The 144,179-nt window shown below is 42.8% G+C and overlaps 3 protein-coding genes across 3 annotated transcripts; 2 read left to right on the top strand and 1 right to left on the bottom strand.

Moving 5' to 3' along the window:
* Positions 1–41,785: 41,785 nt before the first annotated feature.
* On the bottom strand, positions 41,786–51,656 carry FUT10 (fucosyltransferase 10). Its single transcript, XM_074166484.1, has 4 exons — positions 51,461–51,656; positions 48,717–49,002; positions 43,746–44,581; positions 41,786–42,024 (listed from the first exon to the last, which is right to left on the bottom strand). Exons 1-4 carry the CDS (start codon positions 51,539–51,541, stop codon positions 41,800–41,802), a joined length of 1,428 nt encoding a protein of 475 aa, XP_074022585.1. The 5' UTR covers positions 51,542–51,656; the 3' UTR covers positions 41,786–41,799.
* Positions 51,657–59,144: 7,488 nt separating this feature from the next.
* FNTA (farnesyltransferase, CAAX box, subunit alpha) lies at positions 59,145–71,416 on the top strand. Its single transcript, XM_074166177.1, has 9 exons — positions 59,145–59,299; positions 59,815–59,900; positions 60,487–60,601; positions 61,450–61,554; positions 62,314–62,440; positions 62,859–63,007; positions 66,094–66,156; positions 67,255–67,426; positions 68,950–71,416. Exons 1-9 carry the CDS (start codon positions 59,169–59,171, stop codon positions 69,076–69,078), a joined length of 1,077 nt encoding a protein of 358 aa, XP_074022278.1. The 5' UTR covers positions 59,145–59,168; the 3' UTR covers positions 69,079–71,416.
* An 11,261-nt stretch (positions 71,417–82,677) lies between these two features.
* LOC141477089 (E3 ubiquitin-protein ligase KCMF1) lies at positions 82,678–140,525 on the top strand. The gene is made up of 7 exons (XM_074166144.1): positions 82,678–82,892; positions 112,009–112,176; positions 122,849–122,988; positions 130,012–130,113; positions 133,653–133,827; positions 136,451–136,733; positions 138,402–140,525. Exons 1-7 carry the CDS (start codon positions 82,877–82,879, stop codon positions 138,661–138,663), a joined length of 1,146 nt encoding a protein of 381 aa, XP_074022245.1. The 5' UTR covers positions 82,678–82,876; the 3' UTR covers positions 138,664–140,525.
* Positions 140,526–144,179: the final 3,654 nt, after the last annotated feature.

The raw sequence follows: 144,179 nt of genomic DNA, 5'->3' as shown, positions 1-144,179 counted from the left end.
CCCCAGACTTGGTACCTGTGCTGTGCTGGAGCCCTTAGCAGCCTTGTGCTCTGAGCCACAGCATGTGCAGAGTACACCGGTGGAAAAAGTGTATGCTTTCAGAATATGCTTTCTGAAGTGACTGCTGCTGAACAGGAATTCAGCAAGGTAGGGAGTCATCATGGTCTATTAAGCAGCCACCTGGAGTAACACATCAGACTGGCAAAGTTTGAGGAGAAAGCAGATGATACCACGTTCACGTACCCAAAGTTATCTCCTGTGTCTAAACAACGTGCTCTGAATTTCAGAAGAACTTATCAGGTTTTCTGATAAAGCTATCACCTCTGACTTTAATAAGTTTGCTTACTGTTTCCATCCAAACATGAAACCAATTGTTTTTATGGCAGCTATGAAACACCACAGGCAGCAGATGCATGAGGGCGCAGCTTTTGCTGTAGCAAAGTGAGTCATTGAGTGGGTGGAGTGGGACTCCTCACAAAGTCAAGGGACAAGGAAATCAGAGGTGCCACGCGGGTTTGAAGTTGCAGAGAGGTGGGAATTCAACACATAAACTGGGGACAGTCAGCAGAAAGCTCCAAAATGGGTGCAGCCAAGTGCAGCGCTGGCCGGCTGCTGTGGAGAGAGGTTTTTAATTTGCAAGTCTCTTTCCTTCAGTTCTAGCAGTTGCCTTTCTGAGGGAATATGGAAAATATTTATTTCTGCATTAATCAATGCACACTATCCTTTCCCAGCCATATTGCTTTTTCAGGTTCACACATGACAACTTCCACTGCCATGCAGTCATTTTAAAAGGACATAAAACAGCGACAACAGGGGAATATATTGACAAGTGACTAGTAGCATTTCAATTGAATTATTGACAGCCTCCTTTTCATCTCAGTCATAAATTTATCACCAGGGTAATCCAGTATTCCTGCAATCTTCATGAAAGATGTTATGCAAATCACATTCCTGAACATAAATTTCTAGAGAATATGCCTGCGTACATTATGGACCTAAAATCAGAGAGAAGACACGGTTTGAAAAGAGCAGCTCAAAATTGTGCATTTCTCAGGCCTGCATGCAGGTAATGTCTTAATTCTTAAAAGTACCTGCAGTCTGACATCTAAAAATGTAATAGAAGTGCTAATTTGGCTAAAGCTAACATAAAATAATTGTAGTACAGAGAAAGCTTAGGGAAAAAAGCAACATAATTTATGTCTATTTCAACCCCACATGGTATGGATTCTCTCACTGGTGTTTGATTTAGAACCTGTTGAGTTACCCATTGAGAAAACTATCCTTTAACTCCGTCTTATAATAGCTATTCTGGGCTCTCACATTCCCAACAGCAAAATTGATTTCCCACTTTCAGGCCAAAAAAATCATTCCAAAGAATGTAGCTGAGACGTGCTGATGTTCATGCTCTCTGTGTGTGTACATATGCACATCTGTGCACACATGTGTATGTATGTTTTTTGTAAAGGACAGAAGCTCACACGTCTGGTAGCATGATGCTGATGCTATAATCTTAAATTAATGCCACTGTAAACCTCAACAATGTTTCTCTGGATTTATTCCCTTGTAAGAGGGAGCAGAGTCTCACCCAGTCCCTTGACTGATTAGAAATGTCATTCCTCCTGATGTTGTAGCTAGCCTATGCTCACAGTCCCTGAGCCACAAATTCATTCTACATCATTTTCTGATTAAGAGTGTTGTATTAATTTAATTAAAGTAAATTTTCTTAAATTTACTGGAAAATGAGAGGGTTTTTTGAAAAAGTCGGTACATACACTTTTGAAAGATATTTTAAAGTCAGTTAGACTTTTTCTGGTAAAGTTGAGTTTGATAAAACATTCTATCATATCTTTGTATTCAACCATAAAATTTTGACTGTCAATATTTTGATTGAAATTGGTTTTTAAAAAGCACTTAAAAGCACTGTTCTACCACGATGGTTAAAATCCTGTATTTTTCTTTGTTTTTGTTTTTTTATTGGCTTTTGAAAAAAAGAGCTTATCTACACGTGTAGTTATGTATGTGTACAGTGTTTACTGGAAAAATGCACTTGCAAATGTATTGATCTAAAAAGGAGTTTCTTTTCTCCTTTTTATGAGCATATTAAGAGTTTAATTCTCAAACACAAAAGTGCATGCCCTCATGTGGTTACCCAAGAACAGCTCCTACTCTTTAGACTCTCACTGTCAAGTATAAAGAAGTCTTAGTTGAGTTCAGCACTTGCTTAAATAAATGAAATACAAGAAATTACTTTAGAAAAGCTGTGCAGCACCCTCTAGTGTGGACACATTCAGATTTGGAAATAATATGGCTTTATAAATACCTGATTAACCTGGTGCTGAGCCATCAGTTGACCCAATGTCTGATTTAGGCTCTGTCACTAAACTTCTGATTGATCTTGGGCAATTTGGTTCACTTTGTCTCAGTTTCCTAACTGTAAACATCAGATGATAACAAACACCCTTTTTAAAACACCTTAGACTGTTGTAAGGACAAGTTCCTCCTATATAAAGGGTGGGCTGGTATCATGATCTTAATCACATGATGGAGGCTAGAGTGACAGCTGTACCTCCTGAAAATGCACTGTACAGCAGTGTGGCTAGGTAACCTCTCTTGTGTGGTGTTTCACCTCATCTGTCAGCCGGGCTCTTTTTTTCACCCCCAGAATGATCAGCACCAGCAAAGCAGTGCCTTATGGACTGGGTACTATCTGTAACTAAACTGATCTGTACTATGAGGTTTTCAAAACCAGTCAATAATGATTTTGTACTTCTACCTCTTGGAAAGTCCACTGCACAAAGTAAACCTCTCTCACATTAGTAAATTCTATTGTCTTGCATTTTATTTTGGGACTTAGTAAAAGGATGAAACTTGCTTGGGGAATTCGAGGAAGGAGGACAGATATTTGGTTCTCATAGGATCTTCTAGTGAGGTAAAGAGATTTTCAGAATGCCTGAGCTCTTACCCTTTTCAGAGGTAACACTTAGCTAGAAAAGAGACTTTGAGGAGCTGGTCTTTCACTTCTACTTTGCATTGCACTCTATCATTCCCAGTGCATTCCTGTTGGTGTGACTGAACATAGCTAAAAGCTGGAGATTTTCAGATACGCCAAAGGAAGCACTTTCTAACAGCTTGAGTACACTGGAAAGTAGGGGGAAAAGGAGGACTAGTGTGCAAAAGCCTTTACTTAGTGATCTCCTGCCTGGAGTTTGTCTGGGACTGCAGTCATTATGCATGTATATGTGATACACACATATATTTGTATATATCCTTTTCAAGTCATATTGTCATTTCATTGCATGGCCAGATACATAAATCCCAGGTGGAATTAGATGGGATATCTATTCGTTGACACTATACTGAGGGGACTGTGTTGCAGGACTGGATCTGTAATGTAGTAACCAAAAATTTCTTTGACAGAACTTGTTGGATACAAACCACTTAATCTTGAATGTCTCTGGCTCAGGCATGAAGTGACAAAATAATTATATAGTTAAGGACCTGTCTAGGTTGCATAGATATGGACCAGACATGGAAATAAGTGCCAACACACTCAGACAGGTGAGAAGCACTACTGCCATCTCTATAGCTGGTTTTCACGTGCCATGGCCTGTCCATTGTTCAAGCACATGCAAACTCTGCTCAAGAACACCAAGTTCAGGCAAATCTTTTCCTAGTTAAACAAGGCTTTACCATTTTGGAGGGTGCCATGGACTTTTCTTCCTGCCTCCTAGCTAGGTTCATGTCAGTCACAAGGCACTTCCCTTCTTCAGTTTTCTTTAGCCTCTGTGAGCAAAAAAAAATAATGTAATTATCAAAAATAAATGTAAGGGGACCAGTCTTTTATTTCTCCTTCTGCAGTAAGATCCAAGGCATAAAGTCAAGGGAGAGGAGTCTCTTCATGTGTGAGAGAGGAATCAGGACATACAAAATCTCCAGGGTTTTCATAGAATACAGTATCATAGAATGGTTTGGGTTGGAAGGGACCTTACAGAGGACCTAGTTCCAACCCCTCTGCCATGGCCAGGGACAACTAGAGCAGGTTGCTCAAAGCCTCATCCAGCCTGGCCTTGAACACTTCCAGGGATGGGTCACCGACAGCTTCTCTGGGCAACCTGTTCCAGTGCCTCACCACCCTCACGGTAAAAAATTTCTTACTAATATCTGGCCTAAACCTACCCTCTTTTTGTAAAAGAATGTAGATCTACCCTTTTTTCTTAGCACTACCTCCTGCTTTTGGGTCTGTAATGATCACACTTCAAATTAGAAATCCATCATTTCAAAAAGAAATGGGCAAAACTCTGTTTCCTCTGTCTTGCAATCAGCAGTTTTCAAAGCCAAGATTCAGATTTTTAGCATGAATAAGTTAACACATGCTGATCTCCAACAGGCAGGGAGGAAAGACAAAATTGTGAAAAGTAGTAAGATTAGAGATGTGCAGAAAGGAGACAGAAACTTCCAGAGGATCCTGAACAATATATTACCAGATTTGATACCAGATTAGTGTTTCTTCTTCTATTTTAGATCATTCTCTTGGAACATTAGTTTATACTGGGCTCAAGTCCTTCACTGGTGGGATCAGGATCTTGAACGTCACTGCACTACTGGCAGGAGGACTTTCACAGCTTCCTTATACACAGTCATATAAACCAGCAACATGAAAGTGACAACAGGAGATCAGGAACAACCCTGGGACCTAGCCATCCTATTTCTCTGTTATCTTTTATTTCTTTTGTTCTGGTACAAGCAGGATAAAAGGATCCTGATCGTGTAAGTAAAGTATGTAATGATCCAATTATCCTTACCCTCTTTTTGGATCAGTTTGAGGAGTCAGAGAAGGACTGTGTGTGCAGAAAAATGGCCAAGGCATGTGGTGAAAGTAGAAATCTTTCTGAACATATTGCAAGACTGTCCTTAATAAATTTTCAGATATTATTAGCTCTGTCTTTCAGTACCATGCTGTCAGTACTGCTGCAGTTAAACTGCCTGTGGGCCAGACGTGCTGCTTGGCGGTGTGTCCAGAACAAAGGGATTGTATATTCTCCCCAGCTACCTAAAGCTGGACGCTATTATCGCTCTGCCCATGTCCACCAGCAGGATCAAGCCCTTTCTGAGCAATATGAGGCTAAGGACACATCTAGTCTAGGATTTAGACATGGTTTTAACTTGTTCTAACTAATTAACATATTTCAAAATGCTAGATAAAGCAAACTGATTGGACCTAATCTTGTGCTAAATTCACCAGACCACCTTGAGAAGTCCAACTGATTCTTAGCTAGAGTTGCAAGAGGCTTTAATTCATCTGAACCATGTTTACAAATCTAAAAGCCAAGGTTATGCATCCAATGGGATGGAAAACAGTTTTTCTTTCTAATGTAATGGTGGGGAAAACACAACAACAGTTAAATGCTGCTCAGTACACATTTGACAGCAGTGCTGGGGAAAACTGGAAAGCTGCAGAGAATCTGAAATGAAACGAACAAAGCGCACATTGGATAGCTGGCAGTTCACATGGGTACTTTTCTCATATGCAGCAACATGAACTATTTCTGTGTTGACTCTGTGATATGACTAATGCAGAGACAAAATCAGGGATATTCCTGTGCTTCTCTTGCCTTGTTGCACAGAACTGGACCACAGAGAATTTCAGATGAATCAAGTCCTGCAGGCGCTGGTTCTCTTGCAAGGTTGACGTACTGTTGCCCTGGTATGCCTGTGCTTGGATGCTGCTTGGAAGAGTTTTCTCCCAGTCTGTGCTCATCTGCTTCTCATACAGCTGGACCCATGTCAAGCCCCAGCTGGGGTCCACTGTGGTCCGAGGCAAAAAGCCTGTGCACCCTACTCATATCTGGGAGCTGTGCAGCAGCATTGCAAAAGAGCATTGGGCATGGAAACCCTGGCACAGTTTTCGGCAGCATTCCTCTGAAGGGAAAGACTACATCCTCTGATGGATGGCAAGACAGGGAAACTGCTGAAATTTTGTCATCTGTGCTAGCAGGATTTTTATACGTCTTTCCAACATTGAGCCACGTTTTGGGAAGTACACTGGAGGTTGACCAGGTGACATTGAGGATAGGAAACACTCACAAGCAGGTGTTTTCAACCACCCTGATCCTCTTCATACTCTCTGAGCAGCTTTATGTACTGTTGGTACTTTGATAAAGTGCTGGGACAATAATGCACCAGCTGCACCTCTTTCCTGGGTATTCTCCACATTTGGGTTTTTCCACCATCACCTACATCTTGCATGAGCCAGATTCAGAAGGAGATTTCACAGTCTCGTGATAGCTATGTGCTTACTAAACAGCACTGTGTCGGCAGTCTTCAAAAAGAAAAAAAGATTAAAAAAGCATGTTATTTTTGATTGTGAGAAACTGGAAATTTTTCACAGAAACATCTCTTTTGGAATTCTATCAAATCATTTATGCATCAAAGTTTATCAAATCACCCAGACCTATGTGTCTCATAGTGCTCCCTCAGTGAGATAGGATGTGATTTCTACATTTGCAGCAAGCTATTTTTCACCACTCTCCACTCTCTGAGCAAACAGCAAATGCACAATGATCAGCTGCAATTGCCATTACTACTTTTAAAATGCTTTCAGTGGCAAATCCGGATGGTGAACATGACATGCCCACAGTGCAAATTAAACTGTATTTCAGGAACAAGTTTCGTTCACGGAAACAGCTCTGCAATGCCCATTATGCAGGAGTGCTGTGGAAGACTAAGAAGACACCACCATCAAACCACATGTGGAAACATTAACTCATGGTGAAACCATGAAGTTAGTGGGCTAGTGTGGCCTTTTGACAGTGATACTTGTACATCAAGATATTACTGCAAAGTTTTTCCATTGCAATAAACTTGGGTTTGTGTAGGCAAACCATGTGTCATGGATTGGCGAACTAGTGGAGAATTCTCTTGTATCTTTCACACATCTAAATGTCTCCTCCTTAAATTGAAAGTGAACAAGAAAGCCAGAACAGAATAATATTATAAAATGTTCTGCTCTGGTATACTGTGCTCACTCTAGATTTGCTCATCTCCAATTTCATCAACATAATATCTTAGTACTCTGCAGGTAGCAATTAACCTTTATCCAGCAAGCTCATTTATCACATTAGGTTTCCCAGGAAATCAGCCGAGGCACAGAGGAGTACATTCTGATGACCACTATTTCTCACCTAAGCAAGGCTAAGACTTTAAAAGAGTTTAAAGAATTTGCTTGTATTTCATTAACAACAAGGAGAGAGTTATGTCACTCCATAAATATGCAACATCATCAGGAAATAACACAACACTGGAAGCAAGAATGTAATTTATTAAATTAATGTTTCTTTCTAGTTAGAGATGCATTTTATCGGTTTCATCTCTATATGTCTGCTAGTTCCCTCTCTTTCTCTGAACCTGGAAATAGGTTGGTTCATGGGGCAGGAGTCCCTGTGTCTCACTTTGACCATCTGTAGCCCTATATCTAGTCCAGCCAAGACATCTGATTCCTGTAGGCACTTGGCAGGGCACCTCCAGCCTGCAATTCACCCAAAAGACAGGTAACTAAGATGAGTGGACTGTATTGGAGGTGCTTCTCTCTCCTCAGTTGTGCCGGCTGTTTGGAGACGGACAGTGTAATTTATATTTTGGTTGTTAATGTGCAGAGAGAAATCTCCCTGCATTGGTGAGGCTTGTTCTGCAGCACCTGTCTATGCATGCCATGGGGTCTCTGCTGGAATTGGGGCCCCAGTGTGGCACACTCCCTGCAAACAGACTGGGAGAGACAAATGGCCTAATTGGGCAAGACAGAAAAGCACGAAGAGGCAAAGTGGTTCTCTGAGCTCCTACAGCAAGTGAGTGGCAAAGGGAGGAGAAAGGCAAGTCAATACAACCCCGTTCAAATCACACACTGTTTCACGTTGAACTATTTGTGTTTATCCATCATTCAGGTCATAAAGGTCACTCTGGCTCTCTTCAGTGGGAATGTCAACAAAACAAAATAAAGTCAAGTTTGGAAAATAAAATAAAAGGGAAAACAATTCTGGCTTCTTGGGAGAAGAAGAATGGACTACATTCTTGCCAAAGCTGTGGGTAATTCAGAGACAGATCTGAAGATTGGTCAGTTAGCATGGAATACATTTTTCTGAACATCACAACCTTTTACTGAGTTATAATAAAAGCAGAGAGAAAAAAGTATCAAGAAAGTGTGCAAGAGAATGGGAAGAGTGTGTTTTCCATGAAATTATTTTAGTGGTGCCCTGCCCAAGTGAATGGTTTCTTCTTCAGAGTCAGACTGAAGAGAGGACTTATGGGCAGGTGATTCTTTTTGTTTGTTCTCATGCTGGATGTTAAGGGCTGGACTTACTTTAGATTAACTCATCGTTTCCTCCCTGTTTCTTGCCTTCAGAGACATGGAGATTTGTCCAGCTTTGGAGTCCTCAACACAGGAAGGACATGGACCTGTCGGAACAGGTCCAGCGGAGGGCCACGAAGATTATCAGAGGGCTGGAGTACCTCTCCCATGAAGACAGGCTGAGAGAGCTGGGGTTGTTCAGCCTGGAGAAGAGAAGGCTTGAGCGAGCCCTTTTATCAGCCTTCCAGTACCTGGAGGGGCCCTACAGGAGAGATGGGGAAGGACTCTTTATCAGGGAGTGTAGCAATAGAATGAGGGGTAATGGCTTCAAACTGGAAGAGGGGAGATTTACATTAGATCTTAGGAAGAAATTCTTTACTGTGGGGGTGGTGAGACACTGGAACAGGTTGCCCAGGGAGGTTGTGGATGCCCCATCCCTGGAAGTGTTCAAGACTAGGCTGGATGGGGCTTTGAGCAACCTGCTCTAGTGGGAGGTGTCCCTGCCCAGGGCAGGGGGGTTGGAACTCAATAATCTTTAAGGTCCTTTCCAACTCTAACAATTCTATGATTCTATGATATTTTTTTTTTACTGTCCCTGCAATACCCTAAACTTGCTGAATTATGTTCCCCAGTCTGAAAAGCATTGAAGAAGAGCCAAGGAAAAATGGTTATACATTAAAATGCCAGCCTTTGTCCTGCTGGAAGGGGGGCTGTGTAATGCAATGACACACAAAGCCTTTATCCTAACGATGTCGGCTGTGAAAATTCACTGCCTACATGCAAAAGCGCTTCCTTTCTGTGGGGCTATATGAGTTCAGCATTTCTGCCCTGGTGTGTGACCATCTCCCTGAAAGAAGAGGCGATTGCTAGGCAAAGAGCCAGACCTCCCTACATGGCAAGATATCCATGCATGGTCTTCCTACATGTCCTGGAGAGGGGGACTTGGGATCCTGCACCCGCGCAGCCCATGCGTCCTGCACACTGAGGCATCTTTGTGTTCTGCCCTCGCCTTGGCGCAGCCTAGACTACAGAAACCTCCCTGCAGCTGGCAAAATAGTTGGCACAGTGGCTGTTATCCTGCCTCCACTCCCCAGCTTGTGAGAGGGCAGAAAGAGCAAGGCTGGATCTCCTGTTCTGAGTTATTGTTCTCCCACCCCCCATTGCTGTGGTACCCCAGCGACACAGTCACCTGTGCATACGGTGACAACTAGCTGGAGCCATCAGCCCCTAGCATACCTCAACTCACCTTGGGAGCAGAAACCAAGGGAGAACGAAACAGTCTAGCTTTGTTTTTTCTCTAGCTTCCAGAGAAAGGTATAAAACAGACAATGCTTGAGCCAAGAAGACCAAAAATCTGCCAGCCGCCTAAGCACTCAAACCTCCCCACCACCTTCCTGCAGAATTCTTCACAGCCATGAGTTCCTGGCTGGATTTGGAGGGCAAGGTGCAGTCATTCACTGCAGCAGTGAAAAGCTGCCTCTGTGTCAGTTTTCTGACTGATGGGGACTCAGACCTGGTGAGCCTGGTTGCTCCCTGCCTGGTCCTGGCAGCCTGATGTGCTACAGTGCACAGTGAAAGAAATGCAAGGTAATACTCTGAACAGGATCCTCCTACTACCTCATCACAGACCTTTGATCTCAACATGTATTTTATTTTCCTCAAAGCTATTTCCGGACAAGATGTGGGCACTGAAGCCTCACTTTTTAAATTAAACATTTTTCTTTCTCTCTTTTAGAAGAGGAGAGAGACATTTAATTTCGTATATTAATTTCTCCAATAAAGCACACAGTACTTCTTAGCTGATTAAGTGCTGTGCCACTCTTTGGCAGACAGCACTGTTGTGTAATTCCAACCTATTCACATTCCTCAGCTCTCCTTCTGAAATGCCAAGATTTCCCTTCCTTGCCAAATGACAAAAAGGATCAGCCAGCTGAGAGGTGGTTTTAAAATAATTGCAAGTACTAAAACAGCAAGTAGAAAAAAACTTGCTGGTGAGAAAAAACACCTACGACCAGTCCAGAACCATACTCCCCAGAAGAGCCCTTGTTGGGTTTTGGGCCTGTTTTGAGCGATTCACCTGATGACTTCTAATGTTAATCTGTGAAACAATGAAATCACCATGATGTTTCAGCTCTAAGAGCTGCACAAAACATAGAGCTTTTTATAATGCTACTTTGATAAGAGAGGGGTGGTGGCGTTCTGGATAGTGCACGCTGAAGATCCATCCTGAAGGCTCCACACTAGTGCTGTGTCCCTCAAGGGAGCTAACAGGTGGTACATACAGCAGACATGTCAAAGTTAAGGAGTGTCAGAGGTCACTTTGTGGCGCACAAACTTTTGAAGTCCCTGGCTGAAGGAAGAAAAAATATGTCACTTGTCTTACCCCCACGAGCTCAGTATCGGTTTTGTCTACATATTATTAAACTTCATTCCTTCATTGTTTCCCCAAGCTACAAGGTTTTCTGATGACCTTCCTGACTTCAAGAAGTTCCTCTGTAGTCACAGAAATATAGCAGGATAGCATCAGAAGCCAGGTACGGTGGACTAGCTGTTCAAAAGCCTTCTCTGTGGCATGAGATGAACATGAAGGATAGGTCTGATGTAGACAAAAAAAAGGGGTTGCTGTAAAGAAGCCAGCTGTGACCTTTCATTCACCTCTATACAGAACATGAAGACTTTCCACTGAATGGTGAAGATGAGAGATCGGTCAGTGGAAGAAGCCCATGGAACAGGACTATGTGTTAGTGGAGATTGAATTTCTGATCAGCCAGACCATGGCTCCAAGGAACACACCATGTGTGGTAGCTACCTGGACATTCACACCAGCAAAATCCAGCCCAAATCCCTTCTCCTGCCCCACCTTTCCAAAGGGAGGCAGAAAACAGGGAACCTCAACTAAGTGTCCATGTAGTGCAGACAGCGGGGGAGATCAGCTTTCTCCTCCAGAACAACAGCAGTATGGTGTCCAGAGAAAAAACAGAATCCCAAAATATCTGAAATAGGGGTCATTATGTTCACATCTCCCTGAGGAAACTAATTGCTTTTGTCTCTCACAGTGGGGGAGGCAGAGGAGGAAACCTCACCTTACCCATGAGAAGGAACATGGTTTATCACACACAGTGTCAATCCTGTGCTTGACTTATGAGCACTACAGTGCACCCAGAACAGCACCCATCTGCATGAGGACAGTATAAATAAGGGCATCTGGCAGAGTCCAAAGCTGTCTTTTAATTTCAAAGATACCTAGTCTTTCTAGCAGGCATCAGTTTCTCAGAAAGACAATGACATAATACCATTTTTATAATAAGATGTGTTATTAAAATCTCTATGGTTTCACACCACATTATTATTCTTATGTATCTAAATTATATTTAATATTTAATTTCAAGGGCAATCTCAGTCATCTGCTCCAAATCTGTTTACATACAGGTAAATTTCAAGCAACAATACCACTGTGAGCCAAAAAAAAAAAAGGAATATCTCTGTAGTCTGACAGTTTTGCTTTTCTATAAGAAAAAGAATGAGAAAAAAAAAAAGAGGAAAATATTTGCAAGCTTGGGATGAGACTCCATAATGAATGTCAAGAAACTCCCAGCAGCCATAACAAAAAAGGTCCTAAGTGTTTTCTTTTTCTTTATTTTTTCCCCAAAAGGCTACATTAAAATAGACATTTTTTATCAAAGCTTTTGGGGTTTTCCAGCACACAGGGATCAATACTTCCTCTCCAAATACTTAGGCAATGAGTCACTGATCAAATGTCAGCCACAATTTATTCATTGTGCGATGTTCTGATCTCAATGCAAGGCCTGCACTGAGAATAGCCCTAAACTCACTAAGAGCCTATTCTGGTATTTCTCCCTCTCTAAATTGCTTTTGTTTTTGAATGTCACCAGAGCTTCTTAGTGGACACATGCAGTCAAAGCAGTTTTCTTAAGACAGTCAGTTGTTTACTAAATAATTCATCAGCTGCACAAAAGCCAAAAAAGGGGCAGAAAAGCACCAGGAATGAAACAGCACTTCTATGCAAATCAGTGTTGCTCATACCCATCAATTTCTGGAGGCAGCTGGTGCTTTGCACTGAGCTTGTAGAGCTTGCAGTATGCTCAGCAGCTCGCTCTGGGGATATATGGGAGGCCAGAGGGGGAGACTGGAGTCTGCAGCTATATGAGTGGCCTAGCTGGGAGTGGGCAAGTTGCAGACCTCCATGACATGGGATGGTTGCTAAATGTTGACGTGTCTCCCACACCCCTTCCAGCTCTCCACAGCATCCCTTTCTTTCAGCACGCTGCCACAGAGCTCCCACCCCAACCTGTTGCCACCACAGCACTGCATTTTGAGGCTCCAAGGGCAGGGAATAATTTTCTCCCCTGGGAATAGTAAAAGGCAAGTCTTCTGTAGCTGCCTGGTGCCTTGGTTCCTTGTCCCTGGCCAACTCTGTTTTCTGCCTGCGTGGAAGACACAGTGAGCTGTGCCAGGAAAAGAGCCGATGTCCTCCCTGGTGGAGAAGAAGCGGAGGCTGACTGAAAACCATCACTGACAGGCAATACTTCAGTGTTCTCCCACAACCTGGACAAATCTGGGGATGTCTGATTGTCTGCTCCTGGAAAACCAAGCTGTTCCTTGAGCAATGGAAATAACAAAGTATTTTCCAGTGTGTCTCCTGTGTGGGTTCAGTTACAGCTAACGCAAGCCCTCTCTTCAGTAGGAGAGTGAGCAGAGACTTCTCTATCCCCCTCCTAGGGTGCAGGAATGCAATTATCACTGAGATCTCTCCTCCTCTGTCAAACTGGGATGAAACTGGCCAACAGATTCAAAACATGCTGGGACTGCTGGGACACACACACCATTACTGCATAACGTTCATTTTCTGAGGAAATCAGTCTGAAAATGTCTCTCTGATCCTAAGCAGGTAGAATAGGTCCATCTTTGCGCCTTCATGGTCTTGTCTGGCTATGCAATTTCTCATTCAGTTTGTTTAGTTTACTAGTCTGGATTTAATTTAAAGAACTAGTGTTACTAAAATTATACATATAGTGGTATTTGCAGCTGTAATTGCATTAAAGGAATGTGCAATTTTCTGTCACAAGGGATGGGTGTGGGAGTGGAGAGAAAGAACAAGACCACTCCAAAGATTACTAGTAATAGACGTAAACCTGGCTTTGATTTAGCCAGCATCAGCCTGATATATTTATAGATTTTCAATTACATATATCACAGTTAGCCTGAAATGCATTCCTAATACTGCTTTGGAATTTAAATCACTGCCTTACTTTTTTTCTTATCTGTTTCAAGTCTGAGCACTTAAAAAAAAAAAAAAAAGAAGAAGTAATGGTGTTAAAGTGGCCAGAAGAAGCAGATATCAGTTTTCTGTGCTATTGAGTTGCAAAGGTAACAAAGGACTGCCATTCAACGCATTAAGAAATTAAATTGGGACTGGCAGTTTGGAACAGATTTTTCTGCAGTACTCAGCACTTTTATCCACTAGGATTTGTTCTGGAACAGCTACTCCTGATGGTCCATTCCATGACAATGCTTGCTCCAGAGCAGATTAGATTAAATTAGTATGCTTAGGCCAGCATGAGAATGGCTCAAGCACAGGGAGTGAACCACAAATCACTCGTTTGCTTTACGTTAATTCCATGACATTAACCAAATTAATGTTGCTTTGCAGACAAACATTTGTTCTTTGTTGGCACAGGAACATTTGAGGAAATTAATTCAGAATAACTTTGAAAAGGGATTTGTTAAATTGCACTTAGGCCCTATGACCTCAGTTTAGTTTAATTGGGCATTAATTCGTTTAACTCAATTCTTGTCCTAAGTCAATTAAATTCAGCAGAATTATGACCCTTTCAAGTCTGAAAGAGAAGGCCCACACAGTGCTCTCAGCAGCCCAATTAAATCAAGGGAAATATACACCTTTTGTTTAATTTGGGTAATTATTCTTCAGTGTCCTGTGCTGACAAATCCTCTGCAGTGGCCCAACAAGACCAAAGTCTCACTGACTTGCAAAGTTCATAAGTATTTGACGCCAGATCTACAGCTCCCACCCTTGCTACATACTACCCAGTGCTCCAGCCTTCCTCCCAGTGCGTGCCTAATACCATGGACACCAGTCAGGGGTGGAATCAGTGTTCCCTTCTATTCATACAAACATTAAATCACTCTGATCTCACATAGGACTATTCAGAATAACTCAGTAGGGATATTTTTGCCCTAGATACACGGCATAACTCATGATATCAGCAGACCCTTTTTCTCAGGCATCTTTTCCACTGCTGAACAGCTTATTAGGTACTTTGCACAGGGAAGGTCTTAGTGACTTCTTAATGCATCCTTTTCCGTGATATCTGCAGACCAGACATTACTTTTACTAGCAAACCTATCCTAAGAAACACTGCACTGAAAGCCACAGCGTTTATTCCATCTGAAAACTGGAGAGAGTTTCCACATGTGGCAGGTTGCAGAAGCAGAAAGTTCCCACTCAGTTGAGTGCTTTTGATAGAAATGTTCTTTTCTTCAGCATGGTGCCCTTAGCTCAAACAAAGAGAAGGTGGTCTTTGGAGCACTAGCAGGAATTTTCTTCCTGTTTTCTGGCCAAAAGGCCTCTCTTTCTCCTTGTCTGCTCTTCTTTTTGCAAGTCTGTGTACGCTTGGTCCCAAAAGCAAGGAAGAAATAAGCAATGGGCTCATTACTTGAGTCAAGAAAATACATAAGTGAATGTGTGAATGTAGTAAAATAAAAGACTTGAGCGTAGATGCACATGCAATCACTGGATCCTGATAGTTAAAAGGTCTGAATTTTTGATCATTTTATCAGTAAACTTGGTGAATTATCAGGTCTCCATTGCCTGTAGATGTCTCTGTGGAAAAGGCATTGAGGACATGGCTGAAGAACAGCTTCAACAGAGGAGAAAGTATCCACAAAACTACACTGAGATCAACAGGATGCATAAGATACCCAAGAAGCTCAACAGCTTAACCTGTCAGATAGAAGTTAACAGGCAACCTCAGCCCATGTAATACAAGAGACTATATTTGAGATTAAGTCATAACAATGCAGTAGATAAGAGCACTGTGGGGGCCTAAAAGTCAGGAATTGTTGTGAAAGAATGAAAATGGGCTAAGTAGCATCACAAAAAGGAGGTTAACTAGCTATTGCTGAGGAATATGGCAAAGTCTCTCTCTCTCTCTCAGGAATGCTCAAAAGAAGAGAAGTTACCTTTTCTGCAAGATACTTTTCGATCCCTCAAAATGCCTGGGAAGCAAGGACTCAACAGAAAGAAGTGTTACAGCCTTGTGTACTTTGCCTTTGAGTCTTTTTTGGTGTCCAGAAAGGCACATTCTCACCAGACAAAACTGTACCCCACTGCAAAAACCAGTCCTGCAGACATGGAGATGCACAAAGCACAAAAGCTGCACAGAAGAGCTGAGCCATAAAAGGAGTGAACAATTAAAATAACTTATTTTCTATCTGTTCCCAGTACAGGTTTTTCTCCAACACCTTGTGGAAGTTTGGCAGCTCTGGAGTGGAACTAGGAAAAATAAAAGATAAAAGCCAGCATAAACATTTTGCTAAGAGCTTCATATAAAATTCTCATTAATCACCCAGTAATTCTACATTCAAAACGCATCCAGCAAAATATCTGCAGGTTTTTTTGTCTTGAGATGAAAGGCAGAGAATGGTAATACCATTTCCTCTTTCCAAAAAGGAAATGGGAGGAGGGTTGGCATAGATGTGTGTAAGAGAACAGTGGCTGGTGGAACATTGAGTAAACGTGGAAAAAAGTCATTTTGCCGCTGGCTGTCAAAGAGACTAACCAGACCAGGAGCTGTATTGGTGAACACAGCTCAAATGATGGCAAAGTCTTGCATTGGCTGGTGACACTATTGTTTTTGCTTGCACTGCAGTTTCAAGGATTGCTAATTTAAAGGGGGGGGGAGGGGGGGGGGGGGGGAGGGATTATATTTTAATGAACACATAACAGTTTTAACAGCATCCAGACTGTGCAAGGCACTTTCTACACAGACAAGACAGAGTTTTGTGTAACCAGTTCCCACATGTCCCTCCCTTCATATTTGCAGCTATGCACCATCACATTTCTCCAGTAGCTTGGCCTTACATGGCTTTTCAACCTGATCAACACATACAACTGGGTCTGGCTTGTATATTTGCAGGGCCAGAGAGAGGCAGCTGAGTTGGGTGGATGGAAATCTGGTGGAAGACAACACCAGGAGGAGTCTAGGTATGAATCAGCCTGACAAACATGGATTTTAAGGAGTTTTAAGGACTACAATCTGGGTTTGCTTTTAGGTACTTGAGAAATGGCTATGTGGAGATTTACAGACCCTTGAGAGAGGTGAAATATCCCAGCTAAGGTTAGCTGAGACCTGCTTGTGTCTTTGGAAAGCTTAGCTCTGACTGCTTGTGATACTGGATGATATGAAGTGAGCTGGTAATGTCTGAGGCAGCACCCTGGGAGAAGCTGGTCATTCATTATGGAGATCACTTGTCACATGCAGTGGTTCTGCTAGGCTGACCGGCATTTTCAAGGCGATTGCTTTACCACTCCTTCCTTGCCTCCACTGCTTCTCCAGGATCTCAGCTGCTATTTGTTTTCTCTCTTACAATTTGTGGTTCTCATGCAAGGGTTTTCCTCCCACCATAAAAGGCTCTGCCAGTCACAGCACTAGGAATGTCTGAGGAGGGGAAGGAGACACTAAATAGCAGAGTGCAAAGGTGCCCTTTGCTTGAACTGACAACTCAGAAATTTGAGCTGAAGTGAGTTTCTGCCAGGTTTACAAGCAGGGGCATCAGCCCAAGAGCAGTAATTGTTTTAGATATATGTCTCCAAAGGACAAAGATCCCAGAGGAGGAATTATCCTTCTCACAGCACATACGAGCCCAGTACTCTACTGCATCAAGTCCATTGATATTCAAGTTGTATTAAGCCTAGTTTCCCTGTTTTTCCTTTTTTCCAGCATTTTGCTACTGCAGCAAAATTGCTTCTTCTCTATCAGCGATGACTTTCTCAAGAGCAGACCTAAGCCTCATGGAAAGCCACAAACACACTTTGAAAACATAGCCCTGTATCAGGCTTATGTAACATATGCTCCCAGCAGCCTCTTGTGAGGAGCCGAGCTGCTGCTGCTAACCCTGAAGATTCAGCAACGTCCTTCCTCCTCTTTCACTGCTCCAACTTCTGGCACCAGGTAGTCAAGCCCACAGGACAGTACCAACTAAAGTCCTGGGTGTGCTCTAATTTCAAATTCTGGTCCTTGCAACCTTTGGGCTCCAGGGAGTACAGTCTACATGCCTCAAGGAATGCCCAAGGCTGTCTCATCTTCCATCAGATCTTCTTGACTCTGGATGTGTACAAGCTCATACCAGTAAGGGTGCTCCTTAGTTGTTAGCGCATCACACAAGGAGCTGAGGAGTTGTGTTCAAATCCCCTTTTTTGCCTGGAGAGACCTGAATCTGCAACCCACCTTGCCCAGGGAGCATATTTCAGAGCCATCTCACCACCTTACTTCTGCAGGCTGCTTAGCTTCACACAGTAGACTTAAACAGTGAGTGGTGTAAGAAGTAGAAGGGAGTGTCCTAATCAGTGAGAAAGTGGGTGGAAAACGGCATGCTATGCCCAGTCTCCCTCCTTCTTACTATGTCACATCCTCCTTTCCCCAACCATCCTTTTCTTTCTGAAGAAAAGGGCTCACCTGGTTGCAGGGTAAAGCGCAAGGACAATATTTATGGCTCCTAGGAAGTACTATGCCTTCCTTGCAGACTTCATGGCATCTCTTACCAACTGGTTTCAGCATTCTGTACTCAGGTATGCTGGATTTCATGAGTATTAATCTTGATTACCTACCTTTCCTTATGCATAGGAGGGAGCTTGACCACAGGACACCTGAAGGTGAGCTGAGCGCCTCCCCCATTTTCCTCTCCTCCCCTCCCTACCACCGTGCAGTAGCTGTTACAATGGCCATTCTTTAACTCTGTATAAATAGCAAATTTTCAGTCTTGTGAAGTCATCAGCCCCAAGGGATTCTTGTGGCTAGAGGATTTCCCAGTCTCACCACACGTGCTTCAAAAAGGGTGGCCTTGCATCTGTTTTGAACATTAACCCCCATATATTTGCAATAGAAAGGTACATTGCAGATAATATGTATCATACATAAGAGCTTTATCTATAGATAGATGCTTATATATGCTTATATTATATAGAACTATTTAGATAAATGTATATTTTTCAGTATTCTCTTGCCCTTGCACTGAAAGCCGATGGTTATTTTCTGGCAAACCTCTGATTATATTTTTTTCCCATCTAAATTTTGTCTTATTTGAAATCTGCACCATTTCCTGAAGATTAATACAACAAAGAGGTAGTACTGGGGGCTGCAGGAGGACATTTTTCATCTAAATTCTGATAAACTTAAGTGCTGCTCATTAATTTTTGTGTCCCAGAGGAGTGCCTGGAGCCTGCAGAATAATTTCCTTCCAACAACTTGCATAAAATTTTGCACAGCACTTTGGATCCAAGCCAGGTTGTCGGGGCTGTTATTTATTGCAACTAGTAAAAATGATTCTCAGCTGTTTTAAGTCATAGACATTCAAATGGCTTTGGTGGAGCTGTGCTCGTTTGCCTTGGCAGTTCAGTGAATACCCTGTAATAAGAACTAACAACGTTGACATATCAGCTACTGTTGCAGCAGTTACCAGAGGATTTTTAATTACTCAGGGGAGGAAAGGCAAAAAGGAGAAAGAAGCCTTCTTACAAAGACACTGTGAGCTAGCTGCCTAGCTCAAGATTCCCAACATTGTAAGCCTCCACTTTCATGTACCTTTGTCCTCAGACACTCCCTTTTTTTCAGTTTTTCATGTAATCTGTTAAGCAACCTGTGCCCACCAGTACTGACTAAACCCATCTTCTGTTGCTATAGGGAGCTAAGGTCCTTCCATGGGACTTCGCAAACAAGAGCTAAAACAAAGCCAAGAGTCAGCTGCCCAAAAGAGAAGCTGCAATCAGCAACGGGGAACGGGGCATCTGAGGCAGTGGTGCTAACAAGCCCCATCAAACAGTGACCTTTAATAAGAATTGTCAGTGGCTTGATGCACAGAAGAAACCTGCCTTAAGAGGCAGGCTATCATGTCCTCTGTGCAAATGCCTCAGGCTACCTTAGTTGTGACTGTTGTCTGACAAGTGAATTCATGTAGATTCAGTCTCTTCAGTAGAAGGTTGTCTGGGTTTGAGGTATCTGCTCTACTATATACTCTGCAAAAGAGAAGCAGAAACCTCTGAAAAAAGGTTGAAATTTTGGCCTGGTTCTTCCCAAACCAGTTGGCTCTTCATCTCAGGTGTTGTCTTCTTGTAGAAGGAGCATGTAATATTCACACTGTGCCTGGAGAAACATGAGATAAGGGGTGATATAAGCTGTGACCTTCAGCTCCTTGCTGCATGGAGCATTTGCTTTTAGGCTGTCGGCTAGCTGGCAGACCCACAGCCCTTCTGGTCAACCTACACCTGAGCTGCACAAGCCTAGGAGACAGAACTTTTCCCCATGTGTGCTTAACTCCTGGTCTAAGCAAAGACAAGTTGACACTGTGTCTATCTAACTGTTGTGGGGTAGGTGGCTGACTCCATACTTTTGCTGTAATGATCTCTCTTCACATAAAACCTTTCTCACTGACATACCTAGACAATGATGTCATTTTTGCCCTCAAGTAAACAGAGTTCCCAGCTCTTAAAATCAAAGGCAATCTCTTCTCATATTTCCCCTGGGCTAGATCCCAATGTCTTCTCAGGCTACATATTTGTGCCTATTGTTATTTCTGATTGATTTTTAATGATGTGTTGCATTTGATTTTATGTTTCCACATTCATCCTGGCCCCCTGATCAATGTGTTAAATCATAGAAAACTCAAGGTGACACACCCCAGCAGTAAGTCAGGTCTGTTAATATGACACAAACATTTTTGTGCTCTGTATTTTCTGACTCCAGGACCCTTTGCAGAGGCTGTAAAATGTTGGTGGTTGATCAGGCCATTTATTGCTTTTGAGATCTCGGCAGCTTTTATGGATCAAAGCTTGACTGGCGTAGTTCAGTGTGGCTCCATTTACTTCAGCTAAGCAGCATAGGTTTCCGCCTACTGAAAATCTGGTCCAGCATCTTTTTCTCTCTCTCTTCTGCCTTCTCCTCAGAATGTCTGTAAGGATCAAGGAGGCCAAGATTTTCAAGCCTGCTGGTGAGCAGTGGGTGATAAGCCCACACCAATATTAATGGGAGCAAGGCAGCAAAATGTCACGGAATCACAGAATTGTCAGAGTTGGAAGGGACCTCTAGAGATCATCTAGTCCAACTCCCCTGCTAAAGCAGGGTTGCCTAGAGCACATTACTCAGGACTGCATCAAGGCAGGTCTTGAAAATCTCCAGAGAAGGGGACTCCACGACCTCCCTGGGCAGCCTGTTCCAGTGCTCTGTCACCCTCACCGTAAAGAAGTTTTTCCTCATATTTAAATGGAACTTCCTATGTTCCAGCTTGTGCCCGTTACCCCTCGTCCTACTGCTGAGAACCACTGAAAAGAGTCCGGCTCCATCATCCTTCAACCCACCCTTTAGGTACTTGTAAACATAGGTAAGGTCTCCCCTCAGCCTTCTCTTCTCCAGGCTAAAGAGCCCCAGCTCTTTGAGCCTTTCCTCATAAGGGAGGTGCTCTAGTCCCTTAATCATCTTAGTTGCCCTGCGTTGGACTCTCTCCAGTAGTTCCCTGTCTCTCTTGAACTGGAGAGCCCAGAACTGGATGCAGTATTCCAGTTGGGGCCTCACCAGTGCAGAGTAGAGGGGGAGAGTGACCTCCCTCGACCTACTGGCCACACTCTTCCCTAGGCAGCCCAGGATTCCATTGGCCCTCCTGGCAAAAAGGGCACATTGCTGGCTCATGTCCTACCTGTTCTGCAGATTTCACCTTTAATGCTTAGCAGGTGAGGTGGATTAATTCGGACAGTGCAGCAATAGGGACTGATCCAAAACCATCTGAAGTCAAGACAGTTTTGCATTGATTTGGCAAGTTTCATAACCATCGTGATGAACTCCTCCCAGTCCCATGACTTCTGCAGATCTTTATGCGGCACGCACGGAACTGCCTGGCTTCTCACATACTACCTCTTTAGTAAGAATCTGACATACTGGATGCTATAGAGCTGGCTCAGCAGCTATCATGCATTTTATTCTCTTTCCCTTTTTAATGTCAAAAAAAAAAATAATAATCAATTGATTGTAGCTCATGTTTCCACCTTTTATATCACTCCTTGATGTTAATACCAGTGGTATTGGAAGAGCAAATTGCCGAGCTTACTTTTCTCTTTTGATGTTATTTTTATATACCGCACTTATCTCAGGAAACCTTTTCATCCTTGCTCCACTAGTGTTTAGTAATATTTTAACTAAGGCTTCAGTGCATGTGATGCCAGTATAGCTTTAGGCACATGCTGTTCATGTGAAAAGATGAGAGTGGAGTAAGTGAGGGTGGAGAGGCTGCAGATCACAGCAGAGATCAGGATTTGAGGCAGACATCATATGTATAATGGCACAGTTTGGAAACTGGGCAGAATCATAGGAGGAGAAGCAAGTAAAACTACAGCATAAAGCCATCAGGTTTTCAGAACTTCAGATAAATAGCAGGCAAGTCAACTTTCTTTCCTGCTGCTCCCATAGTCCTACTAGCTACAGATCACCTCAGAGAGAGTCCTGTAATGGCTTATGCTTGTAATTGTACCTGAGCTTATGGCCAAGGTGCTCTCTCATTCCAGAGGATACTACATAAATTCAGAATGAAGCAGCTTCTTTCCAAATCCTTAAGGTTGAAGCAGGCAAATAGTAAGAAGGGAAATATAGTGACAGACCCAGCTGTGACAAAGAGCCTCAGAAATACGTACTGTCCCTCTGGTACTTTTCTGGTAGAGACACATATCTGTTCCTCAACAGGCTCAAGAACCCTCGGACCTCTGCCCACGTGTCCTCCCTACTGGGGAATGGTGAGGTTAAACCTACAGTGAGAGAAACGTTCCTTTAAAGGGCCTTGATGAGGTTTACTAAATTCTGCTCATACCAAGCAAAATAGATGACATTGTTCTTGGGCTCTGAAAGCAATGCATTGCTTACTGGGGCATCTCTGAGCAGAACAACTGCCAGCAAGGTGGGCCTGCCAAACGCGGCATAAAGTGTGCCACCTGTGGTTGGAAGTGTGGGTGTAGTGTGTCTGGACATGCACCAAGGAGAGGGACGAAGGACCCTCTCTATTTGCACTCCAGAAGCCTCAGGGCTGAGAAGCAATTCCTCGTACCCAGTGCTGGTGGGGGGACGCAAAATACTGTGTGACATCAGGCAGCCAGCTGGCTTGCTGAGGGGATCTTCATCTTGTTGAGCTTGGCTTAGCCTTGAGCAGCAGGAAGAAAGAGTGACACCATTTCCCAGAAGTTTAGCTGGCAATAACAGTGATTGCAAATGCTTAGCAAAGTGCCTTTTGTCACATTTTGCTAACAAAGCAGGGGTCAGGTCCCTTCTGCCTCTTGGGATATAAATATCTTAATTAGATCTTTGAAAAAGAGAAAGAAAAGAATCTAGAAGCCTGGGAGATATTTTATTATTTCTTTTTTATTTTTAGTATTAAAAGTATAACTCAAGTAGTGCTGGCACCAGGATGCATAATCCACTTACCAGGGCGGAGAGGGCTCTTGAGCTGTACCACAAATGCATCATTTGATAACAGTAATGAAAAAGACAGCAATCTATATCTGCAAATAGCATTACAGCAGACTTGGTTTGGGGACCAAAGGAAGCTGATGCTGAATTTATGAGGCAGTCATCTCAAACATTTGAGAGCAGTGCTCTCTTTCCTCCCCTGTTTTGTTTCATTCTCCCTTACTTTTTTTCTTTTTTAATAATTTGACCCTTTGCTTGGGTCAGCTCTTAGCCCTGTAGTCAAAACAATTCAGTCAAGAGAAACCACAGAGTGAAGTGGGCCTGCCTTGCCTTGTGGGCTGAGTCGGACCAGCCAGCTCCTGCTTGTTTACCCTGCCCCTCAGGCCTTGCTCCATTGCAGCATCTCCTCATGGTGCACGTGCTCTGAGACGCACACGCCACATGGATCGATGCCTGTAGTGTCTGCCACTGAGCTGGGGCTTGAAGAGCTACAGGACCAGACAGGAGAGAACCTATCCAGCTAAGCACCAGACAGGATCTTCTCCAATAGAGATGTCCCACATAATCTTTCTCCATCCCATTTCACGCTTTCCATCACATGGCTCCTAAAAGAAGCCTCCTAAAGAAGGAGCGAGCAGGTTGGAGGAAATGTGGGATCTGGAGGGAATAGAAGTGGGTAAGAGAGCATAATAAATGCTCTGCCACTGATGCACAGCAGTCCTCTTGGCCAGTATTATGTCCCCAGCCGTGGCAGTAGAAAATGCTGCTTAGGGAGAAGACACAAGCCCATCCACTTACATGAGTTCCTCCAATCCCTTTGTGAGACAGTCTGCTGTGACAGCCTCCAATGTTCAGAAATTCCTATCCCTGCAGTTTCTTTCTTTTCTATTTTAAATGAGTCTCCTTGGCTCCAGTGTTGCAGGATTTGATGAGCTATGGTTCCATTTTAAGTTTACACTCCGCTTTACTGATTTTGCATGTTCCTGTCTCATACCCTTCAACCCAGTCTCAGACTAAAAACTCTCAGCTTTTTTAGTGTCTTCAAAAGTAGCTTCTCCATCCCCACAAGCATTTTAACTGTTCTTTTCTTTCTGTTCTCTGCATCCAGCATGTCTTTCTTGGAGATGAGAGGGACAAGACCTGCACTCTCTGCTGAAAATGCAGGTTCATCAAGATTTTCCCATTCACACCCTTTTCCAGCTCTTTGATGAACGTGCTGAATAAGATTGGTGCCACCACTAATCTCTGCAGGATCTTCCAATAAGGCCCATCAGGCAAACGGGGCAGTATGCAGCTTTACCAAACCATACCGGTTATTTCTCAATACATGTGCTCTGTGACCTTAGTCTTGACTGTAGACTTTCATCATCTTCTCAGGAGTGTAAGTCACCCATTGGTTGGTAGTTCCAGCAGCCATCTGACAACTTTGCTCTTTGCAATGACGGGTTATGCACCTCAGGCAGAAGATCTTCATGTTCACACCTCAGTTCCCACTCAGCCCTCCAGTGAATGCCATCTGGTGATAGGAACATGTTAACTTTTTATTAACCATGGAGCCAGACACTTCTCAGGTTTTCAGACTCCTGGCATTTGTGCAGATCAACACCTGTAAATTTTGCCCTCACTCTGTGTCCTGACATATGCCAAGCAGCTGGAATTGCAGGTAAACTAATTTTCTGTGTGATTATCCACCATATTTCTCTACCTTAGACACACCAAATGTTAGTTACATTCACCTTGTAGGCTGTGCCAGTAGGAACAAGGTGCTTTTTCCCACCTCAGAGCAGACATACTCTATGACCCTTCTCTTTTCCTGTGCCAGTAGACAAGCTCTGTTATGAAGAGGGCTAGCCAGTCCTTTCTGCATGGGTTCCTCTTCTCCTGAAAGGTTTCACAGATCCTTACCATCTACTTCTTCATTCCATAATTTGGAACCTACCTCATCTCTACCTCATCTATAATTTGAGGGTCTGAATTTCTCCCCTGACCCCTCAGCCTCACACAAAGCAGGGGATTTCAAACACAGAGGTGTGATCACAGAGGTCACAGCCTCCAGTGTCCAGTTTCAGTGCTGAGACAGTGAAGCTCACATCCCAAGGCAAGAGTGTCTTAGAGGAATGACAGCTCACAGGCAAGGCCCATTGCAGTGCTGCAGAGGGGTCTGCCTCATAACGAATGGGTGTTAGCAATGGCCTGGGTACCCAGGCACCTCCCGATAATTCTTGATCTGACCCTGCTGGTGGACATCTTGCCTCACAAATACTCTCTCCATTCAGTGCTTTGCATCTCCTACCAGATTTCATTGATTTTTTCAAACATGCCCCTGAGCCATGCTGTGTGAGGTGTTTGTCATAGCAGCAGGAAGGGCACCTTTAGCTTTTTTCTGCTGTGTGATGGCTCCCAGAAGAATGGCTTCTGGCCTCTTCAGCTCTGTAGCTCTTAACATCATGGATCAGCCTAACAGGATTGCCAGCAAACCTTAGGAGGACAGCTGATCTGAATGGGCTCAGAAAGTGGCATAGGGCTTAGCTCAGTCTCTCTCTTTTAAAGAACACAGGGTGCTGGCAGGACCCTCAAGGCTCTTGAAAAGTATGGGGATTGGGAGGAGGCAATTTTTAAAAAAAAACATACCTAAATGCCAAGCCTTCCACTTGCATTTATTTCTGTGAGTTCTTCCTTACGCTCTCTTAATAAGCTTCAAGGAATTGCATCTCCAAAGCTGTGCATGCTGCACAGAGCAGCTAAGAAACTCTAGGGGTTACAGAGAACAAAGTCCTTCAGCGGGGTAATGACATGGAAACACAGGATAGCTTGCAGGGACAGAAGATGGGGTGAATCCTGGAGAAATAGGGAAAAAGACTGCCATCAGGACAGAAAGACAACTGCAGAATTAACTGGTAAGTCTTACCCTCCCACTTTGCTAAGGTACTGGCACAGGAAAGGAGTACAGGCTTTCATGCTTAGTATCATCTAAAGCTGTTTTTATTTCTATCTGTTTAATTTTTCTGTTTTGTTGATGGATAGCTTGCTTGATCTTGTGCTTCTGCTAAACTGAAGCCAGGTTTTCCTGCTAAGCAACTGCAGAGTGTCCTGCATGCAGGAGGGCTGCCTGTGGTTCTACATGGTCTTGCAGAAGACACAAGCTGACCCAACGCTGACTGTGGAGCTGCAGAGCTGGAAGCCATGAGATAGGAAGAGGAGAGCTGGAACACCTAGCAGGAACAGCTAGAAAAGTGCAAATCAGCTAGAGCAAGCATCAGCATTTACTTGCCCAGGAAGACAGTGAGCAAGTCCTAAGGTGTTACTGATAAGAAAGCAATCTGGCAGTTTATTGACTGTGCTAAAAATATATATCCATACACAATGGAAAAGGAGAGATTGGTCTCTATAGTACCTGGTTTTCTCTGTGCTATATTTCTCTTTCCTCTCTTCGATAAACTCACATCTGTTAATCCATGCTTTTAAAGGAGAAAAGCTAGGTCATTGAGCACCAGATAGTTTAACCCTTTTTGTATTTCACTCTCACATTCTTTTATTATGACCACTAAAGTTTAAAATCAGCCATTGCTGCTGCAGTAAAGTCCTGCTGAAAAGCTCCCATATGCACTATACAAGACCATCAGCTGAAATAAAACTACATGTTTCTGTAAAAGAAAGTGGAGAAGTTATTTTTCTCATCCTCAGCTTCTGAAAATAAGAGTAATTTCATTTTTCAAAATGCAATGCGTGTGTTCTCTCTCTCTGTGAGAGAAGGAAAGACCATACCACAGGGCAGGTCAGGTTTTCTCTTCAATTTGATGTCCTTGAAACTGGTACTTAAAGAAAAAAAAAAAAAAAAAAAAAAAAAAAACCAAAAAGAAAACCTGATATTCTCATATCATCCTGTGATTCCAGGAGCTGGAACACTGGCTCTCATTTTGTGGCAATACTGAACTATATTACGAACTCCCCGCCTATAAGCCCAGAAATAGACCATGGTAGGAAGTCATTAGCACCTCACATAGCAGTAAGGTTTGGGCCAGGAAGGTGTGATCTCTGTCAGGAAAGCATAGGAAGGCATATTATTTGTGGCCAGCACACCAAATACCCAGGCTTTACATGCATATTGTTACTGTCCTTGCCACACTGCAGCGATGCCTTCCCTGAGAATCGCCCTTCCTGACCAGTTCTCACAAGTGTAGCATGCATGGCCACAGCATTTTTATGACTTGGAGCGTATCTTTAGCTTTGGACTATTTCGCCCATTTATTTGGCTTGCTTCAGCCAAAGCATCTCCAGAGCCATCAGGGGCGATGGCACAGAGGGCTCCTCCTGGCTGGGCTGGCTCAATGCCGTGTGCCACCATCAGCACCTCAGGCTGCTTCGCTTGCTGCCCTGAGGGCAGAAGGGCTGCCTGTGGGCATCACCCGCATTTAATGCTCAGGTCTCTCAATAACTCAAAGGAAAAACATATCTGCCTCTCTGGCAGAGCTCTGTTAGAGAGAACACCAGACTTTCCTTCTTTTTACCAGCAAGTAGAAAATAAATTGACTTTTTTTTTTTTTTCATTTAGGTACATGAAAACATGAGTCGTTTTTCTTTATAAAGCTAAAACTGCTTAAAATCAAATCAGGTGAGTCTAGTCTAAAAAACTAGAGCTTCCATTTGAAGGGAAAAGGAAACCCTGGAAATCCTTACCTGAGCCCTGGGGAAAAGAGTGTTCAAAAAAATGAAGCCAGCTTCAGAGAGCAGTGACTTCCAAAGATGCAGAGAGAATATTTTCCTCTTTCTGAAGCACTTATTTGACTGTTCAGAGCTGAGAACTGGAAGGTAAAAGGAAGGGCAGAAAAGTTTAATTTTCCTCTTCTAATCTATGAATATAAACAATATGTAAAATGAGATTTATTACTGTTAAAATCTTGAAGGTCATTATGACCAGGAGCTAAATTCAAATGACTGACTAAGGATTATATTACTTTTGTTTAATAAATGACTTAGTTTTAAATGTTGGACATGTTTTGATAAACCTTCTCTTTTGCAGTATGCATATAGTACTTCTATGCAATTACAGAGGGAAAAAAGAAGAAATGAGATACCTCTCTACACACATACAAAGCCCTAGCTGAAATGCTGTTTGGGGGCTAATTGAATCCCAGTTCTATTCCAGAAGCTGTTCAATCAAGATCACAAAAAAGAGCCATTAACCAGGAAAAGCACATGGGTCTTCATGAGCCTCCAGCATCATAAAGAAAGTAAAAATTATTAATCTGAATAAACATGTTAAACCTTCTAACTGGGTGAAGAATAGCTGTCTATTCACCCCTGTGAATAGCTGTCTATTCACCCCCTTCACCCCTGTGAAGGGTCCTGAGTGCATCCCCAGCTCAGCTGAAAGATATGTGTTAGATTTTATGAGTGAATGAGAATTAGGCTTTCTTTGAGGAGAAAAAAACCTGAAAGCCCAAACATAACCAAATGTAAGCAATAATTTAAATTGAAGCTCCCTGATTTTTTATTTAAATCATGATTAAACGTGATGTTTTAAATCATCATGATAAATTAATTTCCCCTCTTGTCAGGACTCTCCTTATTAAACTGACAAATCTAAATTCTTAGTCAGAAAGGCTCAGCTATTAGTCAATACAGGGGAAAAACAAAAGTTTAATCTTGCTTTCCCATCCCACTTTTTTATGTAATTTGATTTTCTTCTATTGATTCTGTTTTTATCACAGATACCCAACTTCTTTGTTATAAGGAATGTCACCTGCAGTTAAAATCATGGTAAGCAGAACAGAGATTGCCCAGAGCACATGGTTAAGATATTTATTAAGAAAACACAGATGAAGGTCATACTTTGCCTAGGTTTTTTAGGATGTGTCCATGTGAAGTCTCTCTCCCACTCAGTTTTGCTTTTCTGGTTGCTATTTTGTGGTGTTCAGACCAAACAAGACCCCAGTATACCTGCCCAAGCCAACCATGAGACTTGTGGCAGAAGGTTCCCCCTGCAGCCTCCTTTCTCCCGGTGTTACCCAGCAGATCCCCAGTGCAGCAGGAGAGGATGACTGCTTCTTGATTCATATCATCACTGCTTTCCACGCTCATATCTTTGTCTGAGCAGATGCTCCACCAGTTCCTTGTGTGTCAGGGGGCAGGCAGATTTGTTTTCTCCAACAGCCACTTCAGAAGTCGAGCTTGTTTCACCTTCTCTGCTTCGTTTTGGGCATCACAATTCCTAAGAACAGAGAGTCAGCTTACAGCACAACACAACCAGCTCATCTGGAGACCCTGGTCCAGAGGCAAGGCAGCAACAAAACATGACTTTCCATGGAAGGGGGGATGGCTGCAGAGGCATTGCCATGCCCACATGCTGTTGACGTTTCTAAGCCGGTTGCCAAACCTATAGTAATTTTTACCTTTGTGTAATATTGCCCCTGTCCATGAGGGGCCATTGCAGAAAACTCTTCCCCATCCCTGACTCTGGTTTATTCAAACACAGTGCTCTTCTGAGAACGTGCTTGCAAACAGTGTTAAGTGTGCTTCGGTCACCTTTGGTAATTCATTTGAATAATTTTATATATGTCTGTCAGCAACCAAATAAGGAAACAAACCCTCGAAGTTTTTCTTTTGTAACCTCTAATTCTCCCTTGTCAGTTGAGTTCTGTTGTGTAGCTTCTGGTGTTTTGCTTCTTTTGCTAAATGTCCAGTATACTGAGTTTTTACTGCTTTTAAATAGCAAATAAGAAAACCCAAATGAGGAAACCCTCCTCATACATAGGAGGCATCTTTGTCATGCATATGGAGTGTCAAGACACTGGGGAGACAGAAGGGCGATGGCCAGAGAGAACTGTGCAGATGACAGTGACAGACAAGCAACGCCAGGACCCGATGGCTGAACTGAGTGTGGGGAGGTGAAACTGGGCATTTTGTCAACAACTAGGACACCATGCAGAAATGGCACTGCCCCTCCCTGTGGAGATCAGGGTAGATGGGCCAGACCTTACTGGTTTAACTGCACGATCCTATCTACTGCCGTAGGAAGTACTTTAACTGCAAATTAAACTTCAGAAATGTAGAGAAAGGATCAATCACATTTCAGTTTGATCCTAGGTGGGATACCAATATGAATACCATAACATTAATAATGACCTGTGGATTCTTCTTATAAAAAGGGAAGAAAAGTCATATAACATTAAATGCTTGCAAAACAGCACTTACCCATCTTCTTCAGTTGTGTAAATGAACTGTAGTATTAATATACCAATTTGTAGTTGTTTAGTACCATAGTGTTACTACTGTAAAACTACTGATGTAGTATTATTAAACTGATCAATAAACTGCAGATAACTGCTGCTTGGGAGTAAGCCTAAACACTTGTAAATACAGCCTCTCACAATGGGGTGTGTTAACAGTGTGGTATGGATTTGACATTTTCCTTTTCCTCCTTTGTGCTTTCCTGCTCTCACTGACATTGTCATTTTGCAGTTAGCTTATTGTGCAGGCTTCCCAAAGAACCTGAAGATGGACTGAAGGTGAATATGACCATTACTTGCTATTTCTTGGTGCATAGTGCCTTTTAGGATAAGGAGAGGTCTACATTCATAGGATCTTGGGTGCCACTGTTGCTGTTGAATTCAGTCCCGTGTTGTGTTGGGCAATGCAGAGCAGATGTATATCACAGGACAGAAGGCTGCCTATGCCATGTACCCTCCATGTGCCTCAAAATGCTTCCTGACACAACCTAAATGGCATGTGGGAAGGTTATACAGTCACAAACCAGTGCCCTGGATCCAACAGAAACAGTAGCTTCAGGTGATCCTAAAAGCGAACCACATTCTATTGTACAGAAGAGAGTAGAAAGAACATGAGCATCTCTCCACAAATCTGTCCTGGAGGGAAAACTGTCTCTGAACCGACTCTAAAGATTGCTGTTAGGTCTGGCTGTGTTGCAAGGATGCACCAGAGGCAAGGATGCACCATTCATGGCAGTGTAAGTCTCATGCCATGTAAGTCCTGTCTTGACTACGGCCAGCTCCAGGAGCCGTGTTGGGGAATGGTAATATTCTTCACATCCTTCTGCTGTAATACTATTAAAATAACACAAAATTTGGTGTGCATTTGTAAATAAATCATGAAATGGTTCATGTCCTAACAATTCAAGATTTCCTGAATTTCTTACAACAGCAGTTTTCTCCTTTGCTGTACAAAGAGGATCTTGAAGAGACAGCAGTCCACAAATGCAGCACACTAAAAGTCACCCATTCATGCCCACATTTGCCCGGGCTGTTTGCCAATGGGGTACCCCTGAAGATCAGCCCCTTCAGTCCAGAAGTCTGAATGCTTGATTCACTTCTCATAAGTATTTGGGTACATCATTCCCATGACTACATGTCATGGGAGATGAAACAGAGCTTTGAGTACCTCCTACAAAGCATACTTGAGAACATTTGTGCTTCATGCAAGGAAGCATGAAGGATTCCCTGGGCTGACAGGGCAGGAACTGCAAGGGACCATGTCATAAGCCGTTTCTCATATGAAGGACCATGCATTTTAGTTTTCCTGCCCAGGTCCCCAGCTGAGATACGCACCCGAGGGCTAGTTCCTCGCTCTCTTCAGGTGAAGAAGATGCAGAGCTCATACCTTGCTTTCGGGGAGGTTCAGCCTTGCCGGGAATGATATGAGATAGCGAAGCGACCGGCCCCACAAGGGAACAAGCCCCGGGCGGCGAGCTGCGGCGGGGCAGCGGTGCCCTGCCTTGCAGTGGCACCTGGTGGCACTGCGGGAGATTACACCCGGGGCTTGGGCACTCCCGCTCCCTGCCCCCCCAACAGGCAGCTCCGGTGGGCTCACCGGAGGGGTTTTGCCGGAAGGTTTTTTGCTGCTCGAGCGGGGTTGAGGGTGGTGTTAAATATTGATATCGGTTCTGAGGATGCGGTTGGCTGAGGCATCATGGATGTGAATTCAGGCTAATCAACACAGGATGTATTGACCGTGAAATGCATCCGCAGGGCTGAGTCAGTCCTGTCGTCTCTCAAGGTTATGTTGCCCCATCTGTTAACGAGTATATGGGACAACTTCACAGCCAGATCCACTGCTGTTTGAGGCACTGGGATGCTGATGCACCAAACAGTATTTTCGGTACGCACAGCCACCCCTGCTACCTGCGGCAGATGAAAAGACAGATCCCTCTGTCTCCCAAAGCTAGGCTACCTCCATCCATCTACCCTGGATGCCCTTCATGCACCACAGCTGCCATCCAGCCCATGTAAGGGCAGACCTCAGGGCTTCCTCTGAGGACAGCGGGTCTGTCACATACCAGAGGACGTATCTGTCCCCACCCTGCAGTGGGGAGAGAAGCCTGCTGTGGGTGTGTGGCCCTGCTCCATCACACCACTATTGGCTGTAGCATGGTGCCTTAGCCTCTCTGACACTCAAGAGTTGGTGTGCCAGTGGGCAAATCAAAGCCTTCACCAAGCAGTGTTCCCACCTGGAGCAAGAAAAAGGCCAAGAGGGCTGCAATCTTGTGAGGTGTGTCCCTGACTTGAAGGGTTTGAGGTGGGAGCTCAGTGGGTCAGGTCTCCCAGTCCCCCAGCAGCAAGTGGTGCCTAAGAAGAGAAGGAGCATTGCCTATGATCCTGGATCGAGCATTCAGAGCCTTTTTGGGAAGACACATATCTGCCTCTCCTTTTCTCTCCATTAGCAGCCTGTCACTTGCTCCAGATTCCTTTACTCTTCTCCTAGGTAGACTCGACCATGTACATTCCACAGTGAAATGCCACAAAATCCCATGTTGAACTGTGACAGCCTGAGTCACTTCTGTGCAGAGCCACAGGTGACAGAGATAAAGGAGAAGTATTGTCAGAGGGCTGGGATTTGACCCAATGCTGCCAACAGCTCCCTCTGAGGAAATACTGTAACACCTTTGACCCTGTGAAGCATGAGCATATCTGGGCCAAGCAAAAAACCAACCAACCAAACAAAACAAAACACACACAAAAAAACCCCCACAACCCAAAAAACAACAAAAAAATCACATGCAGGATATCTGCTGTTCAGTCCCCTTACAGAGAAGTTCAAGGTCTTAAAACTGGACTTTCAAAGTGGCAGAGTATTCAGATGTTTCTATTTTGGGTGTTGAATTACTTAGCCTCTTTTCCAAAGATGTCCCTAGCAAGGGATACTGCAGCAGGACATCTGCTTGAGCCTGCAAATAGCCTGGAAAGAACTGCTGCCAAAGACAATCTCCTCTGGCACCTTAGCAATAGATTTGGCTGCGGCCAGGGGAAATGCCCTCAGGAAGCTGCCCCCCTCCATGCAGATGAGAAACATCTTTCTGGTTGATTTGTCCACGGGTTCAGGTATTAATATCTTCACATAGCAGCTCATGAAGAGGTACAGAACAGGTACAGGAGAGGACTTCAAAGGAAAAATAGTACCTACAAGAGTGAAGAGACAAGGAGTCATACACACTGGCTTCACAGCATCTGTATCTCCTTCTCTGTAAGTGTAAAAAATTCTATAGCCTTGCAGCCTTCCATAGCACCCAAATCACTGTTGCTGTTCCTGTAGAAAAAATTCTACAGAGAAGGGATGCTGGAAGAGCTGCAGCATGGGGGCATAGACACACCTCAGTAGCCCTGCCCAACAACAGTGGTTGGCTCTGCAGTCACCACCATCCTCCCACTATGCCACCCAACATTTGCATTATCTAAAGTCTTCTGTGTCCTGGTGGTCTCACCAGCTCCCACGCTGTGGGCCAGTGTTTCAAGAGTTAAAGAGTCCTTACCCTGAATTTACATGTATACTGTTCTGATGACATACAGAAACTTCTGAGTAGGATTAAATTACATTACACTTACTATAAGACCCTTTGCAATGCCCAATGATGAGTTAAATGATGTAAAATGATGTAAAATGATGAGTTTTGACAGCCCATCCTACAGCAGCAGGGAAAGGCTGAACCTTTTCTTAAAAAAGCATTCTTAAAAATCCAGTAATAACAGCAAATTATGTGGACATCAGCTTCCATCATCTCTGAGCTGGACAGGACCCAAAATGGTGAGCTCCTGTTCAAGTGTTTGCATCTCTTTGTTTCCTTCACAATCTAAACCAGGTTTAGGTGATGTATTTAGTGGCATTTCCTACCTTAATAATTATGACCGACCTCCCTGTGCAGGATGCAAGAGGTCTGTTTTAACATGTGCCAGCCATGAGCTGTATGGCGAACTGCCACCAGGAGAGCTGTGCAAGCATGTAACAAGGGTAACCCTGACGGTAGTTAAACTACACTCTGGTCTCATTAGCTCCATGTCTTCAACTGCATGTCTCCAGCTCTGTGGAAACCTCAGGTTTAGGTCTCTACAGTAGTGGAATACGCCTCATAACAGAACTTGGCACTCCAGACCACGTCACAGGGGTGACGGACGTGGCCAAGGCTGACTCCTGGGCAGGATTACCTCCTCCTGACGGCATATGCACCTAAGCAGCACCACCCCCAGAAGACACATTGATGTCAGCATGTCTAACCCAACTTGCCCTGCTTTAAGAACAGCTCAAAGTTGTCTTCCAGAGGCTTTCAGGTGTATTATCAGCAAGCTTAGCTCAACCTTCACACCTCTTGGCCACTATCTCCTCTGCCTTTACCAAATAATCCCCCCAAAAGCTACACTATTTTCTTCCAAAACACTGCTGACAGTCATGGCAGCAAGACTGTTCTTGAGGAGCATCTTTGCCCAGTAGGAGTCAGTACACAAAGCTGCTCTGCCTTTCCTGGGGGACTCCTTCCCCCCCAGGGCAGGCTGACTCCGCCAAAACAAAAGCAAGTCATAATGCTGCCTGCCTGGGGCTTCTTAGAAACAGCTCCATGGTGATATGGGGGTATGAGGCTATCTCCTCTGCCCATACAGGCTATGCCCCTCCAACCTCACATGAAACCCTCCCTTTGTCTTTTTTCTCACTCTCTCCAGTAAGTGACCATCGATTTCCACCAGAAGTGCCCAGCTGAACAGGCTGGCCTTCCGCAGGAGTCTGAGCAAGGGCAGGGAGGGGGGTCTATCAATAAGAGGGTGCCGCAGCAAGGGGGCAGAGCCTCCCTTTCTTTTGCACCTGCCCAAGCTGCCCTCACTGATATTTCAAATCTATTCTTCCTGTTTAAAGAGTGGAGTCCAGTGAGTAAGAAGAAGTACTGAGCATGGAGAGGAACACTCCTCCAGTGACAATGAAGGAGCAAAGCTGTCTTGCAAGCCTGTTCTCTGTGCCTTGACAGCCCAAGGGTCTGGGACCAGCCTCTCTGGGGCAGAGACTCATTGGAAGCTGGAACAAAGCTTTTCAACCAAACCAAAAATGCAGTCCCTCTGCCACACCACCCTCTGAGTGACCTGCAACCTGCAGTAACAGTCAAAATGTTGTCCCTGTGGCCTCTACCTACTGCCTGGATTCCTAGTCACGGTTTTGGCTGTGGGCTTTGACACCAAATCATTAGGCCAGACAGTCCAATTCTGACCTCTCAGAGAGTAGAAGAAGGGTTTCCTTTAATTCTAAGATTAAGTCTTTTTAGGCAGCAAGGGGCCTTTTCTGATCAAAGTTTGAATCTACTTCCATTGTTATGGGGTTTTTTGTGTGTACCGCTCCCACCCCTGGAATGGATGTTCTTGGGTTTCTGTGGTCTTTGCACAAAATACACGGCATGGAGAGAAAGGATGTGCTTTTGCTGACTCTGGGAAAATGGCAAACGACCAAATGCATCAGCCGGGGACAGTGAGTAATAGCTTTAAATGCAAACTGTTAGCAGCACATTTTACTGTATTAATAATTTACACTCCATGGAAAGTTTAATTTAGGCAAAGTGGGAGTTTTGTGGCATAGTTACAAAAGGCACACATGATCCTGGGGATAACGGAACTACAGCAAGCCTATGACTCCTCCTGAGGAGCCATACCCTGACCACCAAGTCTCTTGGTTTCATCGCAGGTCTTTCTGTACAGTTTGTACAGCATCTTTCTCAATGATCCAATGGCTGGCACAGGTGTGCAGTACGAGAGCATTTCCTCACCTACATGAAGTAAAAGAAGGTATTCTGAGGCCTACCCATGCTAAAGAAATGTTTGAAGCTGCAAAGCATGCACATGAAAACATTCAGAAATGTTGCAAGGAAAGGGAAAAAAATAAGTTTTCTTCCAAGCCTCATTACCCTGGAAGGCTTGCTGGATTATGACCAATGCACTGTCACTTCCACCTCCAGGTTGCAGCTGCTGCACATCAAACTGCCTCAAATCCTGCCCTGCAGCAGCCAGTGTCCACCAGAGGCCCAAGGACACTCCACCACCCAGAAGACACGTGCCAGTGGGCCAGAAGGAGCTGGTTCTCTGCAGGCAATACACAGCATTGAAATGAGATTGACAAAGTTGCCAAGCAGCCCTGGAATCTGCAGCAAAGCCCATCAAACAGAGATGCCTTTGCTTAGGCTTCCCCAAACGTGCTGTGTGCAGCACGTTTCAGTCCTTTGAGCCTTACTGCCCACTTACTCCTCCCAGCCTGGGGAGCCATGGGACCACACACCTGAATACCCAGGGTACCTAGGGCCCAGGAAGGTTGCTCTCTGTCTGAAGCCAACAGGAAGCAACATGAAGCCTCTTGCCATTTAATGTGGCCTTTTGTGTATAGAAGACTACCAGACTGGCAAGTAAAATGCCCCACAGGTTAGAGATGCCAGGTGTTTCCCCTGCACCTGGGCAGAAGGATACAGCCTCTGGCTAAGTATTTTTTCAATGGTGCTTTTCCCAGACTCTCACCCCACTCCAGGTCCAGGATGGACAGCAAGTGAAAGGAAGGCAGAGGAGAAAGTAACTAATTTATGTGTGTGTATGTGGTTTTGGGATGGGACTGGGAATGCAAAGTGGATGGGGCTTCATGGGCTTGCTGGTGACCCAACTTCCCATAGTATTTCAGGGCAACCCCCCTGTTTTTAAAAAGGCCAGTTACACAAGTATTCCTCATTCTGCTTTAATTTGCAACCTTAGCAATCTTCACATAAGTTTTTCCCTGCAGAATGTATGTACATATATTAAATAAGATTGCTTTCAAGACATTTGATTGATCAGATGCAAAAGAGCCATCTCCACGCCTTATCTTTTTCCAAGGCCAGAGAGTTAAGAGATCAGCAAATGGCTGTAGGTTTTTAATAATTAATTCATTAACCCTGATTTTAGGAGATGCACTAAAAACAAGGTCTGCACATGAGGGTTCAATAACAGTGGTTTGAAAACACTTAGTGGGGAATATCAGCCAGCAGGACATAGCAGCATATGTCCACACCACTCCACACTACCTGGCCTTCTATCCTTCCTGCTGCTGGAGAAAGTGCTCCTGTGAAGGGTAATTCAGATGAGCTCTCTTTCCATTAGTTAGACAGAGGGAGCCTGGCTCTCTGTGTAATTAGCGCGTAGTTAAAAGAGAGTCTGTTTTTTGAACAGTCTCCACAGATCCGTGCAGTATGTTGGCTATGTGAAACTTCCCCACCATTCACCTCACGCATACACAGCAGTGACACAGTTTTCCACAGAAGCACACAGCCACCCTCATTGTATTTCACGTTAGCTCACACCACTGAGCATCGCGTGCTTTGCAAATGCACTTTACCAGCGTCAAGATCTTTGGCTTTCTTTAACGCCTGCCACAAGCAAGCGTCTGGCTTTGTTTCTCTGTAAAATGCTAAATGAGGGAGGAGAGCTGGGATTTGACCTCTGAAGCCCACAATGCACAGTTGTGCACCCACAGCATAGGATCAAGGCTTGTCTTGCATTGAAATGAATGCAGTGAAAGTCCTCCTTATATTTCTTTTCTCTAATCACTTCCCCAGTCATTGGCTTGCTGTTCATTTTCTGGGGTAAATACTCCATTGTTCCTCTAATGTATGCCTAGCACAGCAGTCTCATATGATCTGCTCCCACCTGTGTTAACGCCCCCACCCCACCAAGCCCTCCTAAGTGAAACGGAACAAGGCAAGTGTGTTGGCTACAGTCAATGGTAAGGAGATTTTTGAAGAGCAAACAAATACGCAAAAATGAACTAATCTGGGAAAAACGGGTTGAGTGGTCAGAGTTCAGAGGAGGAAAAACATTTTAAACCTGAAATCCATGCACATTTGGGATCAAAGAGATGTGGCAAGAGAGCTCCCGTCACTGAAGTGCTGCGGGAAGGAAAGGAAGAGGCAGAGCATGGTAGGCAAAGGAGGGCCCAACCACACAGCACTCTGCCATGGCACAGGGGATGCAGCTGTGGAGGGCTTGTGGTGATAGCTGTGTCAGGTGATAGACCAACACTAGGAGTGGTGTGGGGGCATGTCCTGTGGACCAGCTCACCAAGAGGTGAAGCAGCTTTTAGACAGTTGTATGAAGTCGCATGATGGCAGGACCATGTATTCCAGGGGAATTTTCCCACCAGCAATAGCTTCTGGAAGGACCAGAAGCACAGGCAGGGTTGAACACAGGCAGCTAGACCCCAAGGAGGACAGGGAGGAGGCTCAGGCCTCTGACACAGCAAAAGTGAAGTGGAGAAATGTGAGCAAATGTTTGCAGTGAAAAAACATCTCCATCGTGTTTTGTTTCCCTACATGACCAGATGCCATGGAGGACACGAGGCACAAGGGCACCGGTACATCACAGAGAGCTAAGGGAAGGTGGAGGCTGGAAGTAGAGAGATGAGGGGAGTGTAGTAGGAAGGGTAAAAGCAATACCTGCTTACATTTGTCTGTGCTTCAGTCTTGATTTTCCTCGGGGCAAAGGAGGTCCATGTCCAAGGCTGACCTCCAGGGTTGCCTCTTTCCCTAGGCTCTCCCAGCCTTGCCGCAACTGCTGCAGATTCTCAGAGACACCCCCATGCCGAATGCAGGCATCATCTGAAGGGGTGGTCTGGTCTGAAGGTTTTGTCTTTCAGGTGCAAATGCCACTGTGGGCTCAGAGGCCAATAACATGTATGACTCCTGAGGGAGCTGATGGATATGTGTTCAGGGGAATAAATGCAAGCCCAGCAGGAACTGTGTTTGTGTCTTACATCCCACAACAGGGGAAATCAGGACAGCTTGTTACCACTATGCAAGAGGTTGGGAGGCAGCCACTCATTCATCCCGGATGAGCTTCTGCTGTTTGAAATACAGAGTTTTTACAGAGTTTTTCTCAACTGTTTTGCTATTGCTTTTCTAAGGCAAAAAGAAACTGAAAAAGAAAGGCCTGTGCCATCCAGGACATACATAAACCTGCCAAACAAATTGGATTCCTCTGCTGGCTAGAATTGCAAACCTGTACGTGCCAGGAAGGCTAGCAAATCAGCTGGGGGAAAAAAAAAAAAAAAAAAAAAAAAAAAAAGACTAGTCAGCTGCCTCTGGTTATTCCTTCTCAGAGCAGTAGGGGGAGAAAAAAGATCAACCTGAAATTCACGATGGTCAGTCTTTCTTACACTCGATTAGCCTGCATAAATCCTTGCCATAAGACGTCCCTTCACCCAGTGCAGGAAAAAAGGCTCCAGAGGGTGATTAAAGGCCAAGAGGCCAAATTTAGGTTGCTCTGAACTAGCCTGTGGGAGCCAAAAGCTTAATGCTTATCCTCTAGGAAGGATGCATTGTGAGAGGATCTTTTGAGGCTGAGTGACAATTATACCACAGCACACCTTCAGCCAACTGCATCTTTCCCCTGTACAGATCTACAGTGGATGGAGACGTTATGTTTTCTGAAACACCTTCTGCTGACCACGTGAAATTTCAGAATGTGGGTTATAAACTGGTTACTTCAGTTTTCCTTTCCCTCCCACTTTACCAAAGTAAAATCAAGGATAATAATGCACCATAAACTGAGATAAATATGCCTCATATCTTTCAATAATATCTGTTTAAGAGATTGCTCAGGAAGCTCAGAGTCTGACAGATTCCACCACAGAAATAAAGAAAAAAAAAATCTTCAGTTGTGCAGCTCCTGAGCTCTTTAAACAACGTGGCTCAAGATTTTTGACAAAAGATAGCAGAACACCACCAAAAAAACACTCCTTTGTGCTGCAGGTTTTATGTGCCATCCTGGGAGGAGAAACAGAGATTCATGGCAAGGGGCGGAGGATTCAGCAGTTCCCTTTGTGAATGTTGTGGGGCTCTCAGTCCTGATTTAGGAAAGCCTCCAAGTCTGGTGTTAATGCTGTGAGAAACTGACCGCTTTTCTGAAGGGCTTCATTTGCAAAGCTTAGTTATCATTTGCACTGTAGACCACTTGGGAAAGAGTTTAAGACATGTCCAACAGGTGCTGTGTGCCATACTGGCAAAACACTAGTGGTTAGAAATTTCAGCAGGACTGTTTTGCTTAACTGAAACTAAGTATGTGCTCATAGAAACAATGACCAATAATACTATATGGTTTGTGGCCACAAAACCGCTCTTTCTCTTGCTAGATTTAAAAGTGACAAAAAATTCACCAGCCATGAGGAAACTTTTCCAAGGTAAGTAAATTTTGCAGCTGAATTTCTTGGTGCAAATGCTATTCACATCCTTCCCCATTGCTACCCATTCATAAAACAGCTAGATGCTTGACAGCAACCTTAAAAGAGCCTGCTACAAGGAACAATTGCATGGAAATTGTCAGACAGGCAAAAACCTGCCTTTCCAGCAATGTGAAGAACTCCATATTAGTAGTTACATTTGCCTGTGTCACCATACATGGGCAGGTGTATGAATGGCTGTCCCTCATCTCAGTGGCTCCGTCCAGATAATGCCATTTTGCAGATCCTGTGGAAGTTGACTCCTCCATAGACTGAGGTGGGAAGGACTTGGGATGAAAACTGCAGCAGTGTGCACAGCAGGCAAAGGTGTGACCTAGATCACCAAGCTTTTTTCTTTGTCATATAAAGTGATTTGGGGTTTTCTGTGTTAAAACAGGGAGGCTGCTTGTGCGTATTGAAGACTTCTCAGCACCGATGGACAGTTTTATCCCTGCCCTTTCAAGCACATAATTCCATGTTTATATGTGATACAAATACTACTCCATCACGAGAAATGCAAAAAGGTATGTCAGACTGAGACCAGCCCTATTTCTGGGGAGTGGAGATAATTCATGTGCTCTGCTTATTTTTAGCAGAAGATGGTGGGTAAATCTGAGCCAGCACATTTTTCATTCAATCTGTCCCTGGACACTAACAGATGGTGTTTCCTTGTGCCAAGCACTAATGCACTTTACATTGGCATTCAGTGTCAGGACACAAAGCCCGCCAAGTCCCTGCTAAATCTGCTGATGCCAGGAAAATTGATAATAAACAACTAGCCAGGGACACAGTCCCAAGTTTTTCCTCTACCTCCAAAGCAGCACAGAAGCCGTACCAGTGCAACGGTGTCAGCTGCTCTCCAGCTCATGACTCTCAAGGCAGCAAAGGAAGGTCCTGGACTGGGGAAAAAGGAGTACTGAGGCCATGGACCAGGTATGTATCTAAAGATGGAGACAGATCCATCTGCTTCATGGGAATGAGCTGTGTGCTGTGTGGGCTTTGAGACCCTTGACAACTTGTGCCTTAATGCTCAAACATCTGAACTACTGACAATATAAAACATTCTAAATATGTATGTATCTATACCGCCTGGCAGGGTGATTCTGTTGTTTAGCACTCCTTAGTACTTCTTGAGCACTGAACATACTAAATTCAGTCTTGCAGGTCTACTTCCTACGGCTACCAATCCTACGTATGATAAGGTCACCTACAAAAGAAAATTCCACAGACACCTCTGAGGAGCTCGCTTTGTTTTACAGGTTGTTGTGTTTATTCTTTGAATACAAGCATCCAATATTCTTGAGCTGTAAAATTCCTGTTCCTTTCCACCAGGTGCCTCAGTGCCAAGGCTTCTTTCTTGGATTGCTCGAAGCTTGGTATCCACATCTCCTGGAGAGAAGTCCAGCCAGGGTTTGAAGACGAGAACCAGAACGCCTCTGGTTTGGGGCAGCTCAGATGGTTAACCTGAGCCTGCCACCTCTGTGGCAGCCATCCCTGGCAACCGAGAGAAATAAAAAGGGTTATTCAGGGACCCTGGCAGACAGAGAAAAAGGTGCTGTGCCATTAGTAAACTAATGAAAACAAAGTCAGTGACATTTTCCTTCCCACTACAGGCTCTAGCCATGTCCCCATGGATGTCAGAGGGGAAGCTCTCCCCAAAGTGTCCAGGACAAGGCCAGTCATGCTGACAAGAAACTGAGTCTCAGATCCAATCTGGCTGCACCAGCCCACCCATAACGAAATTCTAAGGCAAGGACTTCTATTTTCATCATCATATTCTGTCTTTACCTTAAATACACACATACTTACTGAGATTTTTTTAAGGAGAAAAAAAAAGTCATAAATCTGACCAGGAGACCAAACTGGAGAGAGTCTTCACAATCTTCTTGACTTTAGAGCCACAAAAGCATGGGGAAGGAATATCTGTATCTAACCTATTCTATGCCTTTCCATGGTTATATTCCTAACTCAAAGAGAAAACATCTGTCCAGATTTGCACCAGATCCAAACAGGAAAGCCTGATTAAATGTAATGCTACCAGTTTGCACTCCCCTTCACTTCAGCTCACCTTAGTAACTTCAAATGCTTTTTTCATCTCCCTTCTACTGGCTGACCATGTAGTGTACTGATTAGACTATGACCAGCTAAAATATGGCCTAATGGATATAGGACAGCTGTAGGATTCTAGAGTCATTGACCAGTTCCATTACCGGACACAAAAAGGGTTTTTTTTGATTCATGCTGATAATTGAGCTCGTGGAGAGTTTAAAAAATGGCTACTGACTCTAGGTACATAAACCTGGAAACCATAAAGGAACGTGGCAATTAAAATGAGTATCCACCAACTCAGAAATACATGTGGTGAGAGTTTTTAGTTTGAGTCTATTCCCAAGTAATGCTTTGTTTATACCAGCCAAATCCACCACAGTTAAAAGCCTCAGGACACTGTCAGCTCATGGTGCCTTTGAAACGGCCTTCTGGTCTCATGGCTGGCACCCCTGCAAGACTGCTGAGCCCTCAGTGCTGGGCTTCCTGATAAGACAGCCATTTCTAGCTAGTCTCTATTAGCATAACTTCAAGAGGATTAGATGGGGAGGAGCACGTCCGGTTCCTCTCACAAATGCAAGACCTGGCTTAAACACCTATGTTTCAATGTTTAGTCACCAAATGTGGCCACAGACACAATTGTCACTACAGGTTTGACACACATGCACGCTACATATGCAGATCCAGATAGTCATACAGCATTCAAGTCAGGAGGGACCTCCAGTGATCATCTAGCCCAGTTGCCTCTCCCAAACAGGTCTAATTGTCTAGGGCAGCACTGAGCTGAGTCTTAAAACACCTCCAGAGACAGAGATCCCACAACCTCTCTGGGCAACCTGTTTCCAAATGTTCCAGGTCATCTAAAGCAAGTCAGCAAGTTAGACTACTTCCTGTAGCCTGATAAAAACACTTCAAGCCTTCTGTTGAAATGACTACCAGCTCAATGTGCATGAGCTCAAGCACTGCAGCAGTATGAGGAACACATGCTCTGGCTGGGCACCCACACCTTCTGCCAATACCTTTTGACATGAGGATGTACAACCCAATGGCATTGCAATACCAGTAGATGTAGGCTGGCCAGAAATCTGGTAATCAAACTTCCTGGGACAAATCCGAGACTTGTGTCATTTTAAAGCCTCTCTGGGACACACAGACAAAGTCACACATACCTTTTCTTTCCTTCTGATGTTTTCCCACACTCTGTTACACACCATGCATTCAAAGGTGTCAATGTAATTGTCCTGCGTGATATCTTGCACTCCCCACTTGCGTTCCTTCATTGCTGAAAGCAGCCTTGGGTTGGAAATGTCCCCTTTCAATTTCCATTGTAGGTAGGACTCATATTCTCGATCATTTGTATCCAGTGTTTTGATATAGTGGGCCAGCTCCCGAGGGTGTGAAAAACTGGACACAAGGATTGCACTCTTGTTACTAGGAAGCCAGTCTACAACGCTGGGAGACCCAAAGTACACTGGTACCACTCCCAACTTCAGTGGCCGCCAGAGTTTTTCAGTGATGTAATCTTCACAAATAGCATTTTCAAAAGCAAGAATGAACTTGTACTGTGCCAGTATTTTATAGAAGTTCCCATCATCCATGGCAGTTGGATTTCTGAGATGCTGAGGAAGGTCTCTGTTATGCAGACATTCCCCGTAAGAGTCTACTTCAATGTGGCACATTAGCTCACGCACATAGCTATCCCGGTCAGAAGGAGGGTTGCAGTCAGACTGCACATATACAAGTGGTGCAAGCCTCTTCCTCAGGCTGTTCTTCATCTGCAGTGGGATCATGTACCTCAATGACTTCAGGACCTCTATGCCCTCAAGGTACTGAGTGGTCAGCGGTAGGTGAGAATGGCGGCTAAAGGTTGCAGTGTGGTTGAATAAGGTGATGGTTGGTTCGTGGAAGAGTTTGTAGTTGTTTTTTGGTGACTCTTCGTGGAAAAGGGCCCAATCATGGTAGCCTTTACGAGGGAGAGGTAAGCTGCTGATACTAAAGTCAGTACCTAGACAAAATCAAAGAGTGTTTAGTCTGCCCCTAGCTATGATACAACACCAATTACAATGACACAGAAGTCCAGTTTTAATTTAATATCAGCCCTACAACCACCACATTTATGACATCATAAGGCAGCATGGCAAAGAGAGGAATTCATGCAAAGATAGAGGAGTGTTATGACAGAAAAAACTGAATTTGGCAGCAGAAGAATCTAGAGAATGAGGATCAGAAATGGTTTCCTTTCAGGTCATATTAGTTTAAAGGCCTCTCATTTCAAAGGCTCACTAGGAATTTTATATTTTAATGCACTGAAATGAGACTAATAAGATGCTTAATAACCCCCTGGTTCTGTAAATAGGGGAACAGATGGTATTTCCTCTATCTATGATGTGAGGGAAATGGTTACTGCAGGGCTTAATTTGGTTCTAGCAGCAAAACAACAAAAAGGATGCTAAAATATTGGACAGGGTTAAGGAGAAAAATTACAAGAATGACTTGAGGTCTTGGAAAGACATTGTACTATGGAGACTTTGCAAGACCATCTACGTAGTTATCAAAGAGAGAATTAAGAGATGATGTATCACAGCTGCCAGATAGACACCAGATACATAAAGAAGTAGCTTCTGGCAGAAGACAGCTCCTCAAACTAATGCCAATAGTAGAAGAACCATGTCCAAACTCTAAAAACAGACCACTGCAGCTACTTGCGCCTCCCTGTGAGGACAGGGAGCCTCCAGAAAAACTTAGGAAAACTGTGGTGGAAGCTTTAAGACAAACCTAGAAGCCTTTTTGCAAAGGCTGGTCTGTGCAAAACTGAACTCAACGTACCAGCATGTGAATATGACCCTTGCTCTCCCTTCAGTATCCCTGCAGCCTTACTGCAGATGAAATGCAAAGCTGATGGATCCCTGTCAAGATACCTCCTCGTTGTTTTATAACTGTATCTGTTCTTCACCTAAGTACAAGCACTGAATATATAAAATCTTTAACTGGTATTGTCAAGCAAGGGAAGTTCATAAACTGAAACAAACATTGAACAGCTGGTTTAGAAAACACCACAAATTCCTTCTCTTCGGACAAGCTATTCTACCTTCCCAGTCACACTTGTTAACTTTTCACTCTCTGTTCCACCCGTGACCTCAAACCACTGATGGGAAAAAAGTGGCAGCTAGTAAAAGTCTAACACAGAATTTTGACCTAAAACCTAATATACAAAGAAGGAAAAAAAATGCCCAGTGGCCTTTGTAGCTGCACGAACTTGCCAAGATGACTCCAAGGATGACCTTGTAAAACCAACATAAGACTTCACTACTGCAGTGAAGACAGACATTAGCTGCCACTAACATAAAAACTTCCTGTACAGCAAGATCCTTTAAGAGCATCAGGTGAGGTTTTTTTAAGGGCACTAAGTATTTGACCTTCTTTTTTCTACTGAAGGGTGGTCCCGAGCCCTCAACACTAAAAGGATGAAGGGCAGTGCCACTCACTGAAAAATGCTATTTGCTGCTTCTGGTTTTGATATCTTATAGTGATATAAGAAGGTAAGGAAACTGAAAGTGAATCAGATTCTCACAGGGAAGCTAATAAGGCCTGCCTGGTTTTGAAAACACTTTGTTCTAAATGATGCCCAGAAGAGAAGCAGCAGTGCATACAGACAATAATGAAACGCTGTGGATTGAAACCATAGCACTTCAGCTCTGTCTCTTCCAAGGCTGCTCCCTCTTTAAGGTAGTACTGTAAGGAAAAGGGAAGGAAAATGCAGAAAAGAATGAGACAAGGAAAGGGATGAGAGAGAGACAAAGATGCAACACATAAAACTTACTAAAAAAGGAGAGAATTAAGCAAAGGGAAACTTAAAGAAAAATGCACTATAGACCAGAGCACATCAGAATGACTGATTCTAATATAACACTTAATCTCAGTCCAGCAAGAAGACAACAAGCTTTTAAGGACTAAAGGAAAGATAACATCAGCATGTTCCATACCCCATAAGATGAAGGAAATAAAGGAGCTTATGAGAGGATAAAGAAAGACACCACAATTACAAGCAATTTCAACTTCCAAACTATTAATTAGGAAATCTCAGATATGTGGCAAAGTGCAGAAGAGAAAGGCAGATAGTGCCAGAAGCTCTGCATCTTAGGAGACATCCTTCATTCAGGTTTCATTCTCCAAGGACTCAACACTCCAGCACAAAAAAGCTGGACATCCTGCTCCCTTAGGAACAACACCCTCAAGGTTCTAACAGCACAGCACCAGATCCAGCTCATACTGACTCAGTTGCATTGGTAGCTCACGCTACCCACAAAACTCTATGAAGTATGTGACACTGAAAAGGCGGGGTTGGAAATTCCCCCCAAAAGCAGAGACTAAATCCAGCAAGGGGGTGCCACATCTCACTTCCAAACAGGAGATGAGGGCTCTTGACAAAGTCATCACCTACACCTAGAACCTTTCTGGGCCAGGACAGTAAGTCTGAAGAAGCTGCAGAAGAGAAGGCATTCCTAGCAAAGCAGTTCTGCTGGAAAACATCTGTAGCCCATATTTTTGCATAATATTTTTCCTAAGCTTTGGATCAATCTTCTCTTGAATAGCTCACTGACAAAACATTAGGGGAAAATTAATGCAGTTTCTTTGGAATGTGAAACTGTGCCCCGATCCAACCTTAGCATGAAAATGCAGATGTTCAAGTTTTCACTCAGCAGGCTGTTTAGAGGGAAATTCTGAAACACCAAAACCCCTCTTTTTGCAGGCCCACAGCTCAGTGCATCAAGGACAGTGTGTGTGAAGCTCTTCTTTATTGATGTACCTTTTTTTTTTACCTTCAGTACCACCTATGACCTTTGTCTCTGCAGGTCTTAGCTTGTGACATCATTTATTGTGATTGAAAAATAAGTAACATTTTCGCATATTTTGACATTTGTCTTTACACAGTTCATAGCCAACATCACTAGAAAAAGAAAAAAACTACAGGGAGAGTCTTTTGCCCAGTATAAACAGTCCTTTAAAAATAAGTAAGCAAACCATGTCCACAAGCCTGCTAAAAATGAACAGTAATAGTCCTTCTAATGCTGAAACAAACAAACAGAATTACTACCAGAGACAAAAACCACCAGACTTTACAGCTTTCATCTGATGCAAACCCAGCTTTCCTTGTCTTTAATTGGGTCAGCTTCTCATTCCTTCGCTGTTATTCATTCACTTCCATGCCTGACCCCTATATTATCAACTGAAAAAGCTGACCTACTTGGAGCTCTGAAAAGATTAGTGGCAAGAAGCTTTTGGTTCACTGTTCGTCAAACTAAAGGCCCTTCTTTTCTATATTCCCAGTTCACCTGTAACCTGACTGAGTGAATGAGATTCAGGAGACTGTTTTATTTTGGTCTGTTTCTAGACAAAGGAGCTGAACCTACCAGTCACGGAAAAGCATTTTGCTTTATTTTTCCACCTAAAATCGACTTTTTCTCTGAAAAGTAACTGTGGGAGGAAAAGGAAAAAATTAACAAAATGCCTAGTTTTAAAAGTTGCATCTTTTGAGTTTCGTAGACTCGCTTAACAGTACACATAGTGGGAAGTTTCTGAAGTGGCAGAGCCAGAGAAGCTCAAAAGGTTGCACTCACTGCTGCTCCCTGTGCAGAATCAGTAAGTTTCTTTCTCTACTTTCTATTTACAGTCTGCTCTCGGCACATGAAGTAGAGGAGTTGCACAGTTACCAGCGAGGGCATTATTTTAAGACAAAAGACTTGCACAAGTGCAACAAAGGCCCCGCAGAACCTCTGCTAGGGGTGACAAGCCAGAAGACTGGAAAAAGCTGGCTTGATCTCAGACTGTCTTTTCATGGCCTGGCAACTACAGGAAATTATCTTTTTTCCCATAAACAGGGAGCACTTGTGATTGGAAAGCATCATGAGACAAGGCAACAGTCATCACAGAGACATGCACGGTCACTTTTCAGAGTACTTTTACAGAGAACGCACATCTCTGGATCTCTACTGATGGCATTCAGCACCAGGAAAAGTTTACGACAATGACCTGCTTACATATCCTGCTCTCAGTGATTGCTGCCTAGAATATTTAATCTCTAAAGGAAAGTAACGGGGAAGGAGGGAAAGTTACTTCTTTAAAAACAAATACATCCTTACCATAGAACAGAAACGCTCTTGTCATCTGATTGTGCTGGTAGGTCTTGTTGATGGTAAAGAAGCAAACATCCTCTCCACACTGACCCAATCTCCCTGTCTCTCCAGTCAGGGGAGACCACCAGAGCAGGACTGGATAGTGATCGACATCAGAATCTGTCTTGAAGCTGCCGTGAAGCTCCTGCTTCTTAAACTGAAAAGCATGTCTCTCCACAGGCTTTAAAGGACCACTGTGTAAACTGGAGATTACTGCCACCTTATTCTCTGAACTGCCCAGTTCAGTAATAACCTTCAGGGAAATAAACATACATATCACAGTACATCACTGTCATTAGCCAGAACATCTCCTTGACAAATCACAGTTTAAGCATCAAGCACAAACTAAGTCTGCATGTGAAGTTTCTGTCAATCAAAGTGGATGCATTTCACTGACTGCAGCCACCATCCAGGTGATCTTATGTCAGAACAGCAAAAGCTTTAATTTGAATTTGTAAGGAGGAGGCAGAAAATACATTTCTGTACTAAGATATGGCCACATCACATATGATTTACTAACACAACTTCTGCTTTTTCCTTGGAAAAAGCACAAAAAAGAAAACAGCTCTTCAGTAGCCAGCTTTCTTCTGGAAATTCGCTGTAAAAAAACCCTATGAAGTTTTTGTGTCTTTGTGTAGCCATCTGTACTCACCCCTATTAATTTTTAAATCACTGACTGAATAAACTAGGTGCAGACAGTACACAACCTCATAGCTAGTTAGAGTAGAAAAATCCCATCCGTATGCGAAGTGAAAGACCTACCAATATGAACCATCATTTACCAATCTGTAATGCTATGAGGAACCTAAGAAACTCTCCACCCACAGGAGAAGCTTCTAACACTGCTCACCATCAGCCATGAGACAAAAGTCCCCAGAAAATCTGGGGAACTCCTGGTGCCCATGAAACCACCACTCTTTTCTACAGGTAGTACCTACTACAAAAGTGTTCTGAGGCAGAGATGTCTGTTGAGCAGGTATTGCCACAAGATACATAGATCCTGCTCTTAGTTTTAGTGGGGCAAAAGACCTTCCTGCTATCATGCAAATGGCTTTTTGCGTGTGCAGCTTCACAGGCAGCACATAAAGCCACCCCAGGAACAGCTGCAAGAATGATGGGGGAACTCAAACCCACCAGCCAGCTCTGGCCACAGCACTTTCATTTGTCGGATGGCTCTGAAGGAGGATACTGGAAAACAGGAGAGTGTTGTTTATATTAAGTTGTTTGAAAACATTTATCTTCCCTGGTAGCTTTACTGCATGCATTCATTTTGCTGTTTGCTGTGTCATTAGCTCTCACTGTGTAGCAAAATACACTGATTGTAGCTAGACTAAATAGGCTCTATGCAACACGGGATACTAGGACAGCACACACAGGAGGCTGTGCAAAGTGCAGCTGTAAAGAAAAAAACAGAAAACACTCCTATATTGGCAAGTGGACAAGATACTAGCTGGGGAAAAGATTCATATGGCTAATTTGATATAACTGCCGCAAAATATTTGAAGTAAGTCTATAACTACCTCATGTCCGGGTTTCTCCAGGAACATGCTCCTTCTCTGCTTCCAAATTTTGCCCTGGCAGAATTTAAGGAGTCTCTATATTTGCGCAGAATTTCTAGTATCGCTCTCTGAACTCCTGGGGGTTGATACACTCCAACTATACTGACAGCTCATGTGCTACAGCACCCAGCACCAGGGCAACAAGTGTCACTGTCCAGTGAACACTCCCAGATAAAATCCCAGCCAGGCACAGGGAAGCTCTAACCAGCTCCAAAACTGCTTAGCTGCGGAGGTGCAACAGAGTCCCAAACCCTCCCAATAAAGCTCCTAAACACCTGATAGCGTTGCTTCTATGCTAGGGCAGCCACATCACCTTTGGATGCCTTATTCAGCAGAACAAAACTGAAAGTGACCATTGAGTGTCAGTGACTGCTCCAAAGAAATAGCTGGAGTAGGCAGCTGGCCTGGAAGAGCTTCAGATGCCCTCCTGCTGGCTTCACTGGAAGTTACCTGTGGTACTGGTCTGAACCACAGCCTCTGTTCTGAGCACAGCCCAAACGGAAAAGCATCTCTGGGGCAGAGCCTGGCCCTCTCATGACTGAAGTCTCCTACAGTCCTATGACTGCCAACCAAGGCTGCTTCCATTTGTCTAAAAGTTGTTCTCTTTTAACGGAAATCAAGGGTAACCTGCACTAGCCACAAATTAATGTGCGTCATCACTGATTTTTCTCTCGTGCATTTTTTTGCTGACCAGCTACTGGACTTCCCAACACCAAGAACGGCTTTTGAGTCAGGGACTGATGGACAGATTTCCACCACCACTTAGTCATGTGCTCAGATTTTCTGGTCTTTCTGCCACATTAGTATGAAATGGGTCCAGGCTTGCCTCCCTGCCTAGTGAGTGCAAGCACATGAACAAAGAAGGCAATGCTGGATGGAGGCAACACAACACGGCATGGTATGGTACAGCACTCCTGAGAAACTCCTCCAGGAGCCGAGGTGCTATGCAAGAAAGGTGTTCTCTGTATAATGTCATTTCTGGAATCAGCTGTTACCACCAGGTCAATGCTGCTGACAGAGTTTCTTTCAAGACTCCTCTTAAAGCACAGACTTGTATGGAAAACTTCTGTAACCTTCAGTGCTCTCTCTTATGTCAGAATTGTGTCATACTTTGAGAGCAATCGCATGCACACCCCACCCTTGCCCCTGTACCTGGAGTGTCACCACAAGGAAAAAGGCAATTGCAAAGCAGAAGCAAGATGCCCACAGTTTCTTCCTCCTCATCCTAATCATGCTGCACTGCCAGGCCTGCCAGAGCAGTAAGAGCTAGGCCAGCTTGTCTAAAATCTTCAGCCTTTGCTGCAGGGCTTTCCCACTCCATCCTTGCTCCTCTTCATGGTGACCGCTGCTGAAAAAGAGTACAGCATCAATAAAGACCAGTCCTCAAGATCGGTGGCTAGCTTGATGTCTACCCATAGCTTTCTGTAGGTGAGAGAGCCACATTTTGAGTCAGATATCCAGAAAGCAGGCTGTGCAAAGCAGCACTTTCACGCACAGCCCCAGGCATCTACTCTCCCTCTGGACTTGGGCATCCTCTCTAAACAGGGTCACATCCCCTCATCCTTGCAGTCAGCGTAGAGAGACTCCGGTGGGCCAGGCTCAGTCCTGTGTGGGAAGGGCAGCTGTTTCCCTGAGTTCCAGATGTGAAACTGTGCTGCTTTTCAGCAGACACACAAACAGATGAGCAATGAAAGACTCTCCTTCCTGAAAATCCTCCTGGAGGAGGCACACAACTATCTGGCCATGGGACTTAGTACATTGTAATCTTCTGGGAATTCTGTTCACCAGCCTATCTAGCTCAATGCATAGAGAAAGTAACCATAGAGCACACACAAAAATTCTCTCCATACCTAAAACATTAAAATTTAACAAATGCCCCTTCCCCTGTAATCTATATCTGTGCTGGTCTGGCTCTCCTCAAACTACTCTTCCCTGGCCCCTTTTTTTATCTTTCATAGAGCCCTACTGTTTTGCTGCTTGCTGGATGTTGCTGTGTGAAAATCCCAACTCCTGACAATAGGAGTAAGTACAAATTGCAGCTTTGTCTTAAACAAAACAAAACAAAACAAAAACAACAAAAAAACCCAATAAAACAACAAAAAAAAAGAGGTTGGGAGAAAGATATGACTGTCTCTCAATGCAGAGGAGTAAAGTTTGAAAATGTGGGTATTCTGAAAACTCAGCAGAAATACACAATGAAAAATGCTTAATAGATTACTATTTTAAAACTCATCTCTTTTAGAGATGTAATTTAAGCTGGTTTTCTATGAAAAGAAGGTGTATGTAACTGTGTTGTCTGCATGTGCATGCACCTGCCAGCTTTCCCCCCATCCTAATCCCACTCACAAAGTTCCAAAAAAACCTGACAAAGAAGGATGGGTTTCAAATTTACTGCCTGCTGTAGTAGTACCTCAGGCAGCCAGAGACAAAAAAAATCATCCTGTTTCTGCTTCCACTGCAACGAGTTCATCCTTTCCCATCGACCATCAGAAAAGTCTCCTAAGTAAAACTTCACACAAAACCATGCTGTGTGAGTTCTGCTCTGCACAGGACAGCCGCTTTTGAAGGTTTTGTGTGGGCACAAAAGTGCACGGCTGCCCGTTGAGCACTTCTCAAATCAGGCAGGATCTTTTACAAAGACTCTGCCTCCTGCATTATAGCGAAAATGGGGCACCACGAGGGGAAGGGGCTGAATTCTGCCCAAGCGTTGGTGAAAATCTACTCAATGCACACCCTGGAGCCTCACAGTACCTTCAATACCACACGCCTTACCCTCTGCATGGCAAAAAGCAAGACTCTGATGACCCACTGAATGCCCCCCTGGTCCGATAAAAGAGTAGTAATCGTCCCATTTTTAGGAATTCTTCTAGAGGGGGGAGTTGCCCACACCATGGGTGTGCTGTACCAATTGCCCCAGGGTACTGCAGTGGGTCATGTCTTCATTCTTGCATTTGCAGCGCCCAACAGTTAGTACTTTTACCCAGCTGTGCGGTGCGGTCCGTACTTGGAGTGGGCCACGCAGGGCTGTGTCCTGCCTCAGCCTCCCTGGAAAGACGACCTTGCAGCACTTTCCCACCTCGGTGAGGCCGAGCGAAGGCCCTGAGCACTTGAGGGAAGGATAAATCACCAACCCCGGCTGCTCTACAGAAGCAGCACTTCCCTGCAAATCCTCCCAAACTTCCTACCAGCTCTCCCTGCCGCCCCTGCTTCCAGCCCTGCCTCGCTGCATCTCTCTGAGCTCAGCATCCCAGCCGGGGCTGCGTCTGCCTCCCCCCGCCCCCCAACAACCGCTCCTTTCCGCTCCCCCCTCCCCGCCCCGAGGCTCAGCCGGTCCCGCAGCCAGCCCCGGCGGGGGCTGCAGCTCCAGCCCTGCTCCTTGCCCGTGGCATCCTCCAGCCGGGCGCCCGCCGCTGTTACTCACCCCAAAAAAGTCGCTCCCGCCTCACCGCCGCCGTCCCCCTCTGGCTGGGCGCTGAGGGGGTTTGGGGCGGGTTTTCTTTTTTTACTTTCAGTTTGTGCACCTCCTGGGTGCGCGGAGGGAGGCGGGGGAAGGGGGGGGGCGGGCGGCGCGGAGAGGGGCTGCGCTCCCTCCCTCCGCCCACCGCCCTGCTAGCGCCGGGGCGCTTTGGGGACGGGGGCGGACGCGGAGAGAGAAGCGGGCACAGAAGGGCACTTTCCGCAGTTCCCAAAACCCTGAGGAAGAAACGCAGAGGGCTAACCGGCCTGAGAGCGCCATCCCTCCCACCCCGACCGACCGCTCTTCCCGCAGGACCCGCACTGCAAGACCTCACACACGCCCCCCCCCCCCCCAAAAAAAAAATCCGTCCCTGTCACTGATTTCTATAGCTGTTAGCGTTGTTGCCGCTTTTTGCGGGTTTATTTTCTATCTTGGCGAGGACTTAGACGGACTGCCTCAAGCCGGAGGGCTGTCGGAAAACGAAGTGCGTCATGGAAGCGGGGAAGCCCCGGCGGGGGCGGGGGGGGAGGGCCGCGGGGTCGGAGCGGGGCTCGACCCACCGGGCACGGAGCTGCGGCCGGCGTCCCGCCCGACGCCGCGCCCGGCTCCCGGCATCGCACAGGCGGCCCCTCGGGGCCGTGAGGGGCGATCGGGAAACTGTCCTGGCTGCCAGCTCGGTGTTTCCAGAAGCTGGGCCCCTCTTCACACGGTTTTTGGGATTTGCTACGTGTAGTGAGAGCAGAGCCTGCGTTTATCCATCTGATAATACGATCGCTCATACACACACATTTGTTTTAACTCAGATAACCTGATACCTGCACAGTTCTTCGTATGTGTGTAGGTATCACTTCACTTCTGCTTCACACAAACACTGGAAAGCACCGTTATCTGCTGCTTCTAACCCAGACGTAGCAGGCAGGGGAGGTGCAAAGGGAGAGCGGAGGGAGGAAGAATCCCAGAGGAGGCAGAGGGAACACCTGATGCACCTCAGTTTAAATGCATGAGTGATATAAATTGCCCAATTCTTACGCACACAGCTCATCCCCTTACTCTACAGTGGGTCATGCCTGCAGCCTTCCCGAGAGGCTCACGGGGGTACCCAGCAGACAACCTGAATCCAGCCCTCTGTGGCAGTTTGAGTGACCCCCGCCGTGCTGGCTCTGCCCCCTTTCCCCAACAGCTGTTTGCCTGCAGCCCATTTGGAGCAGCACCCACTTTGATGTGCACACCATGCGCCATGGAGCTCTAATTTCTCTCCGAGCTACCAGGCTCCTAAGAGAAAAACTAGTAACTGGTGCTGCAGTGCTGGGAGATGACAGATTTACTTATCCTCCACTTTTTGTTTCCTCTTTGTTTAGAGCTTTATTGCAGCTCTCATCCTATTTACTTCTTCCCAATGGTCCTAGCTGCTGGAGTCATACTTGTAAGTAGAAGCCACGGGTGGGGTTTTAATATTCTCTGTGAGGTGTGGTTACAGATACTAGACCTATAACATGAACGATGTCCACTGACTGAGCCAGGAGGCACGCAGCAAGAACCTCCAAGTATTACATTGTAAAGCAGATCCATGCTAAGGCAGACTCCTGCTTTTGCAGGCCTGGCTACGGCTTTCAAACTGCCTGAGGCTGAGAGGGCTAAAGTGAGCATGCGACAAAATGTGTGTAGCTCAGTAAATCAAATTGAGTGGTTGGAGACGGATCACAAGCCTGCCACAGTAGTGTCACAGTTTGAGGTAAAACAGAACGAATTTTTTTTTCAGTAATTTTGCTTTTCATCTAAGCCTCTTCTAACTCTCTGAAATTATTGGCATATTCTTCAGACAGTGTCTGCTTCCAGAGTGATGAGGCCTGATGTTTACAGTTAATTCCAAGGAATGGTATGCAGAGAGGCTCTTGCTTATACTTACTGCTATAAAAACCTAGGTCAGCTAACTTTGTTATATGCCCCGTTGGAGGGTCAGAGATGGAAAAGCATAGAGGGGTCGTGCCTGTGGGGAGGAGCGGACATGGCAGGTGACCCAAACTGACCAACAGGGTATTCCATCCCATCTGCCCCATGCTCAATATAAAAGCCGAGGGATCAAAGGGATCAGGCTCTTTCTTCAATGACCAGCATTGTGAGGAGGACTCTGGCTCTTTCTCTGCCTTTGATCCCAATTTGTGTGTTCCTGAATCCAGTTCTGGAATCTAGTTTCCAGGTTGCCTAGTCCAGTCTGGGACTATCCCAGTGCCTGCACTCATCCTGGGAGCTCAGTATTGGTTTGGTATGCATGGTATATATTTCATTATATTCATATTAATATGGAAGGATTTGCTGTGATCCCACTGGGTTTTAATCTGGTCTGTCATTTTAAAACTCAGTTATACTTATGGCTTTCAAGCTTCCTCAGTTGTCAGACTCCTAATTTGCTCTTACAAGGATACAACGTGCTTCTAACACGCTTCAGCTTTCTGCAACAGGCTTGCTTTGCTCAGGTACCATCCCTCAAGCCTTTAGAAGCAGTCCACAGACCCCAAGAACCCCCAGGTTCAAACTGAAAACCCAGAAGCTGGTCCTGAGGGCAGTGGGATAGCTGCCCAGTCTGCTGTCTGCCCCATGCCATCAGCAAGATATTCTGCGACCAGCTTCATCCAGTGGCTGGCTTCAGAGAAGCTCAGTTTTGTTTCTTGTCCTGCTATGCCACTCTGAGGAAATAAGCTCCTATTGCAGGATCTGGCCTGTCTGTAATCCATGGTAAAGATGAGCGAACTCGCAATGCAACCTTTCCCTCTGCAGGTCAGGAACAGCGACTTCCCTTTCTGCTCCGACTCTTACAAAACAGGGTTTGCTGCCTTTGAGGTTTCTCTCATTCATATGTGCACATTTCCTATGATCTGTTTATAATACACTTTGTCTCTTTTTAGACCCTTCTAGGTTCTTCTTTTTTTTTAGAATGTTGTGCACTTTATAACCTTTTTCTTTCACTTAGGTACTGCTGGAATATCCTGTATGTATCTAGGTATGTCTTTCTCCATTTCCTTTCTGTTCTATTCATAGTCCAAAGCAACATTTCAGTAGATTGCTCTGTTTTTTTTCCCTTAATTATGATGTTACTATAGTTTATATTACTGTAATACCCAGAGGCACCCACCAGGGTATGCACTCCAAACAATCACTGTACAAATGTCCCTAAATAAGGGTTCTTCACCCAGTGTGTGAGAGCCAATCAACACACTGAGTTGAGATATTTGGTTTTATTTCAATTCCGCAGAATTGGGTGCTGGGCATTTAAAAACAGCCAGCACACCACATGTTCCCAACTGCCCAATATCTATAATGATAAAATACAGCTGATTGGTTAATAATTATTCATTCACCACTCCTAATTACACATATGCATCTAAGCTCATGTTTAAAACATTTAGGGAGGTTACCTAACTAGTATGCTTGTTATTCACAAAAGCGTGTGTATTTTAGCATTAGAATTACCCAAGGTTAGTTTGGGTTACAATTTTGGCTCAACTTTGGTCCAGAAGTTATATTTTTCGCTGTTTTATGTCAAAGCCAGCAACTTTAGTTTAAAGCTCTCTTCACCAGCTTGGCACGCCTTAGGCTAAAGATGCTTTTCCCCTTCTCTGACAAGTCGACCCCATCAGGCCCCAGTAGACCTTGTTTCTCAAAGTGAATCCCATGGTCTAAGAAGTCAGACCCCTGGCTGTGGCACCAGTCCTGTAGCCATTTGTTGATTTGCCAAGTTTGATTTGCTCTATCAACCCCCTTCCCTTTGACCAGGAGGACTGAGGATAAAACCACCTGCACTCCAGAGTCCCTGACTGCTGCTCCCAGGAGTCTGTAATCCTCCTTGATACTCCTCAGACTGGTCCTGGCGGTATCACTGGTGCCCATGTGAAACAACAGCAGTGGATAACAGCCAGAGGACTGTACTAGACTTGATAGTCTCTCAGTGACATCCCTGGTATAAGCCCCAAGTAAGCAGCACTCCTCTCTAGAGAGTGCGTCAGGTCGACAAATGGGTGCATCTGTATCTTTCAGACGAGAGTCACAACTATTACCCATCACCTTTTCTTAGTTGCTCTGGTTGCTATACAGGGTTGCTTTACTCAGCTCCAGTGCCTCTCCTGATGCAATTGGTCTTTCCCTTCTCACTCTGGAGAGCCATGAAGCTTTTCTGCAAGGGTACCTCAGGCCTTGGGGGAAGTTTCTTCCTCCTGCTGGTCCTTGCTGTCACAAGCTTCCACTCTTCCATGTTACTGGCCCCCCTCCCTTCCATGTGTGCCTTTAATTAAAGACGTTAACCGTTTCCACCACACATGGAATGATTTCCCACCTTCCTGAATATACAGCATACATGCAGGCATGTGCAGGGCCCTTACTACATGTGCTCTGCCCGCCTTTAACCCTCCCTTCTCTAAAGCATCTCAGCATGCCCCAGACTACAAACCTGTGACACTGGCTTGGCTGCTTTTCCTAATGACTATCTTTAGCTCAGCTACTTTGTCTTACTGACCAACATCCCTTAGATGTTCTGCCTTCCCCAATTGCAGCCACTGGTTACAACTGGCTGTTTCAAAGCCTCCTCTAATTCCAGCTTTTACAGAGACCCGATTCCTCAGCCTTGCCATGTCAGAAAGTTCAACTCTAAAATGCCGTCCTGTGAGTTTCCACAGGGGAGGAAACACAGCTCACCGTGCCTGCAGCACCTTAGCACCTGAGCATCCGCAGTGCCAGGGACCTGCTATTTGCAGCTCCATAACTTTCCACCTCAGCTGCCCTTGCAGCGTTTCCCGCGCGTTCCCGTAGTGTCACCCCCGTGCTGTTGGCCTCATGGCCTTGCACCTGCAAACCCCGATACCGGTGTCAGGCTGGGTTCTGACAGGAAATACGCTACTGCTGGCATGAGCAATGCCTCCTTTACAATCCTTGTGCCTCAGATCTCAGTGTGTAGTGGTGAAAACCAAGCAGAGAGCACAGCAGAGTAGCCAGCAGCCACCGGAGCTCAGGCATAAGCGCCACCGCCATAAGGCACGGGCAGGGCCGTGACCACCGGCCGGGGCACAGCGCCGACAGACCCCGCTGGCTCCACAGCTTTTCCTCGGGGCGCGGTGGAAGGGGAAGAGCGAAGTGGAGCAGCGCCCGGGGCCCGTCTCCTCCCCCGGAACGTAGACGGTTAATTAGCAGACCGGTGGATAAAAGCTCCTGCGGGCACCGGGCGGCCCCCGGGCGCTGGCGGCACCGCTCAGTGGTGCAGGGGGCAGCCCGCCAGGAAAGGCCCCGGCTCAGCCCCGGCCTCACAATTCCGCTCCTCCGCTCCAGAGGGGGCGATGGCGAGCCAGGCGGCCGCTCTGCCCCCGCCGCCTTGCCCGCCCCTGTGCTTCCGCCAGGCCCCGGAAGCAGCAGCGGAGGATGGCCGCGGAGAGCAGGGAGGCGGCGGATCTGCAGCCGGCGGGGGAGGGCAGCGGCGAGCCGGAGGGCGGCTTCGGGCAGCTGCTGGAAGAGGATGAGGAGGGGGACGACGCCGGCTACGTCCTCTACAGGTACGGCCGCGGCGGCGGCGCTCCCGAGCGGCCGGGACGGGGCTGCTCCCTCCTCAGCGAGGAGGGCGGCGACGCGGGGCGTCACGTGTGGGGGACGCGGGATGGCGGAGCCGTTCGGTTCGTAAGGATTTTGCCGGCCGGAGGGCGGCAGCCCCCCCCCCGCCGCCGCTGCTGGGACGGGGAAGGGGCGGACGCGGTAGGTAGCGGTGCCGCTGGGCCCGGGGTGGGCGGAGGAGGCGGGGGGACGGCGGGGGTCGTGGGCGCCCGGAGCGGCGTGTGCGGGCGGCGGCGGTGTCTGATCGCCTTCCTCTCCCACCTTGTCTCGCCACGGGGGTTTGATGGGGTCGGGTATGTCAGCGGCTCCTTTGCTCGTTTGTAAGCTGGCCTGTGCCCCCGACAGTAACAGGGTGGGAACAGGGAGGTGTAGCCGGGCGTAGGTTTGTGGGTGCCCAGTGGTGGGGGTGGCGCCCGGTGCTGCTGGGAGACGCTGGCACCGCCACACCGTGTCTTTGCAGGGACAGAAAGGAATGGGCAGATGTTGAACCAGTCCCTCAAAGTGATGGGCCGAGTCCTGTTGTTCAGATCATCTACAGTGAAAAATGTAAGTTTTAAATGAGTTGTGCACTGAAAACGTAAGTTGTGGTCTGTCCTCCACGTTGTTAAAGCCAGACTTTGTGTTTTGGATAACATATTTTCTAGAGTAGTTCTGCAAAGAAATTAGTTTAATGCGTTTTGTGTTGTGGTTGTGCGTTGTGTTTTCACCAAATATCTCTGAAGTTGAATCTTCACCTGAGCTATTAATAGCCAATAGTTTTATTTTAAAATCATATGACTTAAGAAGTAATATAACAGACAGTCTGGTTCACATAATGCTGCATTTCTAGCCCACAAATGGGGGAGAAGCATGTGAAGCTACTGCATCTGAGGAAATAGCATGGGTGATTTTTCTGATTATTTTGTGTATTATTCAGATGATGTGTTTTTAAGATACTTTTGCAGCTTTTTGGTATGCTAATATCATTTAGAGGTTTCAATTAGCAGTGCTGTCAGAGCAAAACATAGCTGTTGTTTTAAAGAAGTATATTTAAAGTACGCAAAATAGCAAGTAACTTCAAAGGATTGTTAGCCTTACCCCCTAATCAGGCCATTGTCTCATAGCCTTGGATAAGATGCTGTTATCTATTTAGTTCAAGATGTCTACGATTACTTCCGGGCTGTTGTGCAACGGGATGAGAGAAGTGAAAGAGCTTTTGAGCTAACAGCAGATGCCATTGAATTAAATGCTGCAAACTACACAGTATGGTAAGTTATAGTCTTGGGATTATTTCTAGTATCATTTGATTGCCAACCTCTTATGTCTTTAATAATTTTGTTAGTCTAATAAGGGCATGACTAGTTGGGTTTATACAGAGGACTAGTGTAGAATTCCACTGAGCTTATGAAGAAAGCCTTTGTTTAGTATTTTCCATGTCTCATTTTGATTCAGTGGTTTTCGTCCATTTGGCTTTGAGGATATTATCAATCAAGGTCAGGATTAGCCACAGAAAGAACTTTACTGTTTAAAATTAGATCACTTGCCTGATAATGTGGCCTTGGCAAAATGCTGAAGATGCCCTCACTTCAAGGAAAGGCAGAAACGCATGATAGCTGCTGTTTCCTGCTAAATAATTGTATACTTATTAAGTAGTGCATTTTAGAAGATCTGTCCAGTTAAAGTGCAGTTAGGTAATGAATAAACTGTGAGTTTCTGATATTCAGAGTAGGGCTTTTTAACTTGTGAGTGCTAAATAGTATCTCTTGTATGTCTATTCGTATATGGTTATTTATGCACTACTTGCATAAAATCAGAAAGGTTATATTATTTTAAGCCATATTTAAGTCATAGTTTCTGTGACGGTAAGACTAGTGTGGGTAGACAGAGATTAATTTGAAACAAGATTGCTGTGATGTTGTAACCAGTTGTATTCCAGTTCTCCACTGTTCAATAATTGGATGGCCTTTACCAGAAGTGAATACGTGGTTTGGTTTTTTTGCACTCTTTATAACTCAGCATCTACTAGAAGAACTGTGAACAAAGGTTCTTCCATGTTCTCCTCTGTGAATTTTAGGAAAGCCCTGTTGCAGCGTTCAAATGCTTGACTTTTATACAGGCATTTCCGGAGGGTCCTCCTGCAGTCTTTGGGAAAGGATCTCCATGAGGAACTTAAGTATATTACAGCTATCATTGAAGATCAGCCAAAGAACTACCAAGTCTGGTAAAATCATGTTTTCAGTTCTTAATGGTTTTTTGCATATAATTTTTGTTTTGTAAATTGTCTAGAATAACTTGTGATCATTGATCCTCAAAGTTGTTAAGAGTTGCTTCTGGTGTCTACTGCATTGACAACAGTGGAGGAGTTAAATGGATTTGAATCAGTATCACTGCCAAAGTCCTCTTTAGCGGTTTGTTCTAAACATGTAATTACGACATTCTAAAAAGGTCTTGTTTTCTTTTAATTTCAGTTTTCCAACTGCCAAAATAAGGCTGACATAAAAAAAAAAAATATTCATGAAAAGGCAAACAAAAAGACAGATAGAAATGAGTATTTTTTTCTTTCATTGGTTCTTGGAGTTTGCCTAGCTGTTATTGGGTTTTTCGCAACAGTATGTGAATGGAAATAGGCAAAACAGCAATGTTGTTATTGCTAGAGAAGTTATGTAGTACTAGAAGATTTTTTTCTGCTGAAGACTTTGGCCGTGGGTGTTAAAAGTAGAAACATATTACTCAAGTAGACATAACTTGTCTAAAAGGAGGTGATTTGTGTATGTGTAGTTAGAATTTGGTGTAAGTATAAGTATGCATCACATATTTCTCAGAGACAAGTGAGATGTTTAATTTGAAATATTTAACTCTGGTTAAGTCTGTGTTTTTTTCTAAGTAGTACAGTTGCTATATGCTATTTTACTACAGACCACATGTTCACAAAAAATTTTTAGACTATGTTCTAAAAATAGTTTCCTCTTCCTGTCATTAGGCATCACAGACGGGTGTTGGTGGAGTGGCTGCAGGATCCATCCCAAGAGCTTGAGTTCATAGCTGACATTCTTAACCAAGATGCCAAAAATTACCATGCGTGGCAACACAGACAATGGGTTATTCAGGTAATGTATCCGCAGGACACAGAATCACTAAATGACCTGCTCAGGTTGTAGAGTTTTGCTTCTTAAATACAATCTGAATTGCATTTGGCACTTTGTTTAAGGCTGAAGGGTGAAAAACAGTTACATTTTAATGTGTGATAGAGGTTAGCTACAGACTTGCTTTTTAGGAATTGAGTTCAAAAAGTCTGGTTTTGGCTGCTTACTGTTATGTGTGTGAATTTAATGATGAGCTAATATCATTGCATGCAACTGAATAGCGTAGCATGCTCATAGTGTACTTATTTTTTCGTTGAATTTTGTGTTGATCTGTTTAAAAAAGTCTCAGTATCTAATGTTCAGGGAACTTAAGAGTTAGGAGAATACATCTTAAAAAATAAAAACTTTTGATTGTGATACTCTTTTCCTTCCCTTTCCATAGGAGTTCAAATTATGGGACAATGAACTGGAATACGTAGACCAGCTTTTGAGGGAAGATGTGAGAAACAACTCTGTTTGGAACCAACGCCACTTTGTAATTTTCAACACCACCGGCTATGATGATCCAGCAGTCCTAGACAGAGAAGTCCAGTTAGTAATGTTGTTCATGCTAACATTAAGCATTCTGCATTACATGAAAGCAAAGAAATACCTTGACAGTCCATGTGGGCTTGTCTTTCCTGTTTTTAATGCAGTTTTTGGGCTCGCTCTCATGGATAGCAGATCAAGTGTTAATGCATATATAGAGGTGTTTGGTACCACCAACTAGTTGAGTAGCACTGAAGCAAGCTATGCTTACTCTGGACATGCTGTTCTCATGAATCTGTCTTCCTGTCCTGCTGTTTATTGTGCAAACAGAACTTTGGCTTTTTATAGTCTAGCTATAGCGGAACAACCTGCAAAAAGTCTGTGACACTGGAAGCACATAAATTGTGCTGTTCACTAATATCTTGCATCGTACCCCTAGAAAGCTTGGAAAGAGGGGCACTCTCAGTGTTGTACTAAACTGCTATGTTAGTAGTACGGTAGCCACAATGATTTAAAGGTGACATGGGTTGTAGGAAGAGGAATTGCCTTTTGTGAAGAATGTCGTACAGCTGGAAAAAGAAAGGAGCTTTCAGGGGTGTATTGTCAGTGTTTGAGTTGGTCAGTTTTGAGGAAGGTGATCCTTGGAAACTGTTTCAAAGTGGTGTGTTTGTAACTGAAGACAAACTGGGCTTATAGCCATTTGTTTCACTACTGATGGTGGTAAAGGAAGCTTCCTTGTATGGTTTTCACATCTCAGACTGCTTATCAGGGTTGATGGTTATGAGAACATGTTTGTCTAATGAGAAGGTACTGCAATTTTTTGGAATTTTTTTCTCCCGAAAAAAGACTGAATCCCTGAATTGGTACGTTGTTCATAGAGGATCCCAGCCCTCACCACCTTGCACTGCCTTTGCAATGCTCTTTGCAAACTGCAGTAAGTTGTACTTTTATTTCAGTTTGTAACTTCTTTGCAGATTAATAAGTCTGAACCATTTCTATTACTTAGGCTTGGATATTTCCAGCTTTTTCTCTCCAGAGAGAAAAATGCTGCGATGTTCAGCATAATTGGATTCCATCTTAAGAATCAGACTGCCTAAGGTTAAGACTTCCTAGATGTCATTATAGAACCGTAGTTGGGCTGCTTGTTGCTTGATAAACTTGGTCTTTGTCATAGTGACTGCAGAAGTTTAAAAAGGTTTAGGGCGGGTTTGATGGTTTCTTTTCAGTAGTGCTTTAGAGCTTTTTGTCAGTATTTGCTGTCTCTGCAAATCAGCCGAATGCCTTATTATACTGGGGAAGGGCAGAAGGTAAAGTCTGCTTTGTGACTGTATGGCAGGTGCCACTGGCTGCTTGGCTTTTAGAGGAGTTGCTTAACTGCTACTTTAAAAGAACTGCTGCAGAAGGCTTTGTGAGCTGACAGCTTGACCTCTGATTTTCTGTGGGTTTGCTCAAGTGCAGACTCATGAAAAAATTTCTGTGAATAGGTACAGAACATACCACATGCAGTCATGTTAACATAGTTTACCCTGAGCTTTGAATACTCTAGCCTTTTAAGTCCCTTACCATTGCTGAGCATCAAGACACAAGTTATTCCTGTAGCGTACCAGGAGGGTGTATCGTGTTGTTTCTTACTTGGCTGTAGTGACAGTGAACATGGCTATGCTAAGGGCAAATTCTGCCTGTCAAATTTGGTGGACTTCTGTGATGGCGTTTACAGCATTGGTGAATAAGGGAAGAGCAACTGATGTTAACTACCTGGACTTGAGCAAAGCATTTGACACTGCCCTGCACAGCATCCTTGTCTCTGATTTACAGAGACATGGATTTGACAGATGGACCACTTGGTGGATAAGGAATTGGCTGGATGGTCATATGCAAAGAGTTGCAGTTAATGGCTTGATGTCCAGGTGGTGACCAGTGACAAGTGGTGCTCCTCAGGGGTCAGTACTGGGACCAGTGCTGTTTAACATCTTTGTTGGTGACATGGCAGTAGGATTGAGTGCACCCTGAGCAAGTTTGCTGACAACACCAAGCTGTGTGGCACGGTTGGCGTGCTGGAGGGAAAGAATGCCATCCAGAGGGACCTGGACAGGCTTGAGAGGTGGGCCCATGTGAACCTCATGAAGTTCAGCAAGGCCAAGTGCAAGGTCCTGCACATGGGTCGGAGCAACCCCATGCACAAATACATACTGAGTGGAGAATGGATTCAGCCTTGAGGAAAAGGACTTCGGGGTGTTGGTTAATGAGAAGCTCAACATGACCTGGCAATGTGCGCTTGCAGCCCAGAGAGCCAGCTGTATCTTGCATCAAGAGCAGCGTGGTCAGCATGGTCAGGGGAGGTGGTTCTGCTCTACTCTGTGCTGGTGAGACTTTACCTGGAGTACTGTGTCCAGCTCTGGGGCCTGCAACGTAAGAAGGAGATGGACCTGTTGGAGCGAGTCCAGAGAATGGCCATGAAGATGATCAGAGGGCTGGGGCATAGCCTCCTCTATGAGGACAGTCTGAGAGAGTTGGGGTTGTTCAGCCCAGAGAAGAGAAGGCTCCAGATAGACCTTATAGCAGCCTTCCAGTATGGAAAGGTGGGGAGGGAATATTGATGAGGGGGTGTAGTGACAGGACAAGGGGTAATGGTTTTAAACTGAAAGGTGGTAGATTTAGCTTAGGTATATAGGAAGAAATACTTTACTGTGAGGGTTTTGGGACACTGGAATAGGTTACCCAGAGAAGCAGGGGGTGCCCCATCCCTGGAAGTGTTCAAGACCAGGGTGGATGGGGCTTTGAGCAACCTGATCTAGTGGTTGGTGTCCCTGCCCATGGCAGGGGGGTTGGAACGAGATGATCTTTAAGGTCCCTTCTATCTCTAACCGTTCTATGGTTATTGCTCATAATTTTGAGAACTGTTTCATTATTGTATAAAATGCAGCAAATAGAACACTTCAGAGTCTCAAACTTTTCACAATGTCTGCCTCTGAGACTTGCAGTGATTATATTATGAGACATTTCTGATCTATCACCTAATGAGATGATCTACAAAAAGACTCTGAAATATAGACTTGAGGGATGTATTTGGGAATGTCTGAGCACATTCAGGCAATTTCTGACTGCATTGTTAGTGGTTGCGTTCATGACCTGTTATCTTTTTCTCACAGATACACTCTTGAGATGATCACAGCAGTGCCACATAATGAGAGCGCTTGGAACTATTTGAAAGGGTGAGGCATACTTCTCTGTGGGGCAAAGAGAATATCTGTGAAGGTGTCTTATGCTTAGCTCTTAACTGGAAAGAGCTTGTTGTTGTTCATTCTAGTGTTGTGTGCTTAAGCAGGCAGGCAAAAAAACTCCACAAGAAGTTAATATATTAACCCAATTTCTCTATAACTTTCCACTAAGTTTCTGGCCCTGTTGTTCTTGTGGGAGGATTGCAAACACTTCTCATGCTTTTAAAAAATTGGCCTGTAACGTTACTGGTTCAAAAGCATAGATTAGAAGGTAATGAGCATGCTTTCAGTCTAATTTCTCTTCAGTTGAGTGAAACTATACTAGCTTACTACAACATTAAGCTGTATTATTGCTGCATGCTGCTTACTTTCTGCCTTATGTGTATTTGCACCCTTATTGCAAAACTGACTGATCTCCTGTCATGGCTTAACCCCAGTCAGCAGACAGGACCACACAGCTGCTTGCTTACTCCCCCCAGTTGGGACTGGGGAGAGAATCAGAAAAATTAAGTGAGAAAATTTGTGGTTTGAGATAAAGGCAGGTTAAGTAAAGCAAAAGTTATGTGCACAAGGAAAGCAAAACAAGGAATTCATTCACTACTTCCCATCAGCAGGCAAGTGTTCAGCCATCTCCAGGAAAGCAGGGCTCCATCATGCATAGCCTTTATTTGGGAAGACAAATGCTGTAACTCCAAGCGCTCCCCCTTTAGCTCCCTTCTGCCCCCAGCTTTATATACTGAGCATGATGTCACATGGCATGGAATATTCCTTTGGTCAGCTTGGGTCAGCTGTCCCAGCTGTGTCTCCTACCAACTTCTTTTGCCCTCCCACCCAGCCTGCTTGCTGGTGGGACAATATGAGGAGCAGAAAAGGCCCTGAGAGCTTAGCAACAACTGAAAACATCAGTGTGCTATCAGAAGTATTTCTCATCCCGCATCCAAAACATAGCACTATACCAGCTGCTAGTAAAAAAGCTAATTCTATCTCAACTGAAACCACAATATCTACAAACAAAGGAGTCATAACAAAAATGTAATTCTTCACGCTGAATTTCCCAGCACTATGTTTCAAGCCTATTAACCTCTCTTGTAGAATTCTACAGGATCGTGGTCTTTCTAAGTATCCAAATCTGTTAGAGCAACTGTTGAATTTACAGCCCAGCCACAGTTCACCCTATCTGATTGCCTTTCTTGTGGACATATATGAAGATATGCTTGAAAACCAGTGTGATAACAAGGAGGAAACGCTAAACAAGGCATTGGAGGTACGTTTTGAGAGCTTGGCTTTGTTTCTCAGGGATGCCATCTATTGCTCTCTTGACAAAATGGGATTGATTTTCATAAATAGAAGAGGATACTTGTTAATCACAGGAGCTCTATGAAAACTTGAACATGAAATCCAGATAATCACAAGGGTCTTGTGAATTTATGTATAAATAATAACTTGCAAGTTATGAAAAACAGTGTAAGTTTTCTTCACCTGGCAGTAAAGGAAGGTTTCTAATATTACCTGCAGAAGAAAGGCGATGTTTGTACAATCAAGGAGTTTCAATGCTAACTTTGTAGCCTGAACTCACTTTCTACTCCATAGGTTAGCGAATCATGTTCTCCAAGTATCTGTATCTAAATAGAATATCAAGCTCCCTTTGCACTTCTTAGCCCATTCTAAGAAATCTGGCAGAATTAGCTTAAAGGCGAGCAGACACTGGGAATACCAGTAAGAAATGTCAGGCATTGTTTCCTACAGAGAATAAGTGACTGCTAGCAATGTTGTGTGTCTCCCTGTGCTTCATATTCGAGGAACTCCTTGCTGTGGTTTGCAGTGTAGTTTTTACAAGAACACTTTTCATTCACTATGGGACAGACTGTGGGAACTCAGTGTAATTAGAGCTGCAGTTCTTGCCTGGAGTCTCTGTGTTCCAACAGCATTTTTTCTTAACGTGTTTCCTTTGTTGTGTTCCCGGACCAGAGTGTAAATAAGTGCAGTTGTACCTCACAGATTCATGTCTCTTTATACTATTTCACTGAGTTTGACTTCTTTGTCTATTTAGGCATCAAAGCTCCTATTTCTCAACTCTGGTTTACTGAGTAAGGCATCAATGTCATCTGCATAATAAAAAGGAATTGACTAGAACATTGAACAGTAGACAGTGTTCATATCATATAAACTTTACACAGCATGTCCTGTGAGCAGGGTTGACTTCTGCTGTGCCTCGCTGCTCACCCAGATCAAAATAAAACAAAAATCAGAATGTGTAGAAGTACCTGTATAGCATCACCTCTGACACATTGTGAGAGAAGGCTACTGACTTGCATGGAGAACCCTTTTGGGACAGCCTGCTAAGAGAAAAACCATAAGCAAAACATCTCCTGACGGTCCATTGGGAGTACTGAAGATTCAGGATGTTGCACCACTGTTTTGAATTAAGTCCTGTGCAGCCTACTGGATCCCTAAAAGGCAATTGTCAGGAAGTTACAAGTATACTGCAGGCTGAATAGGCTGGGGTAGATGATGAGTGGTAGGCATGGAAAGGAGTCATGGGAAGCAGTTGCAACTGAAATAGGACTGGAGAGGTCTTTGTGCAGTGTCAGATTGGTTGACTACAAGTTGGAGTAGACATCCATTTGAGTCACTGGACAGTTGCAAATCTGGTGAATAAAACAAATGTTGTTGCTAAGAAAGGTGTTTCTAATACTAGCTGAACCATATATTGTGTGCATTTTATATAGATAACCAAAAGCTTACGGAAACCTTATAACACTCCAATATCTCATTTTTCTTTCATAGTTGTGTGAAATTCTGGCTAAAGAAAAAGACACCATCCGAAAGGAATACTGGAGATACATTGGAAGGTCTCTTAAGAACAAGCACAGCTCAGGCACTGAACAGAGCACGCCGACAGACAAGCAGCAGTAGCTGAACATGGAAGAAACAACGTTAAGCTCTCAAGCTGTTCCGAAGCAGTACTAAGTAGCATCAACTAGTTTAAAATCCAGTGTAGTATTCTCCTGCTGAAGAAGTATTGCAATGAAAGAGGAGTGCAGTGCTGTATAGTCTCAGATTGCTGCTGGTGAAAGCGCTAGATGCGGTCAAGAAATGAACTAAGGCTTAATTATTGAAATATAACAAATAAAGGGTTTATTTCCTAATAATGAATACATATACCTATGTATAGGTACATAGGTATAGCTATATCTACTCTTTAGCTACATAGGTACATAGCCATGTAGATATATATACCTGCATAGGCATATAGATAAACTGTACCTACTATTTATAAGGTACTAAACCAGTTTCTCATGCCCTGGCTTATCCGCTCATGGTTCCTAACACAGTCACATCAGATGCAGTAATGACTGCAGGTAACTTAGGTTAGTGGATATAAAGTAACCTCCTTGTGGTTAGTGCAGGCAGGCGCTGCAGTTGTCGCTTTATGTGAGAGCAGCTGTGCAACACTGACAGCACAAGCTATTGCATGCGGCTGACACCAAGTGTGGTTTTGTAGTACAAGCAGGTAACTGAAAGCATTTTTCTGAATTTTTTTAGTTTCTTTTGGTCTTTAGTTGAGCATAGCCTGTTCTTTTCAGATGCTAATAGACATAAAAATAACATGTCCCCTTTTAGGGATATTGGATTTACTGCATTGGTGTGTCTTTTGTCTTCTCATCCCAGAAGCTTTCAATACGCTTGATGTATTCAGTGGAGCCTTGAATTCTTATCTGCACAGTCAGGAAAAATGCTTTGAGGACCCTAGAAGATCTGCTTAGTTTTTTCTTGGAATTCTGTTCAGATGGCTGAAAATCTGAATTTATTTATTTTTTTCTTCACCCTTTGTAATCAGACCAAACTGAAGTCATAGGTCAGAAGAGATCATAACTAACTAGTTATATTACATATCTTCACTGAACTGGAAGGGAAGGAATGGTTTTATTTGGGACCTGTTCACATTGAATGTCTTAACCTTGTTGCTCCTACAGGCTTTTCATACCTTTTCCATTCATATATTCAGCCAAGAAGTATTTTCCTCCCCTTCGTGAAAGATAGAAAGTATCTGCAGTATAGAACTGCAAAGGATGTGTATAGCCGCACAAGAAAACTGCTGCATCCGCACTGTTTTCAGTAAATGACTGTTGTAAACTGTGTTCTTAGCGTAGAGTGCTTGCCTGATCTGAAGTATTTTCTTGGAGATGATAATAAAGGGAACAAGTAAGTGCTAGTATTTATAATAGGAAGTCTTTCTGATACTAAAGATTGAAAGCTGCTGCAGTAATTAAACGCTAGTGGAGATTATTTTAAATGTTTGAAATACACTAATTCAATGCTTTTTTTTTTTTTAAAAAACAACTCACAGGGAGTGGAATCACTGTATGAAAGCTATGTAATTTGTTTTAATATTTTTACTACTTTCCCAGCAGTAGAGAAAACATTTTATAGTGACATATGAACTTTTAAAATGGACATGAACTTGGAACTTTTGGAGACTTTTTTACCTGCTTTTTTTTTTTCCTTTATACAAGTATAGTGATACTTGCAAAGATAATGCCACTTCTGAGCTAAGTTTACTAATGAAGGAATAACAGGATATGTACTGTAACAGAAAATATCTCATCTCATCTAAAATAAATGTGTGACCAAACAAGTCATGCAAATGCTAAGGAAAAACCATTCTGGAGACTAGAGTCCATTAAAAAAAAAGTCAGTATGTTTTAACAGAAATGTAATTTTTTTTTCTTAAAAAATGTTTGTTTACTGTCATTTGGATTGCAAGAAAGCTCTAAAATTCTCTTTGAAAGGCATCTCAATTTTGTTGTAGTTAACCATACTCAGAAATACTGAGCTGTGAGAGCTGGGAAAATGACATGCTGCCCAGCCAGGTAGCAACTGCTGCTACCAAGCCTTTAATTTTAAAAATATGTCTGAGGCAGAATCTTTCTCATGGAAATGGATGAGTTACAGAGAGAAGGATCTTACAATAGGAAGTGTTGGATGACTTTAACTGGTAGGAATTGGTACTGACTACCTATGGTCAGGGGAAACACCAAGCTGATTTCTTCTAAGGGTTCATCTGCACAAGGAAACTTACTGTTGTTACTGATTGTGTCTAGTGATTTGACTTTTGTGTTCAATTTTATTACTAATGAGCTGTGCCTAAATGGAAAACTGCATTGGTACAACTGTCCCTTGTAAATCAGTGTAATTGGAACATTCAGTGGAGTACGAAGAACTATTAAAGCATGTGAAATAATTCACTTTCATCAGAGACTGACGTTCTTGTCTTAGATGGTCTAGCTGTCTATTTAAGTCTCTAAGCTGTTACTGACTTAAACCTTATTGTCTCTGTAACTCCATAGACAAAACAGCCCACAAGTCCTTCCTAATCTATTCTGTACCAAACCACCTCAGCTAGCACAAAATGCTTCCTTTGGTTGCTGTCCGGCTGTGCTGAGGCAGATTAGGAGCGTGCTGTTCGGCTGGACCTTCTGTGGGAGCAGTATCCTGCAGCAGGGAAGCAGTGAGGTTTCTAATCACTCCTGACATGTGAAACACTTCTGTCCAAGTGCTAGGAGGCAATTCACGCAGTGCAGCGGTGACAAGGGGTTATGGCGAGATGGGCCCCTACAAGAGCACAAATTGGCTTAAAGCTCCTGGGGCTTTTAGAACAAAGGGGTAAGGGAGCAACATTAAATGATGGTGTGGAGACATACCTTGGAGGCTCACATGAAGGCTTTGCAAATGCTGGTGGACTTGCCTATGTGCAAGTTCAAAATTCTCGGGGGCACACTGCAGCTGTGGTTTTCTTGTACGTGTGAATGGAGAGAGATTATTAACACCTTGAGCCACATGTCTCAGATGTTGTCCCAGATATGGCATGGGGGATACGATAATATGAAAAATGTTCTTCAGCCTAGCTCATGCCCTTTTCTGAACCCCAGTGCCTTCTGCACCTTACTGACATTGTGGGATAAGGTGTATGCCTTGCACTTTCTATTTCAAGTCTGGTTTTAGTTGGTGTTTACCCCTGTGACTTTTGGGTTGGCAGCAGGTTTCCCTTGTGTATCTTCTGCCTAAAGCAGAATGATTTGGAAAATTGAGGTAAGACAATGTTTGGCTGAGTTTTGGCAAGCCTGTTAATGTGGCAGTGTGGCATTTTACCATTCCCCTAGTGTCAAATATCGTTCAATATTTAATCTTTCTTGTAAATAACCATCTCTGTTAAATATCTCAAGTTGAAAACATTTTCTCTTCTTTTTAAGGCTGTACTGTCAGACTTTTGGTACAATATATTTTAACAGCAAAGGGTAAAAAAATTGCATTTGAATGTAAAAAATACATTATTTTGCCGCTGTAACAGGTCCTTTCCAGAATCCCTGGCAGTCTGGACTGGTCTGTATAATTCTGGTCATGAAGAACATTGTCATTTTAAAGTACTCTGTGTACATTTACATGAGTACACTCTGTATGGGTGCCTACTCAGTGCAGGCGAACACTGGATGAAATCTGAAGCAGAGAATAGAAATCTCTAAAGACGACAATCATTTGTTTTCCTCCACAATATGTTATCTAATGCTTAAGTGTTCAAATAGGGATGATCTGTACCTAACAGAAGCCACAGTGTAAAAGCAAAACAGTCATTTTCTCTATTCATCCTTTCTCTGCTCTTAGCATCCTTTTCTCTTAATGCATCACTTGGCTTAATACCCTTTGACACAAGGCTTTTTGAAAATTAGGGGCCTATTCCCAGACCAGAAGTGATGCTGTTGACACTGTTGAGAGAGGAATGTATTTACAAGTTCTGGGCCTCCCTGTGCCTGCTCTGAAAAGAATACCTTACCTTCTACTGCTAGGGTGGGTCCTGAATTTGCAGAAAAGGGGAAAAAAAAAAAGGGGGAGAAAAAAAAAAGCATTACAGTATGTAAAGAGGCACACAAGTACCTGCATATGAACATTCAGGACAAGACTGCCAAAATTAAGAGTGCGTGCACTTATTTAGTTTCCCATAAGTACTTGGTGTGAAGAGCTAATACAAGCTTCAACAAATTTAGCCAGGAACCCCACCCACCTCAGGATGTCTAGGTATCTACATCAGCTGTCCTCTGTAAGCTCTCTAGGGCTCTGTGCTCCGTTATATGTGTCAGCCATCACTGTAGCCATCAAGAAGCCATGTGATATAAGCCTACCTAAGATTTCAGCCTCGGGGAATTAAAATTTTTGCTGTATCATTTTTCTGCTGCTGTGTAGCAGGGAAAGTGGATGTTAATCGCTAGATGGCAGTGTGAAATTCACCCCGAGTTTCACTGACGCCGGCAATGTGCAGGCAAGCAGTGGTGTAACTAGGACAACTCTTTCTCCATGCAGCACCACTAATTTCACACCTGCTAGTTAAACACGGGACAGCAGCTGCTGGTTAATACATAGCACCACAGAGGACTCAAGCACAAGAAGTTTGGGAGGGGCTAAATGGTCATCTTCACTAAAAATTGTTGGTGTTAATTGGAGAGCAATTTTTCATTAACTGAAATGATGTCTCCTCTGACACTGGACACCTGGTACCAAATTTGGACTCTGTTGAGTCCTGATGTTCTGAAATAACCATGTGAATAAAACCCTCTGCTCAGAGCATGGTTTTTGTGGGTGGCAACTTTACTTTGGAAACGTGCCTCCAGTTAGTGCTACCTTCACAAGCTGGGAAGTTTTGGTCCACTAAAGCCAGCCTTGTTATGGTGATTTTCTACAGTCCCTTGGTAATGAAGTGCTGGCCATTGTTGTCTGTTTCTGTGAATATGGGTTGAAGGATGACAGGACCTGCTCCTGCTTCTTGAAGTCAGGGGAGGACTCAGGCCCAATCAAGGAAATTGATCATGGTGTTGCAGGTCCAAAAGTGGTTGCATCACTCATTGGGAAGCAGGACCGAGGACTTTGGTGAAGAAGGGCAAAGACAGACCTCTCTTCCTCATGCACTAGTTTGTAAAACTGAGTCTTGTGTGCTGTCACCACAGTGACAGCAAGTGACTTTTTGTCACTTGTCATTGACTTTAAGTGAATGAAGTGATGCCATGTGTGACTTTAGCCAAGCCAGCTTGAGCACCCAGGGCTGCTCAGGTGCAGCTGCTTCCTATGTGCATATGCATTGAGCTGCCAGGACATGCTACCATTACCTGCTCCCATGGGTATAATGCTAACTCTGGTACCCCTGCCCTTATCTGAAATGGTCAGGTGACAGGTGTAATGCTACTTTATCAGTACTGCTCATGAGCAGTGATCTTGCCACTGCAGAAGACGTCTTGCTGTGCTTGGCCTTCTCATTCTTCTGGGTTTGGGATGCTGTACTTGGTTAATTACAGGTGGTGTCCTGATGTGTCCTGTCTATTCTCCAAGTCACCCCTCCAATAGACCAAAGAACAGCTGAATAAATGTGTGTGCTGCTACTAAGAAGCTTTGGAAGGAGGCGGGAAAAAAAAAAAAGGGAGCTGTATTTGTATTGCTGATGTACATCCCCCATCCTTCCCCTTCTGCCAAAGCTTGTCACTAGGACAAGCAGGCAGATAGATAACCTTCTTCCCTTTCCAGAGCCAAGGTACTTACACACATCTGTCCCTGCTCTAGCTTCCAGCCACACACACATTCACACATGAATGTGAGTTTTATTCCTGGCTTTACTAGAGGATAGTGAGAACACACTCCCCCCGTGCATCATAGCATATGGTGCTCACTGACTGCTGGCTGCTACTTGCACTGACAGTTTCTCTGCTGCAAAATGAGCCAAAATGACCATTTGCAGGTACCCACAGCCCAGGAACATGGTCAGTGTGGAGGGCATATAACCCTTTGCAGCACTGTGCCACACAGTTCAGTGGTAGTGCAAATCTTCTCACTACATTGTTTTAGAGGTCTAGCCTGCAAAGACCCTGAGGTCAGCTGGAGGCTACAATAAAAGGAGAGAGTGTTCAGTATTTTAAACAGGCAAGTGAAATGCAGAAACATCTGGATTCTAAAACACATTTTCAAATGTAAATGTTAATCATTCTTTAACTTAAAAATTAAAAACTTGTAAATTAAGACTAGAAAACTGCTTGGCTTCTGACATTCAGAGGGAAAATGGAAGAGAGTGATTTGTCTTAGGTGAGATCTAGGTTTTTGTTAGAAAGGGATTTCTGAGCAAAACCCCAAAAGCTGGATGAATTCTGCTTGTCATTAGCAGTGTCACAGGCATAGCTAGGTCCTTCTTGGAGCTGAAATTTTATCTTGTGTCATTGCGGAAGGAAGGGGACGATAGGGATGGCTGGGTCCAGGGCAATCCAAAATCACTACTCATGCATCACTAACAACAGCTAAAAATATTACAGCAAATAATTTCAGGAGAGGTGCCTGCTGCTGAACCAGACAGAGCCACCTACCACACCCAGCAGTTCTGTGCATTTGCAGTAAGAGCAGGTTAGTCTGTATTGACTTTCTCATTTCTTTTTTAATTGCTAATACATTGGTGGCTCTGTGCTTGTCTGAGCTATGCAGGCTAAAATTTGGAGAGAGAGTAGAGGAAGGGAAAGATGAGATATAAACCATTTTGCTACAGGATTGTTACTCAGCAGCCATGGCCAGGACATGACCCTTGTCCCCTGGGCTTTGTCTCCCATACTTCCAGCTTTCAGCTGGCACTTTATAGCACAGGTCTTTTACAGCAGAAACCACACATCCTCATATGTTTGAAAATGCCAGTACACAGAGATGTCCCGCCCCCTAACCCCCCTGTAAAATGCTAGTAATCTCTTTGTTGCTGTAGGAGTCTCATGGGCTTTCTGTTCCTCAGGTCCATGCCTTCATAGCAGATAGAAGCAGCGCAGGGCAATGCTTTCCTGTGCTTTGCAGTGCTGGACTTAGCCTGGGTAGTGCTGGAGTTGATGAGGTTTTGCAGTGACTTCCAGAGGACCCTTTTGCTCACAAGGCCATGTGAAGGATCGAGCCATGAAAGCCCACTGTGACCCCCCCAAATCTTGGGACAGTTGTGGAGAGTGGGGTATGTCACTCCATTGCACCACCTCACCATAGCATCCCACTCATCACATGATCCCAGCAGGTGAATTGAGAGGTCTAGGCATAAGGTAGCAGTTGGCTAAAATTTTACTGAAATAGAGGTGTACAGATCCAAAGACTAACCACTATGCTTTGCAAGGAGCAACTTGTCTCCTGTATCAGATGGCAGCCTCCACTATAAGAACATGCACAAAGCAGCAATCAGAAAGTTCAAATATGGTTACTCAGTGATTTGAATTCATAGAGAACCTGCCTAAGTATGGTTATTGTTTTGAAAGAGGGTGGGGATATTGTTTTGAAAAGGGCAGAGAAAAACAGAAGATAATAAAACCTAGCTCGTATGAACCTGAACCAGTATTGCAGCATGGGCCTCAGAATCACATGCACAAAATCTACCTTAGTGGCAGAGGAAAGAGTGTTTATGGTGATGAGAAGATATTGTTTTATTTGCTTCCTCCTGCTTGCAGAAACAGGGCTTTGTAAGTAAACAGGATACATCCCTGATATCACCCACTTGCTGGAACAGTGCTTGGGACGCTCTGTTTCTGATTCATTCACATGGAATGGAGTAAAACCAGCAACATTTGTGATTATCAAGCAGAGGAATATCAGTTAGTTCAGTGGTAACCTCCAAAGTAACAGTAATAATGATATCAAGAAAGGGTAAATTCTTTTCTCTTTGTCCTCTTCTGACAGAGAGCAGAGCTGGAATTTGGAGAATTTTAAAAGCTGTTTCTATTTCCTAGTACACTGTGACTTTAGGTACTGTAAGAACAGTGTCCCTACTGGAACCATGCCATTATGAGGGTATGTGGTCAGTTTGGAATATTTTTGTAAGCGGATACAATGATTTGATGAATTTTCAGTGTTTAAATTGGCTCAAATTCTTCATAAAGATTTGCCAGAAAAGTAGGAGAGAAAGAGGTAGCTGGTGCACTTTTGGCTTTATATCAACATCTGGTATCTTAACCAATATCAATACTGTCTGCTGAGAAGGGTGAAAGCTCTCAGTAGTGAAGGACATATCTGGGATAACCTCTGAATGCTGACTCCAAAGTGGAGTGGTCTGGAAAGGTGAGGAGATTAACACAGCAGTTTCTGGTTTTGCCAAAGTCCAGATATATTTACTGATAGAAGGAAAAGAGCAGCAATACATTAGAGTTCCATGTAGTACCTGCATGCGTATGTCTGACTGTGTACAAGTACCAATCAGCTTAACCTCTTTGCAGCATCTATCTGGCTTCCAAAAAGATTTTGGGAACATGCAAAATCTGTTACAGGTGGCCTGGGCAGAAGGCAGTAGTTTCAGGGTATGTGCAGGTGAATGTGGGGAAGCCACTGCTTAGGAAAGACGGCAAACAGGACATCTACACCTAGACTGCACATCTCAAAAATGGAACAGCTTCTCCAGCTGCTCGTTGCCAGAAAAGTACAAGCATAGCAGTGTAGCATTTGCACTGCACATCCTAGCAGCAGCCAGAATTCAAAAGGAGGAGTTCTGATAAAAGTTTAAACTGATGATGAGCATTTTATAGCATATTTAGTTGTGCTTACCACAGTTTAGCTCCAAGGCCAAAAACAGTTCCCACAGATGTCTCTGCTAAAAATTCAAGCCCCACTCTCTTCCAGTGGGATGTTTGTACTCCATTGCAAAAGCTCAAATAAGAGCCAGTAAGCAAAGCCATCTGATGTTCCTGATGACTCCAAGTTTGCTTGTGCTGTTTCTCGGTGCTTTGGACACTTCAAGCTGGATTGAGAGACACAATAGGCCTGGGAACATGGAAAGATTCAGTTCCCAGGAAGTATTTATGTGGAAACCCCATCTCCTATCTAGCATCCAGCCACAGGAGTCCCAGAGCCTTTGTGTTTTCTGGTCCATTATCATGGCAGAACAGGTGTCCTTAGTGTAGACACCAAAACAAAACAGAAGAAGATAAGTATGCAAAGTTTTTTCAGGTCTTTGCTTCTAAATTAGAAAGCAGCAAGAGTGTCTTTCTCAATTTGATTTTAAAAGCTTTCTTTACAGATAGAGCTGAAAACAGTCAGTAAGCAGCTCTGTATCACGTTGGACGACTACTGAGCAAGAGGAGGCAGAAAAGCAGCAGTGAGAAAAGACAGTGTAGTGGGAGGCCCTGATGTGTACCAGTGTACAAATTCAACATTTGAGCACGTATGCAATTACAGTTCCATATTTATCTTATGATGATTGGACTGATCCAAGCAGCTGATTTATGTAACTTTTATACCACTATAGTGACAGCATATCTTACCTCCAAGTCTGAAGCTGAACCATGAAACCGACATGGACCTAGTATGTGCAGTTGGGTGCCCAACCTTGGTAATGACAAGTCCAAGAAAAGTGAAGCAGTAAACACTTCCTCAAATGGATGAAGCCTGGTAGGGATAGCACTGAAACAAGTCAAACCACTATGCTAGTGGGCTTTCAGTAGCCTACAAAGGGGTGAAAGTTTTCAAGGAGAGTAGTTGACTACGTGGCTCCAAGCTTAACAGTTTTACCACTCATGAGCTCTGCTCTAGGATGTCACTAGTCAATCCAGTATCCAAACTTGTCCTGCTCTGCTCCAGACACTGAACCCTTTTACAGTGGCAGGGAGAGGAACCACACAAGGCCACACAAGCATCAATTCCCTATTTCAGGGGATTTTATTACTGCCAGGCACAAATTTTATCATATTACGATTTCATGATGTGAAAATTCCTGATTTTTTTCTGTTCTCACTGTGGCTTATGCAATGGCCTAATTAGCTACGAGATCTGGGTCTCTAATCCCTTGCCTGGCTCTGACCTTGGAAGACCTTGGGTAAATAAATTTTCATTTCTCAGCTTGCATTTACCCATCAGGAAAATACTAATGTTGAATTTTTGTTCCTCACGGCTTTATAGGAAGTCTCACGTGTGGATGATTCTGCTGCATAGGACGGAAAGAATGAGAAACCCGATTATGGCAGGCTCTTCCCTTAGAGACAGAAGGATCCATCCACACCAGTGTCCTGGTTTGAGACCGAACAAAACCAATTTTCTTTTAAGCAATTTTATTTTTCAGCTTGAGTCTCTCTGAAATTAATGGCATATTTTTCCGACAGTGTCTGATTCCAGAGTGATGAGGCCTGATGTTTATAATTAATACCAAGGAATGGTATGTAGAGGGGGTCCTGCTTATACTTACTGCTAAAAAAACCTAGGTCAGCTAACTTCGTTCTGTGCCACATTGGAGGGTCAGAGGTGGGAACACATAGAGAGGTCACACCTGTGGGGATAAGCGGACAGGACAAATGACCCAAAACTGACACATGGGGAATTCCATCCTGTCTGCCCCATGATCAGTATAAAAACTGAGGGATCAAAGGGCCAGCTCGCTTTCTTCAATGGCCAGCATCTGAGGAGCACTCTGTCTGTCTGCCTTTGATCCTGATCCAAGCATTCCTGAATCCAGTTCTGGAATGCAGTTCCCGTCACCTAGTCCAGTCTAGGACTTTCCCAGTGCCTGCAAGTGACATGATTGTCATCCTGGGAGCTCGATACTTGTTTTGTATGCATTTTATATATATATTATTTTGCTATTAATATTTTTTTCTTTTTACCATTAATATTACATTAAAGCTGGTTTAGTTTTTTTTCCAACCCATAAGTCTCTCTCCCTTATTCTCTTTTCCTTCCCTTCTGGGAAGAAAGAGGGGCTAATAGAGAGCATCTGTCATTCACTTAGTGGCCAGCCCAGACTAAACCTTGACAACCAGAATTTTATCAACCTCACTAAAACATTTCTTTCTCATTCTGTCTGTGGAATAACAGTATATGGGTTTGAGAAACAATATTGTTGAAAACAAAGACAGTATAGGTTATGAGTTATCGAGTTCATGCTATGAAAAGAATATTTTTTACTGGTGGCCCTGACCTTGTAAAGGACCTTCAAATTCTGTTATGCACGTCTTTCCACACTCGGCCAGAGTTACCACATGCTCATCTCTGGGAGCCTGGATGTCTCATGTTTGCAGTATTTGCTGTATTTGCAGAGGAGATAACCAGCAAAATTCCAACTTAAGGATACACAGGTGTGTTTTACATACTATTGCACAAGCAGGTATATTCTAATGTGATTCCAGAAGTACCAAGGCTTTTCTCTATACTGTCTCATTGGGTAAAGATACTGGCCTTAAGGCAAGAAGACAGTATATAATAAGAGGATTACAGTTTTAATTTTGGACTTGAGCCTATGAAGATGGAGAAGAGGCTGCAGAATTCTGCTTGGCTGCAATAGGCATCAGGGGTGTGCTTCAGAAAAGTTGTATTCTAGGGTGCTCACCAGCATGTGCTGGACCATGTGCACTCAAGGGATATCCATGTGAGTAACACTTAATAGAGGCAGGAAAGGTTATTAAATCATTTTGGAACTGAAGCATGGAGAGATGAGACAATTGGCCCAAGGTCTTCCATGACCAAAGACTGAGTCTTTCAGGTCCCAGAGAAATGCCCGGGTTGCACTCTGTATTTATCAGATGCATGTGGAGAAGCTCCTGTGAGAAGCCACTCTGCCAGAAACAGGATAAAACCGAGCACAAGCCAACACAGCATCGTAGTGCTCAGACGCAGTTACGTACACAGGGAACCACAGCCTCGCACAGAGACAAGATATTGCTAGACAGCCGAGTTAGCAGCTTGCAAGCCAGCTTGCTCTTCTAAGGACTGAAAGGTAGCATCAGCCAAGAACACCTGATAGTCTGTATTTTGCATCTGGGTGAGACGATTGCCATTTGCATTTAAAAATGCTGGTGTTAAAGTAATAAGACACACAACCCACTGCCCCACTCAGTGCACTGTTGCTATGAAATGCTGGCAAGATAGGCACAGCTTCACCTCCAGAACTGTCTTGGAGATACCGCTTTCGTAGCTTGGTAGTGAGTTTTATGACTCTTGCAGATTCTCTTCAGTTTCTTGTTATCTGTGACACGCTTCCTGCAAACTCCTTGCACGATCACTGACTCATTGCCTGCTTTCAGAAGCAGTGAAGCCACTGGCTCCCACCAGTCAAAATGACTCTCAGTTTCTCCTACAGCTTATCCATCAAACAGGTATTGCTTGCTTCCAGTGAAAATGCCCACAACCCACTGCACTTTTAGACAGACTGGTTACCCTCTCAGTAGGCACTGCAATCATGAAACTGCATGTGGCGAAGGGAAAAATGGAAGTGAAGCAGGTGGCCAGAATACAGGGGACAAAAGCATGCACAAGCATGTAAGGGGGAGAAGCAGAGGCTGTATAACCCGATTGGCATGGGAGGGAGGTGGTGCCAGGAATGAGGCTGGCATTTCCTCCTTTAAATGTTTACTGTTCACTCCTGCCTTTCACTACAGCTCGATGCTTAGGCTGCTCTGGCATGGGCCCTCAGGGCTTTCAAAAGACTAATGAGAACATGAACGTATAAGAATTGCAGGGCTGGGGTGGACATATGGGGTCTGTGGAGAAGATGGCAGTGTTGCACTGGCAGAGGTAAAAGACGGAGGGCTGCTATGAGCAGGGTAGGAGATGAAAACTTATGAGGAAAATGAAGGCAGGTGGGAGCAGCATGGACAGTGAAGGCGAAGGAGATCGTGCTATTCAGGATGAAGTCTGGGGAAAGGCCAGGAAGGCATAGTAAGAAAGGCAGTACAGAATCAAGATGCTTGATTTATGTACCATGTACATCTGAAACAGGAAACAACACAGCCACGCCACAGGTTTTTCACTCAAGACTGCTTTTGTGACAGGGCAGGAAGCAATCCATGGCGGGATGAAAAGTTCTCATGGTGTGTAAGGACTGAGACACTTGTCTGGAGCGCGATGACATACAGCACGTGGGGCCTCCTCCTCCTCCTCACCGAGCTGGAGCCTGACTGGAGGACACTTCTGGAAGGAGCACTCCTTAGGCTTGACAAAGGGGGAAGGGGGAAAAATAAAAAGGAAATCAGCCCTGTGCCTGCTCCGGAGCTCGCAGCGAGCCGTTCCCCAAAGCTGGCAGAACGACTAACGCTACCCGTGATTGAAAAATCGGCTCGAGGCATGCGCTCTGCTCTCGGCCACGCTCCCCACCCCCACTCCTTTTACATAAAAAGCTGATTAACGCGTGTCCCCCAGGTCAGACCGGTCCTGGCAGCTGGCCTACCGCCGGCCCCCGTTACCTTGGCTCGCTTCCTCCCTCGGAGCCCGCCCCTCCGCCTTTCGCCGCCGCCGGGCCTCCCCTGCCCGGCAGCCCGCGCGGGACGGCCGCCGCCCCGGCGGGGTGTTTCCTCTTCCTCCCGAAGCGCGGCCGGGGCGGGAGGAGGAGGAGGAAGGGGCCGGGAGCGCTCCAGCGCGGCGGGCAGCCGCGCCGCCGCCGTCGCTGCGGCAGCGGGCGGAGCGGGAGGCGGCGCCAACAGCCGGCGGGGCCCAGAGTCACCGTGTCACGGCGCCCGGGAAGCCGCTGCCGCCGGATCCGCCCCCCGCAGGGCGAGCGAGGGAGGAGGAGGAGGGAGACCGGCAGCTCGCCGCCTCTTGTATTTCTGCCCCCTTCCCGGCCCTGCCCTCGGCCCCTCTCCTCGCACCGGGGCTCCGTGCGTGCGGCGGCGGCGGCGGGGGGCCAGGCCGCAGCGGCGCCCGAGCAGCCCGCGGGAGCCCCGAGACGGGCCTGGGCCTCCGCCTCTGGACTAGGATGTCCCGACATGAAGGTGAGCGGCGCGGGTAGCCAGGCCGCGGCGGTGGGGGCGCGTCCCGGGGCCCGGCCCGGCGTTAGGGCCTGGCGCGGCGCCCTCTCGGGCGGATCATCATGGCGCCGCCGCCGCCGGGAGGGGGGCCCGCGGAGCCGGCGGCGGAAGGAGGCCTGGGCGGCGGAGGGCGGCGGCCGGGCCCCGCTCTGCAGTGTCATGGGAGAGGAGGCGGCCGCGGCCGTTACGGCCCGTCTCCCCGCGCGGCCTGCGGCGGGCCCGGCCACCTCCCCCGCCGCCCTTCTGGGCCCGGAGCCGGGGCCTGCCGCCGCCCGGGGCCGGGAGCGGGCCGGCGGCGGGCGCGGGCAGGGAGGCGGCCAGGGGCTGTTTCGCCTCTCTTGCCCCGCTCCTCCGCCTGAAGGACGGGCGGAGGGAGGTGGGGCCCGGCCGGGCGTGCGGGAGGGCCCGGCCCCCGGCGAGCCCGGCCGGGTGGGCGGCGGCGCGGGGCGGCCTGCCGACGTGTCGGCCGCCGCGGCGGGTCAGGCCGGGCACGGCGCCCCGGGGGGGGTGGTTGGGCTGGGGGCCGCGCTGGGAGGGCGGCCTGGCGTCCCGAGGGAGTGGGCTGGGAGCAGGGCCACGCGTGGTGCTGGGGGTCGCGGCCGGCGAGAGGAACCGGGCCCCTGTGCGGGGCCTGGGGGAAGAGGTGTGCGGGCAGCCTGCGTGGCCCTGCCGAGGGGCGGGTTGTGTGCTGGTAGCCCCGGGAGCTGCCTCTTTTCTCTCTGTTTTGTCTTGTGGTAGAGGAAACTAGTGCTGATGTGTGGCATGTTTAGAGGTGTTAAGAGAGGGCATCAGAGAAACGTGTTTTGTGCGTGTGCTCTGGTCCGGCTGTGTTTACCGCTGGGGGTGAGTTGAGTGGATAGTTCAGAATTAGTCAAAAGGTGCAGGATGGAGAGAGAACTGGGAGCTAAGAAGAAAGGAGTGTGAAAACAGGAGAGAAAGTTGCTTGATTTCTTTGCCTTTTCTTACCAGTGAGTAAGGTGCTTGGACTAGTATTAAAATAGTATGGACTAAATTAAAATGGACTAGTAAAACTGTGAGTTGTCACCTGAAAGGCTAACTTTCTGCCATGTTAGGAATTTAATTCAACACCTGTCTCCATTTTCTCTGTCTCTGTTTTATCTAATCTTAAAATGTTTTGACACACATGTTACAGGAAAATTCAGTATTTGTGGCTAATATCACTGGCTTCTAATTGGAAGCTTGGTGCTGGACAGTGGTATGTATGATGCATTTGTCTGCCGTCACAATATTTTGCAGACTTCTTGTTTATGCAGGTATGTGTGCTTCTGTATCAAAGAACTGTTTTCCCTGAATCTGCTAGCTTTTTTTTTAAGTTAAAATTTAGTAAGGGTACCAAATTCTGTCTCTCTGCACCCCACCCCCTGCCCTTTTAAAATAGGTATTTTCTCAAGAGGGTGGAGATACTGGATTTCTTTATGATTATAGATGCAATTTCTAACAACAGTGAATTAAATGAGTATTGATCACAAATTTGTTGTTAGTGACGTTGTGGGATTATGCAGTCTGCAGTCTCTGCTGTGATGCATGTATCAGTGATACTCTCTTTAAATTACAGTAGTAGAATACAAGTTTTTCTAGCTTGAACAGGTAAAATTACAGAAGTGATATCGTGTGTTGTTCTTTGCTGTTTTTCAGTGGTAAGTGCATGGACTGTTACAAAAGGTGGTAATGTTTGCTAAAAAAACCATTTCAGTCCTGGGGCAGCATTTTTGTTTAGACAGAGGAAATTTGAAGGTAAATGTCCTTGTAAATATGTTTTTGTGACTGTTAGCAAAACCAAGTGTAATATTCTCTTTCCAAAGCAGATTCAGTATTTGTTCCTTTTAGACATTCCCCATAAGGAAAAAATGGAAATAATTGTCTGTCTTTCCTGATAAGAGTGTGAGTTTCAGTAATTTTGTATTGTGGATGTAGACTCCTCAGGTGTGTGTCTGCACACATGTGCTTGAGTGGAACCATGAGAACACTGGGAGATTAAAAACGGGATCTGTTGTTGTATCCTTGTGATATATTTTTGTTAAAAATATATTCTGTCTCTTAATTTCTCAGTGATTATCTTGCTTCATACTTGAGATGTTTTGGTTTAGTGAACTTTAGTTATAGGGTTAGAATCACTCATATTAATATGGGAGGCATGCTTTTCCAACTTCATAGAAAAGAGGTTTGAAGACTTAATTTTGTTAGAAACCTGAAAATCCTTAGAAATGAAATATTCCAAAAAAGTAATTCTTGTTTCAGATCTGCCATGGTGTCATTCACAGCAGACAGTTTTTGATCCAGTGTGACTAGTTTGGGAAGGGACTGTCTTGGAAGAATATGGTATAGGGAAAAACAATTTTTAATCATGTTTAATAAGTGATATCTTTCCTGTGTGTGTGTTTTGTTTAAAATGGTCCTTCCTCAAAGTTACAAGATTTATTGATTGCTCCTGACAGAATCTGGATGCTGTACCAGTTTTATGATGGGAAAGGATGTCTCTGAAAGGTTAAATGCTGGAGAAGTTGGAATTCCAAGGTCTTGGGACTTTAAATAGGCCATGAAGCACCTGATGGAGTTTTAAGCTTACTTTCTGTCAGGGTTTCTTGATTATTTTTTTTCCTTTGGTAATAATAATAATCCATAATATACATTGTAATAATGCATAAATACAATCTGTTCTTTAAAAAAAGAAAAGAGGTTTTGTTATCCTTCAGAAAAAGTCTGATCACAGCCTGCCTTTTCGCTGCACTCTCATTTCACAAAAGAGTCTGTCTCCCATTTCTCCGGAATTCAGGAAAATGGACACAACTAGAACTTGAATTATTGTTGCTCTTTCTTGAAATGTTCATTCAGTGTATAAGAGACTGGTAATACTGCCAAAAGTAGCTGTTAACATTTATCCACCTCTTGCTAGTCACTTCTAATTTTTCAAAACCATTTTTGTTCTGTGATTTGATGTTAAGAGATGAGCTATTCTCTGCCTTTGATTTTCTAGAGTGCAACATGAGGTTATCCCCTGGTCTTGGATTTCATGTTGTTCCCTTTATAGGAGGGACACACTCTGTTTCTCTGGGTTAGCCCCTCTCTTGAGGAGTATGTGGTGGTGTAGTATTCAGCAGCCTACAAGGAGCAGGTAGGTAATTTTTTTAAAATTCTAGAAAGTATAACAAAGTATTCTGCATATTACGGATTTTCTTTCTGTGGATGTGCATCTGGCAGTGATTCTCTTGTATAGCAGTTGATACCACCCAGGACAGCAGAAAAATAGAGAATCACGACTTCCGGGAATATCATTAGAAGACCATTTTTTTTTTTTTTTTGCAACTTCTTTCATGAAACTAGGTTGCTGAAGCATTATCAGTCATACAAGGGCCTTGCTTCAGGTTCCCTACACCTGCCAGCTCTAGAAGGCTCCCAGCACCACGCTGCCTGCACCACTTGGTTCTCGATCTCGCACACTCTGCTCTGTGGGGAGCTGCTCCCAGCCCCCGTTCCTTACTTTGTTTCGTATTTCCACTAAGGGATGTATTCTTTAATCTTCAAAGACCTTGCAGCAATGCAGGTGGTGGTTGGTTTTGACAGTACCCATTTGTCAGTGTTTCACATGAATCGGCAAAGTTTTTCAGTTAATCCTAGTCCCATGTGAAGTGAAGTTGTGAATGGATGGTGGTAACAAAGCTAGGAGGGGAGAGCAGTGACTGTCAGGACTGTGCAGAGTTCCCAAATGTTCTCTGCTGGTTTCAAGCTCCTTGTATTCGAGGGCTCTTCTTTTTTGTGTGTGTATGTATAAGTGTCTTGCATAGACATCTTTAAATCAAGTGCTTATTTGTAATAGAAGGATAAATAAGTACAGTTTAAAAAGAAATACACAGAACTTTGTCTTTTAAATTCTAGATATCCTAGAGTAACACTTGAATATGTACCAAGCACTTGAAAACAGCTCATGTAAGGGTAATGTTAGCTCCAGTCTTCTCGCTGTACAATGAACAGATCAGGAGTCTGGGCTGATGACATCTTCTGTATGATCACATAAATCACACATAAATAAAACTTTATCCATAAAAAAACTTTTTGAAAACATTAAAAGCAAGAGTAATTTCTACCCTTCATAATTATGCAGTAGCTGTGTCATACTTGAGCTGCAGAAGGGTACTACGAACTTCTGTCAAGACAAGTAGCACTCAGCAGTTGATGTGTAACTTCCACTGTTTCATGTTGTCAGTTATAGAACTGCCATTAAATGCCACACAAATCTATTTTTGCATGTAAAGCTCTGAATTCAGGCAACAAGACTACATAATTTTCCATACAAAGTACTCAAAATATTGTGTTGAAGTATTGAATTTAATACTGAAACATGGATCTGTGAGACCAGTTATAACTTGCTGCCTTCTGATGCATTTGAATATTTTGCTTGTGTTTTATCCAAACACAGAATTTTGCTATTCCACAATACAGAATAATCACAAGTTCTTTCCTATGTTGTTGCTAGTTAGATCTGGTTTTTAGAAAATAAATCCAGATTAAGTTGTACATGTAACAAAACAGTGAGGTTTTCTGGATTTGTGCTAATATTTGTCTCTGATAAAGCATTTTCTAACTGTATACGTCAAAGTATTTCATACTGCTGTTAGTCTTACTCTATGGTGGCATATTAATGCTCATAATTACAGGTTTAATGTAGTATCTGAGGACAAGTTAGTGCAATAATTTAACTAGCAAGAGCTATGTTTAGGACACAAAGTCAATGTTAAATGCAAACAGCTGCAAATGTGATTAGAAATATTGGAACACAGTAATTTGATTTATTATTAAACTGTTGCTTGTTTTCAATAAGAAACTGAATCATCATTTAATAGTAAAATGAGCTGGACGCATCAGGAATGTTTTAATTGGTGAGATACTTACTGGTTTTGAGGAAGCTAGGTTTTCATTTTACAAAAGCTTTCTGGCTCTGATGGTTTAGGAAACATACTGTCTGTGAACCAATATGCTGCTGTCCCTGCAGAGTCTGTGAACAAGGTCCTCCAAAAATATGCATAAAGAGACCATTTTTTCTCTTGCATTTGTGGTAAGTAATGCTGTAGATCAAATATTCCTTGGGAAACAGGAGAAAAAGATTAAATTTAAATGATCAATGTTGGAATGTTGATAGCCAGTATCTTAAGCAGGAAAAGTGGAACGGAACCGTGATACTTACAGTATTTTTGAGTGGGGGTGAAGAAAAAAGACAATGGTGAAGTAACTTCCAAATGTTTGTTTCAACTAGTGGTGACTAGATGGGATTCAGGGGAAGTTTAGAGAGCTATGCTGGTTGCTTGAGCAGTATTGGACAAATAAAATTTGTACACATTAAATAAAAAGAAGGCTTTTCAAATGCCTTATCATGTTTACATTACAGATAACATTTGGGGAAGAGTTGTGGGTGGTGTTGTTCATAGTTGCATCTTTGTTGTTACTTCAGTTACTGTTAAGAAATACAAAACAATTTTTTTTGTATTAAAAACAGTTTTTAAAAAAAAAGTGTTACTACATTCAAGAAGCTGCTGGACACAGCAGGAGATTTAAAGAACAGCACTCAGGAGTTGGGATGTGCCAGAATTTGTTTGCACAGACAGCACTACTAATTCAGCTTTCTTTGAATATATGCATTGCCTAATTACACAGCTGAATACTATCTCCTCCATACCACCCTTGCCTTTAGGGTGCACAGGAGGGTTTTGCATGTTAGACCACTGCTCTGTGTTTGGGAGTGTACAGCAAATGAACAGGTAGAGGCATTATAGAAAGAAAGGATGGTCGAGGTGTTTACAGTGGCATTTTGCTGTGGAAAGTTGGATTGACCCTCCTGTCCTCTGCTGCAGAGCTCATGTGAACTGCTAGGAACATCACTTTGGCAAGAATACACAGGTGCCTGTTAGTTGTTTGTTCCTGATATTATGAAGGTCTGATGGGAATTTTGGGATCTGAACATTCATGACCGCAACTGCAGTAACTGAGCGATAAGCTTTGAAAAAAACACTTTAGCTGTAGAAAATAAAAGATTCTGAAATATCCATCCTTTCGCATCTCATATTGGGCAACTGGATTCAGTGGACATGAAGTTTTAATCTTTACATGCCATGTTTTCCCTCTATTTCAAGAGAAGGCAAATACTGCTTAGAAGTGGTGTTAAAGTTAATTCATTGATATTTGTGCTGTAGAGAAATGCTTGCAGGAAAAGGCAGTGAGAAAATCCAGAGTCAATGCAAATTTTCGAAGTGTGTGATAAATAAAGGCTCAGACTGACCAGTGATGATAAAATGAATAGAGACTTTTCTGTTTATTGACTAAATGCCATATGCCCTGGTGCACTGAGAGGTGGTATTTTTCTAGAAAGGAATATAATTGTGTTAGATTGCATTTCCTATGGCTTCTGATCATGGGCTGATACTAGAATATGTATATTAATATGAGCAAAGCTGTGAGTTTTCATGGTTTTTGCTATTGGAATCACTTGGGCTAAATCCTCCATGTGCGACACATTCTTCCCTCTGCAGGATTTAGAATAGATATGAGTGTGTTTGGTAGCTTTAAGTTCTGAAAATGGACTCATGATGGAGAAGAGGTATACAAGCTTAACTATAGGCAGCAATGTCGCTCAGCCGTACAGAAGCAGCATTATAAGGCACTGTGAGCAGCTCAGGCACATTGAGTTCAGAGAACTCAAGGCATGCTACTAGTGAATCGGGGCACATGTGAATTGCTGTATGGATGGAAATTGGAAGAGTGTTTACCTCAGGCTGATACAGAGAGGGAGTCTGAAAGAAAGGCATAATCTGTGTAAAAGTCTGAAATAGCCCCTTCCAAATAGAAGAAGATATTTCATTTCTAGCAGAAGATATTTCACGAGTTCAAGAAACCAAAGCCAATGACAAAGGTGATTAAAACTGAAGTGCTTTTTCATACAGTTTGTAATGAGATTGTGGAGGACTTTTCGACAGAAGGTTCTTGAGGCTCCATGGTATCCAGATTAAACAATTAAAGTTTTGGATTTTATCTTTATACTTTATACTCCTGGTCTCTTAACTACTTCAGATTCGAATGTGACTGTCAGGTATCTCAAATCTTTTGTCTGTCTTGGTTCCTATCCCTTTCCCTGAAGCATCATCTGAACACCTGGTTTGAACTTACTCCTTTTGTAGCTACAGTCCTTATGGTTATCCACATTTTTATCTCTGCATAGCACTATTACAATTAATTTTGACACAATGAAGTAGTACCACTTTGAATTCAGTGTGGAGCCTAGAGACGTGCTTATTAGTTTAATTGTTTTAGAATATATGTGTAAGTCCAAGATTTCCGTTTAGGGCTATTTTAAAAGTTTTATTTGGCTTATTGACGTTTACGGAGTTGCTAAGTGAGGTCTGTACCAAATGAAAACTGTGGGACATCATCATAGAAGTGTCTTCAGCTTTAATATTATTTTTATCACTTGCATAATTGCTCTTTGTCCATAGGTGTCAGAATTGTATTTTAAAGGTGTGTGCAGGTGATGGCTTGATTTCTGCCATTGGAGTCATTGGTTCTAGTTTGGAATTCATTTTTAAGTATGGATAGGAATCACTGGAGCCTCTGACATATTTGGAAAATTTACTCTTTTTTTACCTTTGGTTTGTTCTGAGAATCCAGTTTGAGTGAGTGTTAGGGGGAGGATAAATTTGTTAGACATAATTTTTATCTTTTTTTAATGTTAAAATACTTTTTTTTTAGGCTTAGCCTATGATTTACCTTTGTACAAGAATTCTTCTTTTTATTGCCCATTTGTCACCCTGCAGTGAATTTCATGTGTGTGTATTTTTTTCTGTTGTGATTCCTACAAGCTCCAAATAAAGCAGGCTTTCTCTAAAAGTCACCCCATTTTCAGTTGGAGACAAGGGTAAAACTTTTATTACAATTAAGCAGACAACCTGTGCACAGGAGACCATAATGTTTTTCCCATTTGCATGTGGGTTATCTGGTGGAGATTTTATATCTTGCTAGAAGGCAGTCAGGAAAGTCTCCTGTAGGTAGGAATTAGCGGTCTTATACTCCATTGCAGTGAGTTTTATAGATGAAAGTCCATTCTTCCAAATTTTTGACTCATTGGTGCATTTCAGTGGCATATACTACTTGCAGCTATCACTTTATACAACTTCCCTACAGTATTTGAAATTTGTTTTTAATTTCAGTATTTGCATAGAGTTTCACATTTTTGTCAAAATACTATTGATCCTGTTCCATATTTGATTTGGATCATCCCACTGTCATCACTGACAAAATCCAGCTGAAGAAAGACATGATTTCTTTTTAAATCAGTTTTAAAAACAATATATTGCAAAAGTAAGATGAAGCAATAGACAAAGTTTTTAAAAAAATCATAACTCCATTTTTTTTTTTCTTACCTCAGGTCAGATTTGGTCTTCCCCCATCACTTCTGCCACTTCCTGGTGCCAGATTCTTTTTGGGAGGCAATGTTTCTTGTCTTGACTGACAAGAGGTGCTGTCTCTGGTAGGATAAATTATCTTCGTTTTCCTTCTTTTTGTCTTTGATCTCTTATCTTTCACCTTCTTATTTCCTTGTCATTGCTCTTCCTTCCCTTTGCTGTGCTCTCCCTCTCCTGCTTTCCTCTTTAGGGTGCTCCAGGGTGGGATTTTCAAAAACACCTGGTGAAGCTGTAGACCTATGTTGGATTCAAGTGCAATAGAAGTTTAATGCCTGCCTCTGTAAGCCTGTTTGAAAAGCAGAAGTCTAGTGTTCCTTTGTAGCACAACTAGCCCTCACTTATTTCAGAAAATAGCTATTGCTGGACATGTTTTTAGGCAGTGTTTTCTCTGACCTATTACAGAGATGGATTTATATTTTGTTTTTGTTAAATGAGACAAGATGGCTTTAGTAGTGAAAATGCTACTTCCTAGTCTGGGATGTGACTGAATTCTTTAATTATTTGTTGAGGGGGATTTATTGTTTACAAAACTCTTAGTAACAGTTGATTCCTAGTTAAGGTCTGACTTGTGTTAGCTTATTGATAAAGCTGACAGTATTCTTGGTTGAAGGCGATTACCATTGGCCAGCTCTCTTAGACTGTATTTACCCTAAAAAAATTGAAAGGAGGAGGTGAAGTCTTTCTGTATGAACAGTCAGTGTAGAAATTAGCATGAGTTAATGTGACAGATGGGATAAAGCAGTTTGAGAAAACCAATATTCATGTTAGGATAGGAATTTTAAACCAATTTCTAACAAATTCTGCACCTCCACAGACCAGCAGAGTTGCTTTCCAGGTGCTTGATAGTATGGCAGGAACCTCCTGGAAGCTTCTAGACATAAACACCTGGGTGTGTGCCTAGAACAACATTAGAATTACTCGGAGGCTGAATGGAGGCATCCTGGAGGTGCCTGGTTGGAGAGCAGTGCTGTGAGCTGTTAAACAGATGATATTCTCTGGATACCTACCTCAAGGATCTTAGCTCCAGCAGCAATAGATCATACAAGATTTTCAAGGTCAGAAATGCATTAGGATATAGTCATGTAAAGACAACTTCTGTGATTGTCAGTAACTTCTGTCTTCCAAATAAACAATTCTGGTAAAAAACAATGTTCAGCTTTGCTGGTAGTATATTTTTTGCATAACTTGGCAGTTTCTGTATGTATTAGCTGTACATGCTTAGAAATAAGTGTTTACCTGGAATTAATTTGAAACTGCTGAGAGTCTGACTATAAACCGTTGTCAATTGGACTTTCATCATAGTTAGAATGAAATTAACTCTGCAGAAATCTGTGGTTTGGGCACAAAGACTTATCTATGCTTGGGGTACTCTCACCTCATGTTCACTTCAACAAAGCAAATGTTTGAATTACTGCAAATATTTGCATGTGCTCTTAATATAGGCAGTAATGATGAGATGTGCCTAACACAAACAGTGTTTCGTGCACAGGTATTATGTGTATATCAGTATGCAAGCTGGGGTGTGGATTGTCTCTGCAAGTGGAAAATTTCTGTAGTGAGAAGCACCTTGTGATTCACTGGTGAAATTGTGTCTGTGAGAGCAGCTTCACAGGCAGGAAGAGTGGCGGAACACAGTTCTACCACTGCAGTTTCCAAAGTTTCTTCTGGCTTTATCTCTTTCCTTTCTGAAGTACATAAGGACACTAACTTCACTACCTCAATTTTTGTTGGTATTATTTTTGACATGTCCAGAGTAGCCTCTCTTATTAAACCTAGCTGTGGAAATGAGGAGAGGTTGGGAGAGAGAATTCAGGGTGCCCCTGAAGAGACATCTAATCTTTGCAAAAGTAAGCTGTAGAGAATGTGGAGGTTTCTATGTCATGAATATAGTTGTGCATAAGATAGCAGGAATGATGGAATTAAGATCATTTCAACTATAGTTTGTACTGTTCTGATAAGATGAAAATGTCAGTAAGTGTCATTTGATCTCTGACCATAGATGAAAGTCTGTTACTTCTGCTGTAAACCATGACCATTTTTTATTGTTTAGACTTGTATTTGTTAGTTACATTAATTAGATACCTTACAGATTTAAGAAGACAGTAGAATTTCTGCAGTGCCTTAACTCAGGAGGAGGTCAGATATATTTTTCAACTCTCTTCTCACTGGGTTCTCCAATTGAAGATATTGGAATATCTGCAATTTTGGAAAATTGCAAAGTTGAATAAACCTATTTGCCTGGCTGGATGCAGACAGAATGGATGCTATGATCTGCAAGTATCTTCTCCTAGGTTGTTTTGGCATCAGATTGGTGGATTGCCAGGCAGGATCTCACAATATACCAAGTGTTCCTTATTCTGGAAGACTTCTGTGAGGAGCCGAGAAAAAAAAAACTTGAGATTTTGCTACAGGAGAGTGGCTTCAAAAGTGAAGATTTCTCAGAATGTAACCTACACTTTATAAATGGAGATTCCTTAGAGTAATTGACTGTCAAATTTGTAGTGGTAGATGCTGTAAGTATAGGTATACCTATATATACCTACCTATAGGTAGGTGCTATAGGTAACATTTCTCATGTTATTCCAAGCTGCTGTCTGAAGTTTATTTAGAAGCAAGGGGATCTGCAGGATGTAACTTCTCAAGTTAAACTGGTGATGTCACATTAAAAAAAATAAGTGAAGGATTTTAATAGGGGTTGTTCTGTAGGTTTTGGGGTTGTTCTGTACTCTGTTGTGATATTATCCAGCTCTTAAGTATTGGAGTCAGTTACTGGCAGGTACCATTCTCATTGTACCTCAAAAATTGAATAATTTAGGAATTCAAGGAAAGTGACCAGAAAGCTGAAGGAGTGGATTGAGAATTACATGCCAGGATACAGTTACCTAGCCAAGAATAAAGTACTTCGGGGTGATAATTGATTGAGGTGCAGGACTCTAGCTTTGAGGAATACCATGATGTGTTTTTTTTCAGAGCAAATATTTCATGTCAGCAGCTGATGAATGCTGTTTGTAGTGCTTGGATTAAACTTTGTGTTGAGCTTCTTCCAAACCTATTTTTCCTTTCTTCTGATGTTCTTATAAACAAATTAATGCTTTTGAAGAAAGAAGACACTTTCTTAACTTGTGTAATATGGCATTTCATTAAGTGTCCCTAATCTGTAAGATGACACTGCCTGCGTGCTCTTCCACAGTGCTAAGCATTTGGAGATCTTGGCAGTGTATAGCAATTGTAAAAGTCCATACTGTAGTTTCTTCCAGTTAATCCAGGAACTCTAGATAAGCTGCTGGGGCTCTGAGGAACATCTCAGGAATGAGAAAGTACACAGGAAATACTTTGAATGGTCTAATGACCTGCAATCAAGACAAAGTAGACCTTAGGTGTAAAGAAGAAGAGAACCACTAGAGAAGTGGTGTGTAAGTAATAGGGTTGTGAATCCTTTTGTTTTCCTCCTGCAACAATTGTAAGGCATTGTCTAATTGTACATAAGAAAAATTGGATCTACCATAGGATCTAAGTTGCTGTATGTGGGTCTCTTACCTGTACTGAAAGATGTCTGCAAATCTGAAAAAATCTTCAAAACTCTACCTGTAAAATATATTTCATGTGAACAATATTTCAGGTGCAGTGTCATACCTCTTTCTTATTGAAAAATTAATGTAGTTTTGTAAGCTTTGGGAAAGTAGGAGGTGCTGGATTGCTTCAGAGTTTCATTGCTCTGCTGAGAAATATAAGTGAAGTAAAGTAGCTCCCAGCTCTAGCACATGCAGGAGAGTCTGGAGGGAAAGTAGTTAACACTTACTGTTTCCTGTAGGAACTGGTGTGTTGTAACGGTTGATAGAGAGCTCAGAAAACCTGTTAAAATAGCAGTTGGCTTAAAGTTGTACCAGGAATGTGGGCATTCTGTTCTGCTGCATGGGCTGAAGGTCTCTCTGTCCTTGCTCCCCAGTGACACCACCTTGAAGACTACCAAGGTAAATGGATAGTTTCATGCTCATATCCAGCCTCAGTTATGGATATCTGTAGACTAGAAGGCTGTGCTGCTTTTGTGGCAAAACTGATTTGGGAATGCATGTCAAACATGCAACTAAACTTGAGAATCCATCACAGTGTGCAGTGAGGCAGTTTTAAAGAGTATGTGCTTAAGTAAGATATAACTACAGAATACGCAAGTATGAGGCTGAGTTTTTGCTCATAAGCATCTGAGAACTTGAAATAGCTCAGCAGTTTAGTGGGCGAAAACTACCTTTCTGTGTGGAATTCAAGTGGAGTTCACTGGGAAACTGAGAACAGAGCTTATAAGTTAGTCTGAAAATGTAAAGAAAAAATTGAGGTTTTCAGTGTTATGAATGCACTATGTCTGTGCTTCCAAGATGCAGAAGTTTAGGTAAAACTGAAATATCTCTGGAGTCTCCGGCTTCATTGTTTAGGTTTTCTTCAATAATATCTTTATATTCTAGCACTTTTTTCCTTTTTTTTTTCTAATGGGCAGATAATTGAAGCACTTATTTCAATGAAGATCTGTCAGATTTGTTTGTACTTTTGATTTTCCCTTTATCCTTAAAATTCTGTTTCATGCCTTTTATAACTGCAGCATGGCATCTGAACCTATGGTAAGGAGTAGTGAGACCTAATGGGTTTTGATGCTCCCTCTCCTTGTCTCTTAAATTATGAAGTTAGATATGGTTTATCTGTTTTGATAAAATGCTGTACTATTAGGCACCTGCTTTATTCTTGTAGTTCAGCAAATAAAGAAAAACCTACCTATAAATTGCTGTCATGTTGATTTAGAAAAACGTCTTTTGTTAAAGCTTAATTTCCAAATTCTTAGAACTCTGCAAAATAAGATTTTTTTTTTTAGTTGTTGTTCAGTTGTTAGGTTCCTGTACTAAGTATTCCTCTGCAACTGGAAGTTTCAGACTGTTTTCATCTGGCTATTGATCCTTTGTGCAAATGAAGTTTTCCAGATGTTTTTGATGTTTATTTCTGAATGTCTTGCTCTAGAGCAAGGCTGAATGTCTCCAGAGTAAGGATGAGGGGCTGCAGAAGGCTTCTGTCTGAAGCAAGGTGATGGAAATTGTGGTACCTGTCTGACTCCTGTGGTGTAAGTCCGATTGCTTGGCAACTCGCTTCATTAAAATTTAACATGAGGGTTTGAGAGATCCGAGTTTTGGCAGGATAGAGCAATTTTTGGGTCCATTTTTGGGTCTTTATTCTGCCTTTTAGTGTTTCTACCTGCAACAAACAGTTACATTGAAACCACAGTGATTGTTTTATTCAGTTATTGTTTCTCCCTCCAACTGAAATCAGGTGGTCTAAATACTGACCTTGATGTTTCTTTGGTTTCTATACACATGAAAATAGAGATTGTTTTTTCTCTTTGAAATTGTAGGTGACTGCTTTTAGTTCTAGGAATAAAAATAAACTCTTCCTTCCTGTCCTTAAATTTCTTAATATGACTGGGATTTTATGGCAAAATAATAGTGAAGCTGATGAACTTAAATTTGTTTTCTACAGCTTGCTTGCTGCCTTGCTATCTGGTTTGACAGACTTAATTTTTTTTTCACACTTGTCCCAGGCAATACTTTCCTTCTTAGTGTGTTGGATTAAAAATCCAATTGTGCAGTGTTTTTCCTGAAAATCAGAGTTACTTTTGAGGACAGGTTTGAACAGAAATATTTTTAAACCACTTTTTCTTAAAAAAAATCTTGTTTAAGAGTTCTAGGTACTTACAGCAGAAAGACTAAACACTGAAGATTCATGAACTGTGATCTATAAATCAGTGATGGCTTTTAGTATTTAGTGATTGAAAACTATTCAGGAAAATTATCTGACATTATTTCAAGTAATTAGGGTGGTTAGTAAGTGATTCTGAAAAGTAGGTTGAATATATGTGTAAAGGATGGCTAGAACTGTCAGGGAAGTGTTTAGAAGGTAATCTTCTGATAATCTTTGGTTCTTCATGCATATGCGGTATGAGAAGAAAAGAAAGAAGAAACAAGTAATGAAGCTAAGTGAAACCCTTCTAATGACAGAAAGAGAAAGGTAGCCATTTGGTACAGCTGGCAAATGGCTGGGTTACCAGTTCAGGGAACACATGAGCAACTAGTGAAGAAGTATGTTCCATGGGGAATTGGAAAGAAGGGGAGAGAGGAATGGAACAAAGTCAAAGCCTGACCAAAGTAGGCATGAAACCTTTTTTCCTTTAGGTCACTGCATTTCCTGCAGTACTTTTCTACTATAGCTTTCACATTATTAACATGCCTGCAAACTACAATTGCTTCTGGCCTGTGAAGCTGTTCTCTGTAACAAAGAGTGGGAGTAAAAGTGGTTGCCAAGGCAGTCTGTTTATGTTCAGAGTAAGAAAAATGCCTGAGAAAGTAGTAATATTCGAACCTGGGCTACTTAAATGAATATACTGTAGGCTTTTAATCTCGTCTTACCATTTTCTTAAATAAATTTACGTTATCATTCTCTCTTGTGTTCAGAGAAATTCCTAGACCTCTTGTGGTGTTACAGAAAGATAAATTTCCTTTTAGGATACTGTAGTGTGATTCAAAATGATTATTTTGAAGATAGGCTCTAAGTTTGAAAGTAGTGGTGTGCTCCTCTCTGTAAACTTAATTGGGTGACAGAGAGGAATCTAGGTATGGCTGCTTGCTGTGTATCAGACATTGCTGCTTTCTTTAGTGAAGAGAACAACTTTTTTCCCCCATCTCGTTCCCATCTGCTTTCTGGATGTATTTTCCTGACTTGAAAAATCTGTGTATTTCCAGACCATCTTGTGCAAGTCTCTACTGTGAGTCTCAGCTATCCTGAGACATGTAATCACAAGGCATTATTGGGAGAAATAGAACACTTGGTGCATGAAAACTTCTTTCTTTTTTTCCGCTTCTATGTGCTGCAGGGGATAAAAGCTTGCCACGTTCTCTATTTGTGCAGTATTTGAGTATGAAAGGGTCAGGAATGAGTCTGGTAGTGCAAAAGGAGGTAAAGCTGAGTGTGTATTCCGGACATGAGAGCTGTGGATAGCGTATGCCTAAATACAGTATTTAATTCCTGCTAAGTTTTTTGCAAAGGTGAGACTTTACAAGGAAAACTGAGTTTTGCCTCTGCCAGCTGTGTTGAATATTATTTTATCTGCTTGAAACAGTGTCTCATAGAAAACAGAACTCAACACTATTAAGTCTTCAAGCTCTTCAGCTTCTCTGCTTAGTTGAGCCATACTACTCAGTTCTCTCCCATGCCTGATGGGACATGTCTTGTTTGTTTTTCCTTTTCTTGTCACTCTTAAATAACACAAAGGTTTATTTCTGAGAATACTACCTCTTAATTCTTGCAGGACTCAATAGAGAAGTACCAGTTCTTCTGTTTAATTTCTTTTCAGGATTTCCTCAGTGTTTCTTACATGAATGAGTTTTATAGTTGCATTTCTGCCCCCCTGGCTTAATTCTCTTTCACTTGGAGTTTGCCTGAGCTGCATATTTCTGTTGTCTCTTTAGTCCTGAAAGAAACTTGGGAACCTGGTCCTGTCCTATTAAAAGAGAAATTTTGCTATTGATTTTGCTAGATACGGGATTTAGCCCAGTGCTGTTACTTTCTTGCCCTGGTGCTGTTTACAGCTTCCTCTGTTTAAGTATTTTTTGGTTAATAGAATTCACATGCTGTTTGCCATTTTTCAGATTAAGAGTTCTTAAATCAGATCATGTCTGGTGCCAGTTCCCTTTGCTGCCACATAACAAACTTTGTGCTCTGATAAATGTGTTGCAATTTGTTTAACTGTAATGTGTTTACAGTACTTTAGCAGGCTTTCATGTTGTGATAGTTTTGATGGTCAAATCAAATCATATTAATTGAATGATAAGAGACATATGAGACAGAGTATCAAATATTAGATTAGAAATCCAAATATGCTTGGTCAAAAATCCTTACAGTATACAATGTTTCTAGTTCTACTTTAAAAGTCTTAGATGTGTCTGGCAAAATGTTTCACTGTGAATCAGTTCTCATGACTGGTTAAGAATTCTGATGGTTTCAAAATCTTTAGATTTTAAATGTAATACTCAGAGAAGATACTTGACATTTTTTGTTGAAAATGTAGAAGTCTGGTACTCCAAGTGAAAACATCTTCGTGCAGCAGGAGGCCAGGACTGAAAACTTTAACCTAATTTTCTGTCTGAATTTAAGGAACAATTAGTGAAGACTCTGATCAGGATATTAAGCCTAGAAAACACTATTTATTGTCAGTAACTATTTAATATGCTGTTTTATTTTGGCTAATATGTCTGGTGGGTCTGTTTCTGTTTTTAGGTGTTTGCAATAACTTGCAAAAGTAATAAAACAGGAAATAGGCATAGGAAATATTATTCATACATAATAGCTTGCCTCCAGCAAAAGGTGGATTCCATGTTATATTTTTCTAAACAAAATTAATTGGATAGAAACAGGGTAGGCTAGTTAAAATGTGTTTTAGAGTCGGTCCCCTTCAGCTGCTTTCTCATTTTATCTGAAGGAGTTTCCCAGTATTCTTATGAATTAGTTAAAATCCCTTTTTTGGTCATGCTTGCTTCCTGGATTTTGGGACAGGGGTGTGCATTATTTGTTTGTCTTTTCAATGTAGACAAGTTTGTTTTCTATGGGAGAAGGATGGGAAGATATTCCACCTAGCTTGTCAGGAAACTAGGGTTTTTTTGCATCATATGCTGTATAATGGTTTTTGGTAATGATGTCTAGATAGTAAGTCTGCAGTTTTCAGCAGCCTGTAGAGCCGTTCTGTTTTATATGCATGGTGTCCCAGCAGTATATTACAGAGATGAAAGAATCTGCAGATTCTTTCATGTAAAAGGTCTACAAAGAAAGTGATTGCTCTTTATTGTGTAGAGAGAATATATGTTTAATATTGACAAGAACTGATTGAGCTTATGTGTGTGTCCTTGTACAGAACCTATCTTGGGTCAGAGTAAATGAGCAATATTTAAACCCCATCTTGAAGAAGTATTTGTATAGTATTTCCTTTTTCAGTGATTTGGTACTTGAGCAAATGAACTTTGTGATGACTTTTGGACAGTAATCAAGAAATTCATATTGATGTTTTTTTTGTCTGGTTGGAATTTTTTTGGGAAAAGGCAATATTTAGAAGAAAGTTGCATGCACAGGGTTTACTAGTTGACTGTTACATGATCCATCTGGGATTGTAAGAAGACAGTTTCCCTCTTTCAGCCAGTTTAGACTAAGGTGGTAGTGAAACCACCAGTGTTTCTAGTATGTATTTAAACAATTAAAATGTTCGCTTGGTGTTTTTACCACCATCAATGCAAATAAAGTTGTTCTTGGACCTGCTCTATAAATGTCATTGGTGTCATGGGATGCCATCTACTGGGCATGATTGGTACCTGATGAGTACATATGAGATACGTAGAACCTGTCTGTGAAAGCAATAAATCCTAAAGTAAGACTACTTCAGAACTTTTTCATTAAGATGTTGAACTACAAATACTTTGTTAACATTTCAGTATGTTTCTTGAAGGAGTAGAAACAGCCCTACCTGTTACATTTAGATATTGTGGCCTTCCTCTCAAAGTTGGATCTGTAGAAGAGATGTTGAGTGACTTTTTCAGTATTCAATGAATTTTTGACAGTGTTTTAAGGAAATATAAATAGTTATAATGGTCGTCTTGTGCTAAAATCAGCCAAAGAACTACATCATTATTTCTATAATCATATAGAAACAGGTGGACTGACTTCTGTAGGTTACAAATTCACATTAGGAAGCAGCAAAATGAAGCTAACTAGCACAACTTCATTTCATCTCTTACACATAGGCCTTAAGATAATAAGTTTAATTACCTGGCCAGATATTAGTTTGCGTGTGGGACACTCCTCCCTGACTGCCTCAGTGCACAGAATAGACTGCTCTGAGGATGAGACATGTATTCTATTGCACATCTGAAACAGATATGAGGCAGTGAGCTGTGTGAGGTCTTGTTATGGTGTCAGAATTGGGAGGCACGGTGAATGAATGGATCGAGGAATTCCAGAGAGAAAAGGACAGTTTCATGGGAAAGGCAGGTGACTGTTGCCGTGGGGAGCCATCCTTCTACTCTGTGTGATTCCTGCATAGCGTGGGCCTGTTTTACAGTGATTACTAATCACTTGTTCCTGATAACCTAGATGACTGAAACCATTTTTTATATAACTTCTACAACTTGGGATGTGAAAGAAAAAATGGAAAAACTCCCTTTGGTAGCAAGTAGACTGAGGTTTATGTGTTAGGACTAAGACTGGAACTTGCTGGGCCAGCCCTACTGTCTGATTCTTTCTTTTTTTGATGAGCCCTAGACAAGTACCAGACACTGCAAGTGGGCTTCATGAAACGTGTTGATGACAGGGAGATGACAAGATTGAGGGGTCTGTTTCTACTCTGGCCTCTGAAGAGGAAGGAGGAGCGCTGTTCAGAAAATAAGTCTTCTTGCACTTCTGGCCTAATGTAGGCCTGATTCCCTCCCTTTCCTCCCTGCTTTCTTCTGAATTCCAAGTCAGCGTCATCTCTGTCTGCATCTTCCTTTTTGCAAACATGCTAGTCTGGTTGCTATGTCTTCCAGTCCACTATAGGAAGATATTGCATGTTCAGCCCTGTTGCACACAGGACATGTGAGGGAATGGAGAATTTTTAGTTATTTCATGGGCACGATGTGTGAATTTTCTGTTCAGCACTTGGGGCTACAGGAGTGATGGATTATGCTCTGTGTTGTAGGTCTTCTTGCTGTTTGTTTTCACAATCTGCTTTAGAAAACGTGAGAAAAAATGAAAGTCAGAGTTCTATGGTTTGGCTGAATTTCTGGTGAAACATTCATAGAACAGAAGTTTCTGTTTCTAGAAATTAACCTCTCAAATTAGGCAGTAGTCTGCATTAAGAGATGAGGCTATTAAAGTAAGAAACATTTGGCATTTCTTTTTTTTAATGCTATCAAATGGCATATATTTTCCTATCTTTAGTCTTAGGAGTAATATCAGGTAACAGAAACTGTTAGTCATTGAGGGAGCTGCTCTGGAGCCGGCCTGACCTGCAGCACATCCGCAGATCTCAACAGACAGGGGTTTTTCCTTAGGTAGGGAAACGTCAGGACAGCAGGGAGACCTACCAGGAGCTGTCAGCTCATGTGGGAGATGCTGATGAGGCCTGGGCATTGCCAGAGCAATTGTGGCCACCCCCATGCCTGTACAAGCAGCCTGGGTAGTGCAAGCAACCAAGAGTGCAGGCAAGCAGAGCATGGGGCGTCATCCAGGGCCTGGCTTGGCAGTTTGTGCAGAGGGCAGTCTGGGAAGGTGCCTCTTCAAAGGATGGGCATTCCACTGGCGAACTGGGAGACTTGAAGTAACCCAGCAACCAGACACTATTCTGTGACCACTTGCACAGGTCAAGGGCACTTACAGTACCTGATCCTCAAGGCAAGATGGTGGGCACTTGTCTGAGAGCAAAGGCTACAGGTCTGACTTGGGGACCTGCCCCGTCTACCCCAGCAGTGGCTAATGCCTCCACCCAGACAGAGCTGCTGGAGGGAGAGGCTGCAGTGCAGACCTTGGACTGCAGGAGATGCTTCAGCCTTTCTCCTGGAGCAGGAATAGGTGGCAGACCTGCCTACAAAAGGTGTGCCCAGGTGGAGAACCTCCTGCATCAGGTGGCTGAGCTGCAGGAGGTGGTGATGAGGCTGTATACCATCAGGGAGGCTGAGAAGGAGTTAAATTCCTGGTTCCAAGTCCAGTCTGCAGCGGACCCACAGCCAAACAACCAAAAACTCCCCTACTGGCACACATAGAAGTTGGGGGTGGGGGGCAACAATGCAGAAGAATGGAAGCTTGCAAAAGCAAGGACCAGCAGGGCAAAGACTTCCCCTGAAGCCTGAGGTACTCTTGCAGAATGGCTTCACTGCTCTGCAGACGGAAGAGGAAAGACCAGTCACACCAGGAGAGATGCTGGAGCTGAGTAAGGCAGCCCAAGAAAAAGCGATGTGTGTTGTAAGTGACTGTCTTCTCAAAGATACGGATGCACCCATTTGTTGACCTGATGCACTCTCTAGAGAGGAGTGCTGCTTACTTGGGGCTTATACCAGGGATATCACTGAGAGACTATCAAGCCTTGTACAGTCCTCTGGCTGTTATCCACTGCTGTTGTTTCACATGGGCACCAGTGATACCGCCAGGACCAGTCTGAGGAGTATCAAGGAGGATTACAGACTCCTGGGAGCAGCAGTCAGGGACTCTGGAGTGCAGGTGGTTTTATCCTCAGTCCTCCTGGTCAAAGGGAAGGGGATTGATAGAGCAAATCAAACTTGGCAAATCAACAAATGGCTACAGGACTGGTGCCACAGCCAGGGGTCTGACTTCTTAGACCATGGGATTCACTTTGAGAAACAAGGTCTACTGGGGCCTGATGGGGTCGACTTGTCAGAGAAGGGGAAGAGCATCTTTGGCCTAAGGCTTGCCAAGCTGGTGAAGAGAACTTTAAACTAAAGCTGCTGGCAGAGGGGAACATCAATCCATCCCACTCTTACCAGTATGATGCCAGTGCCCAGAGCCTGGAGCAGTATCACAGGTCAGCAGGAGAGCACCTGGAGTGCAGCACAAAGGAATCCCAGCCAGTAAGTCAGCTTTATTGGGGGCCCAACTTAAATGTCTCTATGCAAAGGCAGGTAGCATGGAGAATAAACTAGGAGTTAGAGATGTGTGCACCCCTGCAGGGCTGTGATCTTACTGGCATCACAGAAACATGGTGGGATGGCTCCTATGACTGGAGTGGTGGGATGGCTCCTATGACTGGAGTGGTGGGATGGCTCCTATGACTGGAGTGGTGGGATGGCTCCTATGACTGGAGTGTTGGAATGGAGGGATACAGACTCTTCAGGAAGAACAGGCAGGAAAGATAAGGAGGAGGTGTTGTCTTCCATGTCAGTGACCAGCTGGAGTGCATGGAGCTGCATTTGCAGGTGGATGAGGAGCTGACTGAGAGCTGCTGCGTCAGGGTTAAAGGGAGGGCAGGAAAAGGTGATGTTGCAGTGGAGGTCTGCTACGGGCCGTCTGACCAGGAAAACTGAGTGGCCAAGGCCCTCTATAGACAACTAGGAGCAGCCTCACATTCACAAGCGTTGGCCCTCATGGGGGACTTCTCCCTCCAGTAGATATTGGGGTGGTTGAACACAGCAGGGCATAAGGAATCCAGGAGGTTCTTGGAATGCGTTGATGATAACTTCCTTTTCCAAGTGATAGAGGAGCCAAAGAGGAGAGGTGCTATGCTGGACCTTGTTGTCACCAACAAGGAGGGGCTGGCTAGTGGGGAATGTGAAGCTCAAGGGCAGCATTGGCTGCAGTGACCACGAGGTGGTGGAGTTCAAGACCCTTAGAGCAGTGAGGAGGGCACTAGCAAGCTCACTCCCCTGGACTTCAGGAGCACAGACTTTGGCCTTTTTCAGGGATGTGCTTGGTAGAGTACTGTGGGATAAATCCTGGAGGGAAGAGGGACCCAAGAAAGCTGGTTATTATTCAAGGATCATCTCCTTCAAGCTCAGGAGCAATGCAGCCCAACAAAAATAAAGTCAGGCAAAAATGCCAGGAGGCCTGCATGGATGAGCAAGGAGCTCCTGGACAAACTTGGACTGAAAAAGAGGCCTACAGAGGGTTGAAGCAAGGACAGGTAGACTGGGAAGAAGACAAAGAAATTGGGCAGCCAGGGATCAGGTTGGAAAGGCTAAAGCCGAGATAGAGTTAAATATGGCTGGAGGCATCAAGGGCAACAAGAAGAGCTTGTATAGGTCAGTTATAAAACGAAGACTAGGGAAAATGTGTCTAGAAGGAAACAGGAGACCTGGTCACCCAGGATATGGACAAGGCTGAGGTACTTAACAGCTTTTATGCCTTGGTGTTCACTGTCAAGAGCTCTAGCCACACTACCCAAGTCGTGGAAGGCAGAGGCAGGGGGTAGGAGAATAAGGAACCCCCCCACTGTAGGAGAAGACCAGGTTCAAGACCATCTAAGGAACCTGAAGGTGCATAGATCCATGGGACCTGATGAGATTCATCCATGGGTCCTGAGCAGAGTGGCAGATGAAGTCGCTAAGCTGTTATCCATCATATTTGAGAAGTCATGGCGGTCTGGTGAAGTTCCCACTGACTAGAAGAGGGGAAATGTAACACCCCTTTTTTAAAAAGGTGAAAAAGGAAGATGTAGGTAACTACAGGCTGTTAAGTCTCACCTGTGTACCCAGCAAGCTAAAGAAGCAGATCCTCTATGCTAAGGCATGTGGGAAATAAGGAGTTGTTTGGTGATGGCCAGCATGGCTTCACTATGGGCAAACGCTGCCTGACAAATTTGGTGGCTATTTATGACAGCATTACATCATCTGTGGGTAAGGGAAGAGCAACTGACACTATCTACTTGGACTTGTACAAAGCATTTGACGCTGTCCTGTGTGACATCCTTGTCTCTGAATTGGAGAGACATGGATATGACGGATGGACCACTTGGTGGATAAGAAGCTGACTGGATGGTCACACTCAAAAGAGTTGTGGTCAATGGCTTGATGTCCAAGTGGTGACCAGTGCACCCTCAGCAAGTTTGCCAATGACACCAAGCTGTGTGGCATGGTCGGCATGCTGGAGGGAAAGAATGTCATCCAGAGGGACCTGGACAGGCTTGAGAGGTGGGCCCATGTGAACCTCATGAAGCTCAACAAGGCCAAGTGCAAGGTCCTGCACCTGGGTCAGGGCAACCCTAAGCACAAATACAGAGTAGGCAGAGAATCGATTGACAGCAGCCCTGAGGAGAAGGGCTTGGGTCCTCCTGGTGGACAAGAAGCTGTGCTCACAGCCCAGAAAGCCAACCATATCCTGGGCTGCATCAAAAGAAGTGTGGCCAGTGGGTTGAGAGAGGTTCTGCCCCTCTACTCTGTGCTGGTGAGACTCTACCTGGAATACTGTGTCCAGCTTTGGAGCCCCCAATATAAGAAGGAGATGGACTTGTTGGAGTGAGTCCAGAAGAGAGCCCTGAGGATGATCAGAGGACTGAAGCAGCTCTCCTATGAAGACAGGCTGAGAGAGTTGGGGTTGTTCAGCCTGGAGAAGAGAAGGCTCCGGGGAGACTGTATAGCAGCCTTCCAGTACCTAAAGGGGGCCTACAGGAGAGATGGGAAGGGACTCTTTATGAGGGAGTGTAGCAATATGATGAGGAGTAGTGGCTTCAAGCTGAAAGAGGGGACATTTATATTAGGTATGAGGAAGAAATTCTTTACTGTGAGGGCGGTGAGACACTGGAACAGGTTGCCCAGAGAGGTGGTAGATGCACCATCCGTGGCTGGCAACATTCAAGTTCAGATTGGATGGGGCTTTGAGTAATGTGGTCTAGTGCGAGGGTCCCACTCCTGTGCCTGGTATGGGAGATTGGAACTAGATCATCTGTAAAGTCCCTTCCAATGTAAAGTATTCTTGGATTTTATGATTAGAAACAACTGTACCAGTTAAGTAGACTGCCTTGTTTTAAGGCCTTGGATTGCTATGTGGCACGAAGATACAGATGAGACGGTTGATGTTAGGGAATTTATCTTACAGGCAAAAGCCCAACCCAACCAACCGAAAAAAAAAAAAAACACCACAAAACCCACACCAACTCACTGAAAGTGCATCTTACGCTGAAATTGAGAGATGCATATTAAAAGTACAGTTACTTATGATCATCAGAATATAAAAATAAAATGCAATGCACAGGTTGCAACCTTTTGTACCACAAAAAACACAGCACAACTTTGTAATTTTCACTTGCGTGCTTAAGTTGGGGTTCTTGAAAGGTAATTTTGAAAGGTGGAAACATTAAAGTTTTCCAGTCCCCTTGAAATTCAGTGGTACTTTGACATGTAATTCTACAGTCTTTGAGAAGAGGTAATCCCTTTAGTACGTTAGGTAAGGTAGGAAGAAACTCTTCAATAACTGGCACTTTTTTTCTGGAGAAGGAATCAATGACAGGCTAATTTTGTGTTCATGTTGGACATTAAAGAAGTTCCGTGATCCTTACTCTGACACCTGATGAAATAAAAACAGTACCTAAATTACAGGCTGGAAGGTTGGTTTTTCGATATTTTTTTTTGCTGACCAGAATGTTAAATGGTGAAACTACTATTCATGAATCTATATTCCAATGTGTTGTTAAAACAAACGAGTTTAATTCTCTGGGATAGCACAAGGATTAAATACTGCCTTCAGGAGCTAAATGTTGCTATCTTCACTGTTTGAATATTTCAGATGCAGGCTTTTTATGTGTTTTAAATGTTTTCTAGTGATTAGCGGAGGGCATTTTCTCTGAATTCTCTAAAAATCAAATGCTATATCCAAAGCATTGATAAAGTTTAGTAGCTCGCATTGTTTGAGGCAAGAGCATATTCTGTTGTCTCTATCTAACTTTGACCAGTTGAGTTCTCCACAGTTTCTTGTGTCATTTTTATCTGGGCCAGATTATTGAGCTTTTAATAATATTATTCGGATTGCCTATAGAATCTGAAGAGGCCAAGTATGGAAAAAAACCCTTTGCTCTGTTACAAATGGGTGCCTGTCCAAGGCAGTAATGGCTTGGGACATTTAGGACACTTTAATTGATATTGTACTGTAGCTTTGCTTGTAACTGTAAAAACAAATTAATCCTGGTGTATGCAGTATTTGAACTGTGTGTCTGTCCAGCGCTATTCTCTCCATTATGAAATCACATTATGTGCTCTCCTTGGTGTCTCTGTTAAACCCAGGAAAAGTTCTTTCATTTTAGTTAATTCCGTGCAAAACCAATTCTATGTCATAAGAGCAATTTATATTTGGCTGTTAGAATCAGAGTATGAAAGGTGTTGGGGAGAGAGGTTTTTTGGCTTTGTGGTTGTTGGGTTTTTTTAATGACATCATTATTCAGTGCGCTACATATAAAATGTGTGCGTGATGTTATCTTCCTTGAAGTAGTTTGCCTGGATTAGGTGAAGATGTGGGATGACTTGACAGAAAAGTAGTGAGAATTTTGTATTGAAGGGCTAATTTTATTAATGGGACTGCTAGGTATCTCATGACTCATTTTACTGAAAATGTGAAGCTGGAGAGACTGAGGCTGTTGATACTGCTAAAGAGACTTACAGAACTTGGAAGGTTGATAATTAAAGTGAACCCAAACTCCTTCGGCTTTTAGCACAATGCTACCCTCTAGTGGAACAGTGTTACATTAGAAAACCCCAGCGTTCTTTGTCAGTGAGCAGTAAGGTTTTGATTAGATGTGTTGTGCAGTATGTGTGTGTACTTGTATAGCAGTAACAAAGTAGAAAATTTCAGGAAGCCACCTCTATTGTCTATGATAATGAAAATGTAATCTGTAACTAAAATGGTTATTTCTGAGACCGATCACTCCAAATCATTGCTTTGCAAAAGGTGAATCGGAAGTCCTCATTCAATAGCCATTCATTCAGGGTTAGTAGAATTTCATTCAAGGGTTCTTTTAAAAGTCAGTACCATTTCATGCAAGTCAGAAATGTATGCTGACTACCTAAATCCTTGTCACGCATTGTTTGGGCTCGGCTCTTGGTTGATTTTTTTGGCTTTTGTTCCTGGCTTCGAAGTGAACCACTCCAGACCATGTTTTCTTCTCAAAACCTGTGATTTTATAGATGCATCTAGTTTGATCTAGCATTCTTGAATCTCTAACATACCTGCTGTATTTGCAAATGTAAGGTAAACGCTGGTAAATACTGGATAGGCATCTAGTGAAAGACATGTTGTGCTGACTGGAATGTTATCTTTGAGTGTTTGGGGCTTATGCAGGGAAAAGAAATGAACTTTAGGAATTTCAGTTGGTGTAAAGAGAAGAGAAAAACACAAAATCATAGCTTTGATAAGGAAATAAGTGTTTACTGTAGTAGAAAGAATAGGGTGTAAGGAGATTATTTGCCCGGGTAATTCAGTTTCCAGATCCCAGGTTGGATAGATAGATGAGGTTTTGGCAGCAAGTAATAGGCTTGAAGAGGAACAGGAAAACCTGGAATGGACCTGGTTTTGTGACTGTTGTAAAAATGGAAGAATAAATGAGTAACCTCTGGAAAAGAGGTCCTATTCGATTCAAGGGGTGGTCTGGGGATTTAAGTACGGGTTTAGCTCCCAAACTGAGGCTTTTAATTTAATTATCACTTTCCCTTTTGGTTTTCATTCTCCGCTACATCAAAGGATATGAAAGTAAGGTGGTACATTCCCTGATGTCAGCCTCTTTCTCAGAGTGAGCATCTGGTAGTTGTGGCAAAATACTAACCTTGAAAGATGTGGAAAGCATGCTGTCTCTTTAACTTTGTTACTCTTTTGGTCTGACTTCACCAGCCATAGTGATGTATTATTCTAATGTTAGTTTTTCTGTTCAGATTGTAGACTTCCTGATAATTGATCATAAGAAGCAAAATTCATCTGTTGTTTGAAGACCTTGTTGTACATTTCCACTGGAAATGTTCTTAAGTTTTAACTACAAACATTATGCTGCAGTTTATGACTGGATTTCTTCAAAGGTAGAATTACAAAGTGTATGGGGGTTGCAGTTTGGAATGATATGGAGAAGAATTTCTTCATGAAAACGTGTAAATGAAAACTTCTTAAAAACATGTGTCTTCAAGTAGGAACAATCTAGATGTTAGAACACGTGACAGGAGGAGTTTGTTGCAAAGAGGCTTACATCTGCATTAAATCAACTGTTTTGAGCTTAAAGAAAAAAAGTAGGGAAAATGCAAGTTACTGGAGAACCATGGTGTCGTACTTCATCTGAAATGCTGTTAGTGTCTGATGCAGCAGACTAGTTTAACCTAGAGTCTTATTTCAGTGTGATGTCTGATTTGCTGATCAGCTGTTTTCTAGAAAGTTTAGTAGGCAACAAAAAGACTTGCAGTGCTGCCAATAACTTATAAGTGTTTTGTGTATAGCATGCGTTGTTGGGGAGATATGGATGCTGCATAGGTAAAATTTTATGGAAAAATCATATGGAAAAAAGCAAACAAACCATCTGAAGTAATGAAATTCCTTCTACAAAGTTAATAAGCAGGTGTTCTCAGAAGTTAGGTTGCTCTCAGTGTTACAATCTTTGATTTGGACAGATCCTTCAGAGTTTATGGATGAAATTTTGGAGAAAAACATGTCAAGTGAGATTTTTTTTTTTAAAGAAAAACTTTGAAGGTGGTAACACAGCTATCTTCAAAATGTAATTCTTTGAAGCTATTAACAAAGATTCTTGAAATATTTTCTTCTGATACACTATTCCACACAAAGTGATGCTTTCAAAGTAGATACTGAGTGAGGCAACTAAAGAAATAGGTTCAGTATTCATATAAGCACGGTGCTTAAACATTAGAAACAATTAGATAATGCTGTAAGCTATCCCTGTAGGTAAAGCAACTAAAGGAAAAAATGGTAAAATAATTTTGTCCACTGTTCGTGTAAATGTTTTGTCCACATCACATCTAAATGTGGTGATGCAATTGTTTGAACAAGTAGCAGAAATTGAAAAGAAATTACTTATTGTTGCATTCCTGTGTTACATGTGGTAAAGCTTCTGTTCAGATGCTACAGAGTAGAGTAGCACAACAAAAAAATGAAAAAAATAAAAAATCCTGTAATTAAAGTCAGTCTTCTGTCAGGCTTAAAAAAATAGGGAGGTGGCTAATGTGACTATAACTGTCTGGCAGTTTTATTTCTCTCAAGTTGTCAGTGCTAAGCTATTGAAGAATATGTCTTAGTGATGCTGAAAGAGGATGTTGGTCAAAATCCTGCCTTAATTGTATACACTGGTTTCCTCCATGGAGGCCCTTAAGTTGCTGCTGCAATTTAAGGAAGTTTGTGTTAGACTTGACACATTACAGGATGATGATACTTAAGTAACCAAGAGAGAACTGAAACCATGCAGAGAAAAACGAAAAGCTTTTGGAAGCTATAAAGCCTTTCTCTGACACATGCAGTGTGACTACCTTACAGTGCAGAAGTTTGGCTTGAGAAAGAAATAGGGTGGAGAGAACTGATGCAGCCTGACTTCAAAAAACACCTTAACTTTTTTCTGTTATTTAAAATGGTAAAAGGTCCTAATTTCTACCCCACATACCATGTGAGGGATGGTTATGGTGTTCTTCAGAATTAAATTGCTAGGAAGTGTAGAGGGGAAAAAAAAAGCAGGCTGAAAAGCTAGTGGATTTTTGTCAGTGGTTGGTTTGCTTATTGCTGTTTTTTCCTCCTGATCTGCCTTTCAGCTTTCAAGAGTGGCCCAAGATTCCTAACTGAATAGTCAAAAATACCAGTCATTGCTACCAAGTGAAGGGCCTGTAGGAAGGTGCACCTGAGGAGATTTTATAACTTATTATTATTTCAGGTGCTTGGGTTTGGCCTTATTTTACTTCAAGAATTCAAAGTTCTAATTGTGGGAGAGCAGTGTCTTTTAAAGACAAATATATTTAAAAATTGAGTCAGCTGCACATGTCAGATGACTGGCTCCTTTTAGTTGTTGAGAGGCAATAGCAACAAATCTGCCTCTTATTTAAAAAAGAAAGGTGCACTTATTGCTGTTTTAAAGCAATTTTATTTGTTTACAGGTGTCAGCTGTGATGCATGTTTAAAAGGAAATTTTCGAGGTCGCCGATACAAGTGTTTAATTTGCTACGATTACGATCTGTGTGCAACTTGTTATGAAAGTGGTGCAACAACGACAAGGCATACAACTGACCATCCAATGCAGTGCATACTAACAAGAGTAGATTTTGGTAAGTGATAATTTCAAACTCTAGTACTTTGCTGATATGTTGTGTCTACAAACATAATATGGATTTTCATGTTTCTACTTACTTCCCCCATTAGCACACTGAAAGTAAAAGCAAGTTGTCCTCTAAAAACAGACATTATTTTCTTTGATTTTAGCATACAACAACTGATTTATATATTTCCTTTAATTGGTGCATATATATTTTTCATTTATTTTTTATTTTGGTCCAATAACAGCAGGTAATAAATATACTTAATAACAATGGCTACTCCTAATTAACTTCTAGTTCAGAAGATATGGCAACCTGCTCCCCTGAGTATGCTTTACTTCAGTGCTACAGTGTACAAGCAGAAAAATCCTGGTGAGATTTTGTTAGATGTTTATTCACTGGTGGCTTATGTGGAACTTCAGGTACAGCAGGGATAGTGATGGACTGTACTGAGTATAAAAGACTAGTGGCATGGACTAACATGGAGTCTTGGAACTCCTTTGAAGATCTACTGATTTAAGAATTATTCCTGACTGTAAAGCCATGTCAGTATAAAAATAATTGTTCTTGTCTTCTACCCTGCTTGTTGTTTCTATTGCATTTTATTTGTAACAGGTTGTAACTCACAAGACAATTCTGTGACAAATCACTACTCTAAGACCTTGCTGATGCTGGTCATGTATTTTGTTTTTGTTATGACCACAAGGCTAGCATTGTAATATGATTTTTTTTTTTTAGCAATTCTGGCCGTATTGTTCTTTGTTTTGAATTCTTTAAGTATGATAACTTCTGAAAAGCTGAAGTCTTATGGATTGTAAACTGCTTCTTTACCTTTTTGATTAAAACAAAAGCATAATCTTCTTCTTTAATACTTTAAAGATTAGAGAATAGCTATACATAGAAACACGCAGTTGTTTTATCAAAACAGCCTTTAAATGAAGATGTCCTTCATTTTCTTCTAATTCTCAGGCCTCCATTTGCCTTAGAACTGCCTGGTCATGACTTCAAAAATCCAGGCCCTGGGAATCCAGGGTTCGGAAGGAAATAACTTAGTGCATTGTCAAAAATGTGTGCCACCATTTTAGCTTGCACATGTTTCTTCTTGGGCTTCTTTTTTTTCTGGTCTCACTAATGAGGTAAAATTCTTCAAATTCTCTAAAATTCAGGATTCTGGTCACTGTTTGAGATCCACAGTGCAAACTTCTTAGCCCCTTAGCAGCAGCTGTTCTTGGATGTTACACATAGACTAAAAGGACAGCATTGCTGTAAGCATTAAAATCTCATCGTAAGGGTAAGAGGACTGAAACATGCTTGCTATGAAGCCTTAAGTTAACATGTCAAAGCATTCAGTGACTGCGCTGAGGAAACTTTTTTTTAAACACTACTCTCTTAAAAAAATGCTGATCATCGGAACCCAAGAATGTCTAGGAAATACATCTTGTTTCTTGCAATTTGGATATTTCTCTTTTGGAAGTCTTTGACAAATGTATCTTTTGGTTTAATGCATTTTACTTGTGTGTTTTGGGGGCAGAAAGGGTTTATTTTTTACTTTTTAAGTCTGCATGAAGAATACAGGTGGCGAGGTAGAAGATGGTTCATAGTGAAGTATTGAGATGAGTAATAGGATTCCAAGGGCTACATCTGCATTACTTGATGTTTATGCTACTGTGGCTTCTTTAAATACGAAGAATAATAAAACAAGCTCTAGGAATTTCATATGGCTTGATATCTGAGCTTTGCTCCCACAGAACCACTGTTAGTAAAAAAAGCACTGCATCTCAGCTCTGCAGCAAGGCTCCTGGTTTGATTAACACTGTAGAACAAGATTGGGGAAGAGTACATCACCACCACATCGTGAACCATAGCAAAGGTTGATGGCACTCAAGTATTTGTCACCTTGTAAGCTTACATACCGGAGAATGAATTAGGGAATACTTATAAATAGCATAGTCCTTAGGGCTCTGCAAGGTCTGTGACATCATTCTTAAAATGTTCTTGTTCTATAGTACCCTGTAGAATGTAAGACATGAAAGAGTGTGTCTTCACAGTATTGTATCAATGCTTAGAGAAACTGTGGTAACTTTTCAAAGGGCCTTGTGTAGCTTAAGAGATCATGTGGCTTTAAGGAACATCCAAAAGATTAGAAGCTAAAGAATGTTTAGTTAGGAAATCAATAATGAATGGTAGGAGTAGTCTAGAATGACCTGTTTCAGAGTTGTCAGGATATTCTACTAGTGAATGTTAAAAATCACCGAGGAAGCAGGTATTAATGAGTTAAACGAAAATATTCTCAACGGGACAGATCTGCAATGTAAAACTAAATGACATAGAAGTAGTGAAGACTTCAGCCACTTCCTAGTGACTTGAAGTCAAGTGAAAGGAAAATGTTTTCTAATGTGTGACAGTATGAGTAGGGAGTTTTCCTGATTAAGGAAAACTTCAGTAAAAACACAGAATGGAAGGCTGTTAGTATAGGTAGGTGTGTGAATTGTAGTTTAACTGGCCATTGACAAACTTGAATACTGTTGTTGGTAATCAGGTTTGATTCAAAGGTATGGAAGCTGTTTTTAATAGGAGTAAACAGTTTTGCTGATGATGGGGAGGGAAGTGGACAGCTGGTAAAAGATGACTGTTTCACTGAGGTCAAGGAAGCAGAGTGGGGGATCCTTCCATTGCCAAACGGATGCAAGCACTTCGGAGGCAGTCAGTGTCATTTTTCTGATTTTAAAAGTGCGTATGAGGATCAGGGAGTCATTCGCTTGAGGTCCATCTGCAGCTGATGAAAAGGACCTGTACCTCTAGTTGCCATCACCATTCTGGCCAGCGCTATCTACATGCAGATAATGGTGGAGTTTGCTTAAGTACTCTGTGCCTAAAGCTGTGACCAAGTTCAGGTTTGTAGCGGACAGCTGATCACATGGATGATCCTATGTGTCTGGGATTGTTTCAGCATAGGAAGGGTAACATGTTGTTTACCTCCATGAAAATTCTGATCAGTTTTTAGGGTTCTGAGGTACTGTAATAATCTTGCAGAGTATATTGCAAGAAGATGAACTTCATGTGCTCTGAAGGAGTTTTTATTGTCATCTTGATACTTTCTGATTTATTCTTCCCCTCCTCCCGCCTTGAGATTCAAAATAGTGTAGGAACCCATTTGAGAACACTGAAAGCAAGTAAAAAGCCCTAGTGATTTCTGACTACACATGTGTTTACTGGCTGGCATATTTGTCTTTCAGGGGTCAGTGTATGACCTAGTATTAATTTTGAAGCAAACATGATCCAGAGCAATGGCAGTGCTACTCTTCTTCAGTGTCTGTGGAGACACTGGAAGAAATGCTTTAACACACACCAAGTGATACGCTCTGTAACAAGGACAGAGCTTAAAATAAAATATGAAGCCTCATATGTAATGAGAAGTGGCCTTTAAAGCACAAATCCATTTAGTTTATTTCTGAGGGGTCAAAAAGTAGAATTTCAATAGGCCTGTGAAAAGAACAGGAATGTGCTTACCAGGCAGTCACAGTACTGTTGTGCTTTTTGTAGGACAATTTGTCGGGACAATGGAGAAGTTCAGAGCAAATTTCTCAGCTTTCTTTATCCCAAAAAAGAATCCTAAGCTGCTAGGATTCTTTATGATTTTAAGCATGTGGATTGCACATTACCCCCACCATTTTAAAGGGGTTATACTGGCAAAGAAAGTAATAAATTGTTAGTAGAATTCTCTGCCAAAATCATATTGAGTTACTGCTATCAAAGTACAGAACAAGTGTACTTTCACTTGTCAGCTCAGGTGCTTTTGTGACAGAAGATCCTGCCACCATTTGTGCCTAATTATTAGGCAAAAGGAGCTGCTTAAATAATGGTTACCTTGATAATGTGTGTAGACATCTGACTGGATTCACCAGAATTCAACTTGAGGCTTTTGTGATTTTTTTCAACTGCTAGAACAAGACCTGTCTGGTAGGTGTGTATCTTGCTATGTCAGAGCATCATCACAGAATAGTCTAGTTTGTTTGGAAGGGACTCTGGAGATATCTGATGCAAGCTTCTGTTGGAAGCAGGGACATACGTTGGACTATCCTATCAAGCCAAGTCTTGAATATTTCCCTCAAAGGATGTTTCACCACTGTTGGGTCACCTATCACAGTGTTTAGTTTCTACAGTGAATGCTGGGTTTTTTGTTTCCTTTATCCAAGCAGAGTTTCCTCTGAAGCAGCTGGTGCCTGCAGCCTGTCACCATTCTTCCTTTTGAAGAGCATACCTCTGTTTCCTTTTTAAGTAAAAAAAGTTGGAGATGAGATCACCTTGAGTCTTCTCTAGGGTGAATGAATCCCATTCCTTCAACCGTTCTTATGTCAGGTTCTCCAGCCCTCTAACTGTCTTGGTGGATATAAGTGTGTGTCCACACAACACACACACAACCCTCCTCCTAGGTCCTCTGCATTTTATTTCAATGTCTGTCTTGAATTGGAGAGACCAAAACTGAACCCTGTGTTGCCTAACAAGTGCCAAGTAACCTGGAATGTCTTTTGATTGATAGCTGTTCTCTTACTGACTTAGCCCAGGTCATCCTTTGCCTTCAGTGTCAGGGGCACACTGTTGGCTCATGTTTGGCTTACTGCCCACTGGAATCCCCCGGTCCTCTTCAGCAGAGCTGCTCCCCACATAGTTGACTCTGCCTTTGAGCACCAGCTGCATTTTTTGGCACTGCTCAGTATTGGCAGAGCAACCCCAATTCCCTCTCATCTTCATTAGCGTCTGTGCTCATTCATGGCTTCAGCATGTGGTTCTTACTGTTGGAGAGCAGCAAGAGGAGGGCTGCTCTACAAGGGAAGACAAACCAGGAACTGAGGTGACCACAGCACAGGCAGGAACAGTGTCCTCACTGACAGGGTGGGCAGAGCAGGATTGGTACCAGGACCGGGTCCTGCTGACATTCCCAGACAAAGCAACTGTAACAAGTCAGCTCAGGGGTCCATGCAGGAAATGCATCTAAGGCAGGAGGACAACTGGGTGCTGCGTAGTTTGTGGCCAGATGGTCAGATGTAGACTATGGGCAGAGAATGTGTTATGGAGGCCTACTTTGAGGCTTGTCAAAGCAGCTGAGGGCCCTGACCCCAGCTAGGGAAACAAAACACCCAGCTGCTGCTGGATGGATAACTGAATACCTGCCATGTAATCACTGCCAGTCCCAGCAGCGTGTGTCTCACAGAAGCATTTGGCCCAGCACTATCTGGCTGTGAGGTTTAATACTGAGATTAGCAGCTGATGAAACTGCATGAATTAAAATGGAGGATGTACTGTTTCTTCCTGCTAGACATAGCTGTGCTGGAAACTTGCTGAAAGTTTGAAATAGTGATGCTCTATCTGGAAGGAACAAGCAGCTGTTTCCAGATTCAAACAAGCTGGCATTTTACTCTAGCAGATGTGGCTCTTGCACTGCCTTTGTACTGAAAGGGAAGAGTTCCAAGTAAGGTGAGTAGAGATCCAACCTGTTGAGTGTAGATGCCTCCAGCCTGTAAAGCAGGACAACATTGGTGATTGTAACAGAATATTAGAGTCTAGATGAGTATTACGGCTATGTTGCTGTGTGTCTGTCTTTCATAGGATCAGTCGTAAGATAATTCTGGTTGGAAGGGATCTCTGGAGGTCTCTGGTCTAAACTTCTGCTCCAAGCTAAGCTGTTAGGTGACACAAAGCTGTCTGCTCCAGGCTGAACTGGCGCTGGCCCTGCACCCTCTGCAGTGTGAGTGCTCCAGCCCTGCCACCTTAATAGCCTTCTGCTGGACTCACTTCAATTTGATGTCTCCCCTGTACTTGGGGGGGCCCCCAACAAGATGCAGTGCCTGGCTGAGGCTGGTGGTTTCTGAGCTGAGGGGTTCACCCCTACTGATACTGCTCTAGGCACGTGGCCCCTGCTCAGCTTGCTGTGGCCCCTGCACCCAGCACCATCTCCTCAGAGCTGTTCTCTGGCCCTGCTGGCATTGCTGCCCAGGTCTGCCTGCCTGGGGTAGGGCTGGGCTGAATATCGTAAGATTCCTGTTAGCCCATTCCTTTATGCAAATGTTTATAAATGGAGGATAGATAAGCATTATTTCTTTAAGTTTATAGCAGAGTGTCCAGCAGGTTTTGGAATGTGCTTTGTTCAGAAAATCTGCAGCAAAAAAACCCTAGCAGCAGTTTTAAGGGTAATACTGTTTTGAGTAGTATGACTGCTTGATCAGTGATACAGGAATATATGCGCTTTGTAAAATGTGGTGTGTTGCCACCATTTAGTTTCTTCAAACATTGAAAAAGATAATCAAACAAATATACCACAATTTGTGTAATACCAACATTTTTATCTATATATCAAATTAAAATTACGTTACTCATATGAAGAAAAGTGAAACTAACATTCCTGACTGCTGTGTACCCTTGTAAAGAAATATGTCTTAACAGAAAGCAAGGATGAGCTGTTATAAAATATAGTCCCAAATCATCTTTGAAAGACGGATTTTTATCTAAGGGATCCTACTATACTTCTGCCTCACTACTTATCTCCTGCCAAGTTTAAGAATGCGTTAGTTAACTTAAATGCCAGGCAATCTGTAGCTATAGATGCATAATAAAGCATAACTGTTCATATTTATGGTTGATTTTTCACATTAAATTCAGTTTGATTTTTTTTTTTTAATTCAAGAAAAGATATATTCATAAACTATTGCTGTGTCCTCCTTAGACAATATTCTGGTCCTTTTACTCTTTTGTATTCTTCCTCTAATAATAAGCAGAATGGGTAATGAATCTTCTCCTAGAGGGATGTGATTTATTCCGTGTTTTTTTACTAAGCAACTGTGTCTTCCTAGCTACTTTGAAAAGAGGGCTTTAGAGGTCCAGAGGAGTCTGAAGAGTTACGGAGTCATTCTTTTGTGTAGGATGGTGTTTGGAAAGAACCAAAATACATTACCTGAAAGGTTTCTTTTTGGCCAGAAGGGATAATTCTTTGGTCATGGGCCAGTTGCATTATAACAATTCCACAACTGTAAGTGAAAAATGTAATACAATTGTAGCTTGCCTCACTTCTCCAGCAGTGGAGGCGTGACCTTTTCATTTTTTCCTGTACTTCCTCTAATTGTTAGGGTTCTCCTTAGCAAATGAGCCTTTGATAGTCAATAACATGACTGTGTTAATAATTTTTAGGATTTTTGATGTACTTATAAAAACAAAACAAGTGGAGAAATATCCATTCAGTAACTTCAACACTAAAATTAGACACAGAGATTCATGATATCACTTAAGTATCAACATTTTTTTTCTTTAATTTGCTATGGTTTAAAAGAAAACTTACCTGGGCACCTGTATTTCAGGTTAGAAAAGGGACAGATTTTGATTGTAAGGTATGGAGAGAGATTAAAGTTGAGGAGGAAAGAAAAAAGGGAAGTGTAAACTTCCAAAAGAAAAATATTTGGGTTTGCCAGTGACTGATTTCATGTCTGACAGGTGCATGTGTTTGTGGTTTTTTTTCCAGATGAAAGCATATTTATTTGGCATGTGCATGTATGTTTGTGTATTATGAGAAAGATGGGTGAGAAAGTACGAGTGGGAGAACATGCAGGAATACATATAATCCAGGAGGCTGGAAAGAACTCAGTTGGTTTTTTTTTTTTTAAACCAATAAATGGCTTGTTTCATACTCTCTAAAAGCAAGGACTAGAAACATGGGGTTTGACAGTACTTGTCACACTGCTTGCTGGTGGGGTGGTATGAGGGGCAGAAAAGGCCTTGACTGCCTAGCAACAACTAAAACCACCAATGTGCTATCAACACTATTTCTTACCCCAAATCAGAAACATAGCACTACTAAGTGCTAACTAAGTGTTAGCAAGAAAGTTACCTCCATCCCATCTGAAACCATGACAATATTCAAGTCAAAATATAGTTGTGGTTGTAACTAAATGTAATTGGTTTGTCCTGTAGGATGATACTGTTAACACCTGTATATAGGGAATGTCAAGAGTTCTGAATGCTAATGGAGTTATCCTGCCTCAGACCCAGTCTTTCTGGTCACCTGCCAGAGTAACTAGTACCAGTCTGCTCATATAGAATAAACACAAGCTTACTGTGAGTAATGGATAAGAACTAACAATAGTTTTAAAAGCTATGACATGGGCAATCTTGCTGCTGTTCCTGTCTTTGAGTAGTCAGAAGACATTCTAAAGCTGATGGATACTATAAACCAGACAAGCAGGTTTAAGAGTTTGTAAGAAGCTTTTTTCCAATCTGGTAGTATTGTCATCTTCTGTTGAATATGGTATATGAATATGGTATATTTAGGCAGTGGCCAGTGACCCTTCCCACAAATGTGGAAAAGCAGACCTTCCTCTTCATAGTTTCACTGATTCTTGCTATGGATTTATAGAGGATCAAGTAAGAACAGTTCTTTTGAATTAAGACATACCACATGTCATCTTGTTAGGAAGGGGGCTTACAAGAAAGCTGGAGAGGGACATTTTACAAGGGCATGTGGTGATCGGATAAGGGGTAATGGCTTCAAACTGGAAGAGGGTAGATTTAGATTAAATATCAGGAAGAAATTTTTCACTGTGAGTGTGGTGAGGCACTGGAACGGTTACCTAGAGAAGTTGTGGATGCCCCTTCCCTGGAAGTGTTCAAGGCCAGGCTGGATGGGACTTTGAGCAACCTGATCTAGTGGGAGATGTCCCTGCCCATGGCATGGGGGTTGGAACTCAATGATCTTTAAGGTCCCTTCCAACCTGAACCACTCTATGATGTCAGCTGAATGCCTGACAACCTGTCAAGGAAATTCCCGACTTTCATGTGTTGTGTGACTCAGATGCATTCAGAACTCATTCCTGATACATGTTGTGCAAGGACCTTTGGGATTTCCTTCTAATAATGATTCCAGGCATCTGTTTGTGTCAGTACTATATAAACAACTTTCAGGTTGGGTGGTAGGGGTGCTAATCTTTTGGACATGTCTTCTAATTTACATTCATGCTGACTTACAGTCTGTATCATTCTGTTTCAATCATATCTGGCATGCAATTCCATTCTCTAATGAAAAGTTACTTCTGTGCCTTATTGTATACAGCATTTAATGGAATTTCAAATGCTGCTTTGGAGAACTAAGGCTTAATTCGCTGGGAACTTTTTCATTTGGATAGTTGGACGTGTTTTCCTCACGTGTATGTGAATAAATGAACCTAGGTTTGGGATGGTACTCAAACTTAGTGTGATAGTTAATTGGATGAACCAGTTAAAAATACTCAGTGTGCGAGGTAGTGTTTCTTCTTTGCAAGCCTGTCTGCTTGGGTGTTTCTTACCATGCCTGTTAAAAGGGTATCTTTCTCTCATCCTCCAGCATTTTAATTATCTGGAAGCAGTTTCCAATTAAGGGGAACAGGGTCTTACTGAACATAAACTTTATTCTGCAGTGTATTCAATCTGATTCTGTATGTTTAACTCAGCATACCAACATGTTGCTAAGAAGTTAATTTCCTGTATTTGTCTTCAAGTGTTAGCCCTCAAAACATAATTATATGTAAAATACTATCTGTTAATATAATGGATTATAGATATGTGCTTTTTTTAGCTTAACCATCATCTTTTGTAAGGCCACAGAAACAAAAATGTTGTTCTATTCTTTCTGGTCATGTCCTGGGTCAGTAGAGAGGTCAGTAGTAGAGGATGTCATAAACCTTAGGAAGCTGCAACTTAAGCCACCAGAAGGGCATTTTCCTAATACATTAGATAGATACTGCCTTGTGATGCAGAACATGAGTTCTAGTATCTGTTCAGACTTCTCCAATTTTTAATTTATAGCAGAATATTAATAATTCTATGAAAATATTTTTCAGTTACTTGTCAATGAATGCTAGAAAAAATGTCAGTGAAAAGATTTTAAATTACTTGCTAGATAAAATTACACTTCTTATCTTGATGTGAGTGTGAAGTTTATTCATGTTTCCTGTAGAGTACATAATACCTGCAGAGGATAAGAGGCTAGCATTCTTTTCTTGTATGGTTTGATAAATTTTCATGTGAAGTTTGGGGAACCTCTATGTTGGCAACTTAAAAGTGCCTGCTTTTCATCAGTAGTGCAAAAGCGCTTAAATTCAGCACACCTAAAAGTTGCAACCAGTGTGTAACAGAATCAAATTCCTTTTTCACTGTCAATCTTCTATACTATATGTTTGAGATGGTTTTCAAAGCTACTTATTGTGAAGCAGTGGTTCAGCTATGGCATAAATATTGACATATAGTATCACTGAGGACTTCTAAATTTCAACTTAAATTTTTGAGGTTGTGTTGAGAGTTCAACTTTTGAAAACTCATCATATGATTGAAAATACCACAAGTGACCCAGTGCATGGGGTAAGAAGGGTGGTGGAAAAGCGAAGGTTTGACAGTATCAGCAGCATCATCGTAGGAATCTTTGCTCCTACTGAATGTTAGAAAATTGTTATGTTTGCTAATGAAAATTAAATGTAGTCTGGTTTTTGTAATCGGTAATTGAACACTTGTTGAATATTAGTCTATGGCCTTTATGCAATATTAAAATAGCCATACCAGATTAATTTGGTAGTGATTACATTGAAGTACATTTATAAACAGAGGTTTACATGAACGAAATAATGCTACTGCTTTGAAGTAACCTCTATTTAAACACTTTCTGTTCCAGATTTGTACTATGGTGGAGAAGCTTTCTCTGTAGAGCAGCCACAGTCTTTTACTTGTCCTTATTGTGGAAAAATGGGTTATACGGAAACATCTCTTCAAGAACACGTTACTTCTGAGCATGCAGAAACATCAACAGAAGTGGTAAGAAGCTTCAGAATTGGCTTTCAGTTGTGGTGGAAATGTATTAAAAAGTTTCTCTTCTGGAAAATTGGTATCCTCCTGTTCTTTTTCTTTCTTGAAGCATGATTTCATTTGAGTGCTTTGTAAGAAGACATACCTACATTTGATGGTGACATGAAAATTCTCATGTCATGGGTTTCATAATATAATGAGCTTGCTTTCTTCATTTACTGTGGCTGTTTGGTTTTTCTGATGTAAAGGCTGCCATGTTTAGGAGTTAATCCTGCAAGACAAAATTTAGAATCATCTCATGGTTATTCTGTGTAGCCATGTCTCTCTTCTTACAACCAGTCTGTAATTGTCCTGGAAGGTCATAGCTGTGCCAGTCTTTTGTAACTGCAAGAGAGGAAGACGTACAGACAGTTTGATGTCTTTTTCAAATAGCTTTTATAATAGACTTGGTATATTTCTGCAGCAGAAGTTGTCATTCTTTTGAAAATATTGCTGCTAAACTCAGGGTTTTTTTTCCCCCATCCCTAACCATTAGGACACTTGACATGGTTAAAAACACACTCCTTAAACAAGCTTCAACATAAATACTTTCATCTGAGGTGTTAACTCCTGTTAGGAGTTAACCTAGGAGAGACTAGGTTAATAGAACAGCATCCAGGGGCTCGTCTGATTAATGCTGTACCATAGATTTCCTAGAAAAACGTGGTATAAGTGGATTACTCATCACTAATATGTTGTGAAGAAATTACTTATAAATAGGTTCTCTATTCTAATCTTCTAGTTTTCTTAACTTCCAGGGAGTTCTGTGGAAGAAAATGAACCTTTACTCTGAACCTATTAAGGACCTTGTGTGAAGGAGTCATAGAGGAGGTGGTTTGTCAACCTCCTTAAGGTTCAAAGGTGTTCTGATCTTTCTTAAAAATAGGAAGCGAAGCAGTTTACTTCACAATCAGTTACACTGGAGGATCATAATTTAACTTAGTGGTGCACTGCAATTTTTATCATCTCCTGGAGTTTTTCTTTTAACTTTGCAACTTTCAAACAGTGTCAACCATTGAAAGTTCCACATTTGGATGACTTTCTTAGTGGCTTAGTATTGCAATTCTTACTTGCACCACTTGAGGTCAGTGATATGTTCCTGACACAGAATGCTAAGATTCCAGGTTTTTAAATTTCATATGTCCTTGTTGGCAGCTGTGACTCGAACTCAGTACGTGAAGCCTAAATTTGTGATTCTATACATTTGCAACTGCACTGATTGCTGAAAGAGTTGTTGTATGTGTACTCCCTGTTTTTGGAGTCAGTCTCCAATGTTATATCTTTGTTCCAAACAATGGTAAAGGACAATATTTTAACCCTTGATTATGATAGTACATGTTTGTGCTAAGGTTTGTATCTAGCTTTTTTGATAAATGTTTGGTGTGCATGCACATAAAACTACCTGGGTACTGCACTCTTACTGTAAATAGTGAAAGGCTATAAAGAGCAAAATATGGATTCTAAATATTTATGGTCTTAGCCTTTCAAGCAGTTATTTCTGTTTAGATATTGAGCTCACAGTCCTTGTAGTATCTCTGTCAAAAGATGTGGTTTATGTTAGATATTTGCTTTTAGATCTTAAAGGAAGTTTACAGGGATGGAATCATTTGTGTTTTACAACCCCCTGCCTCTCCATCCCCATGTTTCAAAGAATAAGTCAAAGAATTTTTTGTCCATTAAATTTTGCCATTTTTATGTTTAGAGTGGTGCAGATAAGCTTACTTTCTGCTGATTTTTCTTGGGTATTTGTCATTGATATGTACACCAATGTTAGGTACTTGTGGGCAAAAATCACAGACTGACTTGAGGTTGGAAGGGACCTCTGGAAGTCATCTTGTCTGACCCCTGCTCAAGCAGCACAACCTACAGCTGGTTGCCCAGGACCATGTCCAGATGGCTTTTTAATATATCTGAGGATCAAGAGTCAGCATCTCAGGGCAACCTGTGCCAGTGCTCGCTCACTCTCACAGTGGAAAAAATGTTTTCTGATGTTTATGAGGAACCTCCTGTGTCTGCATTTGTGCCTGTTGCCTCTGGTCCTGTCACTGGGCACCACTGAAAAGAGCATGGCTCTCTCTTCCTTTCACCCTCCCTTCAGGTATTTATGTACATTCTTAAGATCCCTCCATGGGCTTGCTCTTTTCCAGGCTGAAAAGTCCCGAATTTCTCAGCCTTTCCTCACAGGAGGGATGCTCCATTCCTGCAGTCATGTTTGTAGCTCTATGCTGGACTGTCTGGTATGTGCATGTTTCTGTTCTATGCAGAGCCCAGAACTGGGCAGAGTACTCTAGGTGTGGCCTCGCCAGTCCTGGATAGAGGCAGAGGATGACCACCCTTGACCTGCTGGCAATGCTGTTCCTAATGCAGCCCAGGACACCCTCAGCTTGCTTTGCCATAGGGGCACATTGCTGGCTCATGGTCCAGCAGGACCCCTAGGTCCTTTTCTGCAAAGCTGCTTTCCAGGTGGGTGGCCTTCAGTGTGTGTTGATGCCTGGTGTTGTTCCTCCCCAGGAGCAGGACTTTGTACTTCCTCCTATTGAAATTCATGAGATTCCTGTTGGCCCATTTCTCCAGCCTGTTGAGGTCACTCTGAATGGCAGCATGGCTCTTTGGCATATCAGCCACTCCTCTCAATTTTTTGCCATCAGTAAAATTCCCACTGATCACGCTCTGAGCCCAGCCATTAAACCATCTTTCTCTCTGCTCACTGTCTGCTTATCCAGCCTGTGCATCAGCAGCTTGTCTATGAGGATTCTGTAGGGAGACAGCGTCAAAGGCCCTACTAAAGTCTAGGTAGACAATATCCATTTTCTCCAGGCATCTGCCAGGCCAGTCACTTCATCATACAAGTTTATCAAGTTGGTCAAGCATGACTTCCCCTCTGTGAAGCCATGCTGACTATTCTTCATGATTTTCTTGTCTTTAGTGTACCTGGAAATGGTGTCTGTCACCTTTCCAGGGATTAAGGTCAGCTGACCAGCTTCTGTTCTCGAGGTCCCCCTTTTTGCCTTGCTTTAAGGTAGGATTGACGTTTGCTTTACTCTAGCCCTCTGCAGTTGCCGTGATTGATCAAAGATTGAGAGCAGACTTGCAATGGCATCTGCCAGCTCCCTCAGCACTTGTGGGTGCATCCCATCACAGCCTATGGACTTTATGTCCAGTTCACTTAAGTGTTCTCTAACCCTCTTCCACCAGGGGAATGTATTCCTTGCTGCAGACTTTCCCATGGGTCTCTCGGGCCTGGAATTCTTGAAGGCTGGTCTTGCTAGTAAAGACTGAGGCAAAAGAGGCATTTAGTACTTCAGCGTTTTCTGTGGCTTGTGTAACCAGGTCCCCCGTCTTTTGAGCAATGGGTACACATTTTTCCTAGTCATCTTTTTGTTGCCTGTGTACTTCCAGAAGCCTTTCCACTTGGCTTTGATGTTTCTCACTGCATTCAATTCCATTTGGGCCTTAGTTTTCCTTACTTTTTCCTGGGATGCTTGGACAATGTCTCTATATTCCTTCAATGTTACCGCAGAAGGGTAACCTATGTATGCTTCCTTTTTGTGTTTGAGTTTGGCCAGGAGCATCTTGTTCATCCATGTAGGCCTCCTGGCATTTTTGCCTGACTTCATATTCATTGGGATGGAACACTTTTAAGCTTGGAGGGGGTGATCCTTGAGTATTAACAAGCTTTCCTGGGGTCCCTCTACCCTTCAGGGCCTTATCCCATACAGCTCCTCCAAGCAGGTATTTGAAGAGGCCACAGTCTGCTCTTCCGAAGTCCAGGGTTGTGAGCTTGTTTTTCTTCTTTTGCTCTACCCTCAGGATCCCAAACCATTACCATCTCAAGGTCACTGCAGCCAAGGCTGCTTTTGACCTTCACATCCCAAATGAGCCACTCCTTGTTGTTGATATGAAGTCCAGCACAGCACCTCTCCTCATGGCTCATTTATCACTTGAAGGAGGAAGTTATCATCAGTGTACTCCAGGAACCTCCTAGATTGCTGTCATGCTGTGTTGTCCCTCCAGGAGGTAATGGGGTGGTTGAAGTACCCCATGATGACCAGGGTCTGCAAATGTGAGGCAGCTCCTGTAGAGGGCTTGATCCATTTGTTCATGTTGATCAGGTGGCCTGCAGTGGACACCCACTATAACGTCACCCTTGCCTGTACTCTCCTTAATCCCAACACATAAGATCTCCATTGCCTCTTCTTCCATCCCCAGGCAGAGCATCATGCGGTCCAGCTGCTTTCTCGCATAAAGGGCAAGCCCCCCTTTCCTCTTCCAAAGAGTCCCCTTCCTCTCCTTTCTAAAGAGTGCATATCCCCTCATTGCAACACTGCAGTCATGGGAACCACGCCACCTTGTCTCTGTGATCCCAAGAAGATTGTTGCCCTGCAACTGCACTCAGTTCTCTAGCTCATCATGGTCATTCCCCATGCTGTATGCATTAGTATATAGGCACTTTGGAGAGGGATCCCAGCATGTTGAGGTCTCGGAGAGGAATTCCAGGAGAAGAGTTTGATATTTCCTCAAAGGTGATTGTTTCAATTCTGGGCACTTTAATTGAAGATTATAGTAGTGTCTATGGGAGTAGTCATAAGCTTTGTGATTAAGTCTCTAAGGTTACACACTAAAAAGAATAAATCATATGATTTTGAGTACTAAAACCTCAGTAACTATCAGTATTGCTTCACCAGTAAATGTCTGAGGGTAGTGGTAAGCGTTACAAGGCAAGTGCAGGAGAATCTGGCTGTCAGTATGATGATTGTTACTATTGGTGTTGGGTTTCAGGTCAGTCGACTGTTCGAAATAAAAAGCTACATTCAGCTAGAAGTCTGCTAGCATTGTAAATACAAAGATTTTAGGAAACCTTATCAAATGTCATTTTTTAGTATCATTTCAGAACTGACACAAATCTTCTACTACTACATTGCACTGAAGCAACTTTCTCACGATTAGCAAGGCAGTAGCTAGGGCCCTTTTACATGACCTGTAAGGACCAAGTTGCTGATAAAATTGTGGTGAACTTTGTTTCAGATTGTCTATTTCAGTACTGCAAGAATTCTGAATAATTCCTGTTTCATTCTTGAAGGAGGTTACAGGAGTACTGTCACCTTAAGTGGTTACTTTATATGTAAATAGGGAGGTAGTGGTAATATAAGCAGGCTTCTGGAAACAGGCGGGTATTCTGTGAGCATGATTGACTTAGGACTTTGCAGTCATCTTTCAGACATCACTCAGGTTACCATGATTGTTTTAATATAAATGATCATAACTTCAGGAGAAACTTCTGCTAATATTTTCCTTGTATCCATACCATTCGTTCATGCATGTTCTATTAACAATTTTTAGTTGTGTCATGCTTAATCAGTGATGCTGCAGTCTTTGTTATGATTTTGCCAGAGCTTATGCTCAACTAAACCAGTCAGAGTTCTTAGAAGTTCAGTTTAGAATTAGGATTAGGATACTTAGATTCCTTCCTTCTCATTGTTTCTTATAATCTTTTCTTAGCTAATATGTGTCTCTTCTTCTCAGGCAGATATGTGTGGTTCATAATGCCTTTTGTCCTGTTAGCAAAATAACTTTCTCTTGCTTTGCTGCTTTCAGAAGTGTGTTTTTTCTCATGTTTGGGGTTCTTTTTCCTCAGAGTAGTTTAAATGAAAAAAGATTGCTTTCCAGGTGTTGTCTCTTGGTATGAAACACATTATTGAAGATAAGCAGCCTATAAATAAATTTATGGACTTAAGTATCTGTCCAATACACATCCATTCCGATGTCCCTACAGGGTAGCTGTATGATATGTTGACACAGTCAAATATTTATTATATTAAGCTGTAATAAGCTGCTTGTATGGCTTCTGTAGTGACTTCTCTGGAAAGAGGAGCTCTGTGGAGAGAAATGCTGAACATTGAAAATGAAGGGGAGGGGATTGTCGTAAAAAGCTTTTAAAATGCCTGGTTTTCTGTTCAAACCTGACTATTAAAATTTAAGTGTCACTGAAGACGTAGCAGCTGCTGTCAAAACCAGCTGAAATTTTACAGTAAACTTACTTCGAGACCTTGTCCTCACCTCCATAAGAGTAAGATCGATGTGTGTGCTATTATATAGGTGTTCTTAATACCCAGTATCTTTTGAGATCTACTGTCAAAAACCTGAGTATATGCATTACGAGTACTGGGAATCTGGGCTTTATGGTGCAGCCAGAGTTGCTCCATAAAGACAAGACTGTTCGACAGTGGGGAACAGAGAGATACATTCATAGACAGTAGTTGCATTTAACTGTCTAAGTGCTGTTAATTGGACTAGTTAACATTTGTGGAAAGAATTTTGTGGAATGGATTCTTTGTCTCTTTGTCTGCTATGTGTAAAACTCTTAAAATCAGTCTGCAAAACTACTGTAAAAAAAAAATGGAAGATGCTTTTCAAGTTGTTTGTGGAGTCATTCAAAAACCAAGTCATAATTATGGCAATTGTAATGGCACTGTTTGTCTACTTAGTTAACATCGTTTTGGTTTAAAAAAAGCAACAAAACAAACCAAAGACGGAAGTCAGTGCCTTCTCCCAAAGCACTTTTGTGCAGGGATATGGAGAACAGCACTTCTCTGCCAAACTTGTAGTTATGATACTTCAGCAAGTACTTACGTGTGGTTTCAGTCCGCTTTCTCTGCTGGGATGAGTATCAAGCAGGCAAATAGTAATCCTATGTAATCAGACTCTGTCTGTGGCAGAATTGGCATACAAAGACTAATTTTCAAGACATTGCAAATTGAATTTGAAAACTCTAGCACTGGTTTCATAGCATTCTGAAGATCATGAAGTAAAAGATGTCTAAATTAATGTGTGCACTTGAAAATGTTTTTGATTTTTAAATATGTTGCTAGCGAGGTGTTTGTGAATGCCTAAAATATGGTTTTAAAGCAGAGTGGATGTCTAATGATTAACTTGATAATGTTCTGTTTTGTGTAAAATTCATAAAGTTGGGTTTTTTATGCCTTGTCGTTTCAGATTTGTCCAATATGTGCAGCATTACCTGGAGGGGATCCAAATCATGTCACGGATGACTTTGCAGCTCATCTTACACTGGAACACAGAGCTCCTAGAGATTTAATATCCTTTCCTAGTTGAGGCAAAGAGGCTAGACTGTTTCATCAAGTAGCCATGACAACTTGTTTTAATTTTTATAGTCAAAGGGTCATACCTCTGTTTTTCCTGGAATTTAAGTTGCTGAAGATCTGTCAAAAATAAAAAGGTTCATTTGCTAGTTTAAAGAAGTGTAAATACCGGATTGTGAACAGACAGTTCAGAATCAGAACAGTGTCAGTACACTTGACAGTGCTTTTTGCTCTACCAGCAAGAACATTTAAAGAACTTTGACACTGAGAGGTTTTTCTGCTTGCACTGTGATATATATATCCTGCCTGATCGTTAGTCTTGATGCTGCTGCTTTTTGTATCCAGATTCAGTGGTGTGTTGTAAGTATTTGTGACACAAGATGATGATCTGAAGATGATTTGAGTTTAGCTGGGTTTGACAAATTATTTTAAATGAACTACTTTTAACACCATGTTTAATTACATAATTTCAGTGTTACTGACACTTTGTAATCTAACTGGGAAAACCATTAAATTTCCTGGGAAATAAGATGTTGTCTTTTAGTTACTTAGCAGTAGGTCATGCAGATTGATCTATGCTTGATGGCTGAAGAGCTGCAATTATTGGGAATTATCTAGGAATATATCTAGGAATATATTTCTTATTTTTAATTCACCCCCTACACTCTCCTTGATTAACTGATTAAATGAATTTTGTTTTGGGCTTTCTATTTAATGACATGCAGGCTATGTAGCTTACCTACACTAAGAAATCTCTCTGAAATGTTCCTTTGTCTCATTTAAACAACAAAAAGGCTGCAGTATTACTTAGGTAGTGGCTTTTTTCTTTAAAGATTTTTAAAAAGGAAAAAAAAAATATTCTAATACCTAGCAACTGGAGTGAAAAAAAAAAAACAACACAAAAAAACCAAGCCCTAGCAACTGGAGTTTGATATACTGACAGAAGGGAGACAGCATTTAAGGAGATGGCTCTGTTTCAGTTATGATTGTGTCTGATTGCATTTAAGTTAACAATCAGGACAGACTAAATTCACGTATTTATTACTACACAATAATTGCATTGATGTAAAGGAATTTGGGTGTTTATTGGCTCTGTGAAGGAGTTAACTAATAATCCAAAGAACAGTACAAAGTTAAATAAAAGCAGTTATCTCTACTTCACCTTTCCTGCTCTCAGCAGTGGGGAGGAGCAGGGTGCTGAAGGTGGTGGCTTGGGCCATAAGAGCTTGATCCCAGGTGTCACTGTAGGTCCTCTGTAGTCAGGTGTCCCCCAACGCAGAGTCATGCCATTTTCCCTTTCAGGTGGAGGAGGGAATCAGATTGATGAAGGGAGAACATCTTCCAGATTGTTGGATCTTTGCTGGTGTTTGTACAGCTCTAAGGTGTTGCTTGATGACTTGTGTAGTGACTCACTGAGCAATCTTTTTTTCTATCAGTTTAATTCTGCTCTTTATACCAATTGTGAGTTTTTCATAGCACTGGCCTAATATGCTTATTGTAATGAAATTTACATCCCCAATCACTACTTGACCAATGTACCAAAGATCAAACTGTGGACATCCAACATTGCTGGCCTACAGACTAGTTAAGCCAAGTTTAAATTTTCTCAGTTACAGAGGGAAATTAAATTCCCACTGAAATGAATAAAATATTTGATTAGAGTTCTGCTTCCGCGGCTTTTTCTCCTCCTCCAGTATCAAAGATGCCACCAAATGACTTTTAATTTGGGAATGCTTGAGCGAGGAGAAATCAATCTTTTCAGAGTAAGGCTTCAATGTCAGTCATCCCAAAATGGATCTTTCTTGGATGTATTTTGGGAATACATTGCTCATGATTCAGCATTAAAGACAATGCATGAAGAATTTTCTGCTTGTGCACTGTTACTTCAGTGATCAGTCTTGTCAATCTTCAAAACCTGATAAGAAGTGTGTTCTGAAGTGACTATTCCATGTTGGGCTCCACATCAGGTCTAGCAACAGGCAGGTCTACAGTAGGAAAAAAAGGAAGAGGAGATGCCATTTTTCCATCCAGGATCTGGCAGCATAGGAGAGAATGACTGTCAAAGTCAGGGAGCTGTTAGAAAGCTGCTCTCTCATACTATTATATTGCTGCTCTAAACGGAGCAGAACAACTGCACAGAAAACCCTCCGTGTTCTATAACGACCTTCATGTACTTGCACTTTTTCTGGAGTGAAAATTTCTGTTAGAGGTTGAGGTGAGGTTTTATTGTTGGGTCAGCTAGAGTTCTGAGGAGTGGCCTCGTCTTCCAAGTATTGATTAGACGTGTGGTTTATTTTGGTCTTTCTTTTTTTTCTTGTCCCAGAAGGCTGCATGTCTTGTTATAAACCTTGTCCAGCCATTGCAAGGTATGCCCCTTATTCACAGCTTTTTAATGCCCAATTTCTTACTTTAGCAGGAAAATATTTGAAAATTTATTCAATACAGCTTTTCAGCATTAATCGTACAAATGGTTCTTGCATGGCTATTTAGTTTAAACATCCTGTAAAATCTTTTCATAATAGCCAAAAGTTCTTCCTCGCTGTGAGAAGTCTAGTAATTTCTTTCTGTCTTTAGTTCTTGACCTCTGTGACATCCTGAGGTTCTGCACTGTAACAGTGTTTTATCAAAGACTACTCCTATACAGTAATGGATACCATATGAATGGTAAGCACACTATTATAAAAATAAAGAACATGGGAGACAGGAGGATCTAAGCTAAAAGTCTAGTAATGGTGAAATAAAATATTCAAGCCTACTCTTTCATTTTGCACTAGTGAGTTACACTAGCGATTTTTAAAATAAAAGGAAATGTATGTAGACTGTCTTGGAGGAATTAATGTTAACAACTTTCTGATAAAAATAATCTTTAATTTGTTGATTGTCTCTTTATATGAGAAAACATAGTTGTCACTTGAAATATAAGCATGGACAAGTGGGGGAAATGGGCAAAATGAAAGGCATCATTGTCATAACTGGAATTGGTGGTATTTCTTTGCCTAAAAGAGGAAAGGGGAAACAGGGGTGTGATGGAAGTGCTGAATACTCCAGAAATCCACAATTGGATAAAAGCATGAAGTACAAAAGCCAAAAGGAATAGTCATTATTATGTACTTCTGATAGGAATGGCAAGCTTTTTTATTATTTTCAGTTCTTAACATAAGAATTGAGGAGGAAGAATAAAATCCCTGTATCTCTGTAATGAGCTTGGCTGAACATGCATTTGTCAGAGTTTTTAGATTACTGAGTAGAAAACTTTGATCTAAAAAAGACTAAGAAAATAATCCTGATGTTTCTGAGACATCATAAAGCTGGAGAAATATGGGGAGTTTAATGTACACAGCACTGGGTATCTTGAGTTCAAATTGTTAAGTCTGACTTGAACCATAGCTATTGTGTACCTTAGCTTTATGTCAGAAGTTGAATCATTATTTTATGATTGAAGAACAGTGTGCACCTGAGTACTTCACCCATCAAATGTCCTTGTCATTTAATACTCAATGCCAAACAGTTCTGTTTTCTTAACTTCTTGGTTACGATGAATCCAGTGGTGTTCGGCATGTACGTAGGATGTTCCACCCAGGCCGGGGTTTGGGAGGCCCCCGTGCACGTAGATCAAACATGCACTTTACTACCAGTTCCCCTGGTGGGCTTTCATCTTCTCAGAGTTCGTATTCTCCAAGCAATAGAGAAGCCATGGATCCTATAGCTGGTAAGAGCTGTTACCATGAATTTTACCCCGGTGTAATTTTACCCCTTCTTACACAGAGGAAGTGAAATTAAAGGTGATAATAGTTGCCTTGCTTTCTGTTGTTACAAAGCTGCATGTATAGATATGCTCCACAGTGCAAGTGTGAGTGATGGTGAGCCTTTTGCTTGTCTGGGTTGTCACAGGGTCTCTGCATGGAGAAGCTGGAACTGCCACCTGTAGCTTGTGCTTTTAATGCTAGATGGTGTAAGGCTTATTCGGAAACCTAATCTATGCACAGGTGTTGTACATTTTTACAAGTTATTGCACCCAACTTCCATCATGTGCTTTAGTACATCTTATTTTAATTTGCCATTGGGATAGAGGTGTTTATGGAGTAGAGTATCTGCCTTAATGAAGATGAAATGAGCTGAATTTGAGTATTAATGGACATTTAAATTATGTCCAGTTTGCATTCAGGCTGCTGTTTGAATGCCAGACTTGCTAGTATCATGGATTTTTTTTTTTAGGTGTACTTGTGAATTCTTATGCAGATGGTACTGTTGCAAGTATTTGCAGTGTTTCGGTCAAGTTCAGAAAAAAACTGGGGGAGGGGGAGAAGGGTGTCTTATTTTCAACAACAGGAAATAATGAAGATGTGTCTTTGGGATTCCCAGGAAAAACTTTTTTTCTGGTATGTTTAGCTTTGATATGAAAATAACTTTTTTTTTTTAGAGGAAAGAAAAAGTAGAGAATTAAGACAATTCTGAAAACAAATGCAATGTACCCCTGAGGGGAAACCTAAATGTTTTTATTTGGTGGTCTTTGACCATGCCAGCATAAATATCACGGAAACTTCAGGACTTCTGCTGTAATCTGCCTTTGCTTTGGCATAATGCTTGAACTGGACTTTCCTGCTAACATGTTGTGACTTCTTCGGAGGGAGGCAGCCAGCTGGCTGAATGAGGCATTGCCCCTGAAAGGGGAGCTGTGGCTCCAATTGCCTGCCTTAATCGTGGTCTCCTTGTCTGCCTTCTGCTGGTGCTCTGCTGCCCTGCTGTGACCTGATGTAGCTCACTAAGTTAGATGGGAAGAAGTATCCCATCAAGAGAAGAAAATAAGTTAAGTGAGGTCTCAGGAGGGTCTGAAAAGGACCAGAGTTTGTTTGAGGAGGTAGAATGTTTGTGAAGTCTCCAGTGCAAGACCTTGTCTGCCTTCGACAAGGGCAGCTGTTCCAAGCTTAAAGTGCAGAGCGGCTGCTGAGGTTTGTTTTCAGCCTTACACGGCCTTCCCGCTTAGCAGCATTAAATGTGGGATAAAATGGTATTCTTGTGAAATCTTCTTTTTTGGTAGAAGCTGTGTTTTTGCATTTAGCTTCCAGTTGCACACTGAGCTGCATGTCCTACTTGTACCAAGACGGTCTTGAGCTCATGTCTGTTTCCCAAATACTGTTTCACAGTATTCTAAGTTTAAATCTGCGCTTTTGCTTACAGTGAGAATAAATACATCTAAATCTTGTCTGGAAGTTTGTTATGTCTTCCCTTTTATTGGCCTAATAAATAGGAAAGTCCATGACAATTTTTGTGTTTAAAGGAAGTTCATAGTGCCTGTTACACTTTTTTTTTTCTTTTCCTCCCTGTGGCATTTTATAGTAATTGCAATGGAATTACAAGTTATTTAATCTTGGTATTGCTATCAGTGCTGGTAAAAATAACTTGATGATCCTGAGTTCCTGACATGGAAAATAACTGCATTTTGCTTTATTCCCTCAAAGAAAGCCTTATTTAGAAGGATTGTCACAATTTACATAGTAACTTTGTAACATAAAGGCAAGGGGCAGGAGCAATATCATCCCCTACTTCCTCTGCCCTTGCGTCAACTACAGCAAGCAGGTGATATAAGAAGTATTTTCTACACAGGTTGTAGAAGAGATTCTGCAGTAATGCACTGAGCAGTAATTTGCTGCTAATACTTATTTCAACAAAATTCTTTGTGAGAGAAACTTGCTATAAGCATTCCATCCCTTTGAATTGGAAGGGTGGGTTTTTTTTTTTGATAGCTAGGCTTCCTCTGTACTTCAGGCAGAAATAAAAATTCACACAGCAAAAATGCTTGACCACTTCAGTTTTGACGTGAAGCAATACTTTAGTATGTTTTCTTAACTAAATGTTTTTTATTAAATGTTTGAAGTGAGGGTATGATATTTCTCTTTGCTGCAGCACAGCTTCCCTCTGGGATATTGGGAAGGGGAAGCCTGTGTTTTGAGAGCAAAATAAAATCACCAAGTAAAGCCAAAATGAAGTAGTTTCTTAATCAATTGCTGTTTTGACTTGAGGTTTCAGAGGACTGCTGTGGAAGACATAATTTGCTAGACATTCCCTGACGATTGGTTCTCCTGTTACTTTAAAGGCATTAAACTTTGACTTATTTGGAATAAATCTGCATAAATGAGTCTTAATCTTCCTTACCCTGTGAGACATTGAATGCTAGGACTTCTTTAAGAGCTTTGTGGGCTCTTTAGCATTGTTTGTTCTTTGATCTTTATTGATTGAAAAAATGAATTGAGGCACTGGAACTCAGGGTGTATTCATTCTGTTGTGTAATACTCATTAATGTCTTTCATCAGAAACTTTCTCTTCTCTGGCAGAGCTTTTATCTCAGCTATCAGGCGTGAGGCGTTCTGCAGGAGGACAGCTCAACTCCTCTGGCCCTTCTGCTTCTCAGTTACAGCAGCTGCAGATGCAACTGCAGTTGGAACGACAACATGCACAGGCAGCAAGACAACAACTGGAGACTGCACGCAATGCAACTAGACGCACCAATACGATCAATGTCAACACCACTATGACACAATCTACAACAACAACCAACACATCTAACACAGAAAACAGTCAGCAGACTATCCAGAATTCCCAGTTTCTTCTTACAAGGTAACTTGTTCAGCATATTTACTTGTATTTAAATTTTTCTGTTCCCCTTAGTCCTGATAGAGATGTAGAATTCAATGAAACGTGTTTGGAGTTAGGCAAAGTAAAGAAGTGTCTGATCAAATATATCCCGGAGTTAACAAGCTAGTTAGAATATATTCATGGTGGATGTCAACAGTGGTCACAGAAGGTGTAATATGTAAAACTTGCTTCACCCACAGTTCTAGCATGAAAGTAAAACTGGAAATTTAATATCCAAAACTAGTAGTTTAGAGCTGGCCCAAAGGGTGGTATTCTGCTTTTGGAAAACCAACTTCAGGAGCTGGCTGCAGAAGTATCCTGTAGTGGTCTGGTGTTTGCAATAAAGGAGAGTGCACTGCCCTCCTTTTGGTGCACCTAGGAATATGTTTAGAGGATTAGACTTCAGTATGGATTTCTGCAAACCTTGAAAAGGAGTCTGGTTTTGAGTTTTGGTTGAGTAAGTTACTTATGACACCAAGCAGGGGACTTCTGCCAGATCCTTCATCAAGCCTGTAGCCAACATACTGTGCTTTTGTCTGGATTTGTTAACATCTTTTCAAACCTACGGTCTGTCTGCTCTTCAGCAATGGGTAAACATTAGTTGCTGTATCTCAACTTCAAGAGGAACAAAAGGAATATTTCTTTGCTAAACTCTGCATGTTTCCCCTACTACTTCCAATCAAACAAGTGCATTTCCAGTGATACAAGTGATATAGGCTTGAGCCATAATGGTGAGAGAGTCAGAAGATAGTATTGTTTAATAGAAAATCAGTCTTCAGTAAAAGCTGAAGGTTAAATAGGGGTTTATATATTAATATATATATATCTTGTTTACAGAGCAAATAAAGGATGTCATTAACCAACAGGATACTTGTCTGGTCTAGAAATTATACTTGAATCTCAGGGTTATTTTAAAGAGGTGTCACCCACTGTGTCATTCCAGTTCTTATAGAGGTTCAGTATTGACCTGAAATAAATGTTTTCCACATCTCCCCTGCCATGCCTGTCCATCCATAGTCTTTGTTTGTCTGTTTGGTATTGTGTGGGCATTCTAACAGCTCCTGTGTCAAGAAACCTGGATTTGAGTCAACCTGATTTTTATCTAAATGCAAAATAATACCACTTGGCACCTTTCAATCAGAAACTTAATCAAAGTATCTTAAGTGTCACAGATGGTGGCTTTCAGGGTTGGACGGAGAAATTTCCTTGCCTACCAGGAGAAGTGGTGGAATGAGCGTTGTGTAGTGCTTTGGGAATCCCTAGGCTTTACACATGCGGTTGTGTATTTTGTGGCCTGTATGAACTTAGCTGACCTAGAAATAAAACAGGCAAATAATGAGTTTCTAGGAAATGACAACAACCCTCCCTAAACCACTCCTGAATAGCAGGAAACTTCACAAATAGATTTTTTTTTTATTTATTTTTGTCTGGCTTTAGGCTCCAGTCTGAATGCTGTTGTAGTAGCAGAGGAAGGGTGTTTGTTAAATGCATATGCCTGTTGTACCAAGGTGTCAGGGGTTGCCAGAGCTGTACATGTGGAAGGGCAAAGCAGGACTATCCTGAAGGAGTGTTTTTGAGTGCCTTTCAGCACCTGTCAGTGAAATGGGCTTTCACCAACTGCCTGTCTTCTCTTTCCTTGCTGCTGTGCAGGTTGAATGATCCGAAGATGTCGGAAGCAGAGCGTCAGTCAATGGAAAGCGAACGGGCAGACTGCAGCCTGTTTGTTCAGGAGCTCCTACTGTCCACTTTGATGCGGGAAGAAAGTTCCTCCTCAGATGAGGATGAGCGGGGGGAGATTGCAGATTTTGGTGCTATGGGCTGTGTAGATATTATGCCTCTAGATGTTGCTTTAGAAAACCTAAATTTAAAAGAGAGTAATAAAGGAAACGAGCCTCCTCCACCTCCTCTTTGATGACATCCCACTTTGCAGACAATGTCCTCTGTGCTGTATTTGCCAATGAAAGTGGACAACAACTATCTTGGGTTTGTTTTGGTGATTGTAATTTCAGGTCTGTCACTCTTGTTACATTGTGTACATTCAAAAGAAAGAGAGAAAAGATATATATGATAATCATTTCCACTTAACTAATTTTTACTTCTAGCAGGTAAATGTAGGTTGCAGTGCAGAGCAAAAAGCTCTGTGTCCTGTACCTTGACATGCAAAAGGCTCTCCTAATACTCCACATTCAAACTGAAGAGGAAAAAAAATGAAAAATCTCTAATGAAGCTGCTGTGTGTATTTATGAATATTAATGAATAAAAACTGCTTGGATGGTTTACCTTAACTACTGCATGACGTTTTTTGCAGCGTGCATGAGTTTTAGTGACCTTGTCATTTAAAAATTTAAATACAAGGAGTAAAACTATAAAACCCAAAGCTTTCCCATTATTCAAAGGTTACATGACAAAAAGGTTAGTGCTGACTAGCAATTTGTGGCCACAAAGTAGCTTTTGAATAATATGTGACAGAATGACATCTTTATGTGCTGTTTCTGCACAAGATGGAGACTCTGCAGTGGGATTATATTGTCGAGACCAGGGTGTGGCATTTTGCTGTTTGTGACCATTATGTTGCCCTGTTAGCCACCACCTCAATGTGGAGTGGAACTTCATTTTATGCATCTGTAGGAGACACAACAGTAAAGCCACTGCTGGAAGCCACTGCAAGGGGCTTTTGTGTGCCCTGAAATCAAATGATGTTCACTTTTGTTTAAAGTTTTTCCTTTTTGTGGTTGTTAAAATTTTTCAATTGTTAAATATGTTTTATTCAGGTGTAGACAATTCATATATTCACTGTGTTTAAAAAAAAGTTAACCTGGATCATGTTGTTTTAGTTTAAAAAGCCTTTCACAGTCTCAATCATATTTTGAGTTATTTATGTATTTGCTTCATAGTTTGCAGAGACCTGTCAGTATCAGGAGAGCTTGAGGATTTGGATTCCCAGAATGTCAGTACATTACAACTGAATTCTTAATGCTAACTTTAGCACCTTTTATTTATTGTTTCTTTTGGTTATTTTTGCTGGTATAAAAAAGTCGAAAAAGCCTTTTAGTTGAATCGTGCCACCTACATGCCTATACTGTTAACCCTACTGGCTTGGAAAAAAAGAGTGTTCTTGTGCATAGAAGTTTATAATAGCCTCAAGACAAGAGCAGAAGGGGTATGTTTGATTTTGATTTTCTTTACCCCTTTTTTTTTTTGGTGGGTTTTTTGAATGTAAAGTTAGATTATAAAAACAAAAGTGCACACAGCTTCTGATGAAAATTTAAACTAGGCTTATATGATAATGGTGTCCTTCCAGATCTTTCTCACCTCACCACCCCCTCTCTCTTTCTCTGTATCCTTCCATCTCTGCAGCATTGCTAGTGTGTTAGAGTAAATTTTACGGACTTGAACACCAGATGGTGTTCTCAGCAGAACTGTGACGTGTATGCTAATCCAAAATAACAGCAGCAGCAAAAGAAGCAACCCCATAGACTGAAGTTTAAGTTCCATCCTTTTTTTTTTTTTTTCCTAAAATCCTCAAATCCTGATTGTTTTCACATAGAGCAGTACTAGCTTTGTTTTCTTTTAGTCTCTGCAACAGGAAATGTTTCAAGGGAAACTTTACATGAGGCCTCTGGTTATCCTGAGAGTTAGCCCCAGTAGGGACTTTTTTTTTTTTTATTGATTGTTGAGGATTTTCAAAAGTTTTTCAAGCTGTAGTCTTTTCAAACACATCTTCTGCACATTACAATAAGACACACGGTTCAATAAAGCATTTTCAAGACTGTTGTTTAGTTGATTTTCTTTGGTTTTGATGTATTATGCAGACAGTTTTGTTCCAGAAATTTCTGCAGCTGTCTCTAATTCTGACTGTATACATGCAGAAATCCCAGGTGATTTACATAATCATGTTTCAAAACCACATGCTTTGGCAGGTGCTGGAGTGTGTAATCCTTGACTCTTCACAGGTAGGTGAATTCAAGTTTCCATAGGACAAGATACATTCAAAAATAGGCTTTTCTCAGCGTGGTGGTATTGACCATCTGTGTGTGGCTGGTCTCCAGAGGACACTTATGTTGCCTGACTTCCAAATTCATCTCCATGTGCTTTGAGGAGGACCTGTGTTTCTTTAGAGACTGAATATATGCTGACTGGGATCTAAAGCTCTTCTTGGGCATCACATTAACTCTTACAGATCTTCAGTTGTTCAGGGTTTTTTTAGGTTTAGAAATTATATGAAAAGGCTAATAGAAGACATTTATTGCAAAATTTTTGGAATGCAGTGAGACCTGTATTGGAGACCAGTGTTAGTCCAGAAGGTCTTGGTGCAGCTGGCAGGAACCCTCATGGGGGGGGTTCTGGTGCCCAGTACATGCTCCCTGAGGCGCAGGCTGGTCACTGGGACAGGCCAGGTCCCAGTGATGGGCCAGGGGTTGTGCCTCTGCACTGCTCTGGCTTCCCCCCGTCGCTGTGTCCCCAGCTGCCCTGTGGGCAGAGGGTGTGCCAGCCTTCATCCTGGCGAGTAGGGACTGGCAGAGCCTTTTTGGGAAGGAGGCGGACAGAAGGACAAGTTTTTGTTGCCAGTATTTTACAGTAGTTGAAGGGATACACATACCTATTTGAAGGTGTAGGGGAACAAGTCCCACCAGACTCTCCACGGAAAACTGAAGTGGAATTGCATTACATTCTGTTTGTGACCTGTGATATGCTTTACCAGGGGGCTGTTGGTTTTGGTTTGTGTGGAGTTTTTTTTTTTTTGTTGTTGTTGTTTGGGCCAATCTTACAGAAGGGCACTTACACAAAGTGGTGTGGTAAACACTGAATATGTGTTTTAACTTCATCCACCTGGAGTTTTAGTTGCAGTTGTTACAGCTGCCTTTCTTGCTTCACTGGAATGTTTAGGGGGTGGGGGTTGGTGGTTTTGTTTGTTTTTTGTTTGTTTGTTTGGTTTGGTTTTTTTTTTTCCCCTTTCGCTGCTTTTATTTCTGGAAGAGTTTATAAGACTTTCCTTCTCCCTGTGGAGTCATGCTCCCAGGCAGCCTGTGGGCACACTAGCTTGGTCCGGAAACCAGATGTGGGTGTGTTCTGCAGTTTTGAGATGCTTGTCTGGTGGGAAGGAGTGAAGGCCATTCTCTTGTTACCAGCCAGAAGTCCCGGGAGGCAGAGATGCTCCACTGCCTCCTGGTGCTCTCAGAAGACCTGGAACAGGGAAGCAGTTGGATACATTTGGTATGTGAAGACTTTTACAGTTACATTGCTTAATCTTCCTTTCCTTTTCACTCCCCTCTGCTGTGCTGTGTCCTGCTGATGGGCTGAGTGCCACTGCCCTCCGTGGTCCAGCAGCCACAGAATCATGAAGTCAGTTAGAGTTAGAAGGGACCTTAAAGATCACCTGGTTCCAGCCACAGGTTGCTCAAAGCCCCATCCAGCCTGGCCTTGAACACTTCCAGGGATGGGGCATCCACAGCTTCCCTGGGCAACCTGTCCCAGTGTCTCACCACCCTCACAGTAAAGAATTTCTTTCTAATATCTAATCTAAATCTCCCCTCTTTCAGTTTAAAACCATTACCCCATGTCCTACTGCTACACTCCCTCATAAAGAGTCCCTCCCCATTTCTCCTGTAGGTCCTTTTTAGGTACTGGAAGGCTTGGAGCCTTCTCCAGGCTGAAGAACCCCACTCTCTCAGCCTGTCTTCATGCGCTCTGATCATCTTTGTGGCCCTCCTCTGGAGCCATTCCTACAGGTCCATATGCTTCCTGTGCTGATGACCGCAGAGGTGGACACAGTATTCCAGGTGGGGTCTCACCAGGCCAGAGTAGAGGGGCAGAATTACCTCGCTTGACCTGCTGGCCATGATTCTTTTGATGCAGCCCAGGATGCTGTTGGCTTTCTGGGCTGTGAGCACACGTTGCCATCTCCTGATGAGCTTCTCATCTACCAACACCCTCAAGTTCTCCTCAGGAGAGCCACTCTGCCCAACCTGCATTTGTGCTTGGGATTGCTGTGACCCAGGTGCAGGACGTTGCATTTGGCCTGGTTGAACTTCATGAGGTTCAAATGGGCCCACCTCTCACCCTGTCCAGGTCCCTCTGGATGGCATCCCTTCCCTCCAGTGTGTTGACTGCACCACACAGCTTGGTGTCGTTGGCAAACTTGCTGAGGGTGCACTCAATCCCACTGTCCATGTCTCTGACAAAGGTGTTGAACAGTACTGGTCCCAGTACTGACCCCTGAGGAACACCAGTTATCACCATGTGGAGGTTAAGCCGTTGACTGCAATTCTTTGAGTGTTACCATCCAGGCAGTTCCTGGTCCAGTGAGTGGTCCATCTGTCAAATCCATGCCTTCCCAATTTAGAGACCATGATGTCATACGGGACAGTGTAAAACACTTTGCGTGTCTGCTACTTGACATCTGTTGCTCTCATCTACCAATGCTGTAGCACCATCGTAGAAGGCCACCAAATTTGTCAGGCAGCATTTGCCCTTAGTGAAGCCACGTTGGCTGTCACCAATCACCCTATTTTCCATGTGCCTCAGCAGAGATTCCAACAGGATCTGCCCCATGATCTTGCCCTCCAGTCAGTCTGGTGCAGCTTCGCTGCAACTGCGCTGGTGGCTCCTACCTGCAGAGCACAGTGGAGACAAACGTGCTGGGCTCTGCTTTGTTGCACAAAGATTTATTTGCAGGTATTTATGCGCACATAGTGTTCAAAGTTATGGGCAAAAAGAAACAGAAAAGGGAAACTGTAAAGAGGACGCGTAGAGCTTATGCATGTGCTTTTAGCACAGCAGTGGCTGTTTCCTCCTGTGAAGAACATCTAGTACAGCCCAAGAGCTTTACGTCTTAGGACGCAGTGGTAAAAGCTGGGCCCCTACAGCTGTGGGGGTGTCAGAGAGGTACCAGTGGAAGACAACCTGCAATGCTGTCTTGGGCCAGCAGCTGTGGAGGGGCAGGGTGAGGTGTGGGGCATCAGGAAGGGGGTAAATGGTGTAGGTAGGTGACAGCGGCTGTGTGGGAAACTGATGTGGAGGAGTCTCTGAGGGACAGGGAAGGGATGGGGGAGGCAGGAACAAGGGATGTTGATGGGGGTTTCAGCGCACTGGGGCGGGGGTGAGGAGGCTGGGAAGGACAAAAAGTGCAGCCAAAGGACGAGAGGTTGGCAGTGCAGGAAACGACAGGCCAGCAGAGGGGACGATGGTCAGAGGCAGGAGGTGCTGAAGCAATGACCGAGGTGAAGGGGAGTGACTGGGGGGGGGGAAGGGGGGTGGGAACGGGGGCAGGGGAAGGGGCAGAAGACCAGAGTGAATCGGTATCAGCTGGATGTGAGGTCTGGCAGCTCCCTGCCTCCACCTTACACTGCCTGGTGGCTCTGGGGAGAGCGGGCCACCGCTTCTGGGGTTCCTCCTGCCCTCTCCAGCCAGCAAACCCCTCACCCCAGC

The sequence above is a fragment of the Numenius arquata genome, chromosome Z, assembly GCF_964106895.1.
Source record: "Numenius arquata chromosome Z, bNumArq3.hap1.1, whole genome shotgun sequence".
Lineage (NCBI taxonomy): Eukaryota > Metazoa > Chordata > Aves > Charadriiformes > Scolopacidae > Numenius > Numenius arquata.
The sequence above is the reverse complement of the archived record's forward strand: the minus strand, read 5'-3'. Positions and strand labels throughout refer to the sequence as shown.

Coding starts and splice junctions, on each gene's coding strand:
- FNTA (XM_074166177.1), top strand. CDS start 59,169: ATGGCCGCGGAGAGCAGGGAGGCGGCGGATCTGCAGCCGGCGGGGGAG. Junction 62,441..62,858: donor ACAGACAATGGGTTATTCAG/GTAATGTATCCG, acceptor CCCTTTCCATAG/GAGTTCAAATTATGGGACAA. Junction 66,157..67,254: donor GCTTGGAACTATTTGAAAGG/GTGAGGCATACT, acceptor CCTCTCTTGTAG/AATTCTACAGGATCGTGGTC.
- LOC141477089 (XM_074166144.1), top strand. Junction 112,177..122,848: donor ACTAACAAGAGTAGATTTTG/GTAAGTGATAAT, acceptor TTTCTGTTCCAG/ATTTGTACTATGGTGGAGAA. Junction 133,828..136,450: donor AGCCATGGATCCTATAGCTG/GTAAGAGCTGTT, acceptor CTTCTCTGGCAG/AGCTTTTATCTCAGCTATCA.
- FUT10 (XM_074166484.1), bottom strand. CDS start 51,541: ATGATTAGGATGAGGAGGAAGAAACTGTGGGCATCTTGCTTCTGCTTT. Junction 49,003..51,460: donor TCCTTGTGGTGACACTCCAG/GTACAGGGGCAA, acceptor ATTTCCCTGAAG/GTTATTACTGAACTGGGCAG. Junction 42,025..43,745: donor ACATCAGAAGGAAAGAAAAG/GTATGTGTGACT, acceptor CTCGGTTGCCAG/GGATGGCTGCCACAGAGGTG.